The 144,179-nt window shown below is 35.5% G+C and overlaps 4 protein-coding genes across 5 annotated transcripts; 1 reads left to right on the plus strand and 3 right to left on the minus strand.

Moving 5' to 3' along the window:
• Positions 1–12,890: 12,890 nt before the first annotated feature.
• On the minus strand, positions 12,891–66,019 carry LOC123657658. Its single transcript, XM_045593178.1, has 3 exons — positions 65,918–66,019; positions 32,183–32,809; positions 12,891–13,052 (listed from the first exon to the last, which is right to left on the minus strand). The coding sequence occupies exons 1-3, from the start codon at positions 66,017–66,019 to the stop codon at positions 12,891–12,893; spliced, it is 891 nt and encodes a 296-aa protein (XP_045449134.1).
• A 1,233-nt stretch (positions 66,020–67,252) lies between these two features.
• On the minus strand, positions 67,253–69,157 carry LOC123657659. Its single transcript, XM_045593179.1, has one exon. It carries the CDS (start codon positions 69,155–69,157, stop codon positions 67,253–67,255), a length of 1,905 nt encoding a protein of 634 aa, XP_045449135.1.
• An 8,334-nt stretch (positions 69,158–77,491) lies between these two features.
• On the minus strand, positions 77,492–98,531 carry LOC123657560 (pyruvate dehydrogenase E1 component subunit beta, mitochondrial). 2 transcript variants are annotated; one of them, XM_045593084.1, is made up of 8 exons: positions 98,143–98,531; positions 95,908–96,061; positions 95,057–95,243; positions 88,673–88,795; positions 87,909–88,010; positions 86,870–86,989; positions 80,134–80,314; positions 77,492–77,704 (listed from the first exon to the last, which is right to left on the minus strand). In XM_045593084.1, exons 1-8 carry the CDS (start codon positions 98,349–98,351, stop codon positions 77,683–77,685), a joined length of 1,098 nt encoding a protein of 365 aa, XP_045449040.1. In that variant the 5' UTR covers positions 98,352–98,531; the 3' UTR covers positions 77,492–77,682. The 2 variants fall into 2 exon arrangements, with proteins under 2 accessions (XP_045449040.1, XP_045449041.1); XM_045593085.1 differs by lacking the exon at positions 80,134–80,314.
• A 26,825-nt stretch (positions 98,532–125,356) lies between these two features.
• Positions 125,357–125,887, plus strand: LOC123657890 (neuropeptide Y receptor type 2-like). The gene has a single exon (XM_045593381.1). The coding sequence runs from the start codon at positions 125,357–125,359 to the stop codon at positions 125,885–125,887; it is 531 nt and encodes a 176-aa protein (XP_045449337.1).
• Positions 125,888–144,179: the final 18,292 nt, after the last annotated feature.

Consider the following 144,179-nt stretch of genomic DNA (forward strand, 5'->3'; position numbering starts at 1 on the left):
ATTTTAGTATTACAAACAGACACTCCAATTTTTTTTATTTTCATAGATGAAAAGCGTTAAAATATTGTGAAACATTTTACATAAGGGAAGTAAACAAATCAAATGAAATCGTCTGGATTTTATCTCATCTACGTAGCACATTGAAGTGAGTGTGTCTGTCTGGTACAGTGCAATCTCCATTGCTTAGATAACTGTTTGATAAAATTATATATTTTTTCTTTACCTTACAAGTGTTACACTCTACAAGCTAATTTATAAGAAATTTAAATGTCACGTTGTAATATTGTATATTGTCGTTCTTATATATATTTATAGGTATATATGCGACCCCTGTCCATCCATATTTTACACTAAAAGTCATTACCAACATATCATGTAAAACCTCCTCCGAAACACGCTGTATCTTATTTTATAAGTATTATTCCGATCGGTTCAGTAGTTTTCGCAGGATAACCGAACAAAAAAACCGGCACTCCATTTATTTGTATAGATTAATATTTGTATTGTTTGAAAAGCTATTATCAGTAACTTATCAGTTCGAAATGAAAAATTATTTTTGTGATACTCCAATTATCGAGGTATTTTTTACTCGTCAATAATTATTAAAAAATATATATATTTTTTAATATAAAAACATTAAAAAAAAAAAAAACGTTAAACGTAAAGGTGAATCGTGATATGTCGCTGGCAAGGGCTCTGCTCTAGATGCTGGGGGCAGGCGTGGGGTCCGGGTGTATGAATTAGTGACACAGATCGGCGTTTGATATACAAATAAAGTATATATAGATATATAATTATATAGGTGTATTAAATGTAGTGGAATGTAAGTAAATAACAGAAATAAATAAATAATAAATAGATAAATATTAATAATAACTATATGTATATAAATAAATATACTGAAAAAATAATTGTTTGCTCGCAAACGAAAAAAAAACCGACTTCAATTACATCGACGAAAAAATAGTCAAGTAACTACGCGTTATTAAAGATTACTCAAAAAGTAGTTATCAGATCTCGATAAAATTTATAAGTGACTACATGATAAACATCAGCTTTCGATTAAATTAAAAATTATCAAAATTGGTACCCCCAGTAAAAAGTTATTGCGAATTTTTGAGAGTTTGTCTCGATTTCTCTAGGATCCCATCATCAGATCCTCGTTTCCTTACCACCTCCTTATCATGGTACCAAATTAGGGATATCCTCTTTCCAACAAAAAAAAAAAGAATTATCAAAATCGGTACATCCAGTAGAAAGTTATGCGGTATAATACAACGTAGGTCGACGAAAAAAACGTCAAGTAAAAACGCATTATTAGATATAACTCGAAAAGTAGTTGTTAGATCTCAAATAAATTTAAATGGGACAATAAATAAATTTTAATGGTTAAAGATGAAGTAAAAAAAGGTAGATATTGCGCGACCTTTGTTGTTACTGAAGCCACAAAACTCGGCTCCTTCAAGTAAACACACGCGCTCACGCACACATATGCATCAAACTACGCTCATTTTCGTTAGTATCTCACGGGGCCTCGTACAGTAACTTTGCCTATAAAATGCCGTTCTTTTGTAATTAAATGGTGCAAAAACAATACCAAAGTGAACAAAAGGTCTGAAGAAATATCGTTTCACACGTAAGTACATAAAAAACTTTATATTTTTTGTTATTCCAAAATAATATTGAGGTTATTCGGAAGTTATAATTTCCATGCCCCGAAATGACGTACCGAGGGAGTGTTACCAGTAATTCTTTTTTCCATTAGCCCAAAATGCGGGTAAGTAAATTGTAGGCAATCATAGAAAAATAATTAAGTAGAAAGTGAACATCATTATTGTGTTTTTTTTTATCGTGTGATGTTGGTTTATATGAATAAAATATACAAAAATTAGCTCCTTATTAAAATAGTTGAAATTATGACTTCCTTCAGAAAAATATAAATTCACTCTAATTTTATAATATCGGTTCAATTTATAACTACGTCTTGAAGTGTTAACGTTGCAATATTGTAACTTCCTAGTGCCTCGAAATTAAATCAATTATTTAAAAAGTGAAGTGTTTTAATTAATAAGCCCAACATGTGATTTTATGTTTTACCTAAATTGAAGTCAATATGATTTTTTAACTCGTTTGTGTCTGTTTAAATTTGTGAATTGACTACTCATATTTTACTACTAAATATCATGATTTTAGGTTTCCATCGAATATTTTAATAGGAGATAGATAGAGTAGGTAGCTGCTGTACGACTGAGCCGAAATGAACTACAACGACAGCCATCCTCATCTAATGTCGTTTGTTCAAACCATTTTGATAAAGCTGACATGTACGGTACAAAACGTGGACTTCGCAGAGTACCATCACGTATATACTACTACTTACTACTACGTATTTTAATGTTGTATTTTTTGTTCTAGGACCTACCGGATGAGTCTAAAATCAGTCGTTAACCAAGATTCAATCTTTGATACACCTAGAAAACATAAACTAAGAGAAAAGTTAAAAAGCAGGAACTTTATTTAAAAAAAAAATGTAAAAAAATTAAATCATTACAGCAAACAGTTAGACATCTTTAAAACAGGAACTTGCCCTTCAGAGGAATCATCAATTACTTAAAAACGCAATTTTCATTGACACAGATTTATATAATTCATTAAATTAAAACATGGCTGCAATAGATTTATTTAACAATTTGAAGCGAAAAAAGGAGTAAATATATTTAAAACTATAAACAGATTTTTATTTTCGAATACCCATTTTACCTATATTAAATTAATTGTGTTTAATCCCACTTAATAAAATTTTCAGGGACTTTTTTTAAAAAGTGTCAACACTTCACTCACTCACACATATTTAAAAAAGCGGCTTCACTTTTTTGTTCTAAGTGCGTTATCTATTTTTTTTTACTAGATCTATGAATGGGACCAATTGACACATACCACCTTTCGATTAAAAAAAAATTGTCGGAATCGGTCCACCCGGTCAAAAGTTCTGATGTAACATACATAAAAAAAATACAGTGAAATTGAGAACCTCCTCCTTTTTTGGAAGTCGGTTAAAAAACCGTCAGCCTCGGACCACGTCTTAGTTTACTAGGCAGTCACAGGACTGTCGATCTGTAGTTTGTATGACAAATCGCCTGTGGTATTAATATAATTATAATGCATGTTCAACAAAAGGCATGGGTATTATGAGCCGGTAAATGTAAATTAAAAAAATAAATTTAATAATACTAAAACGTTGAGTCCTTGTAATATTCGAGTGACGATGCTGCGCAATTTGATGGACCTGTCTTATTTGCATTAAGAGAAGCATTAGTCGCATTATGTCACATTAGGAAGCTTTGACCGATTGGGCTTTCTTGTCGTAATTATAAATTATATTTTATCACTAGCCTGGCCTCACTGGCCTTAGTCTGTCTATTGTAGACGATTTAGACAGTGTCAGACAAACACTGTGTCACCTAGGACACTCTTCAGGAAAACGCAGAGTTGCCTAAGCTCTGCGCCACCCTCTCGACCTCACTGGCTAGGCCCACAGGAACGACGAGTCGATACGTGTGGAGCCAGTTTGGCTGCAGGAGTCTTTCGCATTTTAGAGCTATGCCACTAATGCTTGACGGAGATTCTATCCCGGGTTTCAAATAAAGTTTTCCTTCTCCAGGACCCAGATGATTTTAATTTCGGGGTACGTTAGGGAGACCCACCCACAAGGACTTCACAAACGCCCAGACTATTTCAAAGTTCATTAGGAATTCCGTGACCCGACTTGTCCTATGATGTTGTTTTCTCAAAAAATACTTTTCTATTAACTCGTTCGTTTGGGTATTTTTTTTAATGGCAATACCTTAAGTTTTACTTCATAGGTCCTTTATCTAAATTTTGTCCATTCATTTCACATTTCTTCCACTACTATGTAAGTTTGTATATTTAATAATATCATACATAATGAGTCATTTTAAAATATTGAACGTACAGACGCGGTCACCGTCTTATTAAATATATAGACAATTTGAATGGCACGTTTGTCCGTCCGTTCGACATGAGGTACGAGATAAGGAGCGACGTCTTACCTGACATTGGCGCAGGATATGGGCAAAAAATGCTCTTTCCAAATCAATGAACGATTCAGATGCAAACTTCTCAAAGTTTGTTAGTGGATTGATTAGTATTAATTTTGAAGTTTTTTTTTTTATAGTATTATTTGAATAGTCCATTGGCATAATTAGAAATAATAAGGAGATTTATAATAACAAATGTCCAGTAGGTAGTGAAATACATTGTTATAAAGATTTGCTCCAAGCATACATACATAGTCTGTCATTCCTAGCCACGCCCATTGATGACAATCAAAAGCATCTTTTTTATTTACAATAAACCACATCCACTGGCTACTAAATGTCTTGTAGCTCTTGAATTTTTCTTTAATTACTGTACATTGACTATGTCCTGTAGCTTCCTAGTAAAATTAGGCCATGCTCCATAATTAAAAGCTATATGTTTTGTGATTGCCTCATGGAATATAATTATTTTCTCTTTTTAAAGGTGACAATTTTTTAATAATAATCTGTTGATATAATATTGTTTGCTCTCACTGTCTTATTCGCACAAGGACACACAGTTTTGACATTTGACATTGACACATATCAGTTTTTTAGCAAAACATATCAAGCTGAGACTTGAATAATTGATTAGACGAAATTATCATTTAGCTACATAAATACAAAGACATACATAACTAAAATATTTCCATTTCGAATTACATAAATATTCTAAATAAACGTAAATGCAATAAAGTTTGACAAGCAGCGAGAATCGTTGATCCCCGCGACAGGTTGTGCTGTTGTGACAGCTCACCGGGACGCCATCTTTACAACAATACGACAAATAAAATACAACAGTATCATAATACTATTGTCTCCCAACACCGTCCGAATAACTTGCTTTCATACTTAAACAATCATTATTGTATGTAGTTGTTGTGTGAGTAATGAATGTTATTATGTTGTGTCATTGTGCTAATGTTGTTGTTTTTTTTGACACCAAAAAAGTGCAACTGTTTACAGTACATTTACAATGTAATACCTTTTGTTTATTAATCTGAGTGAAATATTATGCTTATTTTATTTATTGATACATTAAATATAATGATTATTTTATTTATTAATTCCTATGTATGCAAATATGTAAGTATGAAAGTATACATGTATCATTGTTAGAGTGGAATCTCGCAACTGAGAACTTAACCGATTGAACCGAAATTTTGTATACAAGTTTATTTTCTTCAAACACATGTAAAACGCACGGCTAATTTATAATAAACTTAAAAATATGTACTCGATCTTGAACTTGTAAAGAAGTTCTAATTGCTGGGTAAAAATTTTTAACGCATGAATTCAGAAAACAAATTATCATATTATTTATTTTAAATATATCTTAAATTTTATTGTAAAAGGAGATATGACAATTTGTTTCGTAAAATCAGACTTAAACGTTTCGTTCGGTGATGTCGAATTGTTTATAGAATATTCACCCCTTCCTTAAATCGAGTAATTTTGACTTTCCCTTTAATATAATTGGTAACCTGAGTTTAGCTCCGAGAGTGTGGGTTCAAAAATATGAAGATATAATATCTGATGACCGGTGCCCAAACTTTCGATTCAATTGTAGTATTTTGTTTATAAAACAAGCAAGCAGCAACTGCAAGCAGTACAAACAGTCCCTATATTTGAAGATATGTTTTCGACTTAAATGAGTATCAATGGCGCCAAAAGAACACAGATGATGAACAATGTCTTATAATAATATCATATAATCCTACTGGGCTATATGCTAACAAGCAGATAGCTGTTTTCGCTTCTCAGTAAAAAAAAAATCGATAGGTACGCAAAATATTTAATGAATGACGTAAAGATAATAAATAATAAATATTAAAAAAAACGAAAAACGAAAATTTTTCAAAAAAAAATGCAATTAATTATGATAGTATTGACAACCGTGATCGTTATCAAGCGATAAACGGCTTATTTGATAAAAGTAAGAGATTAAAACAAAGATTTCTTATATTTATTTGATAAATAGATATAGATAGGAATCTGTTACGTAAAGTCTATTTTAGGTAATAATTATAAAAATAACTATGCATATATTGCGGTTTTGTCCGGTTTGATAATTTGTTTAACGCCGAATAAATAATACTCTGGGTAAAAGATTAATATATTTTTTTAAACATTGTAGCTGACCCCGCAAACGTTGTTGTTTTGTCATATATTTTTTTATTTATTATGTATGTTATTAAACCACTTAATCTAGAGGTGTGAAAAATAGATGTTGGCCGATTCTCAGACCCTTTCCCAATCCTTTATTCACGCCACTGTTTAAGCTTATAATAATTGTAACGAAAAAAAAACCGACTTCAATTACATCGACGAGTAATACAACGTAGATCGACGAAAAAATAGTCAAGTAACTACGCGTTATCAAAGATTACTCAAAAAGTAGTTATCAGATCTCGATAAAATTTATAAGTGACCACATGATAACGATTTAATTAAAAATTATCAAAATTGCTACTCCCAGTAAAAAGTTATTGCGAATTTTCGAGAGTTTCTCTCGATTTCTCTAGGATCCCATCATCAGATCCCCGTTTCCTAACCATCACCAAATTAGGGATATCCCCTTTCCAACAAAAAAAGAATTATCAAAATCGGTACATCCAGTAGAAAGTTATGCGGTATAATACAACGTAGGTCGACGAAAAAAGCGTCAAGTAAAAACGCATTATTAGATATAACTCGAAAAGTAGTTGTTAGATCTCAAATAAATTTAAATGGGACCAAATGACACATACCACCTTTCGATCAAAAGAAAATTTGGCGAAATCGATCTAACCAGTCAAAAGTTCTGAAGTAACATACATAAAATAAAAAAAGACAGTCGAATTGAGGACCTCCTCCTTTTTTGGAAGGCGGTTAAAAATCTATCCCGGCACTTAAATCCGAACCTCACGCGAACACAATCACTTTGTAAATTCTTATAAGCGTAAAGGTGATCTCGACTTTAATAATATAATAGCATTTGAAAAGTCAACATTTATCCATGTCAGTGTCAAGAGCAGTTAAGTGTTTAACGAGATAAGTATCAACAACTGACGGTATTGTTGTGTGGGATAACAACATTAGCCGGAACGATATCGGTAGCTAGCAAAAAGGATTTAAGGATTTTTTTTTTTCGAATCCCTTGATATGGTTTCGTTTGTTGGAAATGTGTATTGGTGTAAAATATTTTGGGGTTTAGTTTGTTTGTATAAAAAAGTTTATTATTAAAAAAAATTTGCTGACAATTTTTTAATTTATTATTTTATTATTTTACTACAGCAGATCCATCTGTAAGCTGCTAATTCTAGACAAAGTCTCTTTTCTGTTTTTTTTTTAATAGGTAAATAAACATAAATAAACACCTCACTCTCAGTGGTATTCAGTAGGAATTTCGGCTGTGTGCAAACGCCCAAACCGCAGAAAAAATCTATATGACCAATACAAATGTTTGACATATGCGGGGATCATACCCGCGACTGCCAGTAACATAATTGTGATCGCTACGCCAACTAGTCATCAAAATCCGTGACGCTGTATTCCGCTGTGACTTGGTAGACACTGTTCATATATTTATTTAACAAGTTTTTATTATCTGCCTGATATCGCTCTTGACTTTGTTCGAATAGAGATTTTCAAATAATCTCATATTATCAAAAATTTTGCCGTTTTTGCCTGCTGTGCTTTTATTTACGGTCTTTCTCAATAATTGGGCTATCGAAACAGAGTTTCTTGAGATTAGTGCATAACGAAATAAACTACTCTGACTAGCCCATAGTAGCAGTTTGTAGCGACTGTACTTTCTTTTTCAATTATTATCTGAGTTTGGGTGTAATATTTGTATTTATATATGTAGTACTGCTATGTATATTTACCGAAAAAAAAAACAAGTGTGCTTTAGACCACACGACTGAAGTAAAACTTACGAAAGGTAACTCACTCTCTTTCTGTCTTCACTAACTTATATCTCCCTCTTAATCTCTCAAACCTCTCGTCAATCATTCAAGAGGTTACTCCTCTAGTCAAGCGTGCGTAAAGAAGTATTACTTGAAAAAATATTTACCTATAACAGTCAGCTGTTACCTATAACACAAGCAATAAGTTGCTTACTTTAGGAACAGACGACCGTGTGTCAGACCAGTGCGTGTGTATGGAAAAAAAAAACTCACATCACAAACGTGTTTGATCCTAATTGCTATATTTTTATTACAGGCGTTACCATTTATTGTTAAATAATGTTTGGCAATGTCTTTGTTTTGAAATATTGCGGAACATCGTATAAGGAGTTATAGGGTATTTATCATTGAATACAAAGAGCGTTAAAATTTTTAAAAACATCATTTTAAGAACTAAATGTAAATATTTGTCATCAAGTCTTTGTCAATATTTTTATCATGAATGTAACACTATCTTTCTATCTCTACTGATTTTTTTTTGTTTGTTAAAATTTCGTTAACTTAAAATCATTAGATAGCTCTAAAATAATTACTGGTCGTTTATTACATTCATATTAATATCTCATCATTACAGCCTATACAGTCCACTGCTGGACATAGGCCTCCACAAGTTTACGCCAAAAATAACGTGAACTCATGTGTATTGCCCATAGTCACCACGCTGGGCAGGCGGGTTGGTGACCGTAGGGTTAGCTTTGTCGCACCGAAGACGCTGCTGCCCATCTTCGGCCTGTGTATTTTAAAGCCAACAGTATATTAATATCTAGTTGCAGAATAAAGAATAAAACTTTTGCGTGTTACATTGTTGACTTCAAAAAAGGAGAAGATTCTCAATTTGATGGTTTTTGAAGTAAAAAATCTTGACACATGCTTGACTTGGGAAGTAAGCTGATGAATACATGATGAGAGCGTTACGAAAAGTGTGATTGGGCGAAGCGAACGGAATTTTGCTCGTGTTGAGCGGTAAAGAAAAATATTTGAAGGAAACATATGTAATATGATTTGTTGTTTTGATCTTGTTTTTTTTTGTACTAAAACAGTTTATATATTATTTTCAAAAGAGTAATTGTGAAGTTTCTTGCTGATTCTTCTCTGCAGAATCTACATTCCGAATCGTTGGTAGCTTTACTTTTAAAAATAATAATCACTTAAAATTTTAATTTCTAAAATGACGATTCGAAGGTGCTTTTGAAGCCTAATTGAATAGAGTTCTTGGATTTTGATTTTTTAGCCAAGGGCTTTGGATTTTATTTCGTATTAGCAACATTTAGCATGGCTTTATAGTTGAGCTGAGTGGTCTTTATAAAAGAGGATAAAGTAGCTATAAGTTTCCGCAGGTTAAGTTTTTTAACTGAGGTAGGGCAGCCCGACTGGGAACTACCTCGACCTTACAGAAGATCATAGCTAAATAATACTACTTTCAAACAATGTTGTGTCCCTTGGTGAGTAAGGTGCCCAGAGTTCTGGGAATTGGGGGTAGGGTCGGCAACACGCTTGTGACGCGTGTAGTATTGCAGGCGTCTATTAGGCTACGGTAATCGCTTACCATCAGATGAGCTGTACGTTGTTTGCTGAACTAGTTGTAGAAAAAAACTTTTTTTTCAAGTTATGGACTACCGTCTGTAGCGTTAATATGTGATCATAACTAATGTAAGCTCTTCTATATCAAGAAGAGATCTATCCCCAAAAGTGGGACGCTTAGATACTTAGAATGCAGAGATATAGAGAACTATATCCGTCAACGCGCAGTAGGGCAGCGTTCTAGAACGTGGTGGAATAAGCTCTGAAACTTCTCCTTTATGAAGAAAGAGGCCTATGCCCAAAAGTGAGATGTTACAGGCTGAATCAATGAACACGATACATATTTAAAATAATTACGATTTGGTACGTACATAACATAATATAAGAAATAAAAACAAAATTATAAGTTTTAAATATTTACTTAGAGTACAAAAATAATTTAACAATAAGATATATAATAAAAATATGTACAAAATATTCTATTAATTCTGAACACTTATACAAAGTAATAACAAATGTATAGTATTCTTATATAAAGAAAGTAGAGAATTGACTAATTAGGAGTATTTTTTATAGAGAAATAAAATGAGTATTGAAACTAATATTAATAACACAATTATAATAAAACTAGCTGTTAACCGCGGCTTCGCTCGCATTGATTTTATTTTTTTAACAAAAAGTATCCTATGTTAGTTCTTATAGCTCCAAGAATATGTGTACAAAGTTTCATGATGATCGGTTAAGTAGTTTTCGCGTGAAAGCGTAACAAACAAACTTACATTCACATTTATAATATTAGCAGGGATTATCAAAGTTTCTGACACAAGTAATTCTCAAATAATTTTGAACAATTATTTTATTCCGTTATTAATTAATATTCCGTTCCGTTAATTATTATTCCGGTGCTGTGTGGCTACGGCACTAAAGAATTTAGCCACCTCTCTTCCCGTGGGTGTCGTAAGAGGCGACTAAGGGATAACAAGGTTCCACAACCACCTTGGAACTTAAGAAGCCGACCGATGGCGGGATAACCATCCAACTGCTGGCTTTGAAATACACAGGCCGAAGACGGGCAGCAGCGTCTTCGGTGCGACAAAGCCAGTACTGCGGTCACCAACCCGCCTGCCCAGCGTGGTGACTATGGGCAAAACACATGAGTTCACGTTATTTTTGGCGTAAACTTGTGGAGGCCTATGTCCAGCAGTGGACTGTATAGGCTGTAATGATTTTATTCCGAAACATAAATTTTTATTTACAACTTATGAATAATTATATATGCTAAACGTGCTTGTATATCTTAAGCTTAAACTATTTGTGATATTATTACTACTAAAATTAGGTTTGGTTTGACAGTAAAAATATATATTTTAACTAGCGGACCCAGCAGACGTTGTCCTTACTGGAAAACAGCTACCAACTTTGATAGCTTACATACCGATAGCCGCGCCACCTACCGGGTCCAGTTTGAGATAAAAACTACCCTATCTCTCAAGTTGAATCAAAGTACAGATGCTTACAAAATTTGATAAAAATTGGTTCAGTAGTTTCGGAGTTTATCTGGAACATACAACGTTACACGAAATTTTTATATATACAGATGAACATAAAACTGCAACAAACTACGACAAACTGTGAAACTGCAATCGATTGTGGAAGTACTAAAGATTGCAATTCTGTCCTGATAATTGGGTGATGTTAATTAGTAATTGACAAATTCATTTGGAAATAGATGGAATGGAATAGATGTAGATATATTTTATGACTTTATGAACGCATAAAAAAGTCAATACCGTCAAAAAGTGACTACTATATGAGACTTGAAGTAATAATATACGAGTACGTCGTTTTATTAATATGTAAGAAATAAAAGAAATTTAAAAAACAACTGGCAAAAAATAAATAAACTCATTTTTTATAATTTAATTTAATTGTTATTATTGTTGAGGTAGTCGTTATTTTTAATGAAATATTTGTATTTAGTATTTCATTACTTAAGTTTGTAATGTACCTACCTAATGTTTCGATGTATTTTTTTAATTGATTGATGTTTTTGCTACCTTAACTTTTTTAAATGTTTTTTTTGTTGTTTTTTTTTTTTTTGAGAATGTAAATTAATTTTTTGACGTTTGTTAATTTTGTCTAATATGACCTTACAACGAAATGAAATATTTTATTTAGTTTAATTATTATTTAGTGTTTTATATGTGACTTGCAAAATTATATTATGTATTTTTCTAATTTTTTTTTCAAAGTTATTGTTGTTGTTAGTTGTTTGTTAATTAAAAGGTTTTTCCTTCTTCTTTCCTTTGTAATTAAAACCAAATATACAGACAGATAAGGAAAAGAACACTAGCTATGTTCTAATTATGTTCCCACGTCACACGTCGTCACGTCACGACAATAACGTCAACAACGGTCATTAAGCGACTAGGGCAGTCTAATGTCTATTCAAAGTGACAAATTCAGCGCACTAAAACATCTGGAAATGTCTACAATAATTGTTCAATAACTTGGGTTCTACTTTGGAACATAAATTATACTACCTACAACAACCCGTTACTATAAATGAGTGACAAAAACAACGAAACGCGACAAAATGCGATGTTACACGACTAATAATTTACAATATTAATTTTATTTATATATTAAAACAGCGTTTTCGGTGCGGCGTTTCGGTGCGACCAAGCCAGCCCTGCAGCCACCAACCCGCCTGCCCAGCGTGATGACTATGGGCAACACACATGAGTTCACGCCATTTTTGGCGCGAACTTTTGGAGGCTTATGTCCAGCAGCGGACTGCGATAGGCTGAAGTGATAATTAAAACTTTATTGCACATAAAAAAGAGACATTTTAGAATCATTTGGTACAAACAAACAAGTATGTAAAGGCGGTCTTATCGCTTATATCGATCTCTTCCAGGTGACCTTTAATGAGAGTAGTTTAGGAAAAAGTGCTGGGAAGAGTGCCCAAACAACATTGCAATACACTTAAAAATACAGAAATCAACTTAAAATACTAAATATACATACAAACATACAAACGTATTTGCCAATAACGTACTGGTCTAGGTAAGCGTTGACGTGACCTGATTGACATAACGATCTAGTGAGCGTTATGTCAACGCACTAACGTGTGACGTGACATGCCGCGACATTAACATACATGCACACATACACTTAGTCACCGTATACGTACTTATTATTATATCTACAATGACTATTTAACACTATCGTGTCGTATCGCTTTGCGTCGCGTATTATTGTGCTCGACACTCACATTGAACAAATGGTTTCTAATTATAATAAGTTAGTTATTTTTCTATCAATAAGTACGCTGTACAGTAGCTCTGAAGCCTTCTTTGTCGTCAGCCAGGTAGTGGACGGTGCGCTGTTTGCCGTCAGCGTCAGTGAACGTGTAGTATCCCCTGACGTTGCTCCCGTCTCGTATCTCGTGCGCTGCTTTGGAGTCTCCCGTCTTTTTATCCTGGAAAGACAAAAAAAAATTTGTTAATTAATATGATATTTATTACCAACCCGCCTGCCCAGCGTGGTGACTATGGGCAAAATACATGAGTTCACGTTATTTTTTCGTTGGCGTAAACTTGTGGAGGCTATGTCCAGCAGTTGACTGTATAGGCTGTAATGATGATGATATTTATTTATATACACCAAGACTTGAGATGGAGTTGGATGAAAAGTATAGAATGCGTGGACTCTAGTAGAGTAAACTCTCCCTGATTTAATTGTATTAGAGATTATGATAAGTTTTTGGAGTTTATTGGAGTTAACTCCTTAAAAATAGATTTTCATAAAATACCCTCACTATGATAAAAATATGAGGAGTAAAATCTACTGAACGTATGACCGCATTACGTTTCTCGTAACTTTATTGTTTGTTATTTGTTTCGTTTATTTACCATTTGATATGGTATTAATCTTTTTCTTAGACTAGTAAGCCTTTTGTGCCTATTTAGACAGTCGATCTGAAGGAGTTAACTCCAGTCGTGCGTCGGAGCTGACACACACACTTCTTTTTCATAGGTACCTATCAAACCTTCGCATTTATTACAGTAACTCGACATCAAAATAAATTCTTCAACATATTTTACTTTAATAGCTTACAATAGTGCTTAAACGACTCAGATAATTTTAGTAATGGCACAAAAAAAAAAAAAAAAAAAAAAAAAAACGAGCGTAGTTTAGACCACACGAAGGAAGTAAACGCATTCTCACGCATATTTAGCATAATATTTGGGGCCAATTAAATCACGCTTCATTAGTTTGCACCACTTTTAGTTCGATCTGTTTAGTGGTACACTGAACGAATTCACTAAAGTTTGTTGTGTACTTAATTTTTTCGGTAATCTTTTTTATTCTTTAAAATTTGATCAAGTATGACTTTATTTATTAAATCTGACATATTTAAATTGATTTTAATTAAATTAATATAAATGTAATAATTAAATTGTAATTTTATCACTTTTATTGATACTCAATAATAAATACCTACAGTACAGTCAAGATTATGATTATACGAGTAGCTTCGCGCTGTGCTGGGGGATATGTTGTCGCTGTTTTGTTAACTTTAATGACTGTGACGAAATTTAAACAATTAAGAAATTAAAATATTATGATGATGTGTAATCTTGAAAAATTTCGAAAAAGAGTTTTAATTACGTAATTAAACGTTAATAAAATTTGAAAATTTATAGGTAATATTGTATGAAATTTTGTCGAAATCAACAAGTCCGCTCGTTTTAGGGATTGCTTTAATATTATAAACAGTTTTATAAAATATATTGTACCTAAATACTAAATAGATTTATACATAGATATATGTTGGAAATATAATTTACCCTTTTTTGCAAAAAATTCACAACAAGTTCTGAATAAATATTTATTAAAAATATTCTATTCTTAAAAAAAAACACAATTAATTTTTTTTATCTGACAATAATTATAGTATAATTATTATATACCCGAATTATAGATTCGTCTAGTCGTTTGCCAATTATCAATTAAGTAAAACTGGTCTACAGTCTGTGGAGAGCCTAATCTCTTAAAATCGTGTTCATATGAAGTAATCCTGCTTGAAGGTTAAGTGTAAACTTATCAATGAAAACATCTTACAACTGACATCGTGCAGATAATTGGCGTATGTAAATATTTAAGTAATATTTTTATGGCAAATATCCACCAAGATCACAGCGAGTGCGTTACGAAATATTTTAAAAACCTTTTCAATTACAAATTGATTGCGAAATATGGTAATTTATGTATGTATTTTTATAATTATATTATAATCATTATTTTTATAATGATTTTAATTTGTAAATATAATTGAAGCTAATAAAGGCGTGATATAATTAATGTGAGAAGTGTTAAATGGCTTGTTAAGCGTAAATAATAATATTTATATATTTAAACGTATTATACTTTTGTATTTTAATTATTTAAATGACAAGAAAAATAAAATTAATAATTATTAAGGGTTGAAGAGCATAAGTTAGCTGTTATATTAGAGAGCACCGTTGACAATGTTTCACAACGATATACCTATTTTATTTTTCATATATTCCATTATTATATAATATATGAAACCGACTTTTGTCTGTCCATATTTTTTACACGATAAGTTATCACCAACATATCATATACTAAAACCTTCTCCGAAGCACGATGCATCTTATGATATAAGTATTATTCCGATCGGTTCAGGAGTTTTCGCAGTACGAGTGTAACCGAATAAAAAACCGGCCCTCCATTTATTAGTATCTATAGATACATAATTCGTTACTAGGGTAAAGTGAAATATGTAACATAGATATACAGAAAGTAAATTAAATAATTGTTGTGTGCCCAAAGAGTGTTTGAAAACTAGAAATTCCGACGCGACAACTTCTGCAACATTTTCCTGTTGCTACATTTATCGTGACAATCGGAAAGTTTTTTACAAAATTAAAATATTCTCATTAATAAAAATCTGTTGCAAAACTTGAAATATTGAATATAAACCATCACTTTTGATACTTTATAATTAAATTACGGACAACGCATTTTTCACTCGTTCTACTTGATATCCAAACGATTGTAAGATGTAGACTAAAATAAACTCTACTTGTTTGAAATAAGACGCAAATTAGTTTAAAGTTGTAATAAAAACATGCGTTGCGTAACGACCGCATACCGCTTCCTACCTTGATCGTGAACGCGAGAAATTGTTACAAGCGTTCTCCTTGCGCGATATACTTTGCTGGTTAAGTGTCATATTTTTGTGAAGGAATTTGGGAGGATATTAACTAAATGCTTTTGAAGTTAAACATCTATACGCACGCTTGACTTGGGGTAAGCTAGTGAAAGCGTGACGGGAGCGTTACGAAAACGCGTGATCGCTCGAGGCAAACGTAAGTTGAGAGGGAGATATAAGTTAGAAACTAAAGGAGTTTTAGTCGTGGGGTCTAATGCACACTCTTTTTTTAATGACTACATCTTTGTGAAGGAATTCGGGAGGATATTAACAGAACAATTTTGAAGAAAAACTTCGTAAATCGTCGAACGTACGCTTGACTTGAGGAGTAAGCTGGTGAATGCATGATGGGAGCGATACGAATAGTGTGATCGGGTGATGTGAACGGAAGTTGAGAGGAAGATTTAAGTTAGATGGAGCTAAAGAAGCACACATTGGTTTTTTATTTAATACTGTACACACCAATAAGTACACAAAAACAGATATATTTAAGGTTGTGTCCTAAAATACTTGTCCATGTACGTATTATAGAATAATTCCTCAGAGAGCAATCCTTTTAAGACCTCACATTTCTTTAACTGCTTTAAATAGCATTTGGCAATGAAATGTTCAAGATATTTTACTATTTCTCTTTTAGCCATTTTTATATCAGCACATATTTAAAACAACCGCTCTGGTGTATTGGTGCGTGCAGTCGCCTAAAACATGGACGGTTTGCTGGTTCGATTCCCGCTCGGCATGGATATTTGTGTACAAATATTCCTTTCCAGTTTGAATTTCTGTCCTTGTGGATCTCCCCATCGTGCCTCGGAGAGCACGTTAAGCTGTCGGTCCTGGTTGTTATTATAGATATCTGATAATGGTCGTTACTTATAGTAACCTATCCAACAACCTGCCGTGGAGCAGCTTCGTGGTTTAAGCTCCAATCCTATTCCTAATCGGGGAAGAGTGCTATACCCAGCAGTGGGATGTAACAGGTTGAATTGTAATCGACATATTTATAAAAATGTGATTACGATAAGTTAGTAGTGATGCACGATATCTTAGAATACCTTTTATGAAGTATGCCTTAGCAAGAAATGTAGCTTAAAAATCTCGTGCAGAAAGATTGGGAAAGTACCTCGACCTTACAGAAGTTCGCAAACAAAGATTGTTCTTAAGTAGTTCTGCTCCTGTGATGAATAGCAGAAAGGAAAGTCACTGCAATCTGTGCCAACGTGTAACTAAAGGCTTTGTTTGTCACCTTAATTGCAAAAATATGAAACAGAAACATACGAGTGCAGTGACGTAGCGAGCCTAACTCGCGCCCGGGGCACAATACCTTTTTAGCGCCCCCCATTCGAAAACCATATAATATAAGTATCCATGAATTCTTTGTTTTTATCTCGGGGCATGATGCTCTCACTTGCCCCCTCTCACTACACCCCTGTACTAGTGAGCAAAGATTAGGTATTTTGTTATTCAGTAATATTTCATCATTACAGCCTATACAGTCCACTGCTGGACATAGGCCTCCACAAGTTTACGCCAAAAATAACGTGAACTCATGTGTTTTGCCCATAGTCACCACGCTGGGCAGGCGGGTTGGTGACCGCAGTACTGGCTTTGTCGCACCGAAGACGCTGCTGCCCGTCTTCGGCCTGTGTATTTCAAAGCCAGCAGTTGGATGGTTATCCCGCCATCGGTCGGCTTCTTAAGTTCCAAGGTGGTTGTGGAACCTTGTTATCCCTTAGTCGCCTCTTACGACACCCACGGGAAGAGAGGGGGTGGCTAAATTCTCTAGTGCCGTAGCCACACAGTAATATTTATATATCGTTAAATTTCTCAAGTACCGTCGAAATATAAAAAGTAAAATTAGGCAATAATGGCATTTGGGAGTCGGTTGCGTATGTGTAGCAACATTATGAAATCGTATTCGTCTCGCTCGGACGAACAAACAACTTTGATCTTTTATATATTAATAGTATCAAATTGAATGCAATGTTTTGAAAGTTATTATAGCAATATAATAAACTAATAGTTTTTTTTTATATAACTAAGTCAGCAAACAAGCGTACGTCGGCTTACCTGATAGTAAGCGATTACCGTAGCTTATAGATAACTGGAACACCAGAAAGACATGAATTGATATGTGGATATGTATTTAAGTGATACCCACCTAATGTGGTGGACCACCAACAGGAACACAACACTGCTTGAAAACAGTATTATTTAGCTGTGATTTTCGGTAAGTTCGAGGTACTACCTAAGTCGCGCCATTCTTTGAGTAGGAAATTTCCTTCTGTGCCCTACCTCAGTTTTTATAGTTATCATCAAAACAAAAAAAGGAAAAAATAATACTTGAATTCGTTATGTTTATTGGAGCTCCCTTATAATCTACAAGTGAAATTTCGAAACATCGTTTTCTGTAAGACAGCATTTTATTAAGAAATATAAAGTTTCTTATGGCTTCTCTAGGCTATATAAAAACAATAAAACTTCATTCATACATCCGAAATCGACCCATGTGAAGTTCTTTTCGGAAACAGTGCGTGTTATTAAGATTATATCTCAACGTTGTTTGGAGAGCGCTTACAAGATTAATGGAGTTTTCTAATGACAGCTAACGATATCTTTAAGAACCATAAAATTGCGTAATTTGTAACGGAGAGTCTGTTCTAGCATCTCTATCACGACCTGTTTGACGATGACGACGGTGGTCACGGGTTAGATCCTCGGTCGTGACAAATATTTATATAAGCCATGTTCTTAACATTGACGTTCATGTCTGAGTGTTTTTGCTTTGATCTCTGTTCTTTCCCAAGCCCATGACACAAGAGTAAATCCCTCTCGGATCGTTGAGTGTGAACCGTTTGTTTATTTATGGATCACCGAGGAATCTTATTGACGGGCCAAATCAGTAGTGTTATTGTAGTATTTTAGCGTTCCGGTATTAAAGAATATAGCCACTCCCTCTCTTCCCGTGGGTGTCCTAAGAGGCGATTAAGGGATAACACAATTCCACTACCATCTTGGAACTTAAAAAGCCGACCGATGGCAGGATAACCATTCAACTACTGGCTTTGAAATCCACAGACCGAAGACGGGCAGCAGCGTCTTCGGTGCGACAAAGCCAGTACTGCGGTCACCAACCCGCCTGCCCAGCGTGGTGACTATAGGCAAAACACATGAGTTCACGCCATTCTTGGCTCGAACTTGTGGAGGCCTATGTCCAGTAATGGACTGCGATAGGTTGATGTGATGATTTCCTACTGTGCCAATTAAAAAGGTAATACTGATTGTCCATTGTAAAATAACTGAAATACCAAAATGATGTTAGATCGTCATTATCGAGATTCTGAGTTTCCAGCGACAAATGATAATATTGTATGACCGAGGTGTCCAGATCTTTTACCTAAAGGCCGCACCCGCCACAGCTCTAATGTTGCAGATATCTAGGAATGACTGCAGCTATTTAACATCAGGTGGTACTTTCCACTTGTTTACTCCCCTTAAAAACGGAAGGTTACCTGTCATCGTGTCAAGATACATTTACAAAGTGTTACAATCCCAGTGTATTGAATTAAGATTCATATTTATTTCAGTTACATTATACAAGATATTGATATGTTCAAGGTATTGTGCTTGGCCTCATTGCTAACGGTTGACTGAGTTTGGGAGTATGGATCATATGACAAGTATGACAAGTTAATCACGTGACGAATTTTAATATGACAGCCCTAGGGCGTCACGCTCAGGGTATTTTAATTATGTTGTGCTTCGGAATGCAGTGACGAAATAGCTTAGATTTTCAGAGTTTTATTATATTTAAATAGACGGCACTATCTATTCACTCAATACTTCACATTTACCCAAAGACCCAGACTTGACTTGTCACTGTATGATCATACAGATCATACAGATACGGTATATAATAAAGATGGCGTCGTCTATATACTCGAAAGTGACGAGAGTAGGGATTGATGACGACGACCCATGACGCCTTTTAATTTAAATTAGATATTATTACATAGATCATTTCACAATTAAATACAGCACATTAATACAGTTTTTAAGCCAGCCAAACAGCCAGGCTATTTGTCTAAAGATTATATTTTAGCTGATAAAGTAGAAACTTTTAAAACAACACCCAAAAATAGGATGACAAAATTTATCAAACACTAGAAACGACCTGTTAAAGATTTTGAAAAATTACATACATCAGAATGGAGAAGATACGAAGAAATTAAAACGATGCGGTTGTGATTACAACCTAAAATGAATTTTGAAATCCGTATTATTATATAACTACATACCTACTCGTAATTTTATATTTTCTCTAATATTTTTTAAATCTCAGATACGTATAAAACATAAGATAATTCAGATTATGTAACTTAACTTGGTCGATTGAATGAATGTGAAGTTTTATTTTTAAGTCCCATTTGTTAAGATATATGAAACAGTTCTTACATACGTAACAAGCAATGTACTCTATGGTAAAATATTCCCTCGAATTGACCTTGTTAAGAAAATAGTTTGAAGTTTTGAACCGACAGTTACCGCAATGGTGAAGTAACATTGACATTGTTCCACTTATTTAGCGAATATTTTGTAACAATATTTCAATATTTTTATGAAAACTTGTGTCATCTTGATGTACGCGTATTAGCCTTTTATACATAATACTTAACTGGGTCATGCTTATTCAGATTACACTTAACGATACATGGCACGTAAATTTAGGATATTTACAATAATTCTATGGAACTCATCTCGTATTCTTTTGAAAAATCCTGTATTGGTTAGTGAGGAAGGTTAGTAAGCCTGAATGTTTTCGAACTGTTTGAAACATACATGCACCAACTCACAGCACCCTTTTCCTAACTTAACGCCCAATATATAAGAGAATATATAATGTTTAACGTTATGACGTTTGTAGACTCTTATAGATCTGTAGTTAACTTGTAAATTGCAGTCGTATAGGCCTTAAAGTATTTCGCTACGACTCAGAGAAGAAGCTATTAGAAACTCACCGTTAATATAATATCTCTATTAATTTATTATCTAATAGTTATTATTTATCATTATTTTCTATAGTAAAGTTAATATATTATCTAGTAATATATAATATAAATAAAGTAATTATACAGTGGTGAAACAAACAAATACTTATTTACTTATTTCCTCGCGACCTCGCAATAAGGTATTTAAAATATTTATAAACAAAAAGTTATTTCATACATGAACGCTCAATTAATAAAACAAAAATAAATAAAATAAATAAATTTATTTACGGAAAAGAAAACACCTGCCTTAAATATCTTACCATATTAAAAAATGTGTATTGAATATAGAATATTTTATATAAATTTAATGTTTGTGTGATCGAGGAATAAGCACCGTTACAAGATCAAAAATAGATAAGTAAAATTACTCAATGAAATCGAATAAAATTCGTCGAATTACAGTCGGTAAACTAAATATAGTTAACACAATAAATAATACAATAGACCAGGCAAAACCAGGAGCATCAAGCACCTTCCTGACCCTTCCCAGCCCTTAAAACACAGCTTATCCTCAAAAGCTGTGCTACCTTATTAACTCGGCGTTCGTCGCATCCCTGTAAGCAACACTTTTGCTCGCTACGGGTGAAAAATACCCAAATTTTATATCGTGTATCCATTTATTCTTATGTATTATTATTATTATTTTTTTTTTTATACGTAAAGGAAGTTTAGTAAAATGTTAAATAAAAGTAAGTAATCATCGTTAACAGTATTTATTAAACAAATAGATAAACGCTACAATTATATAGCAAACAGCAACTGTTTTTTATAACTACTACTGCAAAAAAAAAAAAATATTACTTTTCATTTTTTTATTAATCTTATGGCTTTAATTTTTACAAAAATAGTCTTAGTTTTAATTTAGGAAAAGAAATTATACACATTTATGATATCTTACCTCTCTAAATCAATATAAAAATAACAAAATAAAATTACTAAAAAACAACAATCAGTCTTATGTCTTTAGGAACATGAGTTTTTTTATAATATAATTATTCAATTTTTAGTACGCATTCAGAACATACAGGCAAAGAATGCTCTCTACATAACATTTTCTTGCAGATTTGGCAGCATGAATTGGTTTTTCGATCCTTTTTGGGTGGACAAACTTGGCATCTTGACGTGGCACACCTTTTTCTTGATGTCATGGACATGGGTTCATTTTCGGTATGTAAGTCGTCATTGGGAAAAAATAGATTCCATGCATCAACAATATTCATACATTGCTTAGCATCTCCTTTTGGCCCTGGTGCCTCTAGCACGATGTTATGAGAATGAGTTCTAACACGCGGAGATGGTTCGTTTACTTTCCATTGGGTTTTGCTATCCTTGCCTAATTAATAACCACGTTGCAAGGTACTTACAGGGACGTCTTCTAGATATTCTGGTATAGTAAGGCCTGGTCTGGTAACTGAAATTGGTGGCTCAGTAGCATTTTCCGGTAAGTTTTCGTGAAAAAGTTCGCCTTCTTGATCTGAGTCAGTATCGTGTTCGCTGAACTCTTCAAAATCTTCAATTTCGGAACAACTGCTATCGCTTTGTTCCAAATACTGTTGAATATCTTCATCAGCAACTACATGGCGTGCCATGATACGGTCTAATTACAAAAACAACGTATATTAATTTTCAAAAAAGTATATAACATAAATAATCGCTACGGGTGAAAAATACCCATACTCACTTTGCACGTCCACCGTTCGAAAGCGCGTCGCACTAACTGACTGTCGAGTCGAGAGTACAAAGTCAAAGACACAACTTGAAGGTACCAAGAAGCGCGGCGCGCTGTGATTGGCTAATCAAAAAATATAAACAAAAATTTATAGGGCTGGGTGAATTTTACCCATAGCGAGCAACGCCGAGTTAATCACAAGAACTCAATACTACTCGACAGCAGTATTATTTGACTGTGATCTTATGTCATATACATTTCCAGCAGCGCTACTTAAATCGTGATATACAATAAAGTTTTCTAAGATATGCACATTCATACTAAATCTATACACACTGTATAAATATTATATAAGTATTTAGATCTTTAAGATATAAAAAATAGATCAGAATTAGATTAGATTGATGTAATATTTCCAAATGCGCCCTTTCTCAATTCCCTTGTTGCAACGGAGTTGTTCCCTTGTTACAGAACAAGTGAAAACTATGACGGAATTCTATTGTTAAAATTATGTGAATTAGTTATATAATATAATATATTACATTATATAAGGTAACATAACATTCGTTGAAGGACTTAACCTAGTTTAATGATATTAAAAATATAAATTTCCTAGTTAGATTGTTGACACTACATTCTAGAAGTTTTATTATAACAACGAATTTGCTAAACTTTTTGTTTTGAATGTTCCTTAAACATTTTAAAGATAATTTTATTAAAAAGGTTACTATTTAAGTAATGCAAGGCGATAACGCAAGTACTTAAAGCTAAAAATAAAACCTGTATTGATATAAAAGCTATTTAAACGAGTTTTGTGCAACATTCTTAAACTGTTTCGGTTACAAAGCCGTAAACAGTATTAAATTTTTTTTTGTTTTTTTTTTTAATATTTTCTCTTAATCTAATTTTTTGCGTGTGTACCTATATAATGAAGACTTGTGAACGCAGAGGTTTCAGTTCATAGCACTAAATGTTGAGCTTTGTCAAGGTCTGGGCGTTTGTGTTTATATATTTATAATAATAAACAGAGATTATATATTTTTTTTTATGATCACGGCAATATTTATTATTTAACACGGGAGAAATGTCCGAAATGTATATGTAAAAAATGTACGTAATATTTAAAAACAAGGATATCATAATTTTTCTATGACCATCTAATGACGATCCTCACTCGTGGTGGAGGAAAGAACACAAAATAAATACTTAAAAATAATTTTTACAAGACTTTGTTTCTTTTTGGGTTTATTTACGCTTTTTACTTAAGTAATTAGAGCGGCAGTACACTGGAAACCCACTTGAATCATCACTCCAATTCTGTGGCCGTAAAATGAAGCCCTCCTATCAACCGTGAAGGTCGCAGGAAGCATAGATCTTAACACTTAGGTACAGACCTTTTTTTACCTTTTTTTGTATGAAGTTTTAATAATTCGAACAACTCGTATCAATTTTCACTTCGTCTATTCGTTTTTTTAACCGACTTCCAAAAAAGGAGGAGGTTCTAAATTGCACTGTATTTTTTTTTATGTATGTTACATCACAACTTTTGACCGCGTGGACCGATTTCGATTATTTTTTTTAATCGTAAGGTGGTGTGTGGCAATTGGTCCCATTTAAATTTATTTGAGATCTAACAACTACTTTTTGAGTTATATCTAATAATGCGTTTTTACTTGACGCTTTTTTCGTCTACGTTGTATTATATACCACATAACTTTCTACTGGATGTACCGATTTTGATAATTCTTTTTTTGTTGGAAAGGAGATATCCCAAATTTATTATGATCTGATGATGGGATTCCAGAGAAATCAAGGGAAACTCTTGAAAATCCGCAATAACTTTTTACTGGGTGTACCGATTTTGATAATTCTTTTTTTGTTGGAAAGTAGATGTCCCTAGTTTAGTACCGTGATAAGGAAACCAGGATCTGATGATGGGATCCCAGAGAAATCGAGGGAACTTCTTGAAAATCCGCAATAACTTTTTACTGGGTGTACCGATTTTAATAATTTTTAATTTAATCGAAAGCTGATGTTTGTCATGTGGTCACATATAAATTTTATTGAGATCTGATAACTACTTTTTGAGTAATCTTTGATAACGCGTAGTTACTTGACTATTTTTTCGTCGATCTACGTTGTATTACTCGTCAATGTAATTGAAGTCGGTTTTTTTTTCGTTTGCGAGCAAACACAAATATTATAAATACTTTTTCGTTTTTAACTTATAAGAAATTTTCATAGACAAACATATATACATGACATGTACTTAAAAAAAATATATAAATAGTTACATTTCCACAGATTCAGTATTGCTTAAAGAATACCCTCAAAAAAAAAAAAGAATAAAATATCTTCAGTTTAATACAGTTCAGCCTATCGCAGTCCACGGCACATTATAATGGACATAGGCCTCCTCAAGTATGCGACAGACATCTCCGGTTTTCGGCAACAGCGGCAGTCTCCACTGGCAACCTTACATAGATCATCCGTCCAGCTGCTATCGGTTTGCGACACAGGTGATCAGCCGGTGACTACCACTTCAACTTGCTATTTCTGTGGCCTATGTCGCTTACTTTCGTCCTTTCGCGGATCGTTTTATTGCTAAGCCTATCTTTGAGAGAGACCTCAAGCACAGCCCGTTCCATTGCACGTTGAGCGACATTAAATTTGTGGACTAATCCCCTCGTCAGTGTCTACGTCTCGTCATCGAATGTTAAAACAGGCTGAAAGAATTGATCGAAGACTTTTGTCCGTAAGCATTGCAGAATCTTTGAAGTGAAGACCCGATGAATGCCCAGACAGAGCATCAGAAATGCCCAGCCCAATCGAATCCTCCTATCGGCTTCGTTCTTGAGGTTATTTCGGTTTAACTCTAGGTATTGCCTGGGTGGGCATAATCCTGAACAACTTCGAGAACGGTACCATCGACAGATACCGGTGTTGGTATGATTTGGTAATAAAATATAATAAACGTATAAAATTAATTAAACTTGTTATTTTCAATTGTATTATATAACATAACTTGGCGTAATAATTACTTTCTTCGCTTTAAAAACATATTGGAACACTTACTTTCACGGCAATGTTGCAAAAACTTTCACTTCGTCGGCCTTGCGGACACTGAATGAACAGTGGTTCAAGGTCGCTCGTTCTATCTATAATTCTATTCTTATGTTTGAAATAGGAAATGTTGTTATGATTATTGAAAGAATTGTTGCAGATAGAAGTGACATAGGCTATATAACAGCGCACTACTAGTATTATTAATAAAATTCATAACTCTAATAACGTTTTTTGATAAGATATAATTATGTATTATATTATTTCTACTAATAAAATTAAGAGCCATTTCACAATTTTACGCTCTGCAAGTTTAGGTAAATTTGGTCGCATCGCGCGAGTCGTACGAGCCGCGCGATCTTTGTGCTAGTACGTATAGTGTGACAACCAAAAGACCATCGTGATCATTTTCTGATGTATAATAAAAATTATAACTATGGTATAAAATGTTTTTTACATAATTAATTTGTTAAAAATTTCAAGTATGTTATATAACAGTCAATAAATTTAAAATAAAATTAAAAAAATCAATTTTATGAAACAATTTTTTAAATTGATTTAGTTTTTTCAGTTTACGAATGAATCTAATATTTACGATATGAATAAAAAAGCATTTAATGACATCGACACCGACAAACATATTAATTAACAAATAACAAGACAAACAGATTGAAATGCCTATTTGTATTGATAGTGTGAGAAAAGAAAATTAAATTATACATTTGTTTACAGAAATTATCATTATATTATTTTACAGTCATTTTCGTAATATGTTTATTTTATTATGAAAGTATCAAATGCGTTTTATCCGCTATAACAACAGGCGCTTGGCGCGTGTGAGCGAAAGAGACGGCTGCGCAGAATTTGGCGTGGACCTTACCTCTAAGAGCGCTAGCGCTCGACTGATTTACCGGGCTTGATGCGTGGCAATATATACTATCTTTTTATTATTTAATATAAAATGTATTAAAAATAATTACATCTTTTAATTATTTTTTTTGTATTCCTTAATGATGTAAGTTTACTTTGATGAAGATAGTTCGTTAAAATTTCTTAGTTTTCTAAGAGAAATATCGCTTTTAAAATTGTACTTATTTGGAAAATATTCGTAACTTTAAATTTTTTTTATCGTTTAATAGAGATACAAATGGAATAAAAATCTATGATAGTGGACAACAAAATTATATTCCACATATTATGATATTTTTTTAAAATGGTTTCAACGTAGAGGTTATTGAAAAGTAGGACTTCAAAGTATACATTGCGACCGTTTACCCAGGGAGGAGGCTGATGAAAAGGTTAATAATTTTATACACATAATATAAATCAAAATTCTGATCTGACTATGGACTACAACAAAGGTTGCTCTATTATATTTCAAGAATATAAATTACATTATTGCATCCAACACTGAGATTAACGACGTCAAAATATTACAATTTCGCGGATTGTTACCGATTTTTGTGAAATGGCTCTTAAACTATGTCAGCAATTCGGCAGTATTCCATGTAGACATGCTTTTAACTATAATTATCTGTAAAAAATTAATTTTTTAAAAAAAAATTAATATTAAGACAGCTCATACAGTATTTTCAAAAGAGTAACTGCGGAGTATCTTGCCGAATCTTCTCTGCAGAATCTACATTCCGAATCGGTGGTAGCCTCACTTTTAAAAACAAATAATCACTTTAAAATTTTAATTTGTAAAATGACGATTCGAAGGTGCTTTTAAGGCCTAAAGTTGTTTGTGACTGTACATACAATATTGTTAAATGATCAAAGTTATCGTTTTTACAATCGATTTACTATTAAGGATATTATTCTTAATATAACAATTCGTTTAGAAAAAAAAAACTTCCTAAAAATTAAATTTAAGTTCCGTTACAAAAACTCAGACAGCAGAATTGCAAGGTGACGCCCCAAGACATCATACATCTAATTTTAATTTTATGTATTTTTATCTCACAAATATTTCAAGTTTACTAATTGCTTTACGAAATTGATTTGGCAAATTTTAAAATATCGATCAATATCATTTTAACCTTTAAAAAGTAATTTGTCAAATTCATATCAAAAACATATACACACATTTGTAATTAAATCGTATGTGCCAAGGACTAGTATTTTTAACCGACTTCCAAAAAGGAGGACGTTCTCAATTCGTATGTGTATTTTTATGTATTTTTATGTATGTTATCTCAGAACTTTCGATTGTCTATTAGTCACATTTTTTTTCGTCGATCTACGTTGTATTAAAGCATAACTTTACTATACAGCAAGCTTTCATTCACGCCGTTTCTGACCGTATTTTGAATGAACTGTTGCGTTTCTAAACAAACAAATCTATTGTTCATAAAATATATTTGATTTCTCTTTATTCAAATAACTTCGAAGTTAGCCTTTATAATTCGTATATAGATCTAATTTAAGATTGCAATTGTAAAGGGCATTCAATGTATATAATCACGATTTTAAATGTATTATACAGACAGACTAATACGGTGTTAGATATGAAATTGTTATATTTTACTCTAGTTAATTAAAATATTAATTCTCTAATAAAATGTGTATCTTTACATATTTTTACTTTATTGAATATTTTTGTAATTTGTAGTTAAAAATGAACCTTTTCTATTAGGGTTCCTCTTTCATTCATTCATCATCATTTTGATGTTAGTTTGATGCTTTGTACTAGAAATCGGTTTCTCGGTACGTGAAGTAGGAATAATTATCATCATATATCTTATGTTTATGTTAGCGTCTTGTTAATCTGATCGCTCCAAAACAGTAATTAAGTTAATTAAGATCTAACTTATACCATCGTACCACTTTTGTTTCGCTGTTTAAATTTTTAAAATGTAAATTCCGTTTTTATTCAAGTCAACTCTTCACACATCAACGCAGACTAAAGTTAATTTAAATCGCTTGTAGGATAAGCATGCATAATATAATATATAATGCATGATGTTTGACCATAGACATTGGCAATTCAGAGCCTGTAGATGTTATTCATTAAAAAAAAAAACGCTCTTTAGACTACTGTCTCCTAAATATTAGGTTTTGGACTTATAAAAATAAAGTAATACAGTAACACAATTTTTACTGAGGTAGTAGGAAATTTCAAAACACGGAGCAGCCCGACTGGGGAACTACCTCGACATTACTAAGGATCACAGCTAAATAATATTGCTTTCAAGCAGTGTTGTGTTTGTGTGTTGAGTAAAGTGACCAGAGCTCCTGGGGGGAATTGGAGGTAGGGTTGGCAACGCGCTTGCGATGCTTCTGGCGATCCAGACGTCTATAAGCTACGGTAATCGCTTACCATCAGGTGAGGCGTACTCTTATTTACGGACCTAGTTATATTTAAAAAAAAAAAAAAAACATTCAGACACGCTAAACAGTCAACGAGAAATAGTCAATAGATTTCAAAAATTGGTTCTCAAGATTAAAGGAAAATTTGTTACAAATTCCATTCGAAACAATGTTGTTATTTGTATGAAACAGGTAGTAAAAATAAGTTTATGAACTATAAAATTCTGACAGGTGACTACGGAACAGCCCGCTGTGCGTGGTGCACGCAATTATCGGTCTTTATTCCCTGTGATGTTAATTATAACATGATGTAAAAGTAACATGTACTTTTACAAGCCTTCTCACTTGAATATTGAACATAAAAATTAACTCCTAAAGTCGTAAAAGTTATTTATACAGACAATAATCTTTTAATTTATATTATTTGCGACCCGGAACCTTGCATGAAAAAGTTGCGTGTCTAGATCGTTTTTTTTTTAAATTGATTGACAGATAAATTATATTAAATTGTATGATAAAAACAGCAGTAAAGAATATAACCACCCCCTCTCTTCTCGTGGGTGTCGTAAGAGACGACTAAGGGATAACACAGTTCCGCTACCACCTTGGAACATTAAAAAGCCGACCGATGGCGGGATAACCATCCAACTACTGGCTTTGAAATATACCGGCCGAAGACGGGCAGCAGCGTCTTCGGTGCGACAAAGCCAGCCCTGCGGTTACAAACCCGCCTGCCCAGCGTGGTGACAATGAACAAAACACATGAGTTCACGTGAAGGCCTATGTCCAGCAGTGGACTGGGTTAGGCTGAAATGATGATGATGAATGATGTATGATAAAAAACGTTATATCTTCTTTGTTATATAATTCGTAACTTAAATTATTTATTAGAAATGATATTTTGACGATTACGGTTTAATTATATATATATTGGTTTATGTTTGAATTAAAATTCACACCCTCTTGATTATTGGTATTGAACGGCAATAGATTGAATTGTTCTGGAATCGATTATTGTCATTTCGCTAACAATTTGTTGCATGTATGCTAACACACTATTTGAAACAGAAAAGTGTCCATAATGATAATGAGATGAGCTGAATTTCTTTGTTGAGGCGATAAATAATTTTAGCGATGTTCCCATATTTTAACATTATAGCGATGTCATGTAAATTGATTATGAAAAGTTGTGGTACATGAAATAAAAAAAAAAAAAAAAAAAAAAAAAAAATATATATATATATATATATATATATATATATATATATATATATATATATATATATATATATATATATATATTATAAAATCTTAGATATAAATCATTAGTGAATCATTGGAAGACGAACGAAGTAGTGTAACTCTGGTCACACGTTTGTCATGTTTGTCACAATGTTTGTCATTCTTTATTATTCTTTCATCATTACAGCCTATACAGTCCACTGCTGGACATAGGCCTCCACAAGTTTACGCCAAAAATAACGTGAACTCATGTGTTTTGCCCATAGTCACCACGCTGGGCAGGCGGGTTGGTGACCGCAGGGCTAGCTTTGTCGCACCGAAGACGCTGCTGCCCGTCTTCGGCCTGTGTATTTCAAAGCCAGCAGTCGGATGGTTATCCCGCCATCGGTCGGCTTTTTAAGTTCCAAGGTGGTAGCCGAACCGTATTATCCCTCAGTCGCCTCTTACGACACCCACGGGAAGAGAGGGGGTGGCCATATTCTTTAGTACCGTAGCCACACAGTACAGTACAGTACAGTAGTTATTATTCTTTATTACACTTAAAAAAAACATAATCACAAATCATTTTTAAAAGGGATGTTGGCAAGGGCGAACTTACTTCTAAAAGAGATCTCTACCAGTCTACCCATGGTGGTGAGAAATGACGTTACGGCGAACTCCTTTTTTTTTGTTTGCGGTTGAGATGGTCTTACAACACTTTATTTATTTGAAGAAATTTTTATTATAAGTTTTATTTGTGATGTACAAACGATATTGCGTTAAAATCGCATTATTCGCGATAAAATAGCAAATAAAACAGTCTGGCAAACTTTCACTCATTATCGCTTTCTACATATTAACTTCTAATGATTATGTTTTAATGTTAGCATAATTTGTATGTAATTGCAAAGCATTGTTATAACAACAATTGTTATTGTTCTAACAACTAATAAAGATTTCAATCGGAACAGTCATAATTTTCATTGCAAATTGATTTGAACGATAACTACTATATATTATGTCTTTATTTATAAACAGGGTTGTCAACATGTTTTAAAAACAATGCGATTTTTATTTTTGAGTTTTATTTTATGTCACTAGGTCGGCAAACAACCGGCTCACCTGGTGGTAAGCGATTACCGTAGCTTATAGACACCTGCAACACCAGCAGCATCTCAAGCGCGTTGCCGATCCAATCCCCAATCCCCCCAGGAGTTCTAGTTACCTTACTCACCAACAGGAACACAATACTGCTTGAAAACAGTATTATTTTGCTGTAATCTTCTGTAAGGTCGAGGTACTACCCCAGTCGGGCTGCTCCGTATTTTTCGCAGGAAGTTCCTGCTGTGCCCTACCTCAGTTAAGGTGAATGCCATGACGATTGATTATTTAAGCCAGGTTTAATCGTACCCGTTTATTTTTATAGACTTTTTAAAATTTTATTGTGACAGGATCATGATACCACTGTGACATAATAGAACTAGTACGACTATTGTATCTCTTTTCTCTCTCTCTCGCTTTCTCCTTTAAATATACCTATTCCTTTTAGTCTTTTGCGTTAAGGTTGCTGCACTTAATCTATATATTAATACGGAAAGCAAAAACTTTGTACCCTTTTTACGAAATTTGCGCGGACGGAGGAGTATGAAATTTCACACTCTTATAGTTTATATAGAGAAGGAGTGCAGAATGCTAATATATATATTTTTAAATTATGCATAAAAATACAATAAAATATGAATAAAAAAACATTACACACACTACCATGTATTTGACACACACACGCATATATAAGTACTCTTTTATTCATTGTTAAAGTCTGTGTTCAAATTGAGAATAGATTAATAGATTAATATTGTTTGTCATGAGTCATGACTGAATGTCAAACAAAACCATAATCAATTCATTTATATATATTATGGTCGAATTTCGACTACTAGGCGATGACTAGTTGGATTTATTTCTTCTATAAAGAGCAAATAGGCCTTTGCAGTGACGCTTAAAGAATCCTTTAAAAAAATTCAGTTAGTTTCAATTAAATTAAAAATACTTACATGAACACCATAGGAGTAGCTGTAACGCGGGTAGGGATCGAACTGATCTTGTGCTTGTCTTAGATCTGGGTCGGTCACTCCCAAATTGATCAGACTACCCTTAATCGGCTGTCCTCTTTGATATCCGATTACGTCATGTCCTTTTAAGTACAGTAATTTCTTCGGTGGTATATTATTATTTACGTTCAGTTGAACTCCTAGCGGATCCGTATATTTATAATTTGTGACTGGATCGATGTATACCCCCTGATTGGGATAGTTAAACTGATTTAGAGGCATTTGTTGCGTGACAGGTTCTGTATATCCTGTGTATTCTTCAACTGTTTTAGGGAGTTGTCTGATTAGATTACCATATTCGTTTGGATTGTATCCCTGTGCTACAGCTATAGCCTTTTCTCTCTCGTGTTCTGGTAATTTAGTGTCGGGGTCATCGAGATAGCTGACTAGTGCTTCTTCAATCGTCTCGTATGTACGGTACGCGTATTCTGGACCTTTGGCTCCTGGTCCGGTGTCATCGTACTTGTTTTCAATCGCGAATTTTATTTGTGATCGAGACGCCGCCGATTTCTGGTACGGCTGTCTCAATTGTATTGAACTAGCGCTTGCGATTAGAGATGTTGTCAGTACCTGGAAAAGATAATTTTGTTTGTTAATATTTGGAGTTAGGAATCGATGGATATTAATAAGTTATAATAAAACTAGCGACCCGCTCCGGCTTCGCACGGGTATAAAATATAATTATAGCCTATGTCATTCACTGAAAAAATGATTAAAATCGATGCAGTAGTTTTGATTTATTCATTACTGCCCGTGGCCCGCACGCGTTAACTTAGAGTAAAAGCCGGCCGGAACCGCCGCAAACGCTACGTACCGCGATTTTTAAATCTGTAATATCTTCGAAAATATTCATTTAAATCATATGCTGTAAAGGGCCATATAGATCTATATTAAATAAAAAATACATTTAAGGTATTTAATTGGATAAGGATTAATGCTGTATTGGTTAAAATCGCTTCGAAAATTAGCCATTATTTGTCGTAAAAAGTAAATGACAAAAAAATGTTATTGTGGGATATCCATAAGAGATAGGTATATACCATCGCGGAGTTTTCTGTAGACCTTTTCAATGTGTACAATACTTAGTACATTATTTTGATAAATCTCGTAGGGTTCAGCCTGCGTTTGCAATTTAAGCGAAAAAAATTTTTTTATTTACGACATAACATTAGAAAACTCAAAAATAACAGTATTTCTCCACTATTTAATGGATGTTATTATACATATAAACATTCCTCTTGAATCAATCTATCTATTAAAAAGAACTGCATCAAAATCTGTTGCGTAGTTTTAAAGATTTAAGCGTACATACATGTGCAGGGACAGAGAAAGCGACTTTGTTTTATACTATGTAGTGATAATAACAGTTTAAAAGTTGTGTATTACGATTGCAAAAAATAATAACTTTCTTCACTTTTGTATATGGACTGCTTTGAAGGGATCAAGTACTACAAGCACCTACAGATTTACTAACACTTATTAAGAAAATTTGCCCTATGTCTCTACTAGTATAAAATCAGATCATCACCAATTTTCTGTAGGAACAACCTGATTGCTCCTACAGAAAATTGGTGATACACAAGCTTGACAGGTAGCCTAAATATTAAGCTTAATTACGTTAAATGTGTATATATTTTTAAGACACTTTATAAGGTTCAATTTATATTCTAATCACGGAAATACAGTACTGGCAGTACAATGAATAGATTTTTTTTATTGAAGTGAAATAAAGTTTTACGTAAGTGTTCGGGAAAGGCTGTTAGTATTTTAATAGGTTTATTTATATGTTTTTGACGCTTTGGCTTCACTCATAATGTTAAAGGTGTTTTTGTGTCCCTTTTTACTTTTGTTTTGATGTCGTAAGACGTAAGAAGGTTATGCATATTAGCCTTAATATTGTAGATAAAAATGTGATATACCGAACTGTATTTTGTATTGTATGTTTATTTTATAGCCAATTGGGTATTGAGTTTTAATTCTAACATAAAATGAACTTAGGAGAATGAAATATGCTTCTATTTTGCAAAAATAATTTATTTATTTATTTATTTATTTATTGTTTGCCTGCTATTTATTGTTTGCTTGCAAATGGAAAAAAAACGACTTATCTTTACATTGACAAGTAAAACAACGAAGGTACAGAAAAAATGATTGATTGAATTAGAATCGGCAAGTATACCTAAAAAAGTCCTCATCATTAGCATCAGTTTTCGAGAAAGGAATAATGAAAATCGGTGAATCCAGTAAAAAGTTATTATACAACAAAAATTATAGTTTGTTAAAATTCGTAAGTAGTTCATAGAATTCGACCCAATAACTGACGACACGTCAAATAATTACCGATTGCGTGGTTTTAGTTCACGTATCATGTAGAACAGGTTTTATATTGGTAGGAATCTTCGCTTACTCAATGTTTTGGTAGAGAATTGATAATTTAACACACTTCATTCATGATTGATCCCTTTAAATTACTTTGCTGACCTAGCGAATTTTGTCTAAATATTTTTGAAGTTATAGCTTCTTTTGGCTCACCGCACACACATTTTTTCGTAGGTAGTAAGGCTAATCCGTCACGCTCTGAGGTGAAATGCTCGATTGGGTGAATTCGGGACCGCCGAGTGTACGAACGAGAAAGATACAGTCAGCTGTTCGCTGTTGTGTCGCTGTGTTTATTATATTCGCAATGACATTTCTACTATGCGGTTTTAAGCACATACTTTATTTTCTTATTAATATATCGATTTTCTTTATATATATTAAACGATTTCCAAAAAAAGAGGAGGTTCTCAATTCAATTGTATTTTTTTTACGAGTATGTATTTAGATAAAGAATAAAGCGGCATAGAGGTGTACTTTAAAATAATATATGTAAACACATATAATTATATGTATGTAATGTATTTTTTTTACGAGTATGTATTTAGATAAAGAATAAAGCGGCATAGAGGTGTACTTTAAAATAATATATGTAAACACATATAATTATTTTAAAGTACACCTCTATGCCGCTTTATTCTTATTCATGTCCTTTTTCTAAAGGTTGTCTGGAAGAGATCGCTCTTTAGCGATAAGACCGCCTTTTGTACATTTCTTTTTTTGTTATTATTATTATTATTATTTCTCGCTTGTTTCTTTTTCTTTTATGTTATTTGTATTGTTTTTGGTTGTACAATAAAGTATATTTGTATTGTATTGTATTGTATTTTAATTGAGACCTTTTGACTGAGTGCATACTTATCGACATTACATAACAATGTTATGCTACTTATTTACGAATAATCGAGTATATTATGTAAACGATTCCGGATCGTCAAGTAAATGATGTGACGTCGAAACTTTCCATTTTATATGTAAATCGATTAATAATTAAACCTTTACTTTATTTAATAAGCAGGAGATATATCGCACCCTTAATAAAACAAAGATGTAACTCAAAAATCGCAATTTGTGGGAATTGGCGTTTGAAGTTTAGCACTTTTTCCGCATTGTGTTTGATTAAAAATTACCAATTATTTGTAATGCTTTTAATGACTTTTATTATTGATATCAGTAGTTTAAAGTACAGAGATTAATAGAATAATAGAAAAACAACTGTGTTAAAATCTATAATAGCTGTAAAATGGAGATGAAAAAAAAGTTCTGACTTAAATCTCTTTATGCCAAAAATTACTTAATATTTTAGGTAGTATTTCAAAAAAAATCTCTTTAGTATTAAAACATAACAAAAAGTTTTAAAAATAAATCACAATGTTTCGTTTTATGATTATTTAATTGTAATTATGATGTTGTATGTACTAATGCATCATTTTTTTATAAAACGAAAACTGAAATTTATCACCTTTTTTTTAAATTAAACAAATTTTTATTAATCATCCGATATTTATATATCTCTTTATGGCTACAAATATTGTTTTTTAAACAAAACAAAAACTATACACTATTATAAGAATTAGGTACAATTAGTCTCTAGTACTGTGTGGCTACGGGTACTGTGTGGCTACGGTACCAAAGAATATAGCCACCCCCTCTCTTCCCGTGGGTGTCGTAAGAGGCGACTAAGGGATAACACAGTTCCACTACCACCTTGGAACTTAAAAAGCCGACCGGTGGCGGGATAACCACCCAACTGCTGGCTTTGAAATACACAGGCCGAAGACGGGCAGCAGCGTCTTCGGTGCGACAAAGCCAGTACTGCGGTCACCAACCCGCCTGCCCAGCGTGGTGACTATGGGCAAAACACATGAGTTCACGCTATTTTTGGCGTAAACTTGTGGAGGCCTATGTCCAGCAGTGGACTGTATAGGCTGTAATGATGATGATGATGAGTCTCTAGTAAATATCTCCTAAAATCACAAATAATTACTACCCACAAATAATCTAATATATAAAATTCTCGTGTCGCTGTGTTTGTAGTTAAACTCCTCCGAAACGGCTAGACCGATTCACACGAAATTTTGTGTGCATATCGGGTAGGTCTGAGAATCGAACAACATCTATTTTTCATACCCCTAAGTTATCATATATGGCAAAACAACGTTTGCGGGGTCAGCTAGTAAATAGTATAAAAATCAGCAGTCTCTTCTTTCTTATATTGTCTATCATCTTGTTTTTGCTCATTGTTTGAATTATCATAATTATGATACACATATATCACACTGACCTTTTTTTGGTTGGTGAAACCCTAAGTTAAATACCGTCGGAATCAATATTTTCTGCACATTTGAATCGTCTCGCCATAAGACTCGACGAATACCAACCACCAGAGCAGGTTGGGTTTCGAAATGACTACAACACCGTAGACCACATCCATACTGTTCGACAGATTATTCAAAAGACAGAGACATATAATCAGCCGCTGTGTATGGAATTTGTGGACTGCGAGAAAGCCTTCAACTGTGTCGAGACCTGGGCTGTCCTGGACTCTCTACAGAGATGTCATATCGACTGGCGATATATCGTGGTACTGAGATGTATGTACGACGCAACGACGATGACCGTTCATGTCCAGGACCAGAGAACAAGACCTATTTCCCTGCGGCGTGGGGTAAGACAGCAAGATGTAATATCACCGAAACTGTTTACCGCTGCGCTGGAGGATATCTTTAAGACCTTGAACAAGGCATCAATGTCAACGGTGAATACATCTCACCTTCATTTCGCCGACGATATCGTCATCTTTGCGGACACGTTAGATGAGTTAGGCCAAATGCTAGCCGGTCTAAACGAGTCCTCCCGACGTGTCGTTCTCTGTATGAACTTGGACAAAACGAAAGTTATGCCTAACAACCAAGTCATACCGAGACAGGTATCGGTCGATGGTACCCTTCTCTAAGTTGTTCAGGATTATATTTACTTAGGCCATACTATCCAACTAGGCCGCAACAACTTTGAGAAGGAGGCCGATAGGAGAATTCGGTGGGGCTGGGCGGCATTTGGCAGGCTTCGTCGAGTCTTCACTTCGAAGATTCCGCAATGTTTGAAGACAAAAATCTTCGAGCAATACGTCCTGCCTGTGTTAACATTACCGAGCCGAGACATGGACACTGACGAAGGGACTGGTCCACAAATATAAAGTCCCTCAACGTGCAATGGAACTGGCCATGCTTGGGGTTTCCCTCAAAGATAGGATTAGAAACGAGACTACCGCGAGAGAACGAAAGTAACCGATATAGCCCACAGAATTAGCAAGTTGAAGTGGCAGTGGGCTGGTCATCTGTGGCGCAGGACCGGTGACTGTTGGAGCAGACGCGTCCTGGAGAAGAGATCGCGTCTTGGCAAACACAGTGTGTGACGTCCTCTGGCTCATTGGACCGACGATCTACCTAAGATTGCCGGTGTAAGCTGGATGAGGATTGCGGAAAACCGGGATGTCTAGCGCGAACTTGGGGAGGCCTATGTCCAGCAGTGCATTGCAATAGGCTGAACTGACTGACAAATATTTGGTTTATTATTGCAGTCAGAGTCAGAAGAACTTTGATTTTCAAACATAAAATTTCTTCTGTTGACAGGCTTATTAAACAACGTATTAAAATCTACAGTGCATCGTCGTCACTCAGGTGGCCACACTATTGTAATTTCGTCGCTCTCTCAGCTGAATTTGCTCATATTTTGCTCAGTATTTTGTGGTGAATTGGTGTAAGACGTCTTTTCTTCACAATCCGTTGTAAAGTTTTGTGGGGCAGGGTTTTGGGTAGGCATTGAACTATTGGAGCTTGAAAAACTGGATAAAGATGAGCTGGATGATGAAGAGCTTGACGATGAGCTAGATGAATCGGAACTAGATTAAGATGATCTTGAAGACGAACTAGAGGACTGTAAATGGCTAGTATTATTTAGGTGTCATTTTTCTCGTCAACTCATAAGTGACAGTAAAATATTGAGTCGGTGTCATCATTTTCGTCAGCTCTGCAGTTACATTTTTGGCCTCTGGAGATATATGTATTTTGTTGATTTTCCTCTTCAACCTGCATAACTTCTTTAGTCTAAAATAACAATAATTCATAACACTGTAGTATATTTTAAGGATGAATAATAATCATAATTATTTAACGTCAAAATAGCAGCATTGTTGAATGACAATGATCTATTCAGTCGTTTTGCCATAAAAGAGTAACAATCATCCATCCATACGTCATCCTCATAAACTTTCACATTTATTACAGTAATCAGATGAAAAAAAATTATAACTTATTACACTATTATTATATTACTTAAAAAGCCGACCGGTGGCGGGATAACCATCCAACTGCTGGCTTTGAAATACACAGGCCGAAGACGGGCAGCAGCGTCTTCGGAGCGACAAAGCCAGCCCTGCGGTCACCAACTCGCCTGCCCAGCGTGGTGACTATGGGTAAAACACATAAGTTCACGCTATTTTTGGGGAAAGCTTATGGATGCCTATGTCCACCAGTGGAGTGTATAGGTTGTAATGATACACTATTATGTTTATCTTATAACTTTTACGCTCGATACGCTGAAACTTAACAAAAATTGTGAGCTCTAAGACGACTCCGTTTTCAAAACCTATACAAATAAGCACAACAGTTACAAGTTATTCTTAACTTTTACACGAAAAGGGAATTAATGTTGAAAGTTTTTACTTATCTTTCGTCATTCTAAATAATAAAAAGAAGTAAACAAAAGTAGCTTTTATAAATAGCCTTATTTATTACAATAAAGTGATACTTAACCAATTACTCCAACAACTAAGGCATATATTTCAATATAAAACTGAAGTGTTAGGCGTTAACTTTGTAAAATTTGTCAATTTTTAAAACAAAACCGAAGTAAATCCAAATGTTACACATCATTATCAAATGCGTTTTCTGAGAGAATGAAGTATAACAAAAATCATCTTTTTATTTTAAATCCCTTTTAATCTAATATCGAATTATTTGATGTTACTCAAAACGGCAGCACTTTAATCTCCGCTCACTGCCGGTGCATCTCTGAAACACGCCACTTTATAAGAACTGACTTGTCAGTTCCAGTTCATAGAAAAGAGAGCAACAGTCGCGTATCTCTCTGTATATCGCACCCTTAATAAAACAAAGATGTAACTCAAAAATCGCAAATTGTGGGAATTGGCGTTTGAAGTTTAGCACTTTTTCCGCATTGTGTTTGATTAAAAATTACCAATTATTTGTAATGCTCTTAATGACTTTTACTATTGATATCAGTAGTTTAAAGTACAGAGATTAATAGAATAATAGAAAAACAACTGTGTTACAGTCTATAATAGCTGTAAAATGGAGATGAAAAAAAAAGTTCCGACTTAAATCTCTTTATGCCAAAAATTACTTAATGTTTTAGGTAGTATTTCAAAAAAATTCTCTTTAGTATTAAAACATAACAAAAAGTTTTAAAAATAAATCACAATGTTTCGTTTTATGATTATTTAATTGTAATTATGACGTTGTATGTATTAATGCATCATTTTTTTATAAAACGAAAATTCTAATTTATCACCTTTTTTTTAAATTAAACAAATTTTTATTAATCATCTCATATTTATATATCTCTCTATGGCTACAAATATTGTTTTTTAAACAAAACAAAAACTATACACTATTATAAGAATTAGGTACAATTAGTCTCTAGTAAATATCTCCTAAAATCACAAATAATTACTAACCACAAATAATCTAATATATAAAATTCTCGTGTCGCGGTGTTTGTAGTTAAACTCCTCCGAAACGGCTAGACCGATTCACATGAAATTTTGTGTGCATATCGGGTAGGTCTGAGAATCGAACAAGATCTATTTTTCATACCCCTAAGTTAAAAGGGGGGGGGCGGATTAAGGGGTTTAATAACATATATGGCAAAACAAAGTTTGCGGGGTCAGCTAGTAAATAGTATAAAAATCAGCAGTCTCTTCTTTCTTATAATGTCTATCATCTTGTTTTTGCTCCTTGTTTGAATTATCATATGATACACATAGATCACACTGACCTGTTTTTGGTTGGTGAAACCCTAAGTTAAATACCGTCGGAATCAATATTTTCTGCACATTTGAATCGTCTCGCCATAAGACTCGACGAATTCCAACCACCAGAGCAGGTTGGGTTTCGAAATGGCTACAACACCGTAGACCACATCCATACTCGACAGATTATTCAAAAGACAGAGACATATAATCAGCCGCTGTGTATGGAATTTGTGGACTGCGAGAAAGCCTTCAACTGTGTCGAGACCTGGGCTGTCCTGGACTCTCTGCAGAGATGTCATATCGACTGGCGATATATCGTGGTACTGAGATGTATGTACGACGCAACGACGATGACCGTTCATGTCCAGGACCAGAGAACAATACCTATTTCCTGGGGCGTGGGGTAAGACAGCAAGATGTAATATCACCGAAACTGTTTACCACTGCGCTGGAGGATATCTTTAAGATCTTGAACAAGGCATCAATGTCAACGGTGAATACATCTCTCACCTTCGTTTCGCCGACGATATCGTCATCTTTGCGGACACGTTAGATGAGTTAGGCCAAATGCTAGCCGGTCTAAACGAGTCCTCCCGACGTGTCGTTCTCTGTATGAACTTGGACAAAACGAAAGTTATGTCTAACAACCAAGTCATACCGAGACAGGTATCGGTCGATGGTACCCTTCTCTAAGTTGTTCAGGATTATATTTACTTAGGCCATACTATCCAACTAGGCCGCAACAACTTTGAGAAGGAGGCCGATAGGAGGATTCGGTGGGGCTGGGCGGCATTTGGCAGGCTTCGTCGAGTCTTCACTTCGAAGATTCCGCAATGCTTGAAGACAAAAGTCTTCGAGCAATACGTCCTGCCTGTGTTAACATACCGAGCCGAGACATGGACACTGACGAAGGGACTGGTCCACAAATATAAAGTCCCTCAACGTGCAATGGAACTGGCCATGCTTGGGGTTTCCCTCAAAGATAGGATTAGAAACGAGACTACCGCGAGAGAACGAAAGTAACCGATATAGCCCACAGAATTAGCAAGTTGAAGTGGCAGTGGGCTGGTCATCTGTGGCGCAGGACCGGTGGCTGTTGGAGCAGACGCGTCCTGGAGTAGAGATCGCGTCTTGGCAAACACAGTGTGTGACTTCCTCTGGTCCGTTGGACCGACGATCTACCTAAGATTGCCGGTGTAAGCTGGATGAGGATTGCGGAAAACCGGGATGTCTAGCGCGAACTTGGGGAGGCCTATGTCCAGCAGTGCATTGCAATAGGCTGAACTGACTGACAAATATTTGGTTTATTATTGCAGTCAGAGTCAGAAGAACTTTGATTTTCAAACATAAAATTTCTTCTGTTGACAAGCTTATTAAACAACGTATTAAAATCTACAGTGCATCGTCGTCACTCAGGTCGACGTCACTTAGATCTGTGTATTATACTGGAGAAATATTGTAACTGGCCACACTATTGTAATTTCGTCGCTCTCTCAGCTGAATTTGCTCATATTTTGCTCAGTATTTTGTGGTGAATTGGTGTAAGACGTCTTTTCTTCACAATCCGTTGTAACGTTTTGTGGGGCAGGGTTTTGGGTAGGCATTGAACTATTGGAGCTTGAAAAACTGGATGAAGATGAGCTAGAAGAGCTTGACGATGATGAGCTAGATGAATCGGAACTAGATGAAGATGATCTTGAAGACGAACTAGAGGACTGTAAATGGCTAGTATTATTTAGGTGTCATTTTTCTCGTCAACTCATAAGTGACAGTAAAATATTGAGTCGGTGTCATCATTTTCGTCAGATCTGCAGTTACATTTTTGGGCTCTGGAGATATATGTATTTTGTTGATTTTCCTCTTCAACCTGCATAACTTCTTTAGTCTAAAATAACAATAATTCATAACACTGTAGTATATTTTAAGGATGAATAATAATCTTAATTATTTAACGTCAAAATAGCAGCATTGTTGAATGACAATGATCTATTCAGTCGTTTTGCCATAAAAGAGTAACAATCATCCATCCATACGTCATCCTCATAAACTTTCACATTTATTACAGTAATCAGATGAAAAAAAAATTATAACTTATTACACTATTATTATATTACTTAAAAAGCCGACCGGTGGCGGGATAACCATCCAATTGCTGGCTTTGAAATACACAGGCCGAAGACGGGCAGCAGCGTCTTCGGAGCGACAAAGCCAGCCCTGCGGTCACCAACCCGCCTGCCCAGCGTGGTGACTTGTGGAGGCCTATGTCCAGCAGTGGACTGTATAGGTTGTAATGATACACTATTATGTTTATCTTATAACTTTTACGCTCGATACGCTGTAACTCTTCATTGTGGTGTTCAGTTTCTGAATGTGGTATTAAACTTTAAAAAAAATGTGAGCTCTAAGACCATTTTCAAAACCTATACAAATAAGCACAACAGTTACAAGTTATTCTTAACTTTTACACGAAAAGGGAATTAATGTTGAAAGTTTTTACTTATCTTTCGTCATTCTAAATAATAAAAAGAAGTAAACAAAAGTGACTTTTATAAATAGCCTTATTTATTACAATAAAGTGATATTTAACCAATTACTCCAACAACTAAGGCATATATTTCAATATAAAACTGAAGTGTTAGGCGTTAACTTTGTAAAATTTGTCAATTTTTAAAACAAAACCGAAGTAAATCCAAATGTTACACATCATTATCAAATGCGTTTTCTGAGAGAATGAAGTATAACAAAAATCATCTTTTTATTTTAAATCCATTTTAATCTAATATCGAATTATTTGATGTTACTCAAAACGGCAGCACTTCAATCTCCGCTCACTGCCGGTGCATCTCTGAATCACGCCACTTTATAAGAACTGACTTGTCAGTTCCAGTTGATAGAAAAGAGAGCAACAGTCGCGTATCTCTCTGTATCTTATAGTTAAAACGCCGGAGTCGAAGTCTAACTATTCTTTACGCGACGAAGACGGGTTTTATTGTAAAATCTCCAAATCCACAAATTTTGAGTTACATCTTTGTTTTATTAAAGGTGCGATATTATAGTTAAAACGCCGGAGTCGAAGTCTACCTATTCTTTACGCGACGAAGACGGGTTTTCTTGTAAAATCTCCAAATCCACAAATTTTGAGTTACATCTTTGTTTTATTAAAGGTGCGATATATGTGTATGTATATGTATATATTACTTATTTTGTTTGTATGTTCTATAGATGGAAGGTTTTTGTTCGTAAGGTTGGCAAGTTTAATAATAATAATAATACTCTCTTTTATTTGCAACATCCACACAAATCAATATTACATATCCATTAAGCTAAACAATTAAATTATACAATGAGGATATCGCAAACCCGGTCTCAAGCTCTGTTGAAGCCTCTGTCTTAGGAACAGCTGACTGATGTATGTGCAATAATAATATATATATCAATTTTTAAAAGTGTGATCCTCTGTAAAGTCGAGGTACTGCCCTAGTCGGGCTGGTCCCGATTTTTAACATATTTCATGCTGTGCCCTACTTCAGTTGAATATAAGGTTGAGATACTCCTCTAGTCACGTGCCACCAGTTTTAAAACGAGATATCTTCTCTCGTACTAACAATTGCACGCTATTTAAGTTTACTTAATTTTCGATAACATGAATAATAAATTAAAACAATTATATTAATTGGTAAAATGACGATATTAATATAAGATCGTCATTTAAAAAGTAAAGTTACCACTGATTCGGAATTGGCTGTGTGGTTACGGCATCAAAAAATATAGCCCCTCTCTTCCCGTGGGTGTCGTAAGAGGCGACTAAGGGATAACACAGTTCCACTACCTTGAACCACTACTACCTTGGAACTTAAAAAGCCGACCGATGGCGGGATAACCCTCCAACTGCTTGCTTTGAAATACACAGGCCGAAAAGGGGCAGCAGTGTCTTCGGTGCGACAGAGCCAGCCCTGCGGTCACCAACCCGCCAGCCCAGCGTGGTGACTCTGGGCAAAACACATGAGGTCACGCCATTTTTGGCGTGAACTTGTGGAGGCCTATGCAGTTACTCTTTTAAAAATAATAATTAAAATAAACCTAAAATTGCCCACTTCGTTGGGCGTTAATTATTTTTGTGATACAAATACGAGTAATTATACGACTATTACGAGTTATTATCTTGCTTGCATTTCTCCGACTTGACTTACATACATTATTATTTTTCACTGATTTTTTTATTCAATAACAATAAAATATAGCCTATATCACTCCTGAATAGCGTAGCTTTCTGTTAGTGAATGAATTTCATGATCGGATCACTATTTGCGAAGATTACCCCCTACAAACAAACAAAGTTAGAAACTTTACCCCTTTATAATATTAGTATAGACGTTTTAGTACAAAATTAGTAATTGGTATCTTGCAAAATCAGTAGACAACGTAATAAGTGTTACAAGTTAAATTTTCCTATTTTAATACTAGTTTACTAATAATAGTTTTTACCTAACATTAAGATAGGTAGGAACTATTAATATTGTAAATTAATAATAGTAATATAAATTGTACTCGTAGTAAGAAAAAAGAAAATAAATAAATAAAATATAAACCAAAATTAAAACGAATTCCAGGTGGTTTTTTGGTTTTATTATGAATTTTACTCAAAAATACTGGACCGAGTTTAAAAATTCTTTCACCATGAGAAAGTAACTTTATCTCTCAGCGACAGATGGAATATTTCAGGGTGAAAATTGAACGGCAAAAATAGGTTATTAATCTACGCGGGTGAAGCCGCGTGCGGGAAGTTATTTTATTACAAATTGGTCATATTATAATACCATGGAAACTGTTTCATGATGGCAGAAGATATCTATGGAACATCTAAACCACAGACGTTAAAAGTTTATTTGAGTTATCTTAAATAGTATTTTCTTTCATTGGTTCGAAATGATTGTTTTTTTATAATTGCTGAAGCATATTTTTCAAAAAATTAGCTTTAAGATAATGGTTATGTTTGCCATATTTTTTTCATGTCATGTTATTAATTATTTGTATAAATATAATCTTATTTAAAAGTACTTAATGATAAATATAATTTTTATGAAAGTTAACAATTTCACAATGGTGTCAGTTTTAAAAATAATTTAATTTAATAAAATTCAAATAAAGTCATAGAATGTTTTGTTAACCGACTTCCAAAAAAGGAGGAGGTTCTCAATTCGACTGTATTTTTTTTTTTTTTTTTTTTTTTTTTTTATGTATGTTACATCAGAACTTTTGACCGGGTAGACCGATTTCGACAAATTTTGTTTTAATCGAAAGGTGGTGTGTGCCAATTGGTCCCATTTAAATTTATTTGAGATCTAACAACTACTTTTCGAGTTATATCTAATAATGCGTTTTTACTTGACGCTTTTTTCGTCGACCTACGTTGTATTATACCGCATAACTTTCTACTAGATGTACCGATGTTGATAATTCTTTTTTTGTTAGAAAGGGGATATCCCTAGTTTGGTACTGTGATAAGGAAACCAGGATCTGATGATGGGATCCCAGAGAAATCGAGGGAAACTCTCGAAAATCCATAATTACTTTTTACTGGGTGTACCGATTTTGATAATTTTTAATTTAATCGAAAGCTGATGTTTATCATAATATGGTCACATATAAATTTTATCGAGATCTGATAACTACTTTTTGAGTAATCTTTGATAACGCGTAGTTGCTTGACTATTTTTTCATCGATCTACGTTGTATTACTTGTCGATGTAATTGAAGTCGGTTTTTTTTTCGTTTGCGAGCAAACACAATTATTTAATAATAAAAAAAAATACTGTGGATTGTTAACAAATAAAACAAATTTAGACAAGGAAAAAATATATATGAAAAAAAAAACTCACTAATATTCGCCACATTTTTTTTAATTTAATCCACAATCACAATTTAAAAAACAGCGCGTCACGTGACTGCGTATACGACACCGTTGCGCGGGCTCAGTTCTGAGTGGCGACTGATTGGCTTACTTTTGTTTCGGCTTACGAACGATACGATTATATTATGTAAAGACGAATTCCGTTATGTAATTAAGGACCAAGGTGGGATGGACGGCGTTAATATCAAGGTTTTTAAATATTAGTGATTTTGATCAAGAAGACTAATTGCTACAGGATTCCTCTAAAGGGAAAATCTCCTTTAGAGGAATTGTGTGGAATTAGTTGCGCTGTATTTCATGCAAGATGTAACAATTTTTTTAATGTTTTTTTTTTTAATGAGTAGGTATTTTCTGAGTTTCTTGCCGATTCTTCTCTGCACTTTTGAATTTACATTTCAAATCGGTGGTAGATTTACTTTTAACTAAAATTAAAATTTTAATCTATAAAATGGCGATTGTGGCGGTGCTGTCTTCTTGAATCAAGTAATTTAAGATTTTGATTTTGATTTTGATGACGTTTTAATGCCGAAGTTATAACTAGGAAGTTATAACGTAACAAATGTTTGTCTAGGTCATGCAGATGTTTGTCAAGTTTTGGGTGATTTTGCTTGTTGTATAGGTTTCTGTTCCCCTGACTTTGAATATTAAGTTTTTGGTAACATTATTGTTAAAAAGAAAAATACAAATGTGAATAGAGATGCAAAGTATGTAAATACTTCAGCAGGCCTAGCATGCGCGCCATGACAAAATTTTGTCTACCCCTTTTCTCGTATTATCTCTCTATGTCTACAGTAGCTAACATGCGTGCACGTGATACTCTTCTCGTTACGTCAATAGAAGAGATAATCATTAAATTTTAGTGATCTGTGATATTTATCTCTACGGAAGCTAACATGACATCGTAATTTTGTCGAATTTTTACGTTTTAGGAAGAGAAACTTCTCGTCTTCAATATTATCGACGAGAAAGACGATAAATAAAAAATAAATAAAACCGGGTGCCTATTTTTTGTATACCATGGCGTTTCCCTATTATAATTATATAATTTCAGTATACGAAGAGCGGGAAGCGCGAAAAGTCGAGTGAAGTGTGCCATATAATGGCATAAAAAACGTATTTGCGCCCTGTTGCTTCTTATTCTAAAACAATGCGTGATAGAATTACAATTATCTAATGTGCGACAAGATATAAAGCACAACACGAGCATATTGTTTTACATATATAATTAAATTCATTTACTTACGCCGTTTTATTTTCCATATTAGATTTTTTAAATTAGACATACACTTTTTATCTTAGCCAAAAGGCCGAGAACATTGTTAAATAAAACATGTGTCACTCGTTTGAAATTATACTGTGAATTCAAACGTTGGCTCATCCCGGTTTGGCACGATTGGTCAATAACCTTGTAAATTCAACTTTACGACATAAGAAATAAGAATGATATTCAGTTGTGATTATGGTTGATAATGTTTAATTTTTGAAATTCCTTCTTTATTAAAATTTCATAATCGAATGAATTACAAAGTGTTTTGAATTTTGGAAGTGATAGGCGAAATTTTAAGATTCTTGTATTTCTTGTTTTTTAAATTAGTTTAATAGTTAGTTAGTGTTGTTAGTTAGTAATATTTAGTGTTTATATTTTTCATTATAAAAAAATGGTATATTTTTTTGTAAGGGCAGCACAATTTTCTCTACTCGACAAGGCGAAGTCTTCGGAAGAGAATTTTGTCTCTCGTAGTGCGCATGTTAGGGTAATCGAGAAAATACTCGATGTAGACATTATCTCTCTCTCTCGTCAAGAGATATCTCGTTGTACGCATGCTAGGCCTGCAGATGGCAAATCATCTTTTATTGAAGTAAAAGCTCATCGAGAAAAGTTATTGCAAATTTAATGTTTTGTAGGTATACAATACAAGAATACTATAAATACAAAAAAAAACTTATTATTACACACATAATATGTTGGGGCTACAAACCACAACCACACATACATATCTGACGGATGTACAGGTTCTTCTTTGAATCTTATTAAACTTAAAAAAAAATTGGTTGTCTGTAAAGTTGGTTTATGGCTGGTTGGTGATAGCTTAACGTGACAACGTCATTACAAAATATCTCCTCGGACGCATAGGCCAGTCGAGTGGAAGAGAGATAGATGCGGCGCAAGCGTACAATGTCCATAACGGGACAATGAGTGAGTCAATTTCGTGCATGCAGCCGACGTTCATTGATTTATTAGACGTTGTCACGTGAAAATCTCAGCATACTTATTAAGAAAAGCTGTAAATCCTTATCATGCTTAAGTTATGTTAATTGTTATTTGAAATTATGTTATTCATATAGCCGCACTTATTTGTTTTTTCCGATCAGGCAGTTTGACGTTCATGTTTATGTGAAACAGGTTCTCATTATGGGCCTTCGAGTTAAAAGCCTTACACTTATGTTAATTTTTGCATACAGTATTACAATATTCTTTAGTTGATGCAAATTATATTGAAGTCAAGTAAGATTATGCAAATACAATGAATGCAAGACTAGAATTATTTCTTAATTCTAAAAACTCAAATTATTATAATGGCTTGCATTAGTTATTGGCTCAGTTCTTTGAAGCAACTGCTTATTTCAAGTAGTCCTGGCCTATTGACACAAATATCAAAACTGAAATTAAATATTTACTTAATCTGTAAGAATGAGGAAATTATACTATTTGCAAATCAGATAAAATTGTGTCATTTATAGTAGGACTGATATTTACAATTAGAATTTCTCGATAAAAGTTGTTAGTGTAAGAAATGATGGAATTTGATCAAGATTGGGAGTAATGGATATAGCTACTGGCTGTTGTACCAGCGATCATGAGTTCATTTTGCCCAAAGTTGTTTGTCATGAAAAATATTTGTGAAGAGCCCTGTCATGGTTTTAATTTATTGAATTTTAATTAATAGGGAAGAGGACGAACTATGAATATGGTAAAATTACTAAAACAAACTAAGACTATTTGTGGGTGAAGGACAAATTAAAATAGAAGTATGAGAAAGTTGACGACGGGTTGGCGCAACGGTCCCAGCACTGGTTTATGGCTGCTGCTCTGGCGGTTGCGGGTTCGATCCCTGCATATGACAAACGTTCGTATTGGCCATACAGATGTTTGCCGTGTTCTGGGTGTTTGTGCAGTCCTTGTGGGTCTCTTCACCATGCCTTGGAGAGCATGTGAAGTCGTCGGACCCGGTTTTTATCATGTACAGTGTACACCTTATAGTAATCGTTACTCATAGTAGGGAATATATCCGCCAACCTGCATTGGAGCAACGTGATGGGTTAAGCTCTGATCCTTCTCCTAAATGGGGAAAGAGCCCTATAGCCCTAGCCCAGCAGTAGGATATTAAAGGCTGAAGCTATGAGAAATTTATTTGCCGGAACGCCAATTTAATACATTTTGTAAGAAATACGCATCATAAAACAGTGATGTATAATTCTTTGAATTGAATAATAATTACGAATATCAATATTGAAGAAAAAAATAGACTTATTATCATACCGTGTGTCAGTCTGAAACTAGACTAGGCAACTGGATAAATTTTTCCAAAATTTAGCACCTTTCTCTAGGGCGGAAGAGGGGGGGGGGGGTGAAAATATAAATCTGTATTTAGTTTCAAATCATAGATAATTATGTAGACTGGTAAATATGTAGTGGTATAAAGTCCAAATTACTTAAAACTCGGAATGCAGAATCCTTTGAATGTACGGCTCATTTTAATTTTGCTATAATAAACTATTTTACAAGCATTCATTAAAGGAACTGAATAACGAATGATAAAGCCACGATTGAACCTAGTGATAGTAGTTTTGCGATTATGTTATGTACATGAATATGATTAAGTTAGCAGTTTTCGTAACTGTTGCATCACATCATCTCGTCAATGTTAAGTAACTGAGGAGTTTGTTATTAATTTCTCCTCTAAAGAAACAAGTTTAAGTGACATTATGAACAGTGGTCCAGATTCACTGTTGGAGGTCTGATTACAGACCTAAAGACATTAAGAGACTAAAATACCATCCAGATTGAAGCTCGCGTCACACTTAACACTTCAGGTTCCATAAATAATTGGTTAAATTTTGGAAGATTACATTCATACGCTTATCTCTATTTCTTAAAAAGTTAGCTTAACAGACGGTAAAATTTTATAAGCAAAACTTTTAGCTGAATTTACTTTTAGTGTTATAATAGTTTGTTTGTTAATTTCACAAATAACTGGTTCGAATTGAAAATTTATTTTTGTGTTGGATAGCCCATTTACTGTGGGAGGCGAATTTTTCCTCAAATTAAAACCTTGTGAAATTGCGGGGCACTGCTAGTAATAAACATAGCAAGTGAAACGTCAGAAAGGTTGGATGTTAAAAGTGAAAACGACATCGTTATAATGATGAAATTTATGAACTATGCTTGTTGAGCTATTATTTTTTCTTAAAAAAGTTATCAACACAGGAATATTTGTCTATCGACTGCACACAAAATAAATACCAAGACACGTTTCTTTTTTTTATGTCAAATAGGCAGGTATTTGACCACAATCTCACCTGATGTTAAGTGACGATGCGGTCGAAGGTGGAGCATGCCTGCCTAATAACAGCCTATTCACTCTGGCCTTGAAGGCACCCAGATTGTATCGTTCGGGAAACACAGACGCGGGCAACGAGTTTCTAATAAATGCTTTCTTAGCTTTGTACTAAAAAAACTAATTTTTGCATTGCAAATCAGCATAAAGTTTCACCAATGTTACACATAGTAATGTAAACTTCCTCGAGTGTGTATATCCGATATTATATAAATTGGTCTAATGCTATTGGCTTAACCGCGACTGTTGTAACCATTGTTAATTATAGTGGCAACTAGCTAACTTGTCGACAAAACTGGAAAAGATATGACCGCATGGGTATGTTAAGCAAGCAAATGAGCCTGTGATAACTAAACACGACAGCTTCCTACTAGTTCTTCTTGATAGATTCCACTGTCAAAATCAGCAGAAGATTTGTATAAATGATGTTTGGAAATTGTCTTATTATTCGTTTTAGCCTGTAACATCCCACTACTGTGCTTAGGCCTCTTTCCCCATGTAGAAGAAGGATCAGAGCTTAATCCACCACACTGCTCCAATGCGGGTTGGCGGATATATTCTCTACTATGAGTAACGAACGATATCAGGTGTACATAATAATAACCGGGACCGACGGCTTAACGTGCTCTCCGAGGCACGGTGGGCAGACCCACAAGGACTGCACCAACTCCCAGACCACGGCAAACATCTGTATGGCCAATACAAATGTTTGTCATGTGCTGGGATCGAACCCGCAACCGCCAGCGCAACCGGCACAATCCATGACTGTGACCGTTGCGCCAACGCGGCGTCTTATTATTACTGACATAATATTATTGAATCTCGACTTACATATATCAATTTACCAAGAGAGAGTATATGTATCAGACGTTGCAAACAAATGGAAAATCGAAGTAATAAGATACCGTGGCTATAAAAACATTCGCTCGGATTTCTTCTCGGAGGTGATATATTTTTAGACATGTCTGTTTCTGGTCGTTCTTATTGGTCTCCTTATATTACGTCGAAAAACACCTAAAACGAAGAGTAATTATGCACCAACTCTGGAGGTGTAACAGCTTAACGAATTAAGCTACACGATTTCTCCTATCTAAATGATCAGAAATTAACAAAAAATAAAACCAAATTTTATGGTTTGACCCAAGTAAGGTAGTTTAGTCCACGGATTTTTTTTTAAATTGGGAGACAATAGTTAGATCCTGGTTAATTTCATTTACCATTTGAAGCAGTTGGAGTTCTACAATCAATTTAAATGAAATGTTTAATTTTGAGTTTAATTTATTTTACTTGATAATTCGTGTAATGTTACATCAAATCTACGATTGCTTGCAGGTGGCCATCGGAACTAGATCGGATTTCGACGGTCACTGCTGGCGGTTCGAAAGCGGTTTATGTTATCCAGCTTTTGTGAAGTAAATTGCCTTGAGGATGCAACGTTCCTTTATTAAATATATTTCAAACCCAATATTGTGCACGTAAAGCTGTCACTTAATAGCGATTCTTATTGTTCGATTTGGTAATTTTAACTGAACTTGTTACTAGTATGTCACAATAGATAGTGTGTTTGGAAAGTATCTTTGTATCGCTTTCGAATTTTAAGTACTTCCTTGATACATGATTATATGTTGTTTTCTAATTTAACGTTCAATGTTTGTGATACTTATTCGATAGCAAGAAGTTATAACTAAAACAATGAAAGAAATGAAATAATTTTGAAATATAGATAAAAAGTTGTAATCATAAATTCTTTTCTTGCATTTTCAATATGCCCTATTAATTTAATTGGGAATCTGACCTCTAATTTATCTTTTTTTTAATTAATTTGTCTTAGTATTAAGTAGAATGTGAAATTTGACGTATTAATCATCAACGCGAGTAATGTCAAGGGTAAAACTGTTGAGCTGACATTTGGATCGGCTTGATGACGAAGCTACTTATGTTGTGACACTGGTTGGACATTTTCTCGATTTATGGCTGATTGGCGGTAAGCATGTCTGGCTATATATGTAATACACTCGTATGTAGCCCTGTCCATCTAAAATAATATACCTTATAATCGATAGAAGATTCTTCAATAAGCTTTGAATAGTCTCCGGAAAGTGAGGGTACTTTAATATTACAAATTAAATTGTCAGAAATATCTCTATTTCGTACTTATGTATTATATTTGTATATTTTGAATTTTACATATTTCATAACAAGGTTTTCGATGTTCAAAGCAGAAATAATAAATACGAAAATAATTGTATTCTCAAAAAAAAAAATGTCTTTTAAATCGTAATCGTAAATCTTTTTTATCAAATAGTTCATCTTACACTATACATATGTGCTTTATCTTGTATTATGTATGTGATTAAAGTAATTACTAAAACATACGCAAAAAATTTAAACTATTAAATTTCATAATCTATTACTACAGACTACGAAGTTGATTGATATTAAATTAACATCACTAATCATTAATAATAGTTAACTATTTTTTGAAATAAGAACATAGTTTTGATCATTTATCAACGTTAATGATATTTTTTTTACTTTGGCACTATTTCATTTTGATAGTTTAATACTATATTATGCTCGAGACTTCGTACATAACAATCTTGTCACTAAGCCTAGAGATAATATATTGAGATCGAGCTTAAGGCTTAAGATTCTTTTTAGCTTTCCAGTTGTTTTTTTTTTATATTTTTGTCAAATACTATCATAAAAATAACTTTTGCCTTTTAAGCCGTGCAATTATAGGTTTATTTGTATTTTAAATTCTGAATAAAATTTCAAAATTTTCTTATGAGTTTATATCTTTGACCTACCTTTCCAATTACATTAAAAAAAAAAAAAAAAATTGGGCTATTTTTTTTTAAAACGTTAAAATATAGGTAAGTAATTTTATCATAGGAATGGGAATTGTTCACACAACCCCCGGAGCAGTAAGCAGGGACACTTCATACTGTACAAGTGAGCTAGTCAACATTTCATTAATAACTCCTGTATAAAAATTGAAATAATGTACATTTAACTTAAATATTTGTTAGGATTTTTTTTGTTTGCCTAAAGTTAATGAATTTAAAATTTGTACCTACGAATTTTTTTTTACTAATATCCTATATCTCACTCTGTTATGGGTACTTAAATTTTATGCACTGTTAAACTGCGCATTGTTTTTGCTGCACTGTTTATCACATAAATTGTATCTTTTTTCTTCTGTAAATAAATAAATAAATAAAATAAATAATACATATGCTATGCGTGATTACGTGGGCCCACATGATCGTTGATAATTGAGGCTGAACATCTCCACGATTATACTGCGCTCTCGAATAACGAGCGAATTACAACATACATCTAATGCGTAGTAATGTGACCGTATTCTTGGAATCATTAAAGTCTCTTTAGTGACAACTCTTAACCGCGGCTACTGTTGTAGTTTTACGGTACGAAAGTACTATTAACACTGTATGGTACAGTCTATGGTTGAGTGAGAATTGACATGTAAGGGAAGGTCACGAGGGAAAGCAAAGCCAATGAAAGTCGATCTAACATTAGTTTTATTAACATTATTTTGAGTATATATAGGCAGAAGAACAGACGTCATCCGCATCAGGCAAACAGCAATTTCGTAAGAAGTAGCCAGGTCGGTCATAAAGTAAACTGGACCGCCAAGAAAAAGGGTCGGTTAGAAAATCTTTAATATCTTCATAAGTGCCTGACATAGCTTTACGAAATCATCATCATCATCATCATCATCATCATCATCATCATTGGCCGTCTATTGCAGACGATTTAGACAGTGTCAGACAGACACTGTGTCGCCTAGGACACTCTTCAGGAAAACGCAGAGATGCCTAAGCTCTGCGCCACCCTCTCGACCTCACTGGCTAGGCACAGGAACGACGAGTCGATACGTGTGGAGCCAGTTCGGCTGCAGGAGTCTTTTGCATTTTAGAGGTATGCCACGAATGCTTGACTGAGACCCCATTTCGAGTTTCAAATGAAGTTTTCCTTCTCCAGGACCCTGATGATTTTGAGCCAGGTTTATCCCTCGGTCGCCTTTTACGACTCCCACGGGAAGAAAGGGGGTGGTGCTATTCTACTCGGTCACACCACACGGCATTTTTTATTTTTGATATTTTTACAAAATAAAGCTTTAAATAAAGAATATTTGCCACAAAAAATAATATATAAAAACTTTTTATTTATTTTCGTTAGGAAAAAAAATCTGAAAATGTAAAATAATGATTGTTTTTAAATTTAGTACTAAAAAATTCAATTCAACTGTTTCGAGTTTGCCTTATAAATGCAAAATTTTACAATATTATACATATTAAACTCTTAACTGAAGCAGGATACATATTAAAAATATGTATTTTAAGAATTAAGATGCAACAGTTTAACTGAGAAAAATTAAAGCAATAATTTAAAATCTTGGATGGATGGCAACATTTGGCTGTTATGCTAAAAGCCGTGTTCGACATCTGTTTATGACAAAGTTATGATTGTATTGGTCATACAGATGCTTTTCATGGTTTGGGTTTTGAAGTTAAACTTCTTTTGGAGCGTTGGGAAAGAATCAGAGTAAATTATTACGATGCGCGCGCACACCGTCGCATAAACTGACACCCTGAAGCTAGCTAGTCAACGAAGAAGAAGTTAGCAACCTGAAGTTAGCTAGGCGATGAATTATAGCTTCATATGTGCGTACAAACATTATGTACGTACTGTGTGGCTACGTTACTAAAGAATATAGCCATCCCCTCTCTTCCCGTGGGTGTCGTAAGAGGCGACTAAGGGATAACACAGTTCCGCTACCACCTTGGAACTTAAAAAGCCGACCGGTGGCGGGATAACCATCCAACTACTTGGCTTTGAAATACACAGGCCGAAGACGGGCAGCAGCGTCTTCGGTGCGACAAAGCCAGCACTGCGGTCACCAACCCGCCTGCCCAGCGTGGTGACTATGGGCAAAACACATGAGTGCACGCTATTTTTGGCGTAAACTTGTGGAGGCCTATGTCCAGCAGTGGACTGTATAGGCTGTAATGATGTGCGTACATAATTACACACACACTTTTTTATTGTGTTTGTATTTTAATGTTTCTGGATGATGTGATGGAGATCACAATATTTTCAAAATTGTATAAGATAAATAAATAACAATTATAATACAGACATACAACATAAATTCAAACGTCTAGACATTTAATTAATAAAAAATTCTTACAAATCAATGAATAATGATAAATTATCGAATCAAGGAAATAGTTCGATATCGAAAAGAATTTCCTACGTTTAATATTTATTGTCTTTAGCTATCTAATTATTTTATAAAAAAAAATATAACCGGAACAATAAGCGGACGTAAAATATATCAATCATCGAATTTTATACGGTTCAAGGTTGTATAGACAACCTAACACATATTTATTATAAAATACTACACACGAATTCCAACTTTATATCAAAACAATAAAGATTACTTTCGCTTAGCGTAAATTTTCTAAACTTGAATTCTGGTTTACGAAAAACATTGTGAAGTCTACCTTAAAGCCTAAAAGCATAAGGTCTATTTTCATATGTTTGTTTCAATGTGTGTAGTTATGAATGTAAGTTAAAACGATGCCAATAATCGATCAAAATCTTTTGTCTTCTAGTGATATATAGATCCACGTATCCTTGGCCCAGTTTTGAGACTTGATCTTTATTGAATTACTTGCAATAAGTACTAATTATCGCGTTTCATTGTAAGTATGATTAGTATTCAATTATTTTAATTCCATAGTTGTTGATTGTATAGATTAATCTTTAGCCTTGGCTCTCGGCTTAATCCAAGATTTAAGCACTGTTTTTCAAGTACTTTTTTTGTATCGCAGGGGAGCCCATTTACGTGTGATATCCAGGACACCCGGGTCCTAGGACTAGGCAGTTCTAGACCGTATGTCTGCCTCAGCACTTGAGGTACAAGATTTACCAAACCCCTGCGGTAGCCTTCAGCCGCTTTAATTGGAGGGTCCCGGATCTGCAGGCAACAGGATCCCTTCAGGAACAAGCTGACCTTGGTGAAAAGGCCAGAACTCTCCTCCATGGGGACTGTTCGGCTAACATTTTTTCAAGTACTAAAAATTATATTGTTCATTAATGTTATACCTATTTCTTGCATTCTTTCATTTTGTCATCTTTGCAGTATAAATGTATTATAGTCTAGATGGCTGAGATGGCTGAGATGACTAGAGAGCACGTGCAACTTTTGGTCCCGGTTGTTGCCTGACCTAATAGTGATCGTTGTCCAAAGTTATGAATATATACGCAAAACCGCGGTGGACTAAGCTCTGACCCTTCTCTTATACATGGGGAAAGTGGTCTAACAATGGCGGACATTACAGGCTAAATTAATCAATTCATCATGTTTTGAGATCTTTTGATTCAAATCATATATATTCACTCCAACCTATCGAAGTCCACTGCTCGACATAGCCCTCCCAAGTTCACGCTAAACATCCCGGTTTTCCGCAATCCTCATCCAGCCATCTCCGGCCTCTTACGTAGAGTTTAGTTCCGTCAATTTCAATTAGTTAACGTAATAGGAAGTGATATGCCCAAAGTTTGGAATGCTGACGTCTGATACATAGTAACGTTTGAGATGAAGATTATTGATCTCAAGGACTTCCTATTCTATCAGTTCCTATAACAACACGGTACATGTATTTGAGTGTCAATTTATGAGTTAAATATATAAAGATAAAACTTATATTAATATTCGGATCTTTTATTGTCTGATTAATAAATATTTTTATTTTCATTCTTATTTTTATTATTTTTAATTTTTCGTAAATATTGTGGTGGAGAAATAAAGCGTTTTAAATAATTATAAAAAAATCGGACTGGACTTGAAAACTAGAACACAAGGAAATTACTAAGGTAATCTAAATGATATTTAAGTAAGTTATAAATAATAAAATAAATGAAAAAAAAATATTTTTGTATGTTTATACACACAGTACAAAAATATAACCTTCTTTTATCTTTAGTGGATTGGTTTCATTTAACTGTAAATAAAACAATTAATTGATAAGCTATTTTTTTTTAAATCATACAATTCTAGCCCATTAGCGCAGTTTGTAGTTGCTTTCTGTTCTGTTCTGAGTCGTGGGTTCGATTGCCGCCTGAGTTTGGGTGTAATATTTGTATATACATATATACAAATATTATTAATAATTAAATTATTAAAAATTATTTATAAAAAAATCTATACATATAACACAAGCATTAAGTTGCTTACCGAAGAAACAGACGACCGTGTGTGTGGCTATGTTATAAGATATCTATAATATAAAAATGAGTCGCTGAATGTGTTGCTAAGCGCAAAACTCGAGAACGGTTGGACCGATTTCGCTAATTCTTTTTTTTAAATATTCCTTGAAGTACGAGGATGGTTCTTACGGAGAGAAAAATTCTAAAAAAAAAAAAATTAAAAATTTCCTGAAAAAGTCTAAAAACAACACTTTTCGATACTCCCATACAAAAGATTTGTGATAATACTTAAAAGTCAATTTGAACTTTAATACCATACGATAAAGTTTGTGTTAGGCGATACGAAGTTCGCCGGGTCAGCTAGTTTATTATATTTATTTATACATTTACCTAATGAATTAAAATAAAAGTACTTAAACAAGCCTTCAGGTTTAGTCAGGTACATTGAGCAGGGTCATCTTCACATTTTTCATACATATTAGCAGAACGTAGCCTAATCCGGGTAAAAATACCTTAACTAAACCAGAACGCGGTGGTCTAAAAACTAGTAAATATCCGTTTTTGGAAAGTAAATGTGGCCAAGTGCAATTAAGTTATATCATTAATGTTTAAGAATATATGTCTGTAGGTAAAAACGTTTATAAATATATAGGTGGAATTGTTGTCATATTGTCAGTTATGAATGTTATATATAGTAGGTAGGTTCTAGTAGTAAAAGTATAATAATAAGTTATAATTCTAAACTCTATCCCCAATTTCCCCCAAGAGCTCTGGTCACTACCCCACGTTGAGGTACTACCCCAGTCGGCCGGCTCCATATTTTGAGCACGAAATTGCATGCTGTGCTTTGCCTTAGTTCTAGTCGAGATGTATTTTTTAGAACGTTAGGGTGGTAAAAAAATATACAGTCTGCCTGATGGTAAGCGGATACCAATGCCTATAGATGCCTATATCACGACGACTATTGCAGATGCACTGTCCTACCATCAACCGTCTCCAAAAGCTCTGGCTGCCTTACTCGCGTTAGGAACATTCTTGTGAGAGCAATATTGTTTATCTGTGAGGTTTACTAAGTGTTGGCTACTACCCCACTCGGACTGCTGCAGACTTTAAGCAAACTATTTCTTGCTACGTCCTACCTACCTCAATAAAATTATGTTTAAATTTGAAGAACAGTACGTATCACAACAGAAAGTATTAATCATACATTGCTTCGATCACGAGGGACCTTCAAAAGAGGCCCGAAATTTTTAGGAATGTTGATTATTTTCTCACGTAACTAGAGTAACCAATATACAACTTCGAAATCGGGATTTTTGCCACTCATAAACTAATTTTTGTATTTTTTTTTAAATTGCTTTAATTTGTACGAGTATTTTATTATGAACGTAATGATGGAACCCTATAACACAGGAACTTAACGATATGCTTGTGGCTGTTTTAGTCTATAATACTTCACACCATGAACATAATTCGAATACCGTTCCACAGATGACGCACGGTTTATTCCTAAACTCGTTTCTGATTTTCTGATTGAAAATAAAATATTGAGTATTTAATTCATCCAATGTAACAAAATACCTAATAAAAAACAGTAGTTTCACATTGTCATTTATGGTTTAAATTTTGCTAATATGAGTTTTGGCATTAAGTATAACAGTTAATATTGCGTCGGGATAATGTATCTTTCTAAAAGATGGCGCTTGCAACAGTTCCGAAATATCGGAAACTAAAAACAACAAAATTTCTGAACGTCCCGTTTTGCACACGTAAATCACTGTGAAACTTAAAAACATTTATCACTTCATCATCACTTCAGCCCATCGCAGTCCACTACTGGGCACAGGCCTCCACAAGTTCGCGTCAAAAACCCATGGCGTGAACCCATGTGTGTTGCCCGTAGTTACAACGCTGGGCAGGCGGGTTGGTGACCGCAGGGCTGGCTTTGTCGCACCGAAGATGCTGGTGCCCGTCTTCGGCCTGTGTATTTCAAAGCCAGCAGTTTAGTGGCTATCCCGCCATCGGTCGGCTTTTTAAGTTCCAAGGTGGTAGTGGAACTGTGTTATCCCTTAGTCGCCTCTCTCGACAGCCACGGGAAGAGAGGGGGTTGCTATATTCTTTATTGCCGTAACCACACATTTATGTCTATGTTTAATTTTGTTTTTATAAACGAACAATAATTAATCAAATAAGTTACTAATGGTCACCGTACAAATTTTTGCATAGGCACTATTATGTACGTGTCGTAAATTATACGCAAATTGATTTCCTCCTGCACTGATGGCGTTTGATAGCGTAATTATTAACTGCGATTTAAATAGAAGTAATTCGCTACAGTTAAAATCAAGCTTTGATAAAATGTAATTAACGTGAAGTATTTATAAAGTTTAAATGTAACAAATAAGGTAATGTGTATGTAATGTTATAATATTCGTGAGAATTAGGTTACTAGCAGGTTTTCGTTACTGATTTTTAATATCTGTCAATAATAACGACGATGCGTTGGAGTATCGATCACACACTAATAATATTTAAATTATTTTTTCAAATAAAACGCTGTTCTACTTAGATAAATTGCAGTATATGAAAAAAAAAAACAATAGAACCTTTTTGTTATAAAAAACGGATGCAATAAGTTTAGAAACTGTCCAATTATTAATATTTACTTATACGCGTTCATAAAAAAACTATATTTATTAAAACAAATGGTGATTAGCCACGAACTAAAATTGTTGCTGAAATAATAATTTTTTGATGTGACTAAATCACCAGTCACACAGATCACAGATTTGCTGTTAAATATCATTATTTAAAAAAATAGTGGTGTGCTTCTTGTGTATGTAATATGTAGGTATGTTAGGCAATAGTTTTACCACAGTTATTTTTAATCACATACCTAGTAAAATATGACGCACGCTCGCTTTTAACAGTTTGAAAAATCATTTGTTTTAACCTTTTACCTATTTGTAATGAAGCGTTCTTTTGTTACTTTTAATTTTTTATGTTTTAACATCTTAAGACTCACTAGTCGATAAGACTGAAAGGCTGGGTAATACTTATGCGCAGCTCGTTCAGTAGTTATAGATGTTTAATAAATGTAACTAAATGAAGTAAAACGCAAAAGCATGGGTGCATTTTCACTGTATTAGCAGATCCGTTGTCTGATACAGCAAAATCGTTGATCAGTATTACGTCTTACATTATCAATTATTTTCTTTCTATTTTTAAAAAAACTACGTTGGGAATTAAGATATAATAGGCTTGACATATCTATACTGATAAAAGTCCCTAAAAAGTATAAAATTAAAAAAAGTCAAATAAACATATTTTTAGGAGTTATTAAAATATAGCCTCTCATCTTTAATTTTGTCTCATCTTAGCGGCTAATTCTGAGCTCCCTGATCACAACTTTGGGGCTTGGGGGAGTGGCGGTTGCGGGTGGGACGCGATCCGTCACCCTGTCACATGCCATTAGTTGAAGCCTAAGCGTTACAGGCCTGTTCGTGCCTACACTAATATTATTTATTACATTCATATGATTATTATTATTCGAAAATTATGACAATAGCTACATTCTATATTTAAATTTGAAAATTATTTCGTATTCTGCGTCATTAAATTTAAAAAATCGAAGTGTACAACACGTAGTATCGCACTTTATCTATGGTTAGCTCACTATATCTATACGAAAAACATCTGTATGGCACATACAAACATTTACCATAAGTGACCAAATTCCGCGAACAGCCAAATCGTCGTGAATTATAAAATGCCAACATAAAGTGGTATTCAAACGTGTATATAACACACCTTTAAGGGATTAGCCTCAATTTAAATGTCGAGTATCTTACTAGACATGCCCGATACAGACTCACGTTTCATATCCGACGTGTTATTGTTATTATTTGCGCTATTTCTGAAGTTAGAGAGTTTTTCTGTTTTTTAGAATTCGATTCTAAAGAGTTTTTTGTTATTATGATATGTTGTAGGTATATTTTTTGCCAAAGAGTACATTTCATTTTTAAAGCTTGGATGTGTAACAAAATAAGCTGTAATTTTTCGTAACGTGTGTCTATGATAGTAACCTAGACGGAGAGCTTTTAATGTTCTCTAAAGCGCGTTGGGAGACCCACAAGGACACACACCTAATATACACATATACAGTGAACTGAGGTAGGGCACAGCAAGCAATTTCCTGCTCAAAATATGGAGCAGCCCAACTGGGGTAGTACCTCGACCATATAAAATACTATAGCTAAATAATACTGTTTTCAAGCAGTATTATGTTCCCCTATTTGTGAGTAAGGTGACCAGAGTTCCTGGGGAGGAGGGGGGGGGGGGGGTTGGGGTTGGGGATAGGGTCGGCAACGCGCTTGCGAAGCTTCTGGTGTTGCAGGTGTAAAAAAACACAAACACAAGCTGCGGTCGAACCCACCTACGCGTACGTATTAGGCGACAACACGCCATATCAGATGGGTTATCACCTAAATATATCCATATGCCAATTTGCAGGATATATTAACTTTGTCTTTGTTATGTAGCAAAATACACACATTACCGCATTATTGAGACACCATTACCGTATTACAATAATAAGAACTGAGTAAAACCTTAGACAATTTAGTTACTATGTTATTATGTATTGTGGAATTCAAGTGAAGGGATAATTTGTTTATCAACTAGCAATTCTGAAGGTTTACGTTATCAACGCTATCAATGATTCGCTAAACAAAGCAACGAGGTGTGTTCTTCGACCTTAATATTTATAAACGATTATAATATTATAATTATAACTAGCGGCTTGCCCTGGTTTTTTACGTAACTTTTTACTGGATTACCGATTTCAATGATTTTTTTATTTTATTTAGGGTGGTACTTGTCATGTGGTCCCATTTAAATTTGATCGATCTGGCGAGTACTTTTTGAGTTACTTCTCATAATACGTTTTTTTCAAGATGGAATTTCTCCTGTGCCCGCTATCTGGAAACACACGAAATACACAAACTCGGGGATCAAGTGCGCTACCGTCAACGTTTACGCTTCAGTTTACGTTACGCTAATATCCCACTACTGGGCATAGGCCTCTTTCTCCATGTAGGAGAAGGATCAGAGCTTAATCCACCACGCTGCTCCATTGCGGGTTGGCGGATATATTCCCTAATATGAGTAACGATCGCTATCACGTGTACATGATAACAACCGGGACCGACGGCTTAACGTGCTCGCCGAGGCACGTTCAGCCGTCAACGTAATGTAAGTATATTCGAATCATAGATACACGGATACATCAATGTGTAATTTCAACATTAAAATAATCATAATGAATAATGAGTTTCGAAACGTTTTTATAATAGATCTGTTGTTTATTTGGTACAAGGATTTGATAAAAATAAAATTACTTAAATTATTTTCCGCTAAACTAAATGTGTAGAAAAATATCAACGCTTATAGAGAAATGTAATTAAGCTATTTTAACTGGAAATGATACTGTCTTGTCCCAAAAAAAAAAATTATAATAATATCGTGTTCCAATTTCAAAAAATTGCAGAATTGACACTTCGTCGATTTTCGTCTCTATTCGATGGAAAAGAAAATTGAAGAAACTCATAACGTTTTTGAAGGAACGGTCTACTTACGTCAATAATAAGCACCCGCCGACCTAAACTTTAATACTGGTTTGAAGTATGGACTTTATGGGGCTTTGCTTCCTAAAATAACCAACGTCCGAAATTAAATTAATTCAGAATCATAATGTTCACACAACACGTTCGATTAATTTCGTATAGTTATATTCAGTAACAGTATACGAAACTCCGATCTAGTGAGTAGTGTAGTACGTATAGTGCGTGTGCCGTGTCGGCCCCTGCACACGGGTAGTTTCCGGGTTCGATTCCCTCTCGGGACGTATTTGTATTCACAAATGTTTTTTTTCCAATTTGGATGTCTGTCCTTGTGGATTTCCCCACCGTGCCTCGGAGAGCACGTTAAACTTTTGGGTCCAGTTGTTATCATATACATCTGATAGCGATCGTTTCTCATAATAGGGATTATACTTATAACCGCCAACCCGTAGTTAACCATCGTGGTGGATTAAGCTCCAATCGTTCTCCTAAATGGAGAAAGAGGCCTATATCGAGCAGTGGGATATTACATACTGAATCGTGATACGAACCTCGTATAAAATTCTTCATGAAAACGGATTAACTACTAACGGATGACTAGTACGCAGATACGATAATTCATATCCGTAACACTCCTGATTCGAAGTAGAGTATGAAATATTAGTAGCCATTAGTATGTGAATGGAAACAAGCGAAAGAGTTTTCAATTAAACCTCGTAATAAGGTACATAGTATTTCGAAGTTAGGTGTAGATGTAAAAAAAAAATAGTCAAATATGAGCAGAATTAAATTCATTTAGATATAGAAAATAAAATACGGTAATGTACAAAAAAAATTACAGCTGTAAAATTTGTACAACTGTTTTGAGGATTAGCTAAAAATCTTGGATTTAATACCAGTAGCGCCACCTGTGAATTAGTCTACGAAGTTTTCAGTCCAACTGTTAGATATTACATTATAGCATGGTTTAATTTAATGCTACTGTTATTATATTAAACTGAATATTTGAATACTTCGCACATAAATATTAACAGACATTAACCTTTGTAAAAGTTGCCTTTAGCGTTGACGAATGACATTGAAATAAATCTCAGTTAAAAATAAATTATTGACTTGTGTACCCATAATTATCACAGATGAAAAATGTAACAATGTTGAAATTTAATAAAACTGGTTTTTTTTTATAACTGTTACATGAACAGGAAACGCAAGTAATATAAAATTAAACTGTATTGTTAACTAGCTACCCGGACATACTGTCAAAAGATAATAGTAAAAAATTTTTTTTTTTTAGTGTTGAAAACTTTCCTGGGCTGGGCGTGGAGTTATGCGCTTAGCACCATTTATTATTATTTATATATAAAGATAGATATGGGCTTGTTTCACCAGCCGTGGATAACGCTATTTGAAGGATAACGATATAATCGACTTTGGCAAGTAGGATCTGTTTCTCCTCAATTGATAAACTGCTACTTAAAGATTAATATATTCGAATAGAAATATCTCATAAATATAGTAGAATTCGATGGTAAAAAAGAACAATAAATCAAAAACTTTTAACTGTCGGATACTGTAATCCGTCAAATAGCGTTATCCATAACTGGTGAAATAGGCCCTAAGAATGTTAAATTTAGAATTCCCTGACGTGTGGGTAACACAAAAATAAACAATACTGTCTTAATTCAAATTTTTGCATCTATCGGTTCATTAAGAAGGTTACGTAATTTTCTTCCCACTCCTACTAAGGTTGCTCTTGCTCAATCTCTTCTTCATCCTATCCTTGATTACGCTGACACTTGCTATCTAGACTTAAGGGAGGATCAACTAAACAAACTTGAGCGTCTCCAAAACCTCTGTATTCGGTTCATATTTGGTCTTCGCAAGTACGACCACGTCTCTGAGTTCCGTACGAAGCTCAAGTGGCTTCCTATACGTCTGCGCAGGAATACTCATGTGCTAGCTCTCCTATATTCTATATTATTTAATCCCATCCTTCCGTCTTATTTGAAAGAACGCTTTAAGTTTCTCTGTGACTCACACAATAGATCACTTCGTTCTAGTGAAAATCTTACTTTGAAAATCGGCAAACACTCTACTGCCTTCTACAGCAAGTCATTCTGCATTGAGGCTGCACGGTTATGGAATACTCTCCCTTTACACATTAGACGTGCAACATCACTGGAATCTTTCAAAAAGAAGGTTAAGGAACACTACTTAAGACTTTGAAATTACTGTCGTCCACTTCGTCATTAGTCACTGCTATTTGAATAAGATATACACTTATTTGTTCTATTACTGTAATAATGTACAGTTATCTATAATATTATGTGTATATATGTGTATATGAGTATGTATGTTTGTATGTGTATATGTTTATATGTATTTATGTGTTTATGTGTGTAGTGTATTTATATATTTTTATGTAATACGTTCTGTAATTTTTAGTATAGTTAATATTGTTTGTAGTATGTAGTATGTGTATATGTATGCATGTATGTGTGCATATTTGATTTCATTCTTGTTTTCTTTTATTTTAAGTTTGTACACCCTTTCCGCTTGTTTCACATTATCTCCTCCAAGCTGGTTGTCTGGAAGAGATCGCTGTTTAGCGATAAGACCGCCTGTTGTACATTTTTTTCTTGAATTGTTTAATAAATTGTAAACTTCTTTTAATGTGTACAATAAAGAATAAATTATTATTATTATTTAATTCTTATTATATGTTGTCGTTTATTATATAAATTTATAGATTTTAGAACATCACGAAGAAGCTTGTAGAAGCGGAGAAGTAGGTAACTGTAAAATACATATCAACAGTTAAAACTGCGTTGGTTGTCAATTTTATCTTTACCAAATAGGTTTATATCTTAACCATAAACAAATGTGAGCGTGAGATTTTTATTTGCACGATTAATGAAAAATTTCGCTTCAGCCTGTAGGGTAAAGAAGGGTATTACCGGTCACTTAAATGAAAACAACTATAAATCTGTTAAAAATAAGTATTTATCTAAAAAACTTTTATAAAACATAACTTAAGGTATTCTTCTTACGAAATCACAGCCATTGAGATCAATATTAATTAAAAAAAATCCATAATCAACTCTTAAAAATAAAAGAACTTTGACCGGTATTGACCGACATGGCGGGCAATCCCGGTCGGCAGGTTGGCAATGCCGGTCAAGCTTTTTATCGGCACAAATCGCACACGTAGCCTTCGGGTGACTCATAACCCGAGCACTCGGCATGCGCCCAAAGGCCACACTGTACGCACCTGTACCAAAGCTCGTTGTTGCGACCATAATCGTCGCATAACATGCATTTGTTCTCAAGATCTTCGACATCGGTGTCATCATCATCGCGTACGTCAGCCATATCGATTTGCGAGTCTGATAAATTTTGATCCTTGTTATTATCCTGAAGCAGCTTCTTTTTCACCTTTCTGACAGTAGCAGGTTTAGCTGGTCTTTTCCTTGTCTTTGTTTCTAGTTTCATTTTTACGCCACATTGTTTCTTCTTTTCCTTCGTCAATTTTCTTTCTTCTTTTTGTATCAGAGCTTCCTTGAAAGGAGTATTTGTGAGTACTGTTGCATGTTGTTTTCGAGAGGCTCCCTGCACTTTCTTACTGTTTGTGGATTTCTTTGGAACTGGTAGAAGATCTTTGGCGGTAGCTGCTGAAGTAGATGGAGTGGCATTATCTATGAAAGGGAGCAGAACTTGAGTAGATTCCACAATATTAGTTTCTGGTGCTATTTGGTTTTGGTCCATGAGAAGTGATGGTGAATTGGATGATGACATGTGTGGTTCTGTGTTCAGTGAGATGGTTTGAACTTCTGGAGTTTTATTATCCTGGTTGCGCCTTTCTTCTACGGATATCATTAATTCACTGCTGTTTAAAATTTCAGCAGCTAGGAAGTCTTCATCCGTGAACACGTCTGGGTTTAGGGGATATATTCCAGTAGCAGCAAATCCTGCTTCAGCTTTTGGGATGCTTGCTATTTTTTGATAAGCTTTTCTAAAAAGCGAGGCAATGTCGTTTTGTGTGATTTTTCGTCCTAATTCAGTTTTCATCAAAATATTGCATTCCTGCTTATAGGCAGTTTTGAGAGGACCATAAATGGAAACATCCAAGGGCTGGATCCGGTGGGAGCCGTGTGGTGGTAATGACAGCATAACTATGTTACTCTCCTTGCAAAATTCATAAGCTCTCAAAGAAATGTGGCTGCTGTGATTGTCCAAAATGAAAAGTATTGGCTCAGTTTCAGAAGGTTTTGTGACAGCAGCAAAGTGTTTCAACCAATCTATGAAAAGGTCTTCGTTGATCCATCCATTTTTCGAGTACCGGTATACTGCACCACGTGGACCATCGTTTTCCAGTGCCAGTGAATGTCTCTGACGAGGATATATAAGCATTGGTGGAATGTAACTTCCAGTAGCACTTACTGCACACACAGCTGTAACTGTCGTCCCTCTTTCACCAGAGGTTATAGAGCCTACACGTTTTTGGCCTTTCTCAGTTATCACTTTTCCCGGGTAATGCACTGATGTGATGCCAGTTTCGTCCATATTAAATATGTTCCTTGGTAAAAACTTATATTTCTCCATTAACTCTTCAAGTAATTTGAAAAATATAGAAACTTCATGCTTGTTAAAAGCTTTAGCTCTATTCAGGCTCGTGCCCTCAGCTTTCCGAGCAGACAACTTATTTCGCTTCATAAATCCTGTAAGCCAATCCTTCCCAGCCATTCTTAAAGTATTGTTAAAATTGTGCTTTATGTGATTATGAACAGCGTATTCATAAGCCATTTTCCTTATTTGAATGGCAGTGCAGCCATAAAATATATTGCCGAGAAACTTCACTTGGTCTGCCATTTCCGCTTCCTGTTCTTTCGTGAAGACTGGATTTCTTCCCATAGCTGGTAACGCCTGGTTCTTGCTCTTAAGCCTTTCTTGAAGGGTTGAAAACGGAATACCATTCAACCGTGCAGCCTCTCTTATCGCGGTTCCGTCTTCGACAAGCTTAAATGCCCTATTTATATCATCTTGGCTCCATTTCGCCTTCAATTTTTTTCTCCTAGTTCGAAATCCCGACATCTAAAAAGGAAATTACATAAAAAATAACTGAATAAAAAAGTCTAAAATATCTATTTGTAAACAAAACTAGCGGGTAATACCGGTCAGCATGACCGGCATTAGCCATCCTTATACTTTTCTGATTTATAATAATTTTAACAAAAACCTGTCCCAAACAGCATGAAATATATAACTCAACGTGTAGATAAATAAACAAATGGCAACAATTACCACTAACAAAGAATAAAATACGCAAAATAAGACACTCACATGTTAAATTCCGTGATCAAAAAGTTATAAAAAAGTGACGCGAAACAATCTGACGTGTGATTCTGCCTGACGCTTACTTGGAACTGAGCGGGGATCGTAGCATCGGCGCGGGGAACGCTTACGCCATACTCAAGCAATGCATGAGAGAGCACTAACACGGTATTTTTTAAAATATTGCGGTGACCGGCATTGTCGCCTGACCGGTAATACCCCTTTTTACCCTAATATTCCACAACTAGGTCGTAAGCGTACGGTTCAATGGCGCCTAATGGTAAGCGATTACCGTAGCTTATAGATACCTGCAACACCAGAAGCGTAGCAAGCACTTTACTGACCCTATCCCCAACCACCCCAGGTGCTCTGATCACCTTTCTTACCACAGGAACACAACACTGCTTTGCCTGGCCATAGGCCTTTTTCCCCATGTAGGAGAAGGATCAGAAAAATTTAGAAATGTATAACTTTATTATAAATGTAATTAATTTTATTTCAAATTACGATCTATCGAGCAACAATAAGTATAGACTCCTTTTAAACCGTTTATTGATGGCTTATGTTCGTCTTCACGTTTAATAAAATAAATTACCAAACGAATTGCTAATCGTTAAAATAAAATGGCGATTAACCTATCAAAAATTTCATTCCATCCCCTTTTAAAGTGATTCTAAAGTCAACAGGGGTGTTCCGAGTCAATGGTTTTAAGCCACAAGCTTATGAGCGTGTAATAACATAACACGGTTTTGAGACTAAGAAAGTGGGGATGGTTATGGTTTCCATTTAGGTATAAGCATATAGGTATAACCAGTTTAAAACTTAAATAAATTTCAAAAGGAATTAGGGTTGCCAGATTCAAGCATGTCATTTCCGGAACAATTCGAGGATTACGAATTCGGTCGGTTGAAAAATATACGAAAATTGATAATATTTTTTGTAAATCACTAGAAAACTAGTAGTATTCGAAATCCGGGACAATCAACTATAATTTCTGGACACGGGATAAGACACGTAATTCCGGGACAATTGAGGATTTGCCGGCCATCTGGCAACCCTAAAAGGAATTCTTATTAACTAATGTACATAATAACAGCAAGAAAGATCCTGCTCAAAATCTGGAGTAACCCAACTGTGGCAGTACCTCGAACTTCTAGAAGATCAGAGCTAAATAATACTGCTTTCGAGCAGTGAGCTGCTATGGTGGCTGAGGGTAGGGTCGGGAACGCGCTTGCGTAAAAAAACTATAATGATGTTTTTATTACAAAAATTCTTTAAAATAGGTATGTTACTCTTGAATTAACGATTCAAATAAATTCGAAACATAGTTTCTGTTGACAAAAACCAGCAAGAAATTCAACGATTAATCTTTATTTGTTGAATTAAAGTCATCGTTACTAATCCTGCACATCATTTATAGTCTGTTGTACTGAATAATTACGCTTTGTCCAGTAATAACTTTTTAAATACAATAACAAACCATCTACATTCCTGTTATTGCAAATAGAATAGTTTTTGAGGATGGCTGGACAGATACCTACACGTATTATAATCTTTTTTCAATTCGCTGTAACATCCCACTGCTGGACATAATCGTCAGTGTATCATGTTGTTATATAACATTATTGTAGGTATACAGAGGTAATTAGATGTGATTACAGTGAATAATGTGATAACTTATCGCATGAAAGAAAAGAACATTAAACAATGAGTCTAGGTGCCATATCAAATGATTGTATAATTTGTTATAAATAGAACAAACGAGGTACTGTTTTAATAGACGCAAATAAATCCTTTCTTCCAGTTAAGAATTTGAATTGTGTAAAATGAGGAAGATGTTGTATAAAATGAATAACAAGAAATTATTAAAAATCAATTAATTATAAATATTAAATGCAAGTCATTTAGTCCTAGAATTAATGATTTGTAAATTTCTTCTATACTTAAAGTTATTGAAGTCTAACAAACAATTATTATAGTGCACCACGTAAAGAAACTTAAAAAAACACTTTAAAACCCAGATGCACAATAAGACGCTTATCTCTTACTTAGACTTTTGGTTTTGGATATATCTACCTATTTAAAGTTAATAAAAGTATACGCAATAGTGTCGTGTGATTTAAAACTGAATATAAATTGTTGTATAAATAAAAAAAAATTAAGATCTTACCTGCCTGTGTATACTTACACAAATTGTTATACTTACAAAAACACTTAACACATTTAAGTACTTACATACACAGTAAAATAATTGTGTTTGCTCGCAAACGAAAAAAAAACCGACTTCAATTACATCGACAAGTAATACAACGCAGATCGACGAAAAAATTGTCAAGCAACTACGCGTTATCAAAGATTACTCAAAAAGTAGTTATCAGATCAATAAAATTTATATGTTACCACATGATAAACATCAGCTTTCGATTAAATTAAAAATTATTAAAATCGGCACACCCAGTAAAAAGTTATTACGGATTTTCGAGAGTTTCCCTCGATTTCTCTGGGATTCCATCACCATATCCTGGTTTCCATGGTACCAAACTAAGGATATCCCCTTTCGAACAAAAAAAAGAATTATCAAAATCGGTACATCCAGTAGAAAGTTATGCGGTATAATACAACGTAGGTCGACGAAAAAAGCGTCAAGTAAAAACGCATTATTAGATATAACTCGAAAAGTAATTGTTAGATCTCAAATAAATTTCAATGGGACCAATTGGCACACACCACACACCACCGTTCGATTAAAACAAAATTTGTCGAAATCGGTCTACCCGGTCAAAAGTTCTGATGTAACATAAATAAAAAAAAAAAAAAATACAGTCGAATTGAGAACCTCCTCCTTTTTTGGAAGTCGGTTAAAAATAATAAATAAAGATTGACATATAAAAGTTATTCTAGAATGATAAAATTTAATTATAATTTTATAGAACATAGCATACTTTTAGAAATCAATTTCGACTACCAATTTCGTTAAGTTTTGGAAATAAAAACACCGATGATCGATCAAAACAGTTGTTAACAAGTTAACGCCAAGCAAGACAGCAAAACTTTTCGCAAACGCTTAGCGAACAACAAAGTTAGACAGTTTATGATGTGACAGACTCGCAGCGGACTATTAATAAACACACTTGTATTTACTGTTAAATATAGTAGGTACCTACATATAGGGAACAATTCTATACGCATTTTTGAAGTAAATTTTCTTTCTATCGAACAGGAGAATTTATTAACTTGAAGTATGAAAATACATAAGAAAAAGTTATTATAGAAGATTATCAAGTGTCAAGTTACGTAGTAATCATTGTAAAGCGTGCTCATTGTATAATACGCTTCAGCCTGTTATATCCCACTACTGGACATAGGCCTCTTTCCCCATGTAGGAGAAGGATGAGAGCTTAATCCACCACATTGCTCTAATGCGGGTTGACGGATATATTCCCCCTACTATGAGTAACGATCGCTATCAGGTGTACATGATAACAACCGGGACTGACATTTTAACGTACTCTCAGAGGCACGGTGGGGAGACCCACAAGGACTAACAACCAGACCGGAAACACATATCTGTATAAACAGAAATATCCAATCCTAGCGGGAATCGAACCCGCGACCGTTGGTGTTTAGGTGCCGCTGACACGACACACGCACCACTACACCAGAACAGTCATTTTATATATGTGTAAATAGATACTTGCACATAACGTCTACATACTTTGGTAATTTTGAGGTGGATATAGTAGTAAAGTTTACTTTGTGTGTTATATTAGAACAAAAAAATGCGAATTGAGAACCTTCACCTTTTTTGAAAGTCGGTTAAAAGTAAACATGAGTAATTCAACAACTTCTATTTCCTTTTATGAGTATAATCTGGTAGTTTCCTAACACCGCAGTATATTCATACAAATAAAGAACGTTCGAAAAACCTTTCATAAATAACATTTCCGAAAAAAAACATCTCAATTTCTTCGAAACTCCCGTTGACATAAACCGAGAAAAAAATTCAAAGGCGTTCCTAACGAAAACGTCAATCTCGAATATAGATATAGAATATAATTCGCTTATTTTTCCCGCGCCAATTCGGCCGCCGGTGATCGATCACGTCGTAAGGCAGGAGGACAGATTTCGAGAAAAACGTAATACCCGCACGTGCACGGCTCATAATCAAAATGGGAATTTGTTAAATAAATACATTTTCGTAAATTGAACCTTCCGTGCTCGGGAACGTGTAAGATTGTTTTTCACTCAGATATAGGTAATAAATAAATATCTACACAATACACACACGGTCGTTTGTTCCTAAAGTAAGCAACTTAATGCTTGTGTTATAGGTAACAGCCGACTGGTGGACTGGCCGAGCTACATTTTTTTTTCGATAAACATACTTATAAATAATAGATATATAAGAATATAAATAAATATTTATATTACACCCAGACTCGGAGTGGGAATCGAACCCACAACCCTCGGAGCAGAAAGCAAGGTCACAAACTGCACCAACGGGCTAGTAGTAGTAGCTATACGTAAGTACACTTGATTATACCTACCTAATGGAGTTACCAAGTTACTGTAGTTAGTAATTTTGTTTCAGACTTCGATTCGTCGTTGTCTGATATAAATATCACCCTAAAAGTAACGGATACACGACATGTTTCTGCAATGTATTCTGATATATTATTTTGATATTTGTCACTCAATGGTGTCAGCGAGCAGATTGTTACCAGTAGCGCTCTAGACCTTGGAAGGTGCAGAGGTAGAGTAGTGTCCATCTGCTGTTAATATTCAACTAGGCCCCAAGTCTCGCCGTCGTTAGTTGGTAGCCCTGAAAATCTTCAAAAAATGTAGTTACAAACTTTTGTCGATATTAGTCACTTTCAAATAGACGTGTTATAAAATATTTTGGAAATGGTTTAGCATCGACATTATCATTGTTTGATACCGGTACCGATAGATTGATACCGTTGGGTACTCATACAGTACTTTAAGGACACCACGGGCAAAAAATTCACCAAAATGAGTTCAAATGTTAATTAATTACAAGTTAGTTGTATTTTCTTCTTCGAAGACTGACATCTCAAGCTCTTTCTCTACGGCGAGTAGATAAGCAGTAAATAATGATTCGAATTACATAAACTTTACACATATTAAACCACATAATAAATTAATCGGTCTCGCATTAATGCTTTTAGCGGAACCAAAATCTCCACTCGATACGACAGCTACTATTTGCGAGACAATAGCGGAGCGATCGCACAGCGATCCATCATTCTGTCGCCGGTCGTCCCCCGACGTGGACGTCTCCCGCACAATGTATTTGCTTAGAATCTACGTCCATTGTACACGGGACCATTGTTGGACTACTGATTTTTCGCTAGTTTTTGTAATATCGATTTTGCAGACTTTCTGTTATATATTGTGATTGTGTTTTATATTATGTTACTGACATGGTTAACAAACATCACACAGATGATTAAATTGTACGTGATTTATTTCATATTATCTAATATACAAAATTCTCGTGTCACAGTGTTAATTTGTAACAAAGCTCTTCCAAAACGGCTTATGAAATATCCTTATGAAATTTTGTGACCATATTCGGTAGGTCTGAGAGTAGGACGTAAGCCTTTTTTTCCATACCCTCAAGGGTGGTCCTAACCAAATTTTAAATTTTTTGAAACAAAATTATTCATATAATTTTTTTTTTATGATAGGGCATTAAAAATACATATAATCCTAAATTTTCACTCTTCTACCACAACCCCCTATTTTTTAATAGCGATATTAGTACATCAAAAAATTTCTACTTCCGGTGGTCGATAATTGATCAGTTACCACTCGATCGGCTATTCCCGCCAGGCGTCTACCTGTTTCATTTCTCACTCCGCTAACAGTACAGAGGAGAATAAAGCCGGTCTCCTGTCTTTCTCATAGTATAAGCTTTCTTTAACTCACTAAAGTTGAAGGACCTTAAGCTAAACCGTTTTCGGCCATTCTTTGGATTTAGCGTTGATCGTAGCAGGACGTTTATACTTACCATTTTACTTTATCTTATAGAGATGTAAGTTTGAAATGTATTAGTTAAGATAGTAAAAGTACAATGAATACAAAATACATGTTTTGTTATTTTTATAGGCCGTCATCGTTCACAGCGCTCTGTACCCCTTTCATTCATATACCACATCCGCACCAACTTTCATTAAGTTAGTTATTTTTTTAACCACCAAAAGCTAGTCATAATATAAGATCATGAAACTGGTTTATAAATAAAGTAGGCGCCTTGCTCTCTTCCAGTGTCGTGATTCGACTCCGCCTTAGAATGTGGGTGAATATATATTAACTATAAAAATATACGAATACGTCAGCCGACCGTTAAATACAAGACATGCATTAAGTTGCCTACTGTAGGGACAGACACACAAGTACGTATAGTTGAAAAAATCAGTATAGTTCGCAGTATTTAAATGAATATCCACGCTGTAGAAAATCTTAAAGTATTCTTTAAACCTCTTTGTTTACATAACATTTATGCGTTTCAAAAGTATCTCGACATATATAAAGTTTTTCAGCTATTTTTTAGGTCAACAAAGTCAGCTTGGATTAAAAGTAGAGATGAAAGAGAATATCCAGCCGAATTATTGTTTTAAAAATATATATTTTAAGTAATTACTATATTTATCACTTACTTGACTTAGAAAATGAATTACCCAGCACTCATACTGCACCAAGGGCAAATTATGGTGTATAAATACTAATTGTTCTGCATTAAGAGGTAGCAACTGGTGTAACAAAAGTACTGTGTGGCTACGGTACTAAAGAATATAGCCACCCCCTCTCTTCCCGTGGGTGTCGTAAGAGGCGACTAAGGGATAACACAGTTCCACTACCACCTTGGAACTTAAAAAGCCGAACGGTGGCGGGATAACCATCCAACTGCTGGCTTTGAAATACACAGGCCGAAGACGGGCAGCAGCGTCAGCGACAAAACCAGAACTGCGGTCACCAACCCGCCTGCCCAGCGTGGTGACTATGGGCAAAACACACGAGTTCACGTTATTTTTGGCGTAAACTTGTGGAGGCCTATGTCCAGCAGTGGACTGTATAGGCTGTATGATGATGATGAAGAGGTAGCAAACGCTTTCGTTTGCCTTCGTAAATAAGGCCAGCTTTAGAAGTCTTTCGCTGTACACAGTGCTGTAAAGTGCTGAATGATAGATTTCGCCTATTTAGCTACCCAAAAATAAGAGTCATAGTCGCGATCAAATCGCATTGACTTAAGATAAAATTTTAGCTCCCATGATATCGTGTTGCATTCTTCACGTAGAACCTGGCTAGTATTGTTTTCATTTGCAACCTCATCAAAGCAGTTTCAAAATGTGTTATGAGTTTTGTTAAATACAGTCTTGTCTTATATGCTTTTTTTCATTTTCTGGCGATGCACTAAACGGCAATGATATGCCCGAGCGACTACAAGGTTGACCGAATATTTCTTTCGTCTCTAATTTTTTTTGACTAGGCAGACAAACAAGCTTACGGCTCACTTTATGGTAAGCGATTACCGTAGCTTATACACGTCTGCAACACCAGAAGCATTGCAAGCGCGTTGTCGACTCTACCACCAAGAGCTCTGGTCACCTTACTCACCATCAGGAACACAACACTGCTTGAAAACAGCATTATTTAGCTGTGGTCTTCTGTAAGGTCGAGGTACTTCCTCAGTGGGGCTGCTCCATATTTTGAGCAGGAAATTTCCTGCATTTTTCCTTTTGTGCCCTTAGTAAAAATGAAATGTATTACTATTCAACTTGTTACTATTGACTCAGATTTACTAGATAGTTTGACAGCTTCTAATCCTGCATACGATTTCATAAATAAATTTAAATTTGAGCTCAGCCTCAAGAATAAAAAGTGCGTATTTTTACCTTGTGATGAGAAAACAAAAATGGCGAGAAGATAAAAAAGTACACTACAGTATTTAGAGTTTATCACCCGACTGAGCAACGCAAAGAAGGGTAGTATAATTTATCTTATTAATTGGGAATAATTTGGGGGGGGGGGGGGGGGGGAAGTTGTGGTAATGAATGAAAACCAAAAACAAACACTATAAATAATATACATTTTAATACCATAAGTTTTTATCTAAATTTTTTATTCCTGTAACTTTTTATGAGAACTGATACAATATAATAGAAAGTAGATGTTTTTTTTAATAAATACATCGAATTATATAATAAATATTTACAATTTCTTCTGGCAACGATGATTCATCCCTAGAGATTCTAACTAAACTAATTCGAAGCTTCGGCTATCCTGAAAACGAAATGTACAATATAAATGAGTATTTTGAAAAGCAGCTTTAAGCCAGGATGTCTATTTGTTTCAAGTTATTTTAGATCAACTCGGAACTGTCATGTAATAAATACGGGTCACTTTTGCCGCCATAATGGAAAGTTATAAAAAAGTCTGCTCCGACATGCGATTGGGGTTTAAGCTATATGGACTCCTATTCTCCAAACGTGTCGTTTGTGGTTGTGTATTCGAGTTTGTTTAGAGAAGGTCGGGAAGGGCTCACCTGCGGCTTAGCACGTATGGTGCAGGTCGGGAGGGGGGAGGGGGGCTTACCTGCGGCCCGGCACGTGTGGTGCAGGTCGGGGACGTGCTCACCTGCGGCCCGGCACGTGTGGTGCAGGTCGGGGACGTGCTCACCTGCGGCCCGGCACGTGTGGTGCAGGTCGGGGACGTGCTCACCTGCGGCCCGGCACGTGTGGTGCAGGTCGGGGGCGTGCTCACCTGCGGCCCGGCACGTGTGGTGCAGGTCGGGGACGTGCTCACCTGCGGCCCGGCACGTGTGGTGCAGGTCGGGGACGTGCTCACCTGCGGCCCAGCACGTGTGGTGCAGGTCGGGGACGTGCTCACCTGCGGCCCAGCACGTGTGGTGCAGGTCGGGGACGTGCTCACCTGCGGCCCAGCACGTGTGGTGCAGGTCGGGGGACGTGCTCACCTGCGGCCCAGCACGTGTGGTGCAGGTCGGGGGATGTGCTCACCTGCGGCCCAGCACGTGTGGTGCAGGTCGGGGGATGTGCTCACCTGCGGCCCAGCACGTGTGGTGCAGGTCGGGGGATGTGCTCACCTGCGGCCCAGCACGTGTGGTGCAGGTCGGGGGATGTGCTCACCTGCGGCCCAGCACGTGTGGTGCAGGTCGGGGATGTGCTCACCTGCGGCCCAGCACGTGTGGTGCCGGTCGGGGGATGTGCTCACCTGCGGCCCAGCACGTGTGGTGCAGGTCGGGGGATGTGCTCACCTGCGGCCCAGCACGTGTGGTGCAGGTCGGGGGATGTGCTCACCTGCGGCCCAGCACGTGTGGTGCAGGTCGGGGGATGTGCTCACCTGCGGCCCAGCACGTGTGGTGCAGGTCGGGGGATGTGCTCACCTGCGGCCCAGCACGTGTGGTGCAGGTCGGGGATGTGCTCACCTGCGGCCCAGCACGTGTGGTGCAGGTCGGGGGATGTGCTCACCTGCGGCCCAGCACGTGTGGTGCAGGTCGGGGGATGTGCTCACCTGCGGCCCAGCACGTGTGGTGCAGGTCGGGGGATGTGCTCACCTGCGGCCCAGCACGTGTGGTGCAGGTCGGGGATGTGCTCACCTGCGGCCCAGCACGTGTGGTGCAGGTCGGGGGATGTGCTCACCTGCGGCTCAGCACGTGTGGTGCAGGTCGGGGGATGTGCTCACCTGCGGCCCAGCACGTGTGGTGCAGGTCGGGGGATGTGCTCACCTGCGGCCCAGCACGTGTGGTGCAGGTCGGGGATGTGCTCACCTGCGGCCCAGCACGTGTGGTGCAGGTCGGGGATGTGCTCACCTGCGGCCCGGCACGTGTGGTGCAGGTCGGGGATGTGCTCACCTGCGGCCCGGCACGTGTGGTGCAGGTCGGGGATGTGCTCACCTGCGGCCCGGCACGTGTGGTGCAGGTCGGGGATGTGCTCACCTGCGGCCCAGCACGTGTGGTGCAGGTCGGGGATGTGCTCACCTGCGGCCCGGCACGTGTGGTGCAGGTCGGGGATGTGCTCACCTGCGGCCCGGCACGTGTGGTGCAGGTCGGGGATGTGCTCACCTGCGGCCCGGCACGTGTGGTGCAGGTCGGGGATGTGCTCACCTGCGGCCCGGCACGTGTGGTGCAGGTCGGGGATGTGCTCACCTGCGGCCCGGCACGTGTGGTGCAGGTCGGGGATGTGCTCACCTGCGGCCCGGCACGTGTGGTGCAGGTCGGGGATGTGCTCACCTGCGGCCCGGCACGTGTGGTGCAGGTCGGGGATGTGCTCACCTGCGGCCCGGCACGTGTGGTGCAGGTCGGGGATGTGCTCACCTGCGGCCCGGCACGTGTGGTGCAGGTCGGGGATGTGCTCACCTGCGGCCCGGCACGTGTGGTGCAGGTCGGGGATGTGCTCACCTGCGGCCCAGCACGTGTGGTGCAGGTCGGGGACGTGCTCACCTGCGGCCCAGCACGTGTGGTGCAGGTCGGGGGATGTGCTCACCTGCGGCCCAGCACGTGTGGTGCAGGTCGGGGATGTGCTCACCTGCGGCCCGGCACGTGTGGTGCAGGTCGGGGATGTGCTCACCTGCGGCCCAGCACGTGTGGTGCAGGTCGGGGATGTGCTCACCTGCGGCCCGGCACGTGTGGTGCAGGTCGGGGATGTGCTCACCTGCGGCCCAGCACGTGTGGTGCAGGTCGGGGACGTGCTCACCTGCGGCCCAGCACGGCGCGCGCGGCGGCCAGCACGTCGGCGGCGCGCGGCAGGGCGCGCGCCTCCAGCGAGCGCGCGTACGGCATGGGCACGTCCGCGCCCGTCACGCGCCACGCCGGCGCGTCCAGCTCGAAGAACGCCGGCGACTCCATCACGCGGGCGCAGATCTCCGCGCCGATACCTGCAGTGGTATTTTATTCATGTAAATACAAGTCTTTTTTTGTGAGAAATGCTTTTACGCACCCTGCCGACGAGGCCGGCGGATGTGTGGGGCTCCCGGCCCGATGCGAATGACCCAAAATACCCACTAAAACCAGCGGTACACTCATCGTCATAGCGGGGTGCCACGGAATCGCTTGCGCATGCTACCGTGACGCCCCGACAGTGGGCCCGCCGGTGCACGCCGCCTTCGTCTATAAACTAGCTTACTGACTGCGAAGCTTGTTGCGTGCAACGCGATATTGAAGCCTATGGGTCTCGGCCTTGACTTACATGTAAATCCTCTCTACCAACATCCTTCGCCCGACTAATGGTGAACTACAAGGCCTTTTGAAAATAAGCGTTCCGCAGATCGTTATCTAGAACCAGATCGGCACCGTTATGCCTGCGACAGGCCGCCCGAAGATTTAGACGACCACCAGTACAACGCGCGTCGGCACTGCGGGAACGGCCAAATCGCAGACATCGGTAAACGACCTGCACTACGGTCAGCTTGTTCATTCCCGCTGACGTCCTCAGCACCGTGGTGAGAGGCCCGACGCTGTATGATTGCGGCCATCCGCGCCATGTCCACATCCAACTTGCTGAGGGCTCAATGTTCAACTTGCTTGGGCCCCTCGGCGATTTTACCGAAGATAACAGGGTAGACACGGTTTAATCGAATGTAGAGATGATCTGATAGGGTCTTCACACTCTCCTCTACCCTCCAGACCGTCACTCTCCATGCGACTGCGGGGCTGACGAATGATCAATTCACCGCAGACCCTCCCCGCAATCGCACACAAGTATTGACCGTTTCCCTATTCAAGAGGGACAGACCAAAAAGAAGGGCCCAAGCCTGGATGGCATGCCCCATGTATTTCCCCACGCTCAGGACTTTGCGTTAAAGTTCCCAAGAATAAGAATGGGTCTTGGTGACTGGCGGCATGCCCCAGACCTGATGGTATCGAGCAATCTCAAAATCAGCCAGGCTGTGGTTGGGGGAGAAGTACAGGCCGACTGAGTTAAGAATATACTTTGCAGCGAACCTGTGCACAACCTGGGTTGCCTGAAAAAACCGGAACCACACACTTCCCAGGATACTAAATCAAAGAAAATGTGGCATGGGAAAAATATCTAAGGAAGACACCTGAAATGGCGGACTTAATCACCGCCAAGAAAATTGTCACGCATGACAAAGTAATATGGGCCATCAACAGTTTCCTAGCATACTAATCGGCGGGACTGGATAAAGTTTTTCCAGGCCTGCTAAGATGGAGCGATAGGAAACTAATAGACCACCTTGTCTCCATATATACCATAGTTGTCTAGCTTATCGCTATACTTCTAAAGTATGGAAGGAAGTTAAAGTAGTTTTCATACCTAAACTCGGCAAAGGAGACTACTCGCAACCAAAATCAATCAGACCTAATAGCCTCCTTTCAACTGAAAGTTCTGGAAACATTAATAGATCGGGAACTGAGAAGCACAACTTTAGTTGAACAACCTCTGAATCCCAACCAGTTAATATCCATCTATCAGGTAAGGTGAATCAACTAGCTCTATGTGCAGTATATCTGGCGCCTCCTGTTCGTCTTCGAAAAATATTCTTCACCGATCTGTATTATCGGTGACTTCAATTTGAGTCAGATTAATTGGAGGTTAATTGATAGTGTTTGTTATACTACTTTCTTGCCAATTTTGTGTAAGCATTTATTAGGTTTTGCTCTGGTTAACAAAATTACTCAATTCAACCACGTAACAAATAAATCTGATCGTACTTTGGATCTAGTATTGTCTAATGTTGGTTCTTATGTTGTTAATGAAAGTGTTTGTTCACTAAGTGTAGTAGATTGCTATCATCCACCATTGCTAATAACTGTCGATTCTTCGGAGGATAAAAGACTGCCATACAATCCTGAGACTATAGAGCTCAATTTCAAAAAGGCCGACTATGATTACATTCGTGAATATTTCAATCAACTGGACTGGAAACAACTGTTTGGTAGGAATAATGATGTTGATGAGATGGTTGGCGGGTTTTATGAAGTTCTAAACAAGGCAATAGAGCAATTCGTTCCATTAAAGAAAGTAAAAATTAGTTCTTATCTGCCGTGGTTTAGTATAAAATTAATTAAAACTCTCAAAGAAAAAAATAACTAAAACTTCGAAATAAAAAATATAACAACCCTCGTGATCAAATCGTGGTGAATTTAATAATATTGTTGGTAGCAGGTGTGAAAGGCTGACTACACGTTGTTACAATGATTACATGGGGAAGCTAGACGTTGGATTAGCCAAGAATCCTAAGTTGTTTTGGTCTTTAGTTAAAATTAAAAGAGGCGGTTCTAGTCGATATCCAGCTAGTATGTCTGATGGGAATAAAACTACGCCTGATACGAAGATCATATGCGATATGTTTGCAAGTAATTTTTCCTCTGTTTATGAACAGAATCATAACACAAAAACAAATGTTGTCCACTCAGATTTTGTTTTATCCTTAAAATTAAATTCAATGTCCCTTGAAGCGCCATTATTGGATAATGAAAGAATTCTAGCTAAATAAAAAACTTTGGATGATAATAAAGGAGCAGGTCCAGACAACGTGCCTCCTTCTTTCATTAAAACATTAGCGGGTGAATTAGTTAACGTTACTAACAATCTTTAATACCTCTCTTTCTACAGGTGTTCTTCCTTCAGTATGGAAAACAGCAAAAGTGGTTCCAGTTTACAAGAAAGGAGGTTCCAGGTTACAAGAAGTGAGAACAGGTTACGAGAAGTTTCAAATTATAGGCCTATCTCAATACTTTCTTTATTTGGTAAAATATTTGAATCACTTGTTAGTCCTGTCTTTCAAAGACATTTTCGTATGGATATTAGTGAACACCAACACGGATTTGTAAGTTCTAGATCTACCTGCACTAATCTTAGTACCTTTACTGTATTTAGTGAAAGCTGTCGATGCTGGTAAACAAGTTGACGTTATCTATACAGATTTCAGTAAAGCCTTCGACAGAGTCCAACATGAAATATTAATTAATAAGTTGTCACATTACGGGATCACAGGGACATTTTTGTCTTGGATATCATCTTATTTGTCTAACAGAGGTTTCTATGTAGTAGTGAACGGATTTAGCTCTAGCACTCGTAGTATAGCTTCAGGTGTGCCTCAGGGTTCTCATTTGGGTCCTGTCGTATTTAACATGTTTATAAATGATCTACCTAATTATCTACAGTGTTCTGGACCCTATTTGTTTGCTGACGATAAAATTTTCGAGAATTATAGAATCAGTTTCTGACGCTACGTCGTTGCAAAGCGATATTAACAAGCTCATCGAATGGTGCAGTTTAAATAATATGCAAATGAATTATTTAAAAAAAAATGTTTCTTCTTGTCGTTTTCTAGAAAGCAACATAATCATACATTTGAATACCATATTAACGACAATTGGATTCAGGAGATGGACACTATTAGAGATCTTGGTGTTTTGTTTGATAGGAAAATTACTTTTGTACCTCATATTGAGAATATTTGCAACACTTCACTTCAGCCTATCGCAGTCCACTGCTGGACATAGGCCTCCCCAAGTTCGCGCCACACATCCCGGTCTTCCGCAATCCTCATCCAGCCTACACCGGCAATTTTACGTAGATCGTCGGTCCAACGGGCCGGAGGACGTCCCACACTGCGTTTGCCAAGACGCGGTCTCCACTCTAGGACCCGTCTACTCCAACGGCCATCGGTCCTGCGACACAGATGACCAGCCCACTGCCACTTCAACTTGCTAATTCTGTGGGCTATGTCGGTTACTTTCGTTCTCTCGCGGATAGTCTCATTTCTAATCCTGTCTTTGAGAGAGACCCCAAGCATAGCCCGTTCCATTGCACGTTGTGCGACTTTAAACTTGTGGACCAGTCCCTTGGTCAGTGTCCACGTCTCGGCTCCGTATGTTAACACAGGCAGGACGCATTGCTCGAAAACTTTTGTCTTCAAGCATTGCGGAATCTTCGAAGTGAAGACTCGACGGAGTCTGCCAAACGCCGCCCAGCCCAACCGAATCCTCCTATCGGCCTCCTTCTCGAAGTTGTTGCGGCCTAGTTGGATAGTATGGCCTAGGTAAATATAATCCTGAACAACTTCGAGAAGGGTACCATCGACCGATACCGGTATCGGTATGACTCGGTTGTTAAACATAACTTTCGTCTTATCCAAGTTCATACAGAGACCGACACGTCGGGAGGACTCGTTTAGGCCGGCCAGCATTTGGCCTAACTCATCCAGCGTCTCCGCAAAGATGACAATATCGTCGGCGAAACGGAGCGGAATATTTGCAACAAAGCTTCCAAAATGTTGGGATTTGTGATCAGGTACATAAAAGACCTTAAAGATTAGAAAGTAGTAGAAATTCTAAAATATTATTATTTAACTCTTTGGTTCGCAGTATCTTGGAATATTGCAATGTGGTGTGGCGTACACATTACTGTGTACACTCTTTACGTTTAGAGCGAATACAAAAACGATTTGTGTGGCATCTTGCGTTCTCCGAAGGAAAGACAAATAAATTAACTTCTTACTAAGTAATAAACATCAGTATTGTGGTCTACTATCATTAGAATAACGTAGACAACTATTAGACGCAATGTTTGTCTACAAAATTTTTAACAACAAAGTTGATTGTCTACATTTGTTACAATCTTTTGACCTCCGTGTTCCCAAATGTACCCCTAGTAGACCAATTACCCCTCTATGCCCTCTTCTAGGGTTCTGAAGAGCACGAAGAACTGTTCTAGGTTCTAGTTCCCTTGTGCCACAAATCTCTAAATTTATAAACGGCTGTAGTGGTTTGGTTGACCTTCACACTAACTCCATCTATTCCTATCGTAAAAATGTGTTTAAATACAGGGTTACTTGTAAAACACCAGCATCCTTGCAGGACAAGATAGCTAACATCATAAGTAACAACATTTGTTCTACGACTTTTCATAATTTGTTAGATTTTACTTTCATACAAAAAAAAAAAAATTAATTTAATTTTCCGTTTGAATGTTATAAACTCTACGCGCATCCCAAATATTAGGTAAACAGTTACTACTTGCGGGTGTGAATGTGAGGGGGGAAGGAAGGGCCGGAGCGGTACTAGCGCCCTTGAACTTGAACTATTTCGCTAGCCGAAGCAGTCGGCGCGGCGAGTTTGATGCGCCCGCGTCATATGATTTTGTGTGCTACTCGTATTTATTTTACTTGTATCGATCAATGTATTGTATCTGTACTAAAATAATTCTATAACCATGGCGTACTGCTATTCTAATGTCGAATACACGGAAATGGTGAGGATGATTATTATCAAATTAAAACGAATTCGGAAGTGTTAGCACGTGTTAATGAACAGCTGATTTTTAGGTGTGGTGTGTGTGTTGGTTGTGATAATGACTATTTTGAACGCTATGTGCGCGATGTAGAGGTAATAGAAATTAAGTTTGTAAATATAATTTTATTGTCAATTATTTTTTATTTTTTAATTATTGTAAATACGCTGATTCCACTTTTTTAATTCGCCTGCATTAAACAATGAAAAGTGAATAATACCCAGCTACCAATATTTAATATTAATTTGGTTTAATTAAACTTTAGTAAACGTTAAAGACTAATAATTAGCTAAGTTAATAATTTTCACATATTTTGGATGTTCAGAATTCAGATAGCTAATCTACATACACATTTACCTAAGTCACTGCGACATACAAACTGTGATACTGCCTACAAACCCACTAAGCAATTTATATTATTAACTTATTTATTTTATTAACTAGAATTATGGGGCAGAGAAAGTGTTATTTATTATTATTATTAGCAGTGCAAAAGCGCGCGAGCGTCGCGTCGTCCTTTCGATAATGAATGAATCAATGAAACATAGACTTACAAATGTTAGGACCGTACAATAAAAGCTTAAAAAATCATTTTTAATTAATGTATTGAGTTACGTCAAAAGTCGTAGAACAAATGTTGTTGTACATAATGTTAGCTATCTTCTCCTGCAAGGATGCTGGTGTTTTACAAATAACCCTGTATATGTACAGTATTTGACAATGTTTTTGTAATTTTATCATTGTCTGGTACCATCAACGGACAACTTTTCTTTTTCTAGTTTTAAATATTTTTAGTTAAGTTTGCTGATAATACTGTGTAATTTTTGTGAAATGTCTTTATTGTTAAAAACGTGGTGTTTACCTGTAAGTAGTTATTACATTTAATTTTGTAATATTTGTAATTATTTTTAAGTTATATTAATATAAATAACTGTATAATAACCTGTTAAATAAAAAAATAAATAATGTACTATGGTGTGTTATACTTTGTAATAAATTAATTTAAATCTGTTATCATTTTAATTTCATCATGCTCTTGTTGCATTATGGTTAGTTTTTTTATTTTTAGGTTGTCATGTTAAGAATTTAATTTCTCTCTAGATTAAATTTATTTAACGCGAGACAATATTTAATTTTAAGCAATTGGCTGGTCATTTAGTTGAAAACTCACCAGACTGAGGCCAGCCCTGTTCCACAGTGATGAGATGGTGAGTCTTAGCGATGGACTGTGCGATGGTGTCGAAATCCAATGGCCTCAGTGACCGGAGGTTAATTACCTCACATTCAATACCTGGAATGTTAATGTAATAGTTTATATGGGTTTGTGTGATGCTAAATGAGAATGTGTATGGCCAAAACACACAGAGTCAATTTAAATGAAAATTATATGCCTGTATTGTACTGAAATGTATGTACACACATAGCTTCACAGCATTACCCCCAAATTGGATATTTTTTTTATGTGTTCATTAATAACATAAGAAGGTTTGTGTACCAGGATTGCTTTATCCTATCATATTGCTGGGCATGGCCCTCTTTCCCATGTAGGAGAAGTTTCAGAGCTTAATACACCAGGCCGCTTCAATGCCGGTTGGCAGATATATTCCTTACTATGAGTAACGATCTCTATCAGGAGTATATGATAACAACTGGGACTGACGGCTTGACATGCTCTCCGAGGCATGGTGGGGAGACCCACAACGACTGCACAAACACCCAGACCACGGCAAACATCTGTATGGCCAATATAAATGTTTGTCATGTGCGGGGATCGAACCGCCAGCGCAACAGTCACAAACCAGAGCTGTGACCGTTGCGCCATAGCGTCAGGTAGTTGTTAGTAAAAGTAAATTCTGAGGTTATAGTTACGACAATAAATAAAACATTGAAAAATAAGATCTTTGCACCTATTGATTTAAAATATTAATGTCTCATGGTAAAAAGGAGTAAGTCAATAATACATTGAATAGTAAATAAATTACAATTTTCTAACAAATCACAGGAGTTGCTTTCTTATTAACTGCATTGTGAAAAGTTCTAATCTAGGTTTCCATACACATGAAAACGGATCTCCCTTTAGGTCCTTGCTTATGTCACTTCCAGGTATGTATCGGTTGATTGCGCTAGTTATTACAATTTCTTTTATATAGCTCAGTAAAATATATATTATTTAATAACTATATGTCAAGATACATAAAAGTTTGAATTACCTGTTCCTGCTAGTTCATTGGCAGCCTGTAGTGCTGTGTCGGTGGCTCTACCAGCACATACTACTGTTATATGGTTGCCGGGCCTTTCAATTTTAGCTTTACCTGTGAAAATTATACAACATGTATAAAGTTTGCATACAAGGTTACTTATATACGTACTTGTATATCCTACAGTAATACCTTACCATCTGGTGAACTGTACGCTTGTTTGCCAACCTGTTGTATACAAAAAAGACGTATTTTTTCATCGATCCATCCATCTATCAGCCTTTAACAGTCCACTGCTGGAGATAGACCTCCCCTAATGTTTGCCACTCCATCCGGTCTCGCGCCCTTGAATCCAGCGGCTTTCCGCTGTCTTCTTAGGGTCGTCAGTCCAACTGATTGGAGGACGGCCTGTGCTTCTTTTGCAGAGACGTGGTCGCCATTTGAGAACCTTAATTCCCCATCGTTAATCGATTATACTTGCAATATGGCTTGCCCATTGACACTTCAGCTTGCAGATTTTGAGAGCTATATCAGTGATCTTTATTTGTCTTTCATCATTCAGGACTCTGTCATGCAAACACCAAGCAGCTCTCTCCATCACTTGCTGAGTGACCTTGAGCCTATTGAAAAGGCTAACAGTAAAAGACCACGCCTTAGCACTGTATGTCATCATTCACAATTTATTCACTCTATTGTAAGTATATCAGTTTTTTTCATATTATTTGGCTTAAATATGTGAGATATTTTCTTTATTATAACAATAAACTAATTCATACCAATGGGCAGTACAAAGTCAGGTGACAGGGCCTCATCAGACATTTGGAATGGAACTCCGTACATGATCTCATCTTCTAGGAACACTACTGGGTCTTGGTCACGGATGGCAGCTTTTAAAAGACCTAGAATAAAAAAAAATATAATAAATTTCCAATTATTTATTGAAGTAAAATTTCTTTACGCTAGCTTGACTTAGGGAGTAAGCTGGTCAATGGGGCGAGGCGAACGGAACATGAGAGGTGCGAGCACACATTTTTTTTCTCTTTCTCTCATTCTCTTAGACATTTACATTTCGTATATCTAAGACACAGTGTAGGTCTATTGTGTGGAAATTTTACTTCAGTCGTATGGTCTAAAGCATACTCGTTTTTTTTGTTACAGTTAGAAAGTGTTAGTGTTAGAAGGTGTTATAAAATTTGCTATAAAGGTTTTAAGGAAGTTAAAAATTACGTTAATTTAGTTCAAAAACTATTTGTATCAGAATTTTTATTTTGCTTTTAGCAATAATCAAGTTAACATCCAATGATAAGTCAGGAAAAGATGAGGTAGGTATTACTAAAACTGTCGGACTTTGCTTTTGGGTTGAGTGTTGTATACAAGTGCTTTAACTCAGTTGCGTTTTCTTTTCAATTTTAGTTATCTTGTTATCAGTTAAATTGCCTATTTGTGTTGTTGTCCTGGTGAAGGTTTTGTGTGTGTTGTTTTAACGTAAGTATTTTGTAGTTCTATTTATAATAATGGATGACGAACCTCCAGATCCTGGTGGAGGTTATGTTCCACCTATAACATCTACATCCAACATGGAGGTGGATACAGAAAATAGGCGCAAACGTCCAAATTCTGACACCTTAGCATCACAAAATCCAAAAAAAACTGTAATAAACCCTCATAATGTCACACCTTCCGTCCAACTTAGTTTCACAAATCCTGAATTTGACAAGGAGAAAAATAAATATTCTACAGAGGATATTGGACCCTTTGTAGTGCATATTTCTAAAATAGAGCAAGAACCCAATTCTGGTACAATACTAAGACCAATACAATTTGGACATTTTTTATTTAAAAATAATATTCAAAACATTATGCTGGATGGTATTAAGCGAGTAGGAAGGAACAGATTATCAGTTCAATTCAAAACTGCTTCAGATGCAAACTCTTTCCTTGAACTGTCAGTATTATCATCAGGAGGATATGTAACTTCTATCCCCATGTATAGTGTCTCACGTATGGGAGTAGTTCGCACCATTCCTACTGAGTGGTCAATGGAAGATGTTGTGTCACAGTTGGTTGTCCCTGATGGATATGGTAAGGTTATTCGAGCCCGGAGACTAAGTAGAAAAACATTTAATGATAACACACCTGTTTGGATACCTACCCAATCTGTTGTCATAACATTCTCTGGACAAAGGCTTCCTAAACATGTTTATCTTTTTTTCAACTCCCTTCCTGTGGAAACCTATGTACTTCCCACTATACAGTGCAATTATTGTTGCCGGTTTGGTCATATCAAATCCCAGTGTCGATCCAAACCTAGATGTTTCAAATGTGGTCAAATGCATGATGGAGAAAGTTGCACTCAAACCCCAACATGTTTATTTTGCTCAGGAAATCATCCAGCAAATGACCCTTTATGTCCAGAACACTTAAGGCAGAAATCAATTAAAGTAGTGATGTCCCAAGAATCCATTTCCTATTTGGAAGCATCTGCCAGATTTCCACAAGTTAAAAAATCATTTGCTGATGTAACTAGACTCTCATCTATTTCTTCACCTCCTTCAACTCCTGACAGACAAATTAGACCCACTCCCACTACTACATCTTATCGCAAAACTACATTTTCTCCTCGTCGCCCAATTCCTCCTCCACTCCCAGGTTATGACAGACAGGCACACTATGACATAATTCATACCCCCCAAACTAATACCCAAAACGGTTTAGCATACCCTGACAGTAATACATCAAATCCCAACAATATTTCATCAAACGATAATCTCATTGAACAATTACTTTCTATAGTCATTAACTTAGTCTCCCGGTTTAGTGACACCGGTCTACCGAACAACCTCATGACCACATTATCCAACTTAATTTCCTTGTCACAAAGCAATGGCGCACAACGTGATTCAGTGGAACAGTCGTAGCATTAGAAATAAAAAACAAGATCTCATTTATTTTGCTAATTATTATAAACCACTTGTCTTTGCCGTTCAGGAGACATGGTTAAGACCTGGGTCTCATTTTGGGGTCCGGGGATACTCATGTTTCAGGGACGATAGAGATGATGGTAAAGGTGGTGTTGCCATTTTGGTTTCCGGTAATACCACTTATTCTTATATCTCTCTTCCTTCCCATAGTGTAGGACTAAACATAGTTGCTGTCCGCGCTATGAATATATCTTTTCTTTCTGTGTACATTTCTGATCCAAATGTGACTGTTCTGTTTGAGCTTCTGTTGAAACTATTATTTCCTCGGTTCCTCCTCCCATTTTTATTTTAGGTGATTTTAATGTTCACCATACTAGCTGGGGTTCTTATTACTGTGACCAACTTTCTTCCTCTTTTCTTGATTTTATAGATAATTTAAATTTGGTGATTCTTAATGATGGATCTCCTACTCGTAGAGTTTCCCCCGCTCAAAATCCAAAGAGTGCAGTAGATTTATCCATATGCACTCCATCCCTGTCTTCTCATCTTACTTGGAACATCCTCCAAAATACATTTGGAAGTGATCACTTCCCGATTGTTATTTCCATTTCATTGTCATCATTACCTGTTTCTTTACCCAACTCTCCCAGATTGAAATACAAATTATCTAAGGCAGATTGGTCACTTTTTTACTCAACTACTGATGCTGAAACCCAAAATTTTCCCCCCATAAATATTTATAATGTTCACTCTCTTTATAATAATTTTAAAAATTGTCTGCTCAGGAGTGCCAACTTGTGTATACCTCAAAATGTAGGGAGTACAAGGATTTCCTCCCCACCCTGGTGGGATAGTGAGTGTTCAAAAGCATGCAAGAGTAGAAAAGAGGCAGAACGGATATATTCAGCTTCTATGACTCTAGAAAACTTTATGAAATATAAAAATGTAGCTGCCGCAACAACCAGATTATTTTTACAAAAGAAAAAACTTAGTTGGAGACACTTTTGTGAAATTCTATCTCCATCATCCTCTCCTTCTTTAGTATGGAGAAATATAAGAAAATTCTGTGGATCATTCTCATCCAATGTCCCTATAACAAATGATCCATCACTGTGGCTAAACTCCTTTGCACAAAGACTGGCTCCTCCTTATGTTCCTTCCTTAGAAGAATCTGAATCTTTTTCCTCTACTCCCCTTTCTACTTCAGAAAGTTTTGATTCCCCATTTTCTTGGGAGGAATTTCAGTTGGTACTAGGGTCCCTTGAAGACTCCTCCCCTGGGGTTGATGGCATACCATATTCCTTTTTTGTTAAAAGTGGTCCATCAACTAAAAAAATTGTCCTGGATGTTATTAATGCCATTTATTTGACTGGAATTCCTCCTGAGGAATGGAAAACTCAAGTAATTTTGCCAATTCTTAAGCCGGGAAAACTCTCTACCGATCCCTGTGGATACCGCCCTATCGCTCTTTCATGTACACTTGCCAAGATATTAGAACACCTCATTAAAAATAGACTAGAATGGCTAATGGAAAGCAGAGGCATTCTTTCAAAAAGTCAGTTTGGATTTCGCAAAGGCCTGGGAACAATGGATAGTCTCACGACCTTAGTTACTGATATCCAGATCGCCTTCTCCAGACGTGAGACCCTCATAGGATTATTCTTGGACATTTCTTCCGCGTACGATAATGTACTACTTCCGGTACTCAGGCAAAAAATGCTCAATCTGAGTATCCCAGTGAGGATAGTAAATTTCATTTTCAATTATCTCTCTTGTCGCTCCCTCCTTATTTCTACGCGTAATCTTGATCTATCTCCTAGATTGATATGGAGAGGACTCCCTCAAGGCTCCGTTCTCAGTCCTCTTCTGTATAGTATATACACACACGATTTAGATCTCTCTGTTCTTAGTTTCTGTAATATTCTTCAGTACGCGGATGATCTGGCTTTATATATTTCCTCTGACAGTCTCTCGGACTCTGTTGAACGAATAAACAGAGCTGTATTTTACTTAACAGATTGGCTTGATAACCATGGCATGTCAATTTCTATTGAGAAAAGTAGTGTTGTAGTGTTTTCTCGTTGTAGAACTACTCCAAATATAAGTGTCACTTTTAACGGACAAGCTTTCCCGGTTAAGGATTGTGTAAAATTTTTGGGAGTTGTACTAGATTCGAAAATGTCAGGATCAACTCACATTAATTTGAAGGTTAAAAAATGTGAAAAAAACATTAATATTATGCGTTCGCTCTCTGGTGTCTGGTGGGGTTCACATCCATACACCCAAAAACTGGTGTACAACGCCCTGGTTCGCAGCCACTTGGACTATGGATCGTTTTTACTTCAAAACAGTAATAAAACTAGCTTAAAATTATTTGATAAGATTCAGTCAAAGTCGCTACGAATAATTATTGGTGCCATGAGATCCTCACCAATCAACGCTCTTCAGATTGAATGTGGAGAGCCTCCTCTTCAGTTTCGGAGACAATACCTTTCTGACCGTTTTCTTTTCAAAGCATATCAGTATTCTTCTCATCCTCTTATTCCAAAATTATCTATCCTATCTGAACTTACCTCTTCTTCTAATTACTGGAGACACAAGGAGCTGCCATGTTTAATCAAATCTTTCCTTAAATTGACCAGTCTTCCCTGTCCAATTTATCAGTGTAAGCTAAATCCCTTATATAAGATCCCATATGAAGCCATCACTAGCGCCCCCGAAGTTGTATTAAATCTTGGTATAGAAAAAGGTTCCTCCCTCGCTAACTTCCAGTTTAATTATAAAATTAATGAAATTTGTAAGGACTGGATACATGTATTTACAGATGCCTCAAAATTAACCCAGGAGGGATGTATTGGGTCAGCAGTGTGGATTCCGAAATTTAATGTGGTGCTAAATTTTAAATTGCCTCCACATTCTTCTGTTTTTACTGGTGAACTTTTGGCTATTTTTGAAGCAGTATCCTACATAGAGTCGCACCATTTAGACAAATCTGTTATACTCTCGGATTCCCAGTGCTCACTTCAAGCCATCCTTTCTAATCAATTTAAATCGAAAGTCAAATTCTATTTAGTCCTAAAGATAAAGCATTTGCTCTTTAAGTGTCACTTAAAGGGGATCCATGTCAAACTGGTATGGATTCCTGGTCACTCTGGTATTAAAGGGAATGAAGATGCAGATTACTATGCGAAGGAAGCCACTACATATGGAATATTGTGTCAATATAGGGCTTACTGTTATGATCTCATGACCCTTTCCAAAACCCGCATGCTCTCAGACTGGGGTGAACATTGGTCCCGTAGTAGCCTCATTAAAGGGAAGTACTATGCTAGCATCCAGGAATCAATATTAGTCAAGCCATGGTTCTTTAAATATCGCGATGCAAGCAAAGCCGTTACCTAAACTATATGTCGTCTAAGGTTGGGCCACTCGTGTACACCTGTATTCCTGGCCAAAATACGAATCAAAGACTCCTCTATTTGTGAATGTGGTTTAGACGAAGGCACCCCAGAACATATATTTTTTTCTTGTCCTAAATTACGATTCTCTTTGTATGATGCTCTTCCCCCTGAGATTCCACGTCCTACTGACCTAAAATCCTTATTAATGTGTGTTTTCTCCCCGTTTATTACTTCTTTATGCACTTTCATTGAAACTAACAATATAAAACTATAACGGGATGGAGATATCTAACAAAAGTTAATTATTCCAAGTATATATTTACTATTGTATTTTTATATATCTTTGTGTGTTTTTGTCTTAGGCAAGTTAACTTTTCTTTCAGGTAAACTTGTGCGGGAATTGGAACCGAACTTGTACTCCCACTATAACTCCAAATAAAGCAAAGTTTAAATACTCTGATATTGGCAAATCCGCAAGGGAGCCATTTCAAGAATAATTATAATAATACTAAAACTGTCATTGTATATATGAAGGTAAATTTAATAGTATTTTGCAAATGTTAGCATTTCAAACGATGAGATGAATATCACATAAAAAGGCCATTTATTCTAATAAACCATTAATGATTTTTTAGTTATGACAATAAAAATTAGACTGACATACACATGCTTTTCAAGGCATAACAGTGAAGTCTAAAACAATACACAAATATCCACATTCAAATGTTAATGAAAACGCCAATACTTCCTTTAAACTATATCTAGGAGCTACAGAATAATGCTTATAATGAAACATGTTTGTATCGCTATCTATACGTCAGTACAGATGAACAAGTACCTTTAGCGTCCTCGGAGGAGTAGGGCATGACCACCTTAAGACCGGGACAATGGCTGTACCAGGCTCCGAAGCATTGAGAATGTTGGGCTGCAACTCCGGACGCTGCTCCGTTGGGTCCACGGAACACGATAGGCACCGGCACCGTTCCCGCTGACATATAGAATGTCTTTGCCGCTGAATTTATTATCTGGAATGTTGATATTTATAAATTAAGAAAACGGCTATATTATATGTTTGTGCCTCAGATCGGTGGTAAAGTTGTCGGTCCCAGCAGTTATCATCTATATACATCTCAGCTACTGTTATTCATAGTAAATTACTAATAGAGTAAAAGGCCTTGGTTCAATATGGATCATTATAGGCTGATTCAATTCAGTTCAAAAGTTCAACAAATACAAAATTCTATTTTTAAACAAATAAACATTCAAAAGATTATATCAAAGTACTCATCATCATGATCATCATTTCAGCCTATCGCAGTCCATTGCTGGATATAGGCCACCACAAGTTCGCGTCAATAATGGCGTGAACTCATGTGTGTTATGCCCATAATCATCACGTTGGGCAGGCGGGTTGGTGACCGCAGGGTTTTGTCGCACCGATGACGCTGCTGCCCATGTTCGGCCTGTGTGTTTCAAAACCAGCAGGTGGATGGTTATCCCGCCATCGGTTGGCTTAAGTCCCAAGGTGTTAGTGGAACTGTGTTATCCCTTCTTTGCTTCTTACGACACCCACGGGAAGAGAGCGGGTGGCTATATTCCTTACTGCCGTAACCACACTGATTACTACTGATTAGTACTGGTTTACCTAAAAAAATATTTGCCCTATTTTGAATTTAAATTACATCTTACGTGATCAATAGCCTGCATGGAGAAATTGAAAGTCATAAATTCACAGATAGGCCTGAGTCCTGCAAATGCTGCTCCGACAGCAATACCAGCAAAACCAATCTCTGTGATTGGCGTGTCGATGACTCTTCTGTCACCATACTTCTTCCAAAGTCCCCTGAAATGTGATAACACAATTCGCTAAGTTATTTGAGTTTATTTTTTAGGGGTCAGCCATTAATCACCGGATGTCTTTTTATACATGTTTTTACCTACCCTCCCCCTTGGTAATAGGTAGTGAGGTTTAAGACTAAATAAAATGACATGTATTTTGTAGTTCCTACTAAGAATCGTAAAATTTTAAATTTTATTCTATGAATTTTCGCCAAAATTCTTCGTTCGCTATCAACGGCGGGTCGTGGTCAAACCACACGCCGCTTTTCCGTTTACAAATCGCGCATTTGACGAAAAAATAAATACATGTGATATCACTCAGATACACTCCTTCCCCTCGTGATATTGCGCGATTTTGTCCCCCCTTTCCCCCCTTCAAGCCTTACATGATTAATGGGCGGTTCCTTAAGAAACAATATCAAGCTTGTGGTATTGAAAAAAAAATATAAGGAGTGAAATCTTATAAAACGGTTACGTTTTACCATGCAACGTAAGGCACAACGCACATGAAAGATATAAAAGAGTTCTGTTAGTAAGTAAATAATTAATTTTCATATATGTATTTTTAAATATTTCAAATTTTACGCTTAAAAAATTATAAGTTAAAAGTATAATGAAGTTGCTTATAGCAATACTAAGGGCCTGTTTCACCAGTTATTTACGCTTCAGCCGGTAATATCCCACTACTGGGCATAGGCCTCTTTTCCCATGTAGGAGAAGGATCAGAGCTTAATCTACCACGCAGCTCAGATGCGGTGGATATATTCCATACTATGGGCAACGAATGCTATCAAGTGACACATGATAACAACTGGGACTGTTGGCTTAACGTGCTTTCGCACAGTGGAGAGATCCACAAGTACTGCAAAAACACCCAGACCATGGCAAACATCTGTATGTCCAATACAAATGTATGTTATGTGCAGGGATCGAACCCGCAACCGCTAGCACAACAACCACAAACCAGTGCTGTGACAGTTGCGCCAACACATTGTCACCAGTTGTGAGTAAAGTTTATTATGCAAATATGGTACGATTAGACTTTAAAAGTAGGCGGTAGAATAGGCAATTGAGACCACTTGTACATCAATTAATAATTTTTAATTATTATTAATTTTTGCAGGTAGAAATACCTCATGAATACTTTGGAATTCAATGGTAAAATTGAATAACACATCAAAAACTTATCCGGAAACAGGCTTTAGTCTTTTAGTATTAAATGAAAAGCAGATAGCAGTTTGTGTGGGAACTAAATTGTTACTTTTTAAGTTTTCTTAAATAACAAAGTAGAAACTTTATTGGTTAGGTTTTTTTTTTTTTTGTAAAAAGTATAAGTACAAATCTTAATTATTTTAAGAATATTTAAGTGTGTGAGTTGATATGTAGGCACCAGTTAGAGCTTAAGACTTGCCTGGAAGAAATCGCTGCTTTAGCGATAAGGCCGCCTGTTGCAACTAATGCAAATTTATTATTTATTTTTTTTTACCTAATTAAACTTATTTTACTTTTGTGTTGGTGTGCTAAAGTGTATATAAATAAATAAATAAATAAATAGACAACAATATTCAATATTGTAGTTTTCAAGTTTTCATTACTATTTAAACTGTATAAATTATTTATACACAAAAAAGAAATTCAAAGTCAATTGTATGTGCAAATTGTATTTGTATTACCTATTTATTTAATTTCTTAAAAAGGTATCGGAAAATGTATTAGAAATGAAATTAATAATGATTTTCAGACAAAAAAGTCAAAAGTTTACTAGGTGTATATCTAAATTGAATGTCAACAGTAAATTTACATCATACCTAGATAAGAAAGTCAAACAAAGAACTTAACAAAAGTCATATTCCATTTAATTACATAATTTTTAACAATACTAAAAATTTGTATTGTAGAAAAAATTTAAAAATAAAACCGCGCGAATTCTTTTTTCAAACTTGAGAGCTGTCAACAATGATTTTGGTTATATAACATTGTGAGAGATATAGCACACATGTAGCCTTGACAGAGACCACACTATTGGAGAATTACCGAATCAAACATATGGAATTATGAATATAATGCTTAATATTAATAAATTACCTCGTGACTTTGTAAGCACCGTCGTACTGGGCCACTTCTTCACCTAAAACGAAAACCCGATCATCCCTTTCCATCTCTTCGTCAATCGCCTGGTTCAAGGCATCTCTCACTGTAACAGGGTTTGATGCTAAAGCCTTCGATGTGGAGAAAGAACGACGAGATATCCGAGAAAGAAGTCCGAAGAGTGCCGGTGACGATTTTAATGCCATTTTCACTATAACACTTTTATTTTACACTTATAACCTAAATGTAACACACAAAAGAACTTATAAGAAGTATTTTAAGTGTAGTTTGTGTTTTTCGTCGTGAATAATGATGTTAAAATCGTGTTTTTGGTGCGACGAAGGATGAATGGAGGTCGCAGTCGACTAAAGTGAAGTTTGTTACGTCAAGGCAACGATGACGTTAGGTAATTAGCGTTCAGAAATTAGATATATAAAACGTCTTTAAAAAGGCTTCTCAATTTTATATTTTGTTATTCATCTAGTACATTTCACTAATATACCTCTATGTTTTGTAACCTCTATTTTAGAGCGGGTTATGTCTTACAATCTAAAACAAATCCAATGATGAATACAAAATTTTCTGGTAATATTTTGAAAGGGCATTCAAAATTTCAAACACAAAGACATTCAAATAATTTTTTTGTTTAGACATCATTCTTCTGTAAATGTAATCTTACCTGATTTCTGATCAAATTTTTATTAAAATATTTGAAAAAATTAATAAATTTTTATTCTTGATTTGATCTGATGATGTCTTATAACATAAGGATAAACTTCCGTTTGCTGTGAGTACGGTTCTCATATGAAATCTCATTTTACGTATTAAATTATTTTAATGTTCAGTTGTTCTAAGAGATATTTTAATTCAAAAGATACAAAAGGCCTGTTTCTGCAGTTGTGGATAACGTTATTTGACGGACGACGATATCCAACAGATAAAAGTTTTTGATGTGTTATTCTTTTTTGTAATCGAATTTCACTGTATTTATGCAATACATTATAATATTAGAACATGTTTGGACTATACTAATATTTAATCTTGTACAACTTCAACACCGTGTTCTTGCAAATAAACAATTATTATTATTATTATATTTATAATCCCAAATATGAATCTAAAACTTGATTGAGGTGAAAGTAGTCCTAAAGATCTTTTCTACCTGCAGCTGTTAAAGTCTAATCGTAACTTATTTGCAAAATAAACTCTATTCATAACTGGTAAAACAGGCCCAAAACCTAAAACGACGACCCCAACTAAATAAAAACGTATACACGAACTATTTTTGTAGTAATATTGCTTATTTTAGCAATTGTAATCCTATATAGGAAGTAGGACTATTCTTACTTATTTGTTTTTGATACTGATCTTTTATATCTACTGGGTCATCAGGTCCTGGACCGATTTCACAAACTGAACACTGACTTTCGATATTATTTTTTATTTTGCTCCTTTTACCTTGACACATATTTTTTATCGTAAATGTATGATTTTATCTTTGCATATTAAAGATATGTTTTGGGACTAATCGCATATGCATATACTAGCAACAACTAACGATGTCTTTCAATAAGAAACTAAGCAAAAATATTTCATAATGAATTATCTTAAATATTTTAATAGAAGTTTTATTATAGTTTGTAACAATTTATTTGTTATGAGTTCGATTTACGCCCCGAGTCTGGAAGTAATATATATTTATTTATATGTTTTGATTATATATAATAATACATTTAAATAAATATGTATTTTTAGCGATTTTTTTAATCTAATCAATCGGCTATTTCCTATAGATCAAACATTAAGTTGCTTTCTTTAGAACAGACGACCGCGTGTGTATGTTATAAGATTTATTAATAAAACAAGTTAATTTATTAACTTAACCTTTATCACCACAGGAACACTGGGTTTGGGGTACTTCCCCAAACGGGCTGCTCCCGTAAATTATCAAGTACTTTCAGAATTGAAAAATGTATTATTTAAATATGAAATATATAGCCGTGCATGCGGTGCATTATTAAATATCTTCTTCGTCTATTTTTTTTCTAATGTTTACGCGAATTTCACTCATTGAAATGAAACAACTTTTTCGGATTTTATCGCGGTTTATTAACTTTTTTAGATTGCCGACGTTTCGGATACTTTACAGCAACTATGGTCATGGGAGGACTGAGGTGTTAGACGTCCTTAGTTACAAAGTTATTTGAAACTACCCGACATACATCAACATTTTAGCTAGTTCTATATCTTTTTTTTTATGTCACTAGGTCGGCAAACAAGCGTACGGCTCACCTGATGGTAAGCGACTACCGCAGCCTATAGACACTTGCAATACCAGAAGCATTGCAAGCGCGTCGCATCTACATCTACGCAGAATGTGCTAATGTGGTATATTATGCTTGGTTTTTGATTTGATGATATTAATAATGGGATCCCAAGCAGGTGGTAATAGCCAGCCATCTTCTCTATTGAAATTTGAATGTTTTTTAATTTCAATAGCCTCACGGATCATGCTTGGTTCTGCTTCGTCTATTTGAAAATTTAATAATTTTAAAATAAATAAAAAATATGTACAGGTATTTTATGCGATATTACATAAAAATTGGAAAAAAAACGTATCAACTTTCCTACCGTGATTGATAGGTTGTTTCTGAACGAAGTGGTCATCTCGATTCGGCCTTGACCTACTGAGATTCATCTGTGCTACGTTTTATTGGTATGTCTTGCTACATTTTATTGGTCTGTGAAATTAAACTGTTCCACATTAAAATGTAATGCTTTTTTTATTCGGTCCCTAAGGTGTAAATGTAGGAAGGGTTCGATAAAGATTGTCGATCGACTTTGATATGTATTTACTGAATGTTTTACATATTCATTGACTGTATATTTCTTATTTTATTGACATGGCTTAAATCGGCGAAAACAAATTTTAGGACGGACCCCTTCCGCGTCCTTGTAACAGATGGTCACATTTATGGGAGTAATCTAGTATAATGTTACATATTTTGCAATTTACACCTAGAAATATTATTTATTTAATTAAACAATCAGTTTCGACATTAGGTACTTCCATTTAACTAACAATTTTATACTGTGTGGTTGCGGCATTAAGAATATAGCCACCCCTTCTCTTACCGTGGGTGTCGTAAGAGGCGACTAAGGGATAACACAGTTCTACTTATACCTTGGAACTTAAAAAGCTGACCGATGGCGGGATAACCATCCAACTGCTGCCTTTGAAATAGATAGGCCGAACACGGGCAGCAGCGTCCTCGGTGCGACAAAGCCAGCCCTGCGGTCACCAACCCGCCTGCCCAGCGTGGTGACTATGGGCAAAACACATGAGTTCACTATTTTTGCGAACTTGTGGAGGCCTGTGTCCAGCAAATTACGAAAGCTGAATTGTTACATATCTTACAACCTTGGTTACATATTCTACTTACACGATATTCGAGTAGAGTTCGCTGGATAAAAATCCATTTGCCTATCAATAGGAATAATATTTGAATGGATTTGGTGCTCAGTGACAAAAATTATTTTTAATTGGAATTACATTCCATTGGAATTTTTGGAAGTTTTCGATTCATTGGAGTTATGTTTACTTTCGAATTTTAGTTAGAGTGCTACATTTATTATCAATTTTTGTATATTTTTTTTGCTAGTTATAGAACTCCATGATTTAATCCAGTTTAGTTTTTGATAGTTGTCAAATTAATAATTTCTTATCGTATTTTATTTTTTTAAATCTGAGCCAAATGTGTTCAAAAGGTTTTTTACAACATTTATTTTTATTAATCGAGCTAATAAATCTCTAATTTAGGCGTTAAAACAAACAATTTTACAACAACACAACAATTTTTTAAGCAAAACAAATTTATCCTGAGTGTCTCGTAAAGCATTTTTTTACACGATTTCCTATTAAATGACATTTTGATTGAAGCAAAGGAAATTGCTACACCATACGAGCGAGTTGATATGATGAATGATGCGCTATAGTGCGAGAGGCGATTGTAATATTCTAAACTTATCTTACATAAACATTCTAAAAATTTTGATATGATATTCAAAAATGTTTAGAATTTCTAATGTGTGGGTAACACAAAAATAAAATCGTACATATTAAAAATAGCATGGTGTCGTCTCCTGTCAAAGATTTTCATTGTAATACGAAACTTTGAATTGTTACGGGTTTCTGTAAAGAGCTCACTATAGACGGCGCCACGGTTCGCTTAAACCGAATATAAAAATCATCATATCAAAAATTTCGATCTAGCGGGTACTTCGTTCCATAGCTTAATTGGCTAGAGTACCGGCACGGTCAGTCGGAGACGCGGGTTCGATCCACGCTGGAGCGGTCAATTTTTGATATGATATTCAAAAATGATTAATCAAGTATCTTTTGTTAAAAATTTTAGAACTAACATTGAATTATCTGTGATAATATTTGATGGTATTTTGGGGACAGTCGGGACTGGGCTGATTCATTTATATATATATATATAGATTGTATACCTTTAATACTGAGCCAACATCACACCAAGAGTTCCATAAAAGGTACATTACAAGGTCGTACAATGTCTGAATGTAACTTACTCTTATGAGAATAACTCTAAGTAAAGTATGTCAAACTCGTGTTTGCAAGCGTGCCCTGTTCGAACATGTTTCTCGAACTTTTCTTGAACTTAAACTATTTGTATACATTTACATACACGTGAGTATACACCGTGCTGTGGTGTATGTTTATTTGGTAAATTTACCTATACCACATTAAAAAAATAAAAAAAAAGTAAAATCATTCAGTTAGCAGTTTTAACTATTACTGCACACATTGCGTATATATGCAGAACATATAATAAAATGGTAGGAAATTCAAAACTGTACATTAAATATTTTTTTAAAAGAATACTTGGGGTGTGATCTACAATCGATACCGAAGCCAAAAATATAGTTTTTAGAATTTTTGTCTATTTGTTTGTTTGTCTGTATGTATGTCCGGGATAAACTCAAAAGGTACTGCATGGATTTACTTCAAATTTGGCATGAATATTATAAAAAGTCAGGTCAACATATAGGCTACAAATTATCACGCTATCACCTACGGGGAACGAGCAGCGAACCTTTATTTCTTTAACGCATTCTGTAACAACGTGTAATCTAACGACGCATATTTGAATGTTGTTATTATGTTAATAACCATGCTATAAGCTAACTTCATACTATAAATAAAGACATAGGTAGATCCCAACAGTGCTCACATATCTTGCTTGGAGTTAGGGGTAGTAATTAGATTACAGCCAAATAATACTGATCTAATCATTTTCTATAAGAATAAAGGGAATGATATTGCAAGTGTCCATAGCATGCTAGCCACCGTACTGTGATAGAATATATAATATATTGTTTACATTTTTATACGCCTCACACTCGATGGTTCCCGTTATTCATGAAAGTTCTATATCGTAATTCTGGAAAACACATGATATAAACAAAAACGCCTACACCAACAATAAGACAAATATTTGCGTGGCCTATGTTTATGTAGTTTATTTACTTTCAGAGTCGATAATCAACTACAATCTTACTTAAAATCAATAACCTAACGATTTCGTTATAATAACATAATTCATGAGTTACAACTAAACACTGTTGAATCAGACATTCTTGGCTTTCTTTTACGAATTAGAAAGTATCGTCAAAGTAAATCATTTCCTTTTTCTAGGTAATATTTCATGCATTTTCATAATGATAATAAGTCTTTTGTGATTTAATTTCGGATTTTATTAATATTGACTTGTTTACGCAAATAATTATTATGAGAAATATTAAAAATTAGTTTAATGTGGCGTTACAACATTGAAAGTATATAAAAATTTCATAATAGTAATTGATTTATTACGAATTTGACTAAAAAAAATATTTGGTAGATATATAAAAACTAAACAGATCACTGCGAATCAGTACTAAAACTACATAAATATATATAATATACACCAAGACTCAAGGTCAGAAATGAAACCCGCCATGAGTTGAGAACAAACTTGCTCAAAAAGCAAGGTCATAGCTAACTTAACTAAGGTAGGGCACAGCAGGAAATTTCCTGCTCAAATATGGAGCAGCCTGACTAGGGAAGTACCTCGACCTTACAGAAGAGCACAGCATAATACTGCTTACAAGCAGTGTTATGTCACTGTTGGTGAGCAAGGTGACCAACTACTGGAATAAACGGGGAATCGGCGATAGGGTCGGCAATGCGCTTGCAATTCTCCTGGTATTGCAGACATCTATAAGCTACGGTAATCTCTTATCATCAGGTGAGCCGTAAGCCTGTAGGCCAATCTAGTTATATAAAAAAAACTGCCAGCTGACCAGTGGTAAATTTAAACATGAATTATACCACAATATCGTTTTTCCTTTATTTTGATATCCTATTTATAAAATTAATCGGCATTAATTTTTGGGCTCTGCGTAACAAAATATAACTCTTCGACAGCAGTGGTCCCCCGGGCTATATTGTACAAAGCGCTATAAATCAACGTGCAGTCGGTTAATGACCCCATCTGTGACGTTTCGTATTATAAGAAGCGTTTTTGCTATAGGAATACATTTTGACAATTTTTAATATATAAATAATGACTACTTATTTATAAACTTTTTGAATTGGTAAGTAAACTAACGTAGTGTGAAATATTTATATAGTTGGATAACGGAAAGTTGCTTTTAAAGGAAAACTTTTTGACACTCGCTTGACTTGGGGAGTAAGCTGGTGAATGCATTACGAAAAGTATAATCGGGCGAGGCGAACGGAAGTAGAGAGGAAGATATAAGTTAGTGAAGATAAAAAGAGATAGAGTTACTTCAGTTTTGTGGTCTAAAGGACAATCGTTTTTTTTTTAAATCGAGATAATTTAGGTTTAAATGTTTTAAGAATATATTGAGCAAATGATTGTTATTGTCTGATGGCCGACCATCGCGGGTTCGCTTCCGTTCAGATAATTTTATTGTGTTTTTATAAATAGGCTTTCTGGCCCAGTAGTTTTCCTGAGTATCTAAGTACTTGTAAATATATTTAAATATGGCTTAGATTCACATTGTGCTGTGTGGTTTCGGCACTAAAGAATTTAGCCACCCCATCTCTTCCCGTGGGTGTCGTAAGAGGCGACTAAGGGATAGCACAGTTCCACTACCACCTTGGAACTTAAAAGGCCGACCGATGGCGGGATAGCCATCCAACTGCTGGCTTTTTAAATGCACAGACCGAGGACGGGCAGCAGCGTCTTCGGTGCGACAAAGTCAGCCCTGCGGTCACCAACCCGCCTGCCCAGCGTGGTGACTATGGGCAAAAACCCCCATGAGTTCGAACCTAAAAATAAGGCCCTCAGTTCCCGGCAGCCCCACTATTCCCGGCTACGGCAGCGGCCGTGGTAACGGTGGGGTAGAGGGTGCTAAGAATCACCGGGGTACGGGAGGCTGCCATAGAAAAATATTCCTGGCTACGTATAATGGACGCACGCTACGGTTGGACCATCACCTCACCGAACTTGAGGTAGAACTTAGTCACATTAAGTGGAGCATACTGGGGTTGTCTGAAGTCCGAAGAGAGGGAGAGGACACGATGATCCTGGACTCCGGGCACTTGTTCTACTTCCGTGAAGGTGATGGGCTTTCCCAAGGTGGCGTCGGTTTTCTGGTTCACAAGACTCTCACTAACAACGTTGTGGAAGTCAGTAGTGTGTCGACCCGGGTAGCGTACCTTGTACTTAAGCTCACCGACAGGTACTCCCTGAAAGTGATACAGGTATATGCGCCGACCTCGGCACACTCTGACGATGAAGTCGAAGCCTTGTATGAAGATATCACAAGGGCCATACATGGCACTACTTCGACCTTCTACAGCGTTGTTATGGGAGACTTCAACGCTAAAGTGGGAGTACAAGGCCGCGACGGATCGAGCATCGGACCACACGGATTGGGGCACAGGAATCACAGGGGGCAGACGCTTGTCAACTTCCTCGAATCGGAGGGGCTCTTCTTGATGAACTCATTTTTTGAGAAGAAGCCCCAAAGGAGGTGGACATGGCAAAGCCCCGATACTGTGACGAGGAACGAGATAGATTTCATCATAGCGGATAAAAGGCATATATTCAGAGATGTCTCAGTGGTTAACAGGTTTAACACCGGCAGCGACCACCGGCTAGTACGGGGCACTCTGAATATATGTCTCCGAAAGGAGCGGACCCGCTTGATGAAATCTACTCTCCGACCTACGCTGCCCCAAATACTATGTGGCTCCGAGCAGTTTCAGTTGGAACTCCAAAACCGATTCGATTCGCTGGAAACTACTAGCGACGTGGACGAGATAACCGACAACGTGGTGAAGACGGTGTGTACACTGGGTCGCAGGCACTTTCCACCAACAAAGCCAACGAAGCAGTCCAAACTTTCTCCCGAAGCCTTGGATCTGATGCGGCAGAGGCGCGAGTTGCCGGCTGCTTCGCCAGAACAGAGGGCTCTTTCCAAGAGGGTACGGAAAATTATTCGCCGAGACCTCCGCTGCTCAAATACGAGAGAGGTTGCTACTCTGATTGAGCAGAATAGGGGGTCCAAAGTTTTCCAAAGACCATTGGGGAGAAGCCTTCTTGCGAAGCTTAAAACAGCAGATGGCAGAACCGTCTGCTCTCGCCCTCAGGTCCGAGAAGAGGTTGAGAATTTTTATGGACAGCTGTACTCGTCGAGCGCACGCAAGCCTGCGACTTGGGACACCGAAGATCCACGGGCACCATTGTTGCGCCATTATTCGGAGTGTATCCCGGACTTCGAAGAGGATGAGATTGGTGCAGCGCTCGGGCAGCTTAAAAACGGAAGGGCCCCGGGGGATGACGGAGTTACCACTGAACTCCTTAAAGCCGCAGGGCGACCTGTCCTGAAAGCCTTGGCAAGACTATTTAACGCCGTCATCCACCGAGGTACCACGCCGGAGGCGTGGTCCAGGAGTGTGGTGGTGCTGTTCTTTAAGAGAGGCGATAAGTCTCTGTTAAAGAATTACAGACCGATCTCACTTCTGAGCCACGTCTATAAGCTGTTTTCGAGGGTTGTTACGAATCGTCTCGCCAGAAGACTCGACGAATTCCAACCACCAGAGCAGGCTGGGTTTCGAAATGGCTACAGCACCGTGGACCACATCCATACTGTTCGGCAGATTATCCAAAAGACGGAAGAATATAATCAACCGCTGTGTATGGCATTTGTGGACTACGAGAAAGCCTTCGACTCCGTCGAGACCTGGGCTGTCCTGGACTCTCTGCAGAGATGTCATATCGACTGGCGATATATCGAGGTACTAAAATCTATGTACGACGCGGCGACGATGACCGTTCATGTCAATGACCAAAGAACAAGACCTATTTCCCTCCGGCGCGGGGTAAGACAGGGGGATGTAATATCACCGAAACTGTTTACCACTGCGCTAGAGGATGTTTTTAAGACCTTGGATTGGGGGGAACGGGGCATCAACGTCAACGGTGAATTCATCTCTCACCTTCGTTTCGCCGACGATATTGTCATCTTTGCGGAGACGCTGGATGAGTTAGGCCAAATGCTGGCCGGCCTAAACGATTCCTCCCGACGTGTCGGTCTCTGTATGAACTTGGATAAGACGAAAGTTATGTTTAACAACCAAGTCATACCGATACCGGTATCGGTCGATGGTACCCTTCTCGAAGTTGTTCAGGATTATATTTACCTAGGCCATACTATCCAACTAGGCCGCAACAACTTCGAGAAGGAGGCCGATAGGAGGATTCGGTTGGGCTGGGCGGCGTTTGGCAGGCTCCGTCGAGTCTTCACTTCGAAGATTCCGCAATGCTTGAAGACAAAAGTTTTCGAGCAATGCGTCCTGCCTGTGTTAACATACGGAGCCGAGACGTGGACACTGACCAAGGGACTGGTCCACAAGTTTAAAGTCGCTCAACGTGCAATGGAACGGGCCATGCTTGGGGTCTCTCTCAAAGACAGGATTAGAAATGAGACTATCCGCGGGAGAACGAAAGTAACCGACATAGCCCACAGAATTAGCAAGTTGAAGTGGCAGTGGGCTGGTCATCTGTGTCGCAGGACCGATGGCCGTTGGAGTAGACGGGTCCTAGAGTGGAGACCGCGTCTTGGCAAACGCAGTGTGGGACGTCCTCCGGCCCGTTGGACCGACGATCTACGTAAGATTGCCGGTGTAGGCTGGATGAGGATTGCGGAAGACCGGGATGTGTGGCGCGAACTTGGGGAGGCCTATGTCCAGCAGTGGACTGCGATAGACTGAAGTGAGATTCACAAAGGGAATATAATAGATGGTGTTGCAACTAGCGACACTTTCTTTACAACGTTTAGCAGGTCCAGTCTTATATTAAAACTAGCTGCTGCCCGCGACGTCGTCTGCGTGAACGCTTTACAGCACCAAAAATACCTACGATTATACCTTTTAAAATAACATTCTGTTCGTTGCATGTTAATACTTGCAATTTTGAACTAATTATTTGCTTGAAGAATGAAGATTGGAGACAAATAAAAGATGTGAAGCCGAATTATTCTGTATTGCGAAACTTGAAAATTACTTCGCACGACGAGAAGAAAAATGGGAAATAAGATATAATTCCTTAACACATTCATCTACCCGTTTCTTCTTTACATTTCATATCTACAGAAAAATCTCATAGATGGCGTTGCTTTAAAATTGTCTTGTCTACTTATATTCATTTAATTATGTTTATATTGCGCTTAGTTACTAATATTGCGTGATTTTTATAGTGTGAAGCTAGCTTATATAGCATGGTTATTAACATAATAACAACAACGTGCGAACCGTCAAAGAATACTAATAACAACAACATTCAAATATGAGTCGTTAGATTACACGTTGTTCCAGAATGCGTTGAGGAAATAAAGGTTCACTGCTCGTTCCCGATAGGTGATAGCATGATAATATGTAGCCTATATGTTGACCCAACTTCTTAATAATATTCGTGCCAAATTTAAAGTAAATCCATGCGGTGCTTTTTGAGTTTACCCCGGACATAGATACAGACAAACAGACAAAAATTCTAAAAACTATATTTTTGACTTCGGTATCGATTGTAGATCACACCCCAAGTATTATACATTTTTTTATAAATTATGTACCTTGTCCAACTCAATTACGGGTTAAGGTAATTTATTCATATGTAAAATTAGCGGACAAATGAAATTAATTTCATTTAAAAGGTAGCAGAACGATAATAAAATCAATTTATATTTCGATCATTTTTAGAAGACTTGAATTTCTTACGACGCTATAATTTTTGATATAATTTTACATTTATTAAATCTTCGAAATTTCATATTCAAAATAAATATTAAATTTTAAATGCGTTTAATATTTTGACGTCCGTAAAACTACTTTAAGTTTTAAAATTGTCTTTTTGTTAATTATAAAAACTTTTTTTATCGATGTGCAACCTGTAAAATCCCACAGCTAGGATAGCTGGGGATATAGGAGCTTAATCCACCATGCTGCTGCACTGTGGATTGGTAGACATATTCCTTATTATGAGTACGATTGCTATCAAGAATGTATGATAACAATCGAGACACAGCTTAACGTACTCTCCGAGGCACGGCGAAGAGATCCACAAGACAGACACCGAGACTACAAATACTAATATCCATCTCGAGCGGAAATAACAATCGAAACTTAAATCAAAATCGAAACAAAAAATTACTATATTTAAATATACTTCAAAAGCACCTTCGAATTGTCATTTTACAACTTTTTTTTTTTTTTTATTTTCAAAAGGGAAGCCACCACCGGTTCGGAATGCAGATTTTGCACAGAAGAACCGGAAAGAAACTGCTTATATATATATATATACACACATATATATATATATATATATATATATATATGTGTGTGTGTATATATATAAGCTGTGTTTTATACAAATTTGGTAATATATTGCTCAAAATACAGCGTGACTAAGTCCAAACATCTTTATCATTTATGTCATCGTGGTACGAAAAATAAGCTTTAGCTATTAGTATTATTATTTATACGAACTTTAAATTTATTCTCAGACAATTTCAATATCATTTGTTATTAATATTATTTAATTTACCATATGCGAATACCGTAACCCAAGAAGAAGCTAGCTGTACATCTACATACGTAGCTATATTTTCACTAATCAGTGTTTGGTCCATTCGTAGCGATGGAAGTGAGTAGACACTAAGTGGATTAAATTAAAACAGCGAATACTTCGAACCAGACGGTATGCAAAGTGGATAAACCTCAAATAGTGTTCCGTTTTAGAGCGTCACATCAATTATCTCCCTGTCTGTGAGAATTAGGAATTGAAATGTGCTGGAGCAGATTATTTGGTTTTAATTTATTTACCAAGTGTTAATGTTAAAGGTTCTAGATTTCGGATTTAATTTGATTTGATTTAATTCTATTTTAAATGAAAAACAAAGATATTTCAGATTTTTTACTAGATATTTTCCGCTCCTACTTATTTAACTTAGATCCTACCGCAGGTTTTGAAATACACAGGCCGAAGAGAAGAAGGCAGCAGCGTCACCTGCCCAGCGTGGTGACTATGGGCAAAACACATGAGTTCACGCTATTCATGGCGTGAACTTTTGGAGGCCCATGTCCAGCAGTGGACTGTGATAGGCTGAAATGATGATGATGACGATGATGATGACTAGATATTTTAAGTGTTATGGCTTTTAATAGAATGAGAATTACTGTTACTTAGGCCACAGCAGTTAATGTTATACTCAAAATGTTGAAAGTGCTGACTGGCATATAGATCTTCCTAGTCTAAACCCATTAATAGTATTTATTGAACAAACAGACAGTTGTTTCTTGTGTTAATATTATCCTTCTAGATATTACTCTTTGAATACGTATAGCCATCGGCCCGGATAGCGATTATTCATAGTAGCCAAAATGGACCGCTGATGCTCAGCGGAGTGGCATGTTGAATTAAGCTTTAACTCAATAGTGTTCAACCGATCTGGTATAGTTGTGCATGTTGGTGCCTAAAATATTGACGGTTAGCGAGTTCGGTTCCCGCTCGGGGGCAGATATTCGTATTTGTATAATCCGGTTCAATTTGTACTTTTCGGTCAAGGATGTCTGTCCTTGTGGTTTTCCCCAACGTGCTTCGGATAGCACGGTAAGCTGTCGGTAACTGTTGTCATCATATAAACCAGATAGCTATCGGTACTGATACTAGAGAATTTATTCGCTTATCCGCAATGAAGCAATGTGGTGGATTAAGTGCCAATCCTTCTCCTGTATGGACAAAATGGTCTATTCCCAACAGTGGGATGTTACTAGCTAAATCATGATCGTGATCAACATTCTTCGTCAAATAGAAGGTCGAAGTCTTAAGGCTGTTTCATTCCAGATCAATAAACTTAGTTAGAAAGTGTATTCGAATACAAGAATTCCTGACGAAAAGTACCATAAATTTCAACGTGAATATCTTTATTAGGTAGCCGTAAAGATGTATTCAGATATCCAAGGGCGAGTCGTTGACACAAGACATCTGATGCGCACTTCCTTTCAAATATTTTCATTGAGCATTACATTTGAAAAGGATACGGTCCACAGACAGATAAATATCTGTTAAGAAAGTTACGTTTCATATTTTATTATGTAAATAAGAGCGTATTTTTTTCTAATAAATTATTTTTAGTGGACAATTATAGCATAATTGTCCGCATTCAGCCTGTAATATCCCACCGTTGGGTATGAATCTTCTTCTGCATGTAGGAGAAGGATCGGAACTTAATCCACCACGCTGGTCCAATGCGGGTTGGCGAATATGTTCGTCTTTGACTAACGATCGCTATTAACTATAATAAGAACCGGGACCGACAGCTTAACGTGCTCTCCGAGGCACGGTGGGGAAATCTACAAGGACAGACATCCAAACCAGAAAGACATATTAATAAAAATACAAATACCCATCCCGAGCGGTAATCGAATCCGAAAACCGTCAGCGTTTTAGGCGACTACTCGCATCACTACACCAGTGCGGTTGTTATCGGCGTATGTTATATACTAGTACGATTATGTATTAAATTTCATTATATTTAATGATATTTACATTTAACATTCTGACAAAACAATGTAGCCGGCAGAAATATTTCGAGTTTACTACACAATTCAGTACATTTATAATTAATGAAGACGCAAAAGATGCAAAGCTTCTACGCATAAAATCTCATTTTTGATGTTTTTATAGTTACGCGATATTGCAATATCACCGACAATATGTAAAGTATGTAAAGGGTATTAATATATTATCCTTGGAAGTATTCTGATAATGTTTTATCGGATTTAGATTTTAATTTTCATCAATCGCTCTAATTTTATTCTATCTCGATATTACCATCTCTTCCCATTTATATTGTATGTTTGTACAATCAAATGTTGCTATCCCGCTCTAATTTAACAATTATACATAGAAAAGAAAGGGACGGACCATGGCTTTATTCACGTATAATAAAATGAAAAATGCGGTGACAATTTGAAATACAGCCTACTACGATAGTACGATGACCCCGCTTCTATTACTTCAAACCTATTTTAAGCTCTAATTATATAGATGTAGAGCTTTTTATCGCTCGTAAGTGTATTTTAGATACATTTGTAGATATCGGAAAATAATTTTCCATTAATTTGTATTGTGAATATTTTATGTAAATTAGCATGAAAATTATTTGTGTAATATTATTCCCCGGTTTTCAAGTGTGTGTTTATTTTTAGTATAGTCAAGTTAGGGTTCTCTTGGTCAATTTTACTTCGGATTGTTAAAAAATATTTGAAAGGACATTTATGTGTAGTTTTTCAAAAATAATACAACGTAGATCTAAAAAATAGTGAAGTAACTACGCGTTATCAAAGATTACTCAAAAAGTAGTCATCAGATCTCGATAAAATTTATATGTGACCACATGATAAATATCAGCTTTTGATTAAATTAAAAATTATTAAAATCGGTACACCCAGTAAAAAGTTATTGCGGATTTTCGAGAGTTTCCCTCGATTTCTCTAGGATCCCATCATCAGATCATAGTTTTGTTATCATGGTACCAAACTAGGGATATTCCTTTTCCAACAAAAAAAGAATTATCAAAATCAGTACATCCAGTAGAAAGTTATGCGGTATAATACAACGTAGATCGACGAAAAAAGCGTCAAGTAAAAACGCATTATTAGATATAACTCGAAAAATAGTTGTTGGATCTCAAATAAATTTAAATGGGACCAATTGGCACACACTAACTTTCGATTAAAAAAAATTTGTCGAAATCGGTCCACACGGTCAAAAGTTCTGATGCAAAATACATTAAAAAAAATACAGTCGAATTGAGAACCTCCTCCTTTTTTGGAAGTCGGTTAAAAAAATATCATTGGCTGTCATCTATCGCTGAATATCACAAAAACTGAAGCATAATTTGGAGACCACTCTTCATTTGAACCTGAACTTTACGATTTAAATCCTCATGTTATGACCACTAGACATACGAATATCTTATAAACCAAAATATACCCAATATTTAGTTTGTACAGAAAAATATTATTTAACAGAAGATTTGAAAAAGTAAAAATAATAGTAAAGCTTATAAGTTTATATATTTTATTTTATTAGAGAAAATAATTCGTGTCGAGATAGGGGTAGTAGCTAGTAAAGAATACACATTATCACACACAAATAGATAAAAGTTCACAAACTCATAACTGCGGTCTCATGTTCGTTTGTATACAGAGGCATTGATATTTAAATGCGTTTATTGGCAACCCTGAGTGAGATAAGGCGGAATTTTGTTTTAATTGTCATAAACACTCTGAAAGTTTCAAAGTTCAATAACATTTAAAATAAATAAATTTCGTTCGAATTACCAACTTGGGACTTGAGATAACATCTAACAATATATTGATTTTAAAAGCTATTTTTTGGGTTTTCATTGAGACAATTAAAAGTTTTTGACTTTATAGTCCAGTCATTTTAGGCATTTTAAGCTCCAATCTGCGGAAAAAGTGAACTGATTTTTTGTGTGTGCCTTGAGTGACAATCGCTATCAGGTATAATAACAACCGGAACCAACGGCTGAACGTGTTAACAACTACTAAAAACTAGACCGGAAATAACCGGTCGCTAGGTCGGCCTCCTAGTGGGTCCGACGGTCCGAGGTACTATGACTAGCGATCGCTTTCAGGATAATAACAATAACTGAATCTATATTTTACTTCACTACTTAATTATTGTGTTTTCTCTCAAACGAAAAGAAAAACCGACTTCAATTACATCGACAAGTAATACAACGTAAGTAGGCAAAAAAATAGTCAAGTTAATAAATACGAGTTGTCGAGATTACTCAAAAAGTCTATATAGTATAAATAGATTATGTATATTTATCCTTTTTGTTAAGTGGTACAGGATGTAAAAACAGAGTACACAAACACATAGAGACATGTAACGCAGTGGTAAGCGACCTCCAAATGCATACACTTACGGACCTTCGTCCTTAAGGCATGTTGATTGCATCCTTGGTTTTAGGACAACTGAAAACTACTAAATATTATGCTATAGGAATTTAACCCTAATACCAACCAAAATAAGGGCTACAAGTCAATATTGCAAGGGACTAATCAAGGCGCCTGTGACCTTAATCCTGAGGTCAGTTAATATACGATCACATTGATTGACTTTAGCCGTCGTAATGTCCTTGTGAGTGCCTGTTTTATATCTGTACGTGTATTTCAATGTTTTGTATGTTATTGTTTAAATCATATGTAATCCCTACTAATATTATAAATGTGAATGTATATTTGTTTGTTACGATTTCACGCGAAAACTTCTTAACCAATTATCAAGAAAATTTGTATAGATATTCTTGGAGATATTAGAAGTATACAGGATACTTTTTATTTTAAAAAAATCGTTGCAAGTGAAGCCGCTGGTAGAAGTAAGTATTACATAAAGGCAAAGTAAATATTTGAAGTCACAGTTTTAGCAGTCCCGGGTTCGATCCCCTAACGTGACAATTATTTTATAGGCTATATCAATTATTGTTATGCCCTGGACGTTATTCGGTAGCTTTCTTGACTCCTGGTATAAGATTTTTATCTTCCTGGAGGCATCTAAAGGAGAAGTCTTAGAAGAAAAGTGACCATTCATTTTTTGAGAGGTATTAATGAATGTTATAATCCCTACTAATATTATAAATGGGAATGTAACTTTGTTTGTTACGCTTTACACATATTCTTGGAGGTATTAGAAGTAACATAGGATACATTTTATTAAAAAAAAATTCGATGCGAGCGAAGCCGCGGGTAAAGCTAGTACTTTATAACAAAATTAAAATAATTTGTACCTAGCGATAAGACACAACAATTTTGCTTAAAATTTCTTAGCTATCCGACTGAGGAAGATCCGACAGAGAATCACAGCCAATACAGCCATGTACAAGATTTCATAATGATTGGTTGAATAGTTTTTGCGTGAAAGCGTAACAAACAAACTTAGATTCACATTTATAATATTAGATGGGAATTAGTAGGGATTATATACACCATAACGAATAAAGGGTTAGGATAGGATTAAGATATTATTATATATTAGGGTAGGCAAATAATTGGACTTCTTGTTAGAACCTTACCTTAACTTATATTTAATTAAGATTACTAAACCAATAAGAATGAGATTATTTTGTTTGTTATATGCTTTAGAAGTAATATACTTAAAATATTGTTTTTAATCTGCTTTTTAAATATTAAAAATGTCACCGTAGATTTGTCAAGTTTATTAATAATATTTGTATATACATATAATGAAATTGTAACCGGCTTATGTGTTGTATGTACATCAGATATTATCAGACAAAAAACTTGTAGTAGTATTCATAAGATTAGTATAAACCAAAATAATTATTTTTAGAATATTTTTACGTCTGTTTGTCTGTATATTTGAATTAAGAAGTATAGTAATTAATGTAAAAACAATTGCAGTTAAATGTTTAGCTATACTGTGCGGTTACGGCAGTAAAAAATATCGCCAACCCTCTCTTCCCGTGGGTATCGTAAGATGCGACTAAGGGATAACAAAGCTCCACTACCACCTTGGAACTTAAAAAGCCGACAGGTGGCGGGATAACCATCCAACTGCTGGCTTTGAAATACACAGGTCGAAGACGGGCAGCAGCGTCTTCGGTGCGACAAAGCCAGCCCTGCGGTCACCAACCCACCTGCCCAGCGTGGTGATTATTGGAAAAATAGATGAGTTCATGCCATTTTAGGCACGAAATTTTGGAGTCCAGCAGAGTGCTATTAGGCTGAAGTGGTGGTGGTTAACTAAAACATTTTAATAATAATTCGCGAGTAAAACCGCAAGACACAATTAGTTATTTCTAAAGAAATATACGTATAATAAAATTTCAATGAAAAAAGGAATGCTTCGTCGATCTGGTAATATTTAAATTAGCCTTTGTTGAAGAGACAGACATCTGCCATGACGGATTTTAAGCAACAATGTGTACCTTAAACTTGATAGTAAAAAAATTCAAATCTCTTCATTGTACAATAAATAATTTTATTTATCTACTATTATATATTCATAGCTTGAACGTCTGTGTTCGGGCTTAAAACATTTTATATTGTCACTAGCTGAATCTCGTGACAATACTCGCGTTGATTTTCAATATTTTCTTTGCATGATAGCGATAACTTTTATAGATAGATATAACTTTTTAAAGCCTAAAATATTCTGCATAGAATGATGTTTTTTGTTTTTGTTATATGTATTATCGTATTGATAACTTCTGAACGTAGAATTAATCTTTTAAATCGAACAAATGTATGTATGAAGCTAGAGGTAGGTTTGACAGTTCACAAAATACTTCAAGTCTGCACTGAACTGTACCTTTTCATTCACGTTGTAAGCCGAGGTGTGATCTCATCTCAATAAGACACACCTATACAGCAAACGTCCATTCTGAGCCCTAATGAGGAAACAGTCAACAAAATTGGTAGTCCAATTTTCACTGCCGGTATTCCGCTTCCCCATCGGGGGACTCTATAAACATCGCTAGGATCAACGCTAATACACATATCGAAAAAAGGCATATACATTTTTATTAGTTCACTATAAGAAATGCTTATACAAAAATGATATTAATTAGCAATAAAAATACTGAAAAAACCATATACAATTCAGATATACTGCTTACTGCTGATATACTGCTGGGTATAGGCCTCTTTTCCCATCTAGATGGATCGAAGGGTTGGCCGATATATTCTCTACTATGAGTAATGATTGACGGCTTAACGTGCTCTCGAGATACAGTGGAGAGACATACAAGGACAGACATCAAAACCGGTAAGAAATATTTGTACAAATACAAATACCCTTCCCGAGCAGGAATCGAACCGCAAACCATCAGTATTTTAGGCGATTATTCACACCACTACACCAGAGCGGTTCAGGTGATACGCGTTTTATTTATACAAAATCAGAGGTAGCACATTTCTAGCAAAATACAGATTGTTCAAACAGACAGATAAAATCTTCAACATTGTTATTAGTGAAGATCCCCAGATAACGACACTGTTAAGATACGCTCGTTTATTACTAAGACGATGAGTTTAACGAATATATTTCAGGTCGAAACCCTTACATGTAACGCAATTTAAAAATACTATGAACTTTATTTTAAAAGGTTTTATTTTTATCTATACATATAAAGAGGATAGATCGTTGTCTATGATTATAAATTATCCTTATCAAAACCCCTTTTGCGTTATTAAACTTGAAGTCATTAAGAAAATCAACGAAAATCACGAAATTAATTCTAATGAGACTGACAAAGAAGACGAATATTCTGCTAAACAATTTATATTAGAAATACGACAAGTTTTGTAGAGTGATATTGATAATAATTTATGATTATAATTAATATTAATGTTGCGTCCACTGGTGACAACAGGGCTGGTGCATTTTTTACCCAGAGAATCGGCAGAGTCATTCAACGTGGAAATGCTGCCAGATTTCTTGGCGCCATTCCACTCGGACGTGATTTATACCGCAATTATTAAGTTGTGAATTGTAAATATGTATAATATTGTAAATATTTCGAAATAAATGTACACATATAAAATAACTAGCTGACCCGGCAGACGTTGTCCTGTCCTGCGCGGAAAACACCTGGAACAGCTACCAAATTCGATTGCTTACATACCGATAGCAACGCCACCTGCTGGGTCCAATTGAGATAAAAATTACCCTATCTCCCAAGTTTGACTTAATTATAGATGCTTACAAAATTTGATAAAAATTGATTCTGTAGTTTCGGAGTTTATCTGGAACATACATCGTGACACAAAATTTTTATATATATAGATTTGCCAGTCAAAGTCACCTTTATAAATTACTGAATTATTTTACAACACTCTCTTCATTTAAAGATTATTTAGTCAAATTATCAGATACCAAGGAATGTGTTATATTTATTTATTTCTTTGAAGCATACTGACTATATACATATTTTTACATTGATATATACACATTAGCTATACAGTAAGGTCCTTAATACATGTATCAATAACTACCATACATAAAATTTAAATTTTTTTTTAGCTTACATAACACAAAACGAAACCATTAATTACTTAAAAAAATATTACAAAAGAGAATAGTAATCAAAAAAATCTATGTTTTCTGTGAAATGAGTCATATCAAATTGACTTATGACAATCTATAATAATATAATAAAATAGAGAGTTTATTGGTTTGTTTGGACACGTTAATTTTATAAGGTACAACGTATTGGATTACTAGTCTAGATAATCTAGAAGATGTGAATCGATATCAGATGATTCCGAACCCAGTAGAAATAGTCAAATAAATACGCGCTATTAAAGATAAGTCAAAAGAAGTCATCAAGATCAAATTTAAATGAGTCATCAGATCTCAATCAAATTTAAATGAGACCACATGAGACGCACCACCTTCTGATTAAAAATCAATCATCAATATAGGTACACCCAGTCAAAAGTTCTGAGGTAACTTACAAAAAAATTTACATACACATACAATCGGATGGTGAACCCCATCTTTTTTGAAAGTCAGAGGCTTATTGTTTATAACCTTTGTTCAAACTTTTGGGCCCTACAATCGAAATTCAATAATAATGGATTGATTTTCTCTGGAAATAATTTTGGATAATCGGCCTTGCTATCGCGCATTGCAAAATATTTCTAGCCACAATTGTTTCTTTTTTTCAAATACTTAAAAATAAAAAATAGAAAATAGTTTATAGTATAAAACTATAAACTTGATCTAATAGTGTATACAATTTTATACTTCTTCGAATCACAATTTAATTATCATACTAACGATCACGCTAGTAAAATTTTACTCACAGCCACATTATATTTGAGTTTCTGACAATACAGAAAATTTGTGATTGTCGTTCGCGATATTCTTTAAGACACTGTCAAATTTATTACTTTTAGTAGTAAAATTAATAATCACTTGTATTAGAACTGAGAAATTTATTTGGTTTTAGCGTATATAAAATTATATATAGTGTTTATACATAATATTTTAATTGTATATATTTTATAAGTCTTATAAATATTTTTATATCCCAATTTGTATATGTCAATAATATTTTTATTATCAACTAGCATCCAACCCCGGCTTCGCACGGGTATTTAACAAAAATTACAAATATTGTTTTTTAATGTTTATGCGAATTTCACTCATTTAAATGAAAAGACTTTTTTAGATTTTATCGCGGTTTATTAACTTTTTAACCGACTTCCAAAAAAGGAGGAGGTTCTCAATTCGACTGTATTTTTTTTTTTTTTTATGTATGTTACATCAGAACTTTTGACCGGGTAGACCGATTTCGACAAATTTTGTTTTAATCGAAAGGTGGTGTGTGCCAATTGGTCCCATTTAAATTTATTTGAGATCTAACAACTACTTTTCGAGTTATATCTAATAATGCGTTTTTACTTGACGCTTTTTTCGTCGACCTACGTTGTATTATACTGCATAACTTTCTACTGGATGTACCGATTTTGATAATTGTTTTTTTGTTGGAAAGGGGACATCCCTAGTTTGGTACCGTGATAAGTAAACCAGGATCTGATGGTGGGACCCCAGAGAAATCGAGGGAAACTCGAAAATCCGTAATAACTTTTTACTGGGTGTACCGATTTTGACAATTTTTAATTTAATCGAAAGCTGATGTTTATCATGTGGTCACATATAAATTTTATCGAGATCTAATAACTACTTTTTTAATAACCTTTGATAACGCGTAGTTGCTTGACTATTTTTTCGTCGATCTACGTTGTATTACTTGTCGATGTAATTGAAGTCGGTTTTTTTTTTCGTTTGCGAGCAAACACAATTATTTAGATGCCTTTGTATATGACATAATAATAATAATAATATATTCTTTATTGTACACCAAAATATAAACAAACAGTAGTAACTAAAAAAAAAAGATGTACAAAGGCGATCTTATCGCTGAAGAGCGATTTCTTCCAGATAACCTTTGGGCACAGGACTCGACATAGTAGTGACGGATAGGAAGTGTACAATATTGTTAAGGATGAATAAAAATGACTGTATATGTATAGGACTGTGGACTGTCCTCCCGTGACCATGATTGCTGTAAAGTATCCGAAACGTCGATCGTCACCTGATTGGAGGGCGGTCTGTGCTCTTAAAGAATTAAGGAGTTGTCTTTTGGATTTTATATATTTTTATGACATGTTACAATTAGTAAAATAATCCCTTATTTAAATGCAACACAATTTTAAATCATATATTCATACTTTAAGTCATATATAATGGTGCATTCTTTGTAACAAGTCTTGTACAAGTTTTGATGAATCAAATCCATCATTGATTGAATATTTACTTAAAAATTGTTTACCCAAGTGCAGTTACATAAACCAGCGTGCTTGAAACCGTGACTGGTAATTGAGAGTACTGTTATTGAAACATAAATTTTCCAAATAAATAAAACAGTAAAACAATTAAACTGGAAAATTTTGTCTTGATCGCTCTTGATTTAGTTCTAATCATTTGAGTAGTTTGAGTAGACGTCTGATAGCGGTTGTTACTCATAGTAGGGAATGTATGCGCCCACCCGCAGTGGAGTAGCGTGGTGGACTGAGCTCCAATATGGAGAAAGAGGCCTATGCCCATCATTGGGATATTGCAGGCTAAATAAATCAAATTAAGTAGTGAAAGTTAAGTATGAACATTATTATTAATATTCCAGTATTGTTTTATGCTCATTTAATTTGAAATGAATCTTATATATAAAATTCTTGCGTCACAATGTTAGTGACAATACTCCTTCAAAACGGCTGGATCGATTTTTATGACATTTTGTGTGCATATTGGGTAGGCCTGAGAATCGCGAGAATTGGCCAACATCTATTTTTCATACCTCTAAGTTAAAAGGGAGGATCAAGAAGGATGAGGAGGGATTAAGAGGGTTATAAAATATATGGCTAAACAACGTTTTGCGGGGTCAGCTAGTCATTCTATAAATGTCTGCTGCTCTGCTCATCTCCATTTAAGAGAAGGGTTGCTCAAGCACACTTTTCACCGTGGGTTGGAAGGTAATTCTTATTTAATTCTTTTTTCTTCTGTGTTAAAGTAGCCAGCACACGTGTAAGTTGACTGGAATGGTCTTTTTGACACGTGAAGAATATAATTTACCGATTAAGGCCTATCAACGTCACCTCGTTCCCAGCACTCAATTTGACAAGTATCTAGATAAATATAGTGTAGTATAGTTTGAGTCGATGTAATCTCCCAGTCTCTTGTTCAGTCTCCTTGTATATTCACTCTTGAACAATTACTTTTATATGTATAAAATGATTTATCTTCCTCTTCAATTGTTTTAATATTGAACTGTTTACTACTGTCACGCGATTATCATAAGTAACGGTCTGATATTAATTATTTAGTTTTAGAGTATTTTTTCAAATACTATTTTTGTTTATCGAATAAATCGACATGAACTCACTTGTGCCTGATGAGAAATAATAGCAAAGTCTCATTCAGTTCAAATGTAGAGACGTAACACATGATAAACTTGCACGTGTAAAAATTTTATGACGTCGTTAAACAAAAATAAAGTTAGAAGCTAAAGTAAATGACCTGCAGTAATCTTAATTAAAACGTATTTCTCAAAGATATAAAATTTGTATCACCTCACAACAATTATATTAGATAAAAGGCTCATAAATGACACGTCAAAATGTGTGACATAAATGAATTATCCAGAAAATAATACAATCCATTATCCTAGATAGATACGAAAATAATCTTAACTATTTTTGAATATCATATCAAAAAATGACCGCTCCAGCGGGATTCGAACCCGCGTCTCCGACTGACCGTGTCGGCGCTCTAGCCAATTAAGCTATGGAACGATATACCCGCTAGAGCGAAATTTTTGATATGATGATTTTTATTTTCGGTTTAAGCGAACCGTGGCGCCGTCTATAGTGAGTTCTTTACAGAGACCCGTAACTATTCAAAGTTTCATATTACAATGAAAATCTTTGACAGGAGACGACACCATGCTATTTTTAATATGTACGATTTTTATTTTTTTATGTTACCCTCACATTAGGAATTCTAAATATTTTTGAATATCATATCAAAAATTGACCGCTCCAGCGGGATTCGAACCCGCGTCTCCGACTGACCGTGTCGGCGCTCTAGCCAATTAAGCTATGGAACGATATACCCGCTAGAGCGAAATTTTTGATATGATGATTTTTATTTTCGGTTTAAGCGAACCGTGGCGCCGTCTATAGTGAGTTCTTTACAGAGACCCGTAACTATTCAAAGTTTCATATTACAATGAAAATCTTTGACAGGAGACGACACCATGCTATTTTTAATATGTACGATTTTTATTTTTATGTTACCCTTACATTAGGAATTCTAAATATTTTTGAATATCATATCAAAAATTGACCGCTCCAGCGGGATTCGAACCCGCGTCTCCGACTGACCGTGTCGGCGCTCTAGCCAATTAAGCTATGGAACGATATACCCGCTAGAGCGAAATTTTTGATATGATGATTTTTATTTTCGGTTTAAGCGAACCGTGGCGCCGTCTATAGTGAGTTCTTTACAGAGACCCGTAACTATTCAAAGTTTCATATTACAATGAAAATCTTTGACAGGAGACGACACCATGCTATTTTTAATATGTACGATTTTTATTTTTATGTTACCCTCACATTAGGAATTCTAAATATTTTTGAATATCATATCAAAAATTGACGGTTCGCCACGGTTCGCTTAAACCGAAAATAAAAATCATCATATCAAAAATTTCGCTCTAGCGGGTATATCGTTCCATAGCTTAATTGGCTAGAGCGCCGACACGGTCAGTCGGAGACGCGGGTTCGAATCCCGCTGGAGCGGTCAATTTTTGATATGATGTTCAAAAATATTTAGAATTCCTAATGTGAGGGTAACATAAAAATAAAAATTGTACATATAATCTTAACTGTAAACTACATTTTGTAAGAATCTGCCCAATACGGCCATTGTTGTACAATATATATTCTTTATTGCGCTAAGTAAATTTTACAATAGTCGTAATAATATAGGAAGTTGTCAAGGGCGAATTTATCTCTAAAAGAGATCTCTTCCAGTCAACCCATGGCAGTGAGTGATAATGTGAAACTTGGGGCAAAGTAGTGCAGGAATAGAATAATAATAATTAAAAATTAAACATAAAATACATACACCACACATACATAAACATATATAAACATACACAGATACATCTACATACATACATACATACATCTACATACATATATACATAAAAAATAAATATAATACATATATACATCTCATACATCTGTACTGATTTTGGAAAGCAGATAGTTTTTAAAAGTGGAGTAAAGTTCTTGGATGAATTTTGGGAGATATTTCCAAAGGTTAGCGGCGTATACAGAAAATGAATTCAATCGGAAGTTGGTGTTATGCCTAAGAAGTTCAAGCATTGTTGTTATGCAAGAACGCCTAGAACGGATGGGGGTAGGAAGCAATTTGAAACGGGATCGAAGGTAATGAGGATATTTTTGATCATGGAGTATGTTATAAAGGAAAGAAAGGATGTGCATATCACGGCGAAGGTGGATAGGGAGCCACTTAAGTTTAGTACGAAAGTGGGAGATACGATCATATTTGCGTAAACCAAAAATAAAGCGTATAGCAAGATTTTGTAGACGCTCCAATTTACCAAGTAGCTCCTGTGTCACATCTAAATAGCACACATTTGCATAGTCGAAAATGGGTAAGAGAAGGGATTGCGTAAGCAATATTTTGGTTTTAAATGGTAAAAAGAATTGGAGACGCTTCAGAGAGTGAAAGGTATTGTGCATTTTAATGTAATATTAACGTAACCAATAGTTTTGTACGTAAATAAATAAATTTCAATAAAAGAAGTAGTAGACACATGCATATTTATTAGATTACTGTAAATCGGCACATAATACCCATTTATTATGATACATTTACTTCATTTATATGTGACTTTATCTTATTTAAGAAAAGTATTATTTTTATTCAATGTCTAAGAGCAAAAAATATCCTACCAAACGTATTTTTTATTGATAACACTTAATTTGTATAGCGATTTTCATATTTATTACGTTTGTATTGAAATCGGAATTCTCAAGTACAAATAAAAATACAAATGAAAATTTCAAATTAATTGAACTGAGATTAAAATGCACGAAATGCTTACCTTTTCCTGGATGCGTTCGGCTCGACCTTCCCAATCGTCACTACCAACTAAATAGTTTCTGAACATGCAATTTTGTACTTTATCCATCTTATAATAAGATTTTATGAAACAGCAAGCGCCGAGTATCAGTAGGCACCAAAAATGCACATGCGTCGCAACAGTGAGCCTACACCGTAGAGGCTCTACGCTCAGACGGCGCGCGACCGCCACACTCGTAACTCGTAGACCCGCTACGACTTAGCGCGATATTACTTCGGAACTTTTAATACTTTTCTAACTATCGTATTATTTGTGTACTGTGTAAATACTTATTTGCATAGGTTTGATGTGATTAAAGGTAGTTTAGAATGACTTAGTGACGATGGCTCCTTTAAGAGTATTAAGTGATTTTACTGACGATTTTCAAAACTTTTCGACACAACATCCAGGAGAGCGGCATCATTTCCGACATAGAAATCATTCGCGAGATCACGCGAGGAATCATTTCGTAGATGTTATATCAAACTCGATAATGGATGTGATAAATACTAGATTCGTGCCTGAGAACAGCGTGTTGCCTGATATGGAGCCGTTGGCCACACACATGGAAGAAAGGCATCCTTTGAGGTTGAACATTACGATGAATAGGTCGGAGTTGGAGGCGATTGACGACGAGTTTATGTATAGGCACAGTGGTGCAATGACTGCAGTGTACTGCGTGGCGTATCTCCTGGTTTTCATCGTTGGTTTGGTCGGAAATTGCTTCGTAATCGCTGTGGTGTACCGCTCTCCTAGGATGCGAACTGTGACCAATTTTTTCATAGTGAATCTCGCTGTTGCTGATATATTGGTTATAGTTTTCTGCTTACCCGCCACGCTTATGTCCAACATTTTTGTCCGTAAGTACTTTTGATATATTATTTTCACTACTTCCGTAATATAATGTATAAGAAAAAAATTTACTTTACACATTAGAAAGTATATAATAAAACAAGCAAAAAATAAAGACTATAGTAGAGGAGTATATTACTTCACATAATTTGTACCACTGAATGAGAATGTTACATTAACAATTAAAATATATGGTACATTATTAAACAATCATTATTAAGCTACTTTATTTATGACTGTAATTATTGCATTAAAGTCAGCATAATGAAAAATATTTATTAAGATTATAACGGTTATAAGAGTTTTAATTGTATCTATAGCTAATTAAAAAAAATACAACATACACACACGGTCATCTGTTCCTAAGGTAAGCAACTTAGTGTTTGTGTTATAGGTAACAACCGACTGTTATGTGTATTTTGTATATAAATACATAGCAATAATACATATATAAATACAAATATTACACACATACTCAGGCGGGTAATTAAACTTTATTACAGATGGTATAGCTACATTTTTTTTTTTGATAAACTTACATATAAATAATACATATAGGAATAAATATATATTACACCCAGACTCGGGGTGGAAAACGAACCCACAACCCCCGGAGCAGAAAGCAGGGTCACTACAAACTGCGCCAACGGGCTAGTCAGAATATATAGTTATAGATAATATTATGTATATAAGCGTATATATTTTTTATGTGTATATGTTTATATGTATTTATGTGTGTATTGTATTTATATATTTTTATGTAATACGTTCTGTAATTTTTAATATAGTTAATATTGTTTGTAGTATGTGTATATATGTATGCACGTTTGTGTGTATATTTGATTTTCTTCCCGTTTTCTTTTATTTTAAGTCTGTACATCCTTTCCGTTTTTTTTCTTCACATATTCTAGCTGATTGTCTGGAAGAGATCGCTGTTTAGCGACAAGACCGCCTGATCCTTCGTCTATATGGGCCTATGCCCAGTGGTGGGATATTACTGGTTCGTACGGGCGATGTTTTATGTACAGTGTACGCGGATGCAGGCTCATAATGAGATTTGATTTAATATTAATTTGATACATGTAATATGTGTTGCAATGCAATTTTTTTTCTAAACATGAATCAAATAATATATTATATGTGCAAATAATTTTTAAATAGGTGTAAGTAATATAGGTATTGTAAAAAAAGCTAATTTAAAACATAAAGTATAATGAGCGTTAAGTTAAATGGCTTTTTGGATTGTTCAAGTTATTATCATCACTTTGAAGAAAGTGAATTACTGAGACCTTTGTTTTTAGTCAAACTTTAGTAATAAATTATATTTATCTTTACATAATAATTGTGTTTGCTCATAAACGAAAAAAACCGACTACAATTTATATCGACAAGTAAATAAATACGTATTTTTTGGGATGTCTCTAAAGTACTTGTCAAATCTTGTTAAAATCACGACACACATAACAAGCAGCTTTCGATTAAAAAAAATATATGAAAGGTGGTTAATACAGTCGAATTGAGAACCAAATTTTTCTGAAATCATTTAATAAATGTTGTTAGACTTACTTATCAACGCACATTTGAGCAACATCATTGTCTTGCAAACTAATCACCTCCTTAATATAGCTTATTTATTACGAAATTGTTATTTGACTGACGCAGATATCTAATGAAATTGTTATTTGTTTGCTGCGGATGACGTCTGTTTTTTTTATCTTATAACATACACACACGGTCGTCTGTTCCTGAAATAAGCAGCTTAATGCTTGTGTTATAGGTAACAGCCGACTGTTATAACTATATATTTTTTTATAAATATACATAGAAATAATACACATATAAATATATAAATACAAATATTACACCCAGACTCAGGCGGGGATCGAACCCGCAACCCACGGCACAGAAAGCAGGGCCACTACAAACTGCGCCAACGGGCTAGTCAAGTCTGTACTTCTGCCTATTTATACTCAAAATAATCTTAATAAACTTAGTGTTAGATCGACTTTCATTGGGCTTGGTTTCCCTCATAACCTTCCGTCACATCTCTCACCCAACCAGAGACTATACCATACACATTGTAATGATACATATTCCGAATACTAAAGGATGGAAGTTATTGAAATTACATCCGACATAAAAGTCGGTAACCGCAAAAATAAGAAAATAAAAAGGATATAGATAATTGTGAACGATGTCATTAAATTGGACAGTTCACTGAGCATTGCCGTTTTTTTCGACTCTGTTCGGATTCTGTTTCGAAGAATCCCTTTGATTTGACGATATTCTATTTTCATGTTTAACTGTTTTTATTATTGTGTTATAATTTATTTGAAGGGAAAATGTAATGTTAAATTTCTTGTGTAGTTCGTTTATCGTTATAAGCTTTGTGCTTGTTACTGTGTTAACATGAATGTCAGTCAGTCAGCTCAGCCTATTGTAGTCCACTGCTGGACATAGGCCTCCCCAGGTTCGCGCCAAACATCCCGATTTTCCGCAATCCTCATCCAGCCTACCCCGGCAATCTTACGTAGATCGTCGGTCCAACGGGCCGGAGGACGTCCCACACTGCGTTTGCCAACGACGGTCCAACGACCATCGGTCCTGCGACACAGATGGCTATAACGTGAATGTATAAATTAAAAATATATCTGTGATACGTGTTTTGATGGTTTCGTTGTTTATGGAATTATATTATCTGTTCATCAATCAATTACATGCCTTGATTATAGTAAGCGTTAAGTTAAATTAAAAACTAAATTACGTTAAAACGATAAAAGTAATATAAAAATTTACTCAATATAACGGAACAATATCGATACAGAATTACGTTAAATATAAATATAATAATCTTATAAGTGAAGCATTTCCATATAAAGCGCCAACATTTATGTGTTTATGATTTCGTTGCGTGTTGGCACTTTATTTAATTCCGTCGCGTTTGTGTCAACTCACTCAATGGCGGCAATATAAACAAAACACAGTTTAATTTGTGTTTAATTAGTCTATATACAACAATTAACTACAAATATTTTTTTTCTATAAAACTTTTAATATCATCGTTTTTATTAATTTTACTGTAACTTGATATTGACGCCGCGTTGGCGCAACGGTTACAGCCATGGATTGTACTTGTTGCGCTGGCGGTTGCGGGTTCGATTCCCGCACATGACATACATTTGTATTGCCATACAGGTGTTTGCCGTGGTCTGGGTGTTTGTGCAGTCCTTGTGGGTTTCCCCACCGTGCCTCGGAAAGCACGTTAAGCCGTCGGTCCCGGTTGTTATCATGTACACCTGATAGCGATCGTTACTCATAGTAGGGAATATATCCGCCAACCCGCATTGGAGCAGCGTGGTGGATTAAGCTCTGATCCTTCTCCTATGGGGAAAGAGGCCTATGCCCAGTAGTGGGATATTACAGGCTGAAGCGACTGTAACTTGATATTCGTTGTTGAAATTGTCAAATTGACGTGTTAAATTACATTTTACAGATAAAAAAATCCCCAAAAGAAGGTTGCAAACCGTCATGAAAAATCATAGTCATAAACGTGCCTAATTTTACGATGATGAAATCAACACATTGGAATAAACAAATGAACACATTCATTCATTTTATCACTAGTATATTAATATAGATGGCTCGTAAAATCTAAGGCTATAAATGGCAACGATATAAAAATGACGATACTAGCTCGAGATTGTCATAAGTGCTCTACTTCCGAGGGGAGTTGAAATTTCTTTCGGATATTGAGTTGACAAACAGATATTAGTTACTTGTTGTATATTTGCTTTAACAACCTTGTTTTTGTTTTCTACGAAAAATAACTAAAACATAAGGTTCTTATGAGTAGTCTAGGGAAATCAATAAGAAAAAATGTGATATCCGATAAATAGAGATTTCGTACAGTATTTTCTTTATACTTTTCGTCAATGTAGAGATGGAGGGACATAATACTATTATTTTTGCCTTTAATGAGATAAAAATAAATGAAGATGAATAAATTGGTATTGTTTATAAGCTTTAAGGTCATTGGCATTTAACGGCCGTTTTCAATAACCCATCTATCTCTGATTTTGCCTACTAGCAATAAATTTTTGTTAGTATTTGTATTGAGCTTACGTCAAAATTCTATCTATAGTAATCAAATTCTGAGATATATGTTATAGAGTATCGAAACTGACCGTTAGTTGACTTAACTTCGAATAGGAAAATAAAAAGGCTAGAAAGTGTAATACTTGTGTTTAGGCAGTTCGTTATATTAATTAATTTTGGTCAATTTATGTGAGTATTCATACATGTATATGGAGCACGTGTTTGTATATTTAGAGCATCATCATTCCAGCCTATTACAGTCCACTGCTGGACATAGGCCTCCTCAAGTTCGCGCCAAAAATGCGTGAACTCATGTGTGTTGCCCGTAGTCACCACGCTGGGCAGGCGGATTGGTGACCGCAGGACTGGCTTTGTCGCACCGAAGACGCTGCTGCCCGTCTTCGGCCTGTGTGTTTCAAAGCCAGCGGTTAGATGGTTATCCCGCCATCGGTCTGCTTCTTAAGTCCCAAGGTGGCAGTGGAACCTCGTATCCCTTAGTCGCCTCTTACGACACCCACAGGATGAGAGGGGGTGGCTATATTCTTTGGTGCCGTAGCCATACAGTCTATTATAAACAGATTTAGAGCATACACAGAGGATATTTTGTTTAATTGTTAATTTCTCTTTTGGGTCGTTGGTGAATATTTTCTTACTTTCCGTTTCCAAAAAAAGGGAGAACGGATTTAATTGTTTATACATGATGTATTTTTTTACATCAAATAATAATTAATAAAATATGTAACTAAGTCAACGGGTATAAAATAACTTTGGGAAATTTCGTAAGGCTGTAATTAATTTGGTCCGTCAGGGTGTATTGACAATGAAAACTCGAATGGTAATGACTAAGAAAAGTTTTGTTGGGAAACAATAATTACAAATACACTAAGTTTGAACAATCTTGTCTCTCATAGATTCGGGGTGGACGTCGTGTTATTCCCAAGGTTATTGACACTTCGTGACATTTAGAAATTATGTGTTAAATTGACCGTATTATTTCTGATGCTTTAAATTGGTAACAATTTTTTTAAAGGTCTATTAGTGTTTGAGTTTAGTAAGCAATCACTGCATGGTGAGAATGCGTAGGTGTTTCAAAGCCGCTAGCTCTTTCGGCTAGCCCTTTTTGTGGTACAGAAATCTTAGTATGGTTAGATAATAAATTGTAATGGAAAAAAGTCCTAGCTATATACAGATATACGATTACAAATACAGCTTTAATTTGTTGTACACTAAATGAGGACATTTTTATATCAAATTTTCAAAGTGTTTCTGAGGTACATTAACTTGCCAGGCGATATTAGAGCAGTGAGGCGGAATCTCCCAAATTTTTTTCATCAGTCATTAGTACCATGATCAACAGTAGGAAGTTTGAGGAATATAACATCAGTACATATTATAAAACAAAGTCGCTTTCTCTGTCCCTATGTATGCTTAAATCTTTAAAACTACGCAACGGATTTTGATGCGGTTTTATTGATAGATAGAGTGATTGAAGAGGAAGGTTTATATGTATAATACATGCATAATATAATAGAGGAACACTGATAGTTTTTGCAACCGTGCGAAGACGGGGCGGGTCGCTAGTTATTAATAGAATTAGAAATTTTTCACCGCAGTGCATTGTACCATTGGAACAAAATTCATATTTGATAGAGTTCGTAAAAAAAATTGTACCAACCGAATTTTATTACCGAATTATATTATCTGTTTCTGACTTGTCGATGATTTGGTTATTTTATTATTGAAACGCCATGTCCTTGTTAGCTTTAATAGAGCATTAAAGCCTTCACGAAAGTACTTTCTCGCGCATAAAATATTTTTCGCAAATATTTCGAAGCGTTATTGATTTTGGGTAGTTAAGAATATATTTGAGTTTTGCTAAATCAGTATATCTTTTGAAAATATTTATAAAATGATAATTTTATTATATCGTTAAGTTTTTTTCTGCAATTTTGTAGAAAAAATATTAATATTTAAGAGTTAGTACGAAGCAAGGGTACACAATGAGGTATAATATATCAACTGAGGTAGGGCACAGCAGCAAAAAATCTGCTCAAAATCTGGAGCAGCTCGACTGGGGATGAAACTCGACTCTACAGGAGATTACAGGTAAATAATAATACTATACAATTTTTAATATCATTTCAAAAATCGAACGTTCCAGCGGGGATCGAACCTGTATCTCCGACTGACCTGACCTGAAATTTTTGATATGATGATTTTATATAGCTTCTAAGCGACTATTAATAAAAATACTATATGTATATCAGTCACTATTCAAAGTTTCATATTACAATAAAAATCTTTTGACAGGAGACGACACCATGCTATTTTTAATTCGTACGATTTCTTTTTGTACTACCCACACATTAGGGGATTCTACACAATTTTTAATATTATATCAAAAATCGAACGTTCCAGCGGGGATCGAACCTGCATCTCCGACTGATCGTGTCTTAACCCTTAAGCGATACCTGAATATTCTTTGTACTACTACCGTCTTACTTGTATTATGTAATAAAGTGAGGTCAATGTCTGTCTAATATCAGTTTATTTACTTTATAGGTGTACAAAAAAAAGATTTTCGCTAAAATAAGGGTTGCCACTTGAAATATGTATTTTATTTCATACTGTATTTGATTTTTTTATTGATTTCTGACACTACACTATACTACTTTCTAACACTGTAATAGATTTGGAGACTTATTTATTAGAAAGTGTTAGGTAGGTCTCCAAAATAATTACATAAGGTGGTAATTAGATAAGATTATATAATTACTACATTATGTAATAATTACATAAGATTATGGGCTAAAAAGAAACAAACTGTGAGACTAGAACAGCAATTCCAAATGTCGTTTTGAACGTTAAATACACCATTACACCATTCAAATTTACACCATTACACCATTCAAATTTTTACGCGAAAATGATCACGTAAATCGTCTTTTAATTTTTTATATATTTCGTATTATAATGAAACAACTTATTCGGAACATTTCTTTTGAATATCATATCAAAAATTGACCGCTCCAGCGGGGTTCGAACCCGCGTCTCCGACTGACCGTGTTGGCGCTCTAGCCAATTAAGCTATGGAATGATGTACGCGCTAGATCGAAATTTTTGATATGATGATTTTTATATTTGGTCTAAGCAACCGTGGCGCCGTCTATAGTGAGTTCTTTACAGAAACCCGTAACTATTCAAAGTTTCATATTACAATGAAAATCTTTGACAGGAGACGACACCATGCTATTTTTAATGGGAGCGGTCAATTTTTGATATGATATTAAAAAAAAATGCTTAGAATTCCCAATGTGTGGGTAACACAAAAATAAAATCGTAGATATTAACTTTTTCGGATTTTATTCGGATTTTATCCGAAAAAGTTGTTTAATTATAATGAGTGAAATTCGCGGTAACATTAGAAAACAATATATTTCGCAAGTGCTTTTGAATATTGCTATTTTAAATCAACCTGTAATATCCCACTGCTGGGCATAGGCTTGTTTCTCTATGTAGGCGTGTCGAAGTGCACCACTCTGATCCGTAGTTTGCAAATAAGAACGTTAGTACTGTATATTAATTTGTTAATTATATCTAATTAACAATATTTGTATATACTAGCTGACGATGAGAACGGTGCATTTTGTACCGTCATATTAGTTGGACAAAGTTACATATCTGTGAAAAATTTCATTAAAATCCATCGTTTCGGAGATTAGCCCAGACAAACACCGTGACACGAGATTTCTTTATATATAAATAAATACGCAAAAATTAAAATATTTCTGCCAGCCCTAGCAATTTGGCAACACGCACTGGTCATATATTAATATAAGCAAATTTATTTGTTAGTGTATCCCTCACGATAGCCCCTAAAAGAAAGTTCAATAGTACTAAACTCACCGTATGTCACATTTACATACATTTTGTATGAAATATCTGTAAATATAATAAAATGAGCGATAATGTCTGTACGTGAAATGTATATGATACAGTATGCAATATACAAAACCTTATCTTTAGGATATTTGTTGTTTGTCAGTCTTAAAGATTATTATATTATATACTTATTACTCCCAAAACAACTTGGCTAAAAAAAACACGGTCACAGAATAGTTAAACCACAAAGATCTATCGAGTGTGAACCGTTTATTTAGTTACATGTGACGAATCTTCACATATCAAATTATGGTACAGCAAAGTCAAATTGACACCACATTAAACCGTGTTTCAATGTCACGATGTCACCCAAAAGTCTACAAATGTCCCGTTTATATTTGACCCATATAAAAGTTCCTGAGCGAGGGACCCAAATGTCTTTATTAAAAGTTCGAAATCTCGACGAGGTCAAGAAAGTTATTAATGCCTTCGCTGTATCGCATTAAAAAACAGGCTATTACTATTTCGAAAAGACATTCCATTGTGAAGGAAATTTAAATATTTTTTGAGTTGTTAAGGAATTTATATTTATAATCGGGTTTTGTTCTATAACGAAAAACTGACTTCAATTTACATAGATGGGTATTACCCAGTACAAAGTTTAAAAAAAAAGTTTACGCTTCAGCCTGTAATATCCCACTACTGGGCATAGGCCTCTTTCCCCATGTAGGAGAAGGATCAGAGCTTAATCCACCACGCTGCTCCAATGCGTAACGTATGAGTAACGATCGCTATCAGGTGTACATGATAACAACCGGGATCGGCAGCTTAACGTGCTGTCCGAGGCACGGTGGGGAGATCCAAAAGGACTGCACAAACACCCAGACCATGGCAAACACCTGTATGGCCAATATAAATGTTTGTCATGTGCGGGGATCGAACCCGCAACCGCCAGCGCAACTGGCACAATCCATGGCTGTGACCATTGCGCCAACGCGGCGCCTAAAAAGTTTTAAAAAAGTTTGTTATAGCATTATTAGGGATAACTCATACGTTTCTTATAAGATCTTGATAAGAATCATACGAAAAACACTAGCTGTATACACTACTAACCACTAATTGGGAACTTGCTCTTTTTAAAGTTGTTTAAAAATACGGTTTCGATTCGAGATGTCAATAGTTTATATCAGAATATTATCATCAAAGTGCAGATAATAATCACCCACATTATTCAACATTAATCAGAAATAGTCTGCGCTGTCGAACTAAAACTACTTCGAATAGTTCTCTATACTTAATAGTTTTCCCGCCTCCTGTTAGATAACTTCGCGATTGTTGATAAATCGCTTTCACGATACTTCGATCAAGTTGTTTACGTAGACTTAAATATTTGATGAGAATACAAAATGATATTTTTAATATTTAATCAAAAAGTAGATCATAATTGTGTTTGCTCGATTACAAAAAAAACCGACTTCAATTACATCGATAAGACGAAAAATAAGTCAAGTATAAGTATAAGTCTCGATTAATTTTATATGGATAAAATTCTATTCACAAGCATCAGCTTTCAATTAAAATAAAAATTATCAAAATCAATCAATCCCAGTAAAAAGTTATACGAAATAATATAACGTAGGTCGATCAAAAAATAGTCAAGTAAATACGCATTATTAGATGTAACTCAAAGGTACTTGTTGGATCTCAATTAAATTGAAATGAAACCACGTGACACGCACCCCATTTCGATTAGCAAAAATCATCAGTCATTGAACCCATTTTGAATTGAGAACATCAGTCTTTTTTGGATTGTACCGTTGAATCTATAACTTAATAACTGGGACGGATTTAAACGTGTGACATTTTATTTAAAATTCATATTATTATCTATGCCCTTTCAGTTTAAATTATATCATTTGTGTATAAAGGAATTGAGTGAAAAAATGATTTTATAACAGGATACGAAAATAGACGCGTAGGAAGATGTGGGCGTTAACGTCGTATTATTGCTGTGTTAGCTCTGTGTCCGCGACGAATTAATCAATTTCACAAATAAAATAATGAAAAAATATACCACAGTAATTCTTTTTGCCGTTCTTTTCCCTGAGTCTTAAGTCTTATTAATATATCGGAAGATGTGTACAGCTAGTGTAAATACAGCCCTGGCAACGTGTAATGTTAATCGTAGATTTTGAACTAAGTAAAATTGTGTTAGAAATAATTAATTATATGCGATTTCTATACCGTTTTTTTTATTCAGAGTAATTTTAGTTGCAACTTATCATTTAACATGCTTTCTTCCTTTGCTATATTGTTAATTATTAGAATTTTTCACGTTTTTGTTTATTGTGTTATATATGTTTATTTGATAACTGTATTGTGTCGTTAGACCACATTTTTGGTCTTGTCTTATATTTTTAGCCGAAATCCAAAAATGAAGGAGGTTCTAAATTCGACTGTATTTTTTTTTCTTATTTTAATCGAAAGCTGATGCCTGTCTTGGGTACCCATTTAAATTTGATACAAATCTGATATGACTTAATGAGTTGGTAACGAGCATTTACTTGAAATCTGACTGGTAATTTTTTGAGTTATCGCTATTAACGCGTATTTACTGGACTATTTTTTCGTCGATCTAGGTTGTATTTGTCGATATAATTGAAGTCGTTCTGTGTTTCTTACTGTATCTTATAAAAATCAGCACTTCGAATCGTAGCTTCACATTAATCATATTCATTGATCTGATTGAAAAAATTGTTTAATTCATCTCAAGCAATTGACCATAATTATTAATAAATCTCTAAAGATTAAAGAAACTGCAGTAAAATTTCAACTTTCGTATACGTGGCAGGAATCCTGCAAATGCCGTTCTATTTAAAATATTAGTTCATTTATCAGTCTAGACCATAATCTCTACTACTCCCAAATATATTGCGTCCCGTACCTTTTCGACAGATTGGAAAGGGACAGATGATGTGTCTGTTCCGATTTCTTAAGTACACATGAAACAAGGACGATGATATTTAGTTGGAAATTTTGTTACTTAAAATTTAACAAAACAATGTTGACATATTAGGGTATAATAATCTTAAGTGAATGAGAGGATTTTGAATTTAGGCACGTAATCGCCCGAATTTCCGCACTTATTCATAATTATTTTATCATTCAATTTTTAAATTGTTGTAGTTAATAAATAGTGATGTAAAGAGATTAATTTATACAGTGTTTAATATGATTTATTTTTCGTAAATAAAACGAAAAAATTGTGAAATTTTATTTATGAAAAAAATTAAATCAGATAAAATATTTTTTTTTCCTTTCATTAAAACTTTTCCAATTTATTTAAAAATCGTTTTCTAATTTCCCGCCGCTTCATATCAAACTTAATTAAGATTGAAAGATACGAATCTTAAATACATTACTCACTAATAAAAATAAAAAAAATAATTATGTTTGCTCGCAAACGAAAAAAAAAACCGACTTCAATTACATCGACAAGTAATACAACGTAGATGGACGAAAAAATAGTCAAGCAACTATGCGTTATCAAAGATTACTCAAAAAGTAGTTATCAGATCTCGATAAAATTTATATGTGACCACATGATAAACATCAGCTTTCGAATAAATTAAAAATTATCAAAATCGGTACACCCAGTAAAAAGTTATTACGGATTTTTGATAGTTTCCCTCGATTCCTCTGGGATCCCATCATCAGACCCTGGTTTCCTTATCACGGTACCAAACTAGGGATATCCTCTTTCCAACAAAAAAAGAATTATCAAAATCGATACATCCAGTGGAAAGTTATGCGGTATAATACAACGTAGGTCGACGAAAAAAGCGTCAAGTAAAAACACATTATTAGATATAACTCGAAAAGTAGTTGTTAGATCTCTAATAAATTTAAATGGGACCAATTGGCACACACCACCTTTCGATTAAAACAAAATTTGTCGAAATCGGTCCACCCGGTCAAAAGTTCTGATGTAACATACATAAAAAAAAAAAAAAAAAAAAAAAAAAAAAAAAAAAACAGTCGAATTGAGAACCTCCTCCTTTTTTGGAAATCGGTTAAAAATATATATTTTTAAGTTTTGGTTAAGAAGTATTTCAAACTGTATGTTTTTTTTTTACAATTTTTACAAGTGTTTGTTATTCTTTGGTAGGTCTAAGAGTATAGAAAATATATTAATATTAGAGAAACTTTCCTATTTTTTAACCGACTTCAAAAAAAGGAGGAGGTTACTCAATTCGACCGTATATATTTTTTAATGTATGTGCGGTTCTCCTTTGTTTATGAACCGATTTTGATAATTCTTTTTTGTTGGAAAGGAGATATCCCTAGTTTGGTACCATGAAAAGGGAACCAGGATCTGATGATGGGATCCCAGAGAAATCGTTGGAAACTCCCATAAATCTGCATAACTTTTTACTGGGTGTACCGATTTTGATGATTTTTAATTTAATCGAAAGCCGATGTCGTGTGGTTACATTTAAATTTCATCGAGATCTGATTACAACTTTTGGAGTAATTTTTGATAATGCGTACTTACTTGACTATTTTTTCGTTTACCTACGTTGTATTACTTGTCGATATAATCGGAGTCGGTTTTTCTTCGTTTGCCTGCAAACACAATTATTGAATTATCAATAAAGTTATACTTTAAGTCACGTATCCAAAGTTTTTTTTCCCTTGTTCTTGCTTTTAGGGTCTTTATTCTGAATCGGTTGTAGTTTTTTTAAAACTATAATTCAACAATTTAAAAAATATATAACTATAATTATATAAATTTTTTATTTTGAATTTACCCTCACAGTTGCAGCTCTCTTGGTCGAACAAGCGATGTAAGACAACCTATCTTTGCTGTTCAAATGATTTTTACGAGCTCTATCGTCTCGCCAAACACGTCGTGCAGTTTGATGGCGACACGCGGTTTTATTAAATAAACATTTAATTAAAATGTTTCACGGTATTCCAGATGTATTGTGAATTAATCTTTGTAATTTTATAGAAAGCTATAAGCTTTGAAAGCTTTAGAAAATTGTTTTTTTTTTCTCTTTATATAAACTGTCGTATGTTTTAATGGTGAACATTATTCTTGAAGACACGTTTGCTCAGCGGTCACGGCGTTGGCTGTTGCGTGAGCCGTCGTGGATTCGATCCCTACTCGGGGAATATTTCTACTAGTCTAGGCCTAATCCCTACTTCATTTAGGATTGTGGATTATATAAATTTAAAATTTAGAGTATTTTTTATAAAAGATCTTTAAGATTTTAAAGATTTTTTGATATTAAAGATATAAGAAAGTATTAAAAGAAATTAAGTTTACTTTCGAAAAATCTAAAACTTTTTCTAATACATCAAATTGACTCGTTTACTTTTTGGAACGAAGGTCCTTATCGTTACGGAGGGGTAGCCGGCAAAAAAAGTCCGTAACGTTAAAAAAAAGCGTGAGATTTTTAAGTATAGTCCATGTATTATGGCTATACAGTGTCTAATGTATAGTCTACGTGATGACTGTTATTATTATTGCAGTTTGCTATAATTATATCACTCAATAATTATTATATATTTTTATAAATCATTGCAAATAAGATAAAGGTGTTAAGATAATTTTGTAAAGTAGTTTTTTTTTCATTTCTAGCGATAAAAAATCACAATAAAAATGCATATACGAATAAATTTTTCCTTTATACCCATAATAATATAATAAGCATCTTCGTTCCTATCTGGTGTCCCACGACACCACACAGTTTTTTTATAGCGCAAGAATTTCATCTTGGTGGGATCTAGGAATCAATATACATACCTATATTTTTTTGTATCAATAAGAAGTATAACACTGGATGTGTTTCGATTTCTAAAGTTGCCTATAACAGGAATTCTGCAGGTTTCTAAAGGGCATTATCTGGATTTTTGAAGAGGTTCCATCTATAATAATTCTCGTACGGAAAAGGGTATCCTTCCGTAATTAATTAGATATTCAATCACTAAATCCAGGAGAAATTCCATAAGCCGGGAGGCGGAAAAACCTGCTGTGACATGCCTTATCTCTGCCCAACCTCTAGGTGAGATAACAAATTGAATCCCACCTACTTGATATGCATTATTCATAAGGCGCGTTCAATTAAATTATTTCAATCTCAATCGATATTATCATACTGCCCTTTTCATATCGTTAGTTTCTCGAACATCCCACGAATTTTAAAAATAAAAGTTAATTACGCTTCGGCCTGTAATATCCCACTACTGGGCACAGGCCTCTTTCTCCTTGTGGGAGACGGATCAGAGCTTAATCCACCACGCTGCTCCAATGCGGGTTGGCGGATATATTCCCTACTATCAGTAACGATCGTTATCAGGTGTACACGATAACAACCGGAACCGACGGCTTAACGTGCTCTCCGAGGCACGGTGGGAAGACCCACTAGCACTGCACAAACACCCAGACCACGGCAAACATCTATATGGCCAGTACAAATGTTTGTCATGTGCGGGGATCGAACCCGCAACCGCCAGCGCAACAGATACAATCCATAGCTGTGACCGCTGCTCCAACGCGGCGTCACAAAAGTTAATTAAAATTAATTATTATTTGTGCTTACTATTTACTTGTTGATCCGTCTTTGTACCGATTTAATAAAAAAATTTTATATGCAACTTTCGTGCAGTTGTTGTTGGCAATTGATTATTTATTGAAGTTATAGCTTGGCTTTGGCTTTTGGAGTGTTTTTTTACAATGCGCACGCACACCGTCACATAAAACCGACACCCTGAAGCTAGTTAGTCAACGAAGATGAAGATAGCAACCTAAAGTTAGCTAGCCAATGAAGTATAACTTCTTACGTGCGTACATAAGTACACAAACACTATTTTATTAGATTCTTACATATGAAATTGGCGTTTTATCGTACTGGCCACTTTGATCTCAAATATTTCCTCTTTGGTTAAGAAACCCAAATTTAGATTTATACGGCTATTTGCTCAACATTTGCGTTTCAAAAATCGTAATCCATTTGTTTTTTCCTCTTTTCTTTTACATCTTTGCGTCACTCAAATTATAAAATGGAAAACTTGAAAATATTATGTTATTTACGAGTACGAGTTCTACCGTGGCACAGGTGTTGGAGAAACGGCTCGAAGGGTTAATGATGTGTATGGCTGCGACATTTTTGCGTGCATTTTTGGTTCCGACGTATTCGTTCTATAAATTTCGACCTGCAGAACATGCCCCGTGGACGGCCAGAGACCAAAGTTGATAATGAAGAATTGAAGGCTATTGTGAAAGCTAATCCATCACAAACCACGTCCGAGTTAGCTGCAGGCTGCGGTGTTTGTGATAAAACTTTTTTAGTCCACTTGAAGCAAATTGGGAAGGTAAAAGCTTGAATGGTGGATACCTCATTAATTAAGTAAAGCAAACCGACAAACGCGCTTAGACATCGATTTTATATTCCGACCACACAAAACGCCAATTTCATATGTAAGGACCTAATATTATTTATATAGATATATATATACTACTTACGTACTGTGTGACTACGGTACTAAAGAATATTGCCACCCCCTCTCTTCCCGTGGGTGTCGTTAGAGGCGACAAAGGGATAACACAGTTCCGCTACCACCTTGGAACTTAAAAAGCCGACCAATGGCGGGGTAACCATCCAACTGCTAGCTTTGAAGTACACAGGCCGAAGACGGGCAGCAGCGTCTTCGATGCGACAAAGCCAGTACTGCGGTCACCAACCCGCCTACCCAGCGTGGTGACTATGGGTAAAACACATGAGTCCACATTATTTTTGGCGTAAACTTGTGGAGGCCTATGTCCAGCAGTGGACTTTATAGGCTGTAATGATGTAATGATGAGATATATATGTTCACAATTACTTTCCCAGTTCGTATATTAATATGATTAGTATAAAGGTTTTTAACATGTAGCTTGTATATATAGCCAGTAATATACTATGATGCAGATGGTGCTAATTACTGTCAGCTGCTATTCAGTCTGCTATCCATGAAACCAATTAAACGTTTTATATGTTCATCGACTTCAAATCATATTCATAACTTAAATTTTAACGCAGCGATTAAAATAATAATGAATCGTTAATGGTCGTGATTACACTCTTTTGAATAAAGGATTAGGTACGAAGCTTATGAGCTGCGTTAAATATTTTGATAGAGTAATTATATCAACAAGTTTACTGAGTGATTAAAATCTAAATTAATTTTATAGTATTTTTATTGTGATGCAATTTAGATGTATTTTTTTATGACTTACATTTATTTTAAGGCTGATTTAATTATAGCTATATATATCACTATAAACTCGGAAAAGCAGCGTTTAGCAACTCTAATCTTTTTTTTAAATTATTATTATCGTTTATACAATTTAAAATATAAACCTAAAATAACGATAATTACAAGAAAAAAACCCAGTAAGGTTCGAGGGCTTATACCACGGATAAAGGTTTGGCCGATTTTTACGGGACTTTCACTAGCAGATAGCTGATGTGAAGAGTAATTTATCCAAGTTTTACTTTTATTTTAGATTTTTGTTTTTATGTAATAGATCTGCGAACTAAACAATAACTATTTTGTACTGTGCATGTATGAATTGTTTATATTTATATATGAGTATATGTGTATATGTGAATGTATGTAAGTGTGTAAGCATATGTATGTATGTATATATGTATGTATAATTTTATAATCTATTGTGATGTATTCTAATTTTTATAACAATTATTTGTACACTTCCTAACCGCTTTTCTATGCGCTGTCCTATATCCAAAGGTTGTCTGGAAGAAATCGCTCTTTTAGCGATAAGACCGCCTTTGTACATCTTCCTCTAATTATACTACTTTTGTTTGTATCCTTTAATGGTGTGCAATAAAGAATATTATTATTATTATTTTGTTAAATTTCACGCGGACGAAGTCGCGGGCACAGCTAGTCTCATATATGTATATATTATTGAACTAGACTTCAAAAAAGTAGGAGGCTCTTGAGTCGATTGTATTTTTCATATCTGATTTCGATGATTCCTACTTTAATCGAAAGCCAATGCCTGTCATGTGGTCCTATTTAAATTTGATTGAGATATGGCGAGTACCTTTCGAGGTATCTCTAATAATGCTTATTTACTTGACTATTTTTTCATTTGACTACGTACTGACAATTCAATGTAATTGAAGTCAGTTTTTTTTTTCGTTTGCGAGCAAACACAATTATTTATGACAGTCGTTTAAAAATCAATGCTAAGAACAAAATCACTTTTACAACATCAAAGAGTTGTTTGATTGTGATCGCGCTAAAGTTAACGAGTTTCGTAATTAAACAAAGGGTTTTACTCGTTCAGTGTTAGTACGGAACCAAACATGCGTGAGTGTTTCCGCTCGGTCGTTGACCGGATGTTCAAGTGTGTTTAAGGTAATCGCTAATCTGAAGGTGCGTTTTCATTGAAAAGCAATTTTTGAAATTGCTAGTTGGAACTTAAGTAGAAAAGTTTTGAGTGTTATATTTTAAGAGTTTCAGTACCTTTTTGTTTGTTTTCCATGGTCAATGAGTTCATGTATATAATGCATAAAGTGTATAATGGGAGTGTACGTTATAGTCATTTCAAAATCAAAATCAAAAACAGCTTTATTCAAATAGGCCCCAAGAGCATTTTCGAATCGTCATTTTAAAAATTGAAACTTTAAAAATATAAATAAACGAATCAAATAACGCCATCTATCAGAACGCAATAGGGTTCCGATAGATGGCGTTACGAGAAACGTAACGAGGTCATTTGTTTAGTAGATTTTACTTCTCATATTTTTTTCATACCAAGGCCTTATATGAAAATCGACTCTTAGAGAGTAAACTTCAAAAAAATCAGATGGGACTCCTTACAGTTTTATTTGAAGTATAGGCTTTATTTAGTATCGTTTGTCACAAGCACATATCACAAACATATAAACATCGCGAACTTTACAGATTTAACTTTACTTGCCTGTAAATGTGGCAATGAACAAAGTTTCCTGATAATGAATTAAAACGACACACATGTCAATAACCTGAGGTGTGCTGAGAGTCGAACATGCGATTTCCAACCTTATACCCTCATAATAAAACATTAGATTGCAAATCATTTGTGCATTGTCTTGAGAAGTTAGAACTTGCAAAGTAATAATTCGATTTGTACGATAATTTATTTATAGAGCGTTGTCTTGAGGTTTATCTTGTTATGTTTTTAAGTTTAAATGATAAATGGGAAAGTTTAGTTGATTATTTAATGTGTTTTGTTTTCCTAATCATTTTTAATTTAATTTTCATTCATTATTTTATTA

Source organism: Melitaea cinxia, chromosome 11 (genome assembly GCF_905220565.1).
Source record: "Melitaea cinxia chromosome 11, ilMelCinx1.1, whole genome shotgun sequence".
NCBI classification, from domain to species: domain Eukaryota; kingdom Metazoa; phylum Arthropoda; class Insecta; order Lepidoptera; family Nymphalidae; genus Melitaea; species Melitaea cinxia.

Excerpts from the sequence above, each read along its gene's own strand:
- LOC123657659 (XM_045593179.1), bottom strand. The coding sequence starts at position 69,157 with ATGTCGGGATTTCGAACTAGGAGAAAAAAATTGAAGGCGAAATGGAGC.
- LOC123657658 (XM_045593178.1), bottom strand. The coding sequence starts at position 66,019 with ATGAGTATTCCTGCGCAGACGTATAGGAAGCCACTTGAGCTTCGTACG. Across the intron at positions 32,810-65,917 it reads AATATGAACCGAATACAGAG|GTACTGACAACATCTCTAAT; the intron begins GTTTTGGAGACG and ends TATCTTTTCCAG. Across the intron at positions 13,053-32,182 it reads GCTACTCCTATGGTGTTCAT|GATAAAAAGACGGGAGACTC; the intron begins GTAAGTATTTTT and ends TTGTCTTTCCAG.
- LOC123657560 (XM_045593084.1), bottom strand. The coding sequence starts at position 98,351 with ATGGCATTAAAATCGTCACCGGCACTCTTCGGACTTCTTTCTCGGATA. Across the intron at positions 96,062-98,142 it reads GGTGCTTACAAAGTCACGAG|GGGACTTTGGAAGAAGTATG; the intron begins GTAATTTATTAA and ends ATCACATTTCAG. Across the intron at positions 86,990-87,908 it reads CAATGAACTAGCAGGAACAG|GTATTGAATGTGAGGTAATT; the intron begins GTAATTCAAACT and ends TTAACATTCCAG.
- LOC123657890 (XM_045593381.1), top strand. The coding sequence starts at position 125,357 with ATGGCTCCTTTAAGAGTATTAAGTGATTTTACTGACGATTTTCAAAAC.